Source organism: Cyprinus carpio, unplaced genomic scaffold (assembly GCF_018340385.1).
Source record: "Cyprinus carpio isolate SPL01 unplaced genomic scaffold, ASM1834038v1 S000006742, whole genome shotgun sequence".
In the NCBI taxonomy this organism is placed as follows: domain Eukaryota; kingdom Metazoa; phylum Chordata; class Actinopteri; order Cypriniformes; family Cyprinidae; genus Cyprinus; species Cyprinus carpio.
Window position 1 is genome coordinate 3,910 of NW_024879341.1, and position 144,179 is coordinate 148,088.

At 36.9% G+C, this 144,179-nt stretch overlaps 2 protein-coding genes, 2 long non-coding RNA genes and 5 pseudogenes across 10 annotated transcripts; 4 read left to right on the forward strand and 5 right to left on the reverse strand.

Annotated features, from left to right (window-relative positions):
• Window positions 1-15,099: 15,099 nt before the first annotated feature.
• On the reverse strand, window positions 15,100-16,396 carry LOC122144629. Its single transcript, XR_006159783.1, has 3 exons — window positions 15,865-16,396; window positions 15,452-15,577; window positions 15,100-15,308 (listed from the first exon to the last, which is right to left on the reverse strand). It is a non-coding gene; the product is annotated as an uncharacterized LOC122144629 (long non-coding RNA).
• A 301-nt stretch (window positions 16,397-16,697) lies between these two features.
• Window positions 16,698-18,120, reverse strand: LOC109085161 (annotated as a pseudogene).
• A 751-nt stretch (window positions 18,121-18,871) lies between these two features.
• Window positions 18,872-28,261, forward strand: LOC109085159 (annotated as a pseudogene).
• A 2,423-nt stretch (window positions 28,262-30,684) lies between these two features.
• Window positions 30,685-46,572, forward strand: LOC109111230 (retinoic acid receptor RXR-beta-A). Of its 7 annotated transcripts, XM_042755689.1 has the most exons (14): window positions 30,685-30,831; window positions 31,375-31,509; window positions 31,863-32,092; window positions 32,862-32,888; window positions 33,358-33,511; window positions 34,227-34,406; window positions 35,589-35,612; window positions 36,553-36,713; window positions 38,415-38,544; window positions 38,690-38,822; window positions 40,731-40,772; window positions 41,566-41,657; window positions 42,231-42,336; window positions 42,503-46,572. In XM_042755689.1, exons 2-14 carry the CDS (start codon window positions 31,494-31,496, stop codon window positions 42,648-42,650), a joined length of 1,443 nt encoding a protein of 480 aa, XP_042611623.1. In that variant the 5' UTR covers window positions 30,685-30,831; window positions 31,375-31,493; the 3' UTR covers window positions 42,651-46,572. The 7 variants fall into 7 exon arrangements, with proteins under 7 accessions (XP_042611623.1, XP_042611627.1, XP_042611624.1 ...); XM_042755693.1 differs by lacking the exon at window positions 40,731-40,772; XM_042755690.1 differs by lacking the exon at window positions 35,589-35,612.
• Window positions 46,573-57,390: 10,818 nt separating this feature from the next.
• Window positions 57,391-93,837, forward strand: LOC122134608 (annotated as a pseudogene).
• LOC122144626 lies at window positions 82,421-82,906 on the forward strand. Its single transcript, XR_006159782.1, has 3 exons — window positions 82,421-82,438; window positions 82,653-82,706; window positions 82,879-82,906. It is a non-coding gene; the product is annotated as an uncharacterized LOC122144626 (long non-coding RNA).
• hsd17b8 (hydroxysteroid (17-beta) dehydrogenase 8) lies at window positions 93,560-96,848 on the reverse strand. Its single transcript, XM_042755685.1, has 9 exons — window positions 96,803-96,848; window positions 96,214-96,416; window positions 95,993-96,109; window positions 95,124-95,219; window positions 94,917-95,002; window positions 94,656-94,740; window positions 94,344-94,386; window positions 94,145-94,219; window positions 93,560-94,056 (listed from the first exon to the last, which is right to left on the reverse strand). The coding sequence occupies exons 1-9, from the start codon at window positions 96,846-96,848 to the stop codon at window positions 94,037-94,039; spliced, it is 771 nt and encodes a 256-aa protein (XP_042611619.1). The 3' UTR covers window positions 93,560-94,036.
• Window positions 96,849-108,373: 11,525 nt separating this feature from the next.
• LOC109047548 lies at window positions 108,374-118,107 on the reverse strand (annotated as a pseudogene).
• Window positions 118,108-139,427: 21,320 nt separating this feature from the next.
• LOC109112150 overlaps window positions 139,428-144,179 on the reverse strand; it is a 4,890-nt pseudogene continuing 138 nt past the window's right edge.

Below are 144,179 nucleotides of genomic sequence, written 5' to 3' on the forward strand. Positions count from 1 at the left end.
GGATGTTTAGCAAACAAACCGCAAGATCGAGCCAGAGCGCTTTCTCCATCTGTCTACGTCTCGTTCTGTCTCCTCTACTCATGTGTGAACACAAACACCAGAATCTGACCAGAATGTGTTTTCCTCTCAGTCAATCAAGATCATTAGCTGTGAGATAAATGCAGTAATGATGCTTCATTTTGAGAAAGATAAGATACTATGGCCTTAAAAGTCAAAATGATATCAGACTTACGTTTCTTAATACGTTCCCATGGTCTTATTGCAAATGATTCAATGCCTTCTTTGATCGAAATGTAACAACTTTTCTGAGTCTGAGTCACCAAACACATTCAATTAGTTTTAGACAATAACAGCAGACAATCTGTTCCACTTCACTTCATCTCATTACAGAATCTATTAAGAACATCTGGAAAGGAATATGAGCTCAATCAGAACTGAAATGAAAAAAAAAAAAATAAAAATTTAAAATGAACATGTAAATCCTCTGCAGACATAAACAGCTATGAGCAGACGTTTGGTATATGTAATGCTGCAGCATAAAAAAAAAATTACATTTATCATTACATTTGTTTTTTTATTTTATCTACTAAAATCTTTACCCTTTTCTCAAATCGAGCCAATCTCAGATGCCGGTCTTTGTGACGTCACACAGACATGCCCCTCCCATGATAGTTTGATTGACAGTAGCCTGCCCAGAACAGACTGCACTGGTGTCTTACCTAAGACCCGCCCTGAATGACTGTCATCAGTCCTCCATTGTTTCACCACCGGAGCAGATGTAGACAAGAATGACTCCTAAGAGACTGAGGTGTTCTGTTTGTGTTCTGATGTAATAATGAACATACCAGTCATCATTTACTTCCAACATCTGAGCCGCTGAAGATTCAGTGGATTACGTTTGTTTCTGAAGGGAATGCGCGCCCGATTTAACTAAATGCGTCTTATCTATGTGCAAATCATTCGTGGTCCAGCTTCACATACAGAAAAAGTGAGGATAAGGTTTTTTTAATGAATCTTTGCAAATTGCCTTTCCTAATTATGTGCTAATTAGCAAGTTTCAAGATGAATTCGGTTAAAGTAAACAATCTCTCTGAGAGAGGCTGGAATTGAGGGGCGGGGTCAGCAGAGCTCATTAACATTCAAAGGAAAATGCTACAGAATGGCTTGTTCTAAAAAAGAGCTGTTTTTGACAGGGTAAAAAGTGCTTTTTACACTAACATTGAGAAATTTTAACCAAACTATGTTACAGATTTTTCATTAAAGGGTTAGTTCAGCGAAAAAATTAAAATTATGTCATTAATGACTCACCCTCATGTCGTTCCAAACCTGTAAGACCTCCGTTCATCTTCGGAACACAGTTTAAGATATTTAAGATTTAGTCCAAGAGAGCCTATCTTCTGTCCCCTCCATTCTTCCGGGTCTGTTGTGAACGCGACTGCCTGTGACCATTTTGACTTACGACCCTGCTGAACGTGGGTCTCTGGTGCGCCCAATAACAAAAGAAAACCACGTCCAGCAGTGTCTTACGTCAGCGGCATCACTTGCAGTGTTGTGAACGCGCTCACCCTAACAGACCCGGAAGAGAAGAAAATGCTTAAAATCAAAGTCATAACCCATTTGTTAAGTTTTTTTTTTTTCTTTTCTTACGCGAAACTGTAAATGTTTCGATGCTTCAATAAATTCTAACGGACCCTCTGATGTCACATGGACTACTTTGAAGATGTTTTTTTTTATCTTTCTGGACGTGGACAGTATACCGTAATACAGTTTCCAATGGAGGGACAGAAAAGCTCTCGGACTAAATTCTAAAATATCTTAAACTGTGTTCCGAAGACGAACGGAGGTCTTACGGGTTTGGAACGCATGAGGGTGAGTCATTAATGACATAATTTTCATTTTTGGCTTAACAAACCAAATAATAACATAAAGAATCATAAAAACTGGCATCCAAAAACAAAATCCGACAAAAAAACAGCCAAGGTTTCTTTATTAACATTACTTAAAATTCCATGTGAAAACTGCAGAAAAAGACCACAGAACACAAAGTGGCTTGCAAAAATTATTCAGTAAATCCAGCAAATCATTTTCAGTGTGCATGTATGATGAACAGAAAGACAAGATGAAAATGAATCAAATCTCTCCATCCGGATGCTGAATCTGACATGAACCAGCCCATGCAAGCTCATTATGAGTCTACATCTCGCAACGTTTACCTAGAATTATGAGTTTACACCTTGCAATATTTACTCCTTTCCTCATAATTATATATCTCACAATTCAATTAAACTCACACTTAAAAATATATATATAAAGATAATTGCAACTTTCTATCTCTAACAAATCTGACACCTTTTTTATTCGGCAATTGTGAGTTTATATCTCAATTGTTAGTTAAAAAAAAATCACAATTTCTTTAGTGTAAACAAAATATTTTAATAAAAATATTAATTACAAAAATAACAATAAACAAAACAAAAAATCACCCAAAAAAAAACTCCCACAAAAAATTCAAACAGACAAAAAAATCAAACAATATATCAATCAATAAAACCATAAAATAAAATAAAGCCCTTACAAAGAAATTATGTGATATTAATAGCTGACATTTTCAATGTTGAGAAAAGCGTCTTAAAACATCCAGAACACCCTGTGCTTCAAACACACCTGAGACCTCAGGTACACCTGGGCATCAGTGTGTTGCAGGTCAAATCAGAAAAGCTGATATCACATAATCAGAGATCACAAGACCAAAAATACGTACGTCTGGTGAAGACACAATCACTAAAGTTTACACTTAAAATTGTAAGTGCACACAGGCCAGCCACACTAGATTTTTGAGAGCCAGCCACTGCTCTCTTTAGCCTGAACACAGAACAGAAAGCTGCTGAACTAAAACAGCTTTTTTGTTTTAATGGTGCTGCTCTGAAACATCAGCTGTCTAGTTAGTCAGCTCACCATCTGTGGCAAAAACCTCAGTACTGATCGTCTCTGTAAACACTCACTTTACTGGCAGCTCTGACAGTTAAAGCAAGAGATCAAATACAAGATGACTTTCACAGTTATTAAGAGATTTAAAGTGGCGTTTCAAAGAAATAAAGTGCGATAAAGTTCAGGGCGCAAAGTTCCTCCCCACGGATCAAACTCATGAATGAGGTCCTCGAAGCGGATCACCGCGAACAGTCTGGAGATGAATCCACACACACACGCCAGGAAAAGGATGGTGAAGGACAGCAGACAACCGCCATCCCGCCGGCTGGAGATAATCCGCCTTTTTCTTCCACCTCCATGCCACCCAGCGGCGCTGGAGCGGCTGATCCCGGGCGGAGTGCCTCCGGTACCGGCTGAGGATCTGCGATGAAGCTCTGTCATATTCTTGTCAAAGATAACTGTCTGTTATTGTACCTACTATTCACAAGTCTGTCCGGTGAATCGGTTCGACCGGCGGATCCTCACATGCATCATCTTCCCGCACCTGCAGACTGTCAGCGCGGATCGGCTCCGAATGAGGAACAAGATCCGCATGCCAGCTAGTGATGTCCTGAAACGAATCGTTCATTTGAAACCCGGTTCTTTGTAATGATTCAGTTTAACCGACTCGCGCTTCCCTTTAAATCTATCATATCCGTGTTTACCCCCCCCCCCCACCCCCCAGCCAAAAATAAAAAAAAAAAAAATAAAGATTCGAGAATCAATTTCATGTAAAAAGATTTTAAAAAATACAGTAACATGTTACTGGTATTTAGAGGAGTCTTATATAGGCTTTAAATAATTGGCCATACACACTATCATAGTGAATCTATGCATGTTTTCGTGGACTTTAATTTGCAAATTTGTTTAGAGGACACATTGAACAGGATTGTGGGATGTTTTTTTTTTTTTTTGTTTTGTTGTTTTTTTCAATAACAATTATCATCTTAAACGCCAATCCTTGTCTGCACACTCTTCTTCATAGGACAATACTTATGCATGCCAACACTAAGGTACGCACTATGGACCAACAAAAAAAAAAAAAAAGCAAGGCATTTAATTTATTTCATGTTGGAATATTCAAGGTCTGAAATCATCTACCTTTGGGCTCAAAAGCAGAAAGCCAGACATAAGCTCAGAAATTAACAATTCAGCCTTCTCTAGTTATTTAATTTATTATTTAATACTTATTTGAGTTAACTGCTTATTGTAAATATGCATTAATATGCATTTATTAGATTATTTTATTTAGTGCATTTGTATTTTGTTGTTTTTGTACTATATGTTATACAATAGTCAAGGCATTTATTTTATATAGCACATTGTCGTACACATGGTAATTTCAAGTGCTTTTACATAAAAGAAGTAAAATCATCATGAAGAAAAATAATCCCAGCATAAACAAACAATTTTAAAAACATAAAAACAGGCAAATTTTCAAAACATTGGAAATGATTTAAAAATTGACCTATTTAAAGGTCTAAACATTAAAAATCGCAAGTGATTTTACATAGAAACAGTGAATAGTAAAATACAGTCCAATCCCTTCGCTACATCGCCAGTGCTCATTCAACATTCAACAGCTAAGCAGATAGTTGCTATGTCGATATTTTGAAATGTGACTAATTTTTAGGCACATCTGATCGCATCTGACCGCTGATTCCCACTGCGGGGCGGCATAGTAACTAAAGGCGGACTCCCCTTTTTTTGTGTGAACCCTTGTATTTCTAACTGACTCAAGCCTAATGATCTGAGTGGTCGGTTAGGTTTTATTTCATTGAACATACTGCAATATATTTTGGTCTAGGTCATTGAGTGATTTATACACGAGTAAAAGTACGTTAAAATCAAGCCTAATGTACTGGCAGTCAGTGTAAGGCCCTGAGGACGTGGTGTTATTGCTCAATTTTTTCTGGTTCTAGTCAGAATCAAACGGACGTTCTGCATGAGCCTGCAGCTTTCTAATGGTCTTATTGGTAAGATCGTGAGGAGCCATTCAGTAGCCACACCCTGCGAGTGATAACGGCATGAAAAATTTCTCTAATTCTTGACCGGAAACAAAACATCTAATCTGTGCAATAGCGTATCAACAAGCCCGGTGTCCGAAATAAATCACTGAGCGTGGCTTCTTGAAATGATTGAAGCTTGCTGTAGCCTTAATGCCACATTTTCACATATTTTGTCCAATTCCATTGTTATAGTGTATCAGTATTCATGGCATTGCTATGACTGAGTGAATCCTGTATAACTATCAAATGGTCCCATTCCCGAAACTTGCATAGTGCATGTGGCCAACAATAAAAGTTCAGCATGTGAATGGGATTATAATAGCGCAAGAGCGAGTTTTGTTTCTGAACAATGAATCTCTCTACACTTTGCAATCAATCTATTATTTACATGTGTAGACACGCTGTTGTTATAATGAGAGGATTTGACTGTATACTCAGGCAATGGAAACATACTGTGAACAGAATGTTGGTCTACCGCCTACTCCTAGTGTGATTTTGCCTGTCGGTGAATATCTTTTTTAAAGAAATCTTAAAATGATTTAGGCTGATGCTGATATCAGTACCCTCCTCTACCGGCTGAAAAAAAGAAAAAAAAAAAAAACAGCTCTTGATGGATCAGTTGATGTTATCGCTGTGCGTTTTGATCCTCTGTTTGCGTAATGCTTGAGAAGACGAGTAGCATCAGAAATAGACAGCACCGGACTTGCATTGATCATTTCGTCTGAGCTCTTGCCACAGATTCGGGTTTCATTAGGCTGCAACCAGCAAAGAAAAGAAAAAACGCTCTGATGAAAACCTGTGTAATATTTTGAATCTATTAAAGAATGCATTAAAGGTCTCTGAGGTAACAACACATCATCAAACTATTGAGGTCTGAAACTCAAAATTGCAAATATTAAATGGGAAGGTGAATTGATGTTTCAACAATGTTTTGTGAGAGTGGAGATCTATTTGGATGTGTAGTAAATAGCTCCAGACTAATATTCTTTTTGTTATTCATACTTTTGCTATTTTATATTCTTAAATAAACTGGTATCTCTTTGATTCAAACACACTTCAACCCTTTTCTGGCCCCCATTCGATTTGAAAGCTAATCTTATATTTTCTTTTCTCTGTACGAACACCCGATGAGTCTGATAGAAATGTCTGATATCATTGAAGATGCTTTTGTGGCGCTAAACATCATGTCAAATACTGTAAATACGAACAAGAAACGTTTATTTCTTACAGTGCACATTGTCCAAGTAATGGCTGGCAAAGAGGCACTAATTGTGCATCTGTCAGTATAGCTTTATGGTGCAATTGATTTTGGCCTAATCCTCCCTAAAATAAAATACATTAGAGATAAACAAAATATTGTAATTGCCACATACATGAGGAACATTATTCCATAACAATGAGGGCAGTTAATAACATTATAATTTGTTTAATCGTACATAATGTGACATCCCAACTAGACGAAGCAATTTTAGCAATAGTTGAGCAGCTGTCAGGTGATCTAAACACGCTCGCGGCTGAAGTCAGTAAGATATGTTCCTTTGGATAATGTAAGAGGTTATTTTGCTGTCTTTCTGTATCATAATATATCTCAGCTGTTTGAATGAGAAAGCATTTGATAATTAGTAACTTACCAATATTTTTGATTAAATTGTGATCAACTTAAATTACAAATTAAGTTGTATTAAAAATTATTTTATGAGCATGACACCGCTATGATTGGCTAAACAATGTTTTTTTGTTTTTAATGTATTAACACTAAGCATCACAGATGCACATTTAAATCACTGTAGCGGGGCACTATTATTTATGGACCAACATACTCTTCAGCTAGTCCTGATAATATTAAGTTGAAGGCAAGAGCCTATTCATTATAATTTTCAAAACAGTTGAACAACAAGTGGAATAAACTTCTATTCTTGCAGTATGTAGATGGCTATATTCTATCCTTTTGCTATATACTTGAAATGTTCTGAATTAATTGAATTCCTCATATAAAATCCACTTTCGCCACTTTTTTGTATGGATCTGTTACACAAGAAAACAAAAGAGCAAAATCATTTCAAGTGAAAAAGGGCACTGTGATCATTATCAGCATTAAAATTACTATAAAATATTGTCTGAACCAACTGGTTTGGTAAATGTTTAAAATAATTTGTCATTATTTCACTTGTGTTTCTCATAATTCAACTTTACTTATCAACTGTTGTGCCCTCAAAAATCTTTTTGATATCAGCATAATTGTAGCTGTTTGGCACATCCGCAAGATTTCTGGCAGGCTCTTTTCAGAACCCACGCTACTACATTAGTAGTTAATTAGCAATAAATGTGTGCACTTCAATGTCTCACTCATCCATTACAACTTCATACTACAATACAATTCTTAAATACAAGGGCAATTCTCTCTGTTACAAATAATGAAGCGTTCACCCATTACTGTGCATATTTATCCTATTTTTGGGGGTAGTTTGTATTTTACACAAACGGTAGTTTTTGTCTTATTAATATTTTTTACTGCATAAGTCACATCTGTTTGTACAAGAGGATCATTCATAAGCCTGCTGTGTGGATAACGTTCAATGAATCAGCAGGCAATAAACTAATAAGAAGCAATAGAATAAAAATGGGCTGTTTTGTAAGTAAAAAGTTAATTCACACACTTTTTTTTGTTTTTTTTATATGGCATGAACGTGAGGCTCTTTGGATGAGTGATGAAACTTTTGGGGATGAGCCATAAAAAAAGAAAAGGAGGAGAGCATCTGAGATCAGTGGTTATGGATGTAGAGAAGCCACATTTGAGATCGTTAGAATGTTCTGCAGCAGGCGATCTGGGTTTTTGTTGTCTTTTCCAGTGCAAGTCTGATTTTTGTTTTGGCATCTAATAACTCGTCTTGATTTCCTACAAGCAACAGAGATGGAACAAAGTCATGTTAAAGAAGCGCCAGAACTACAAGCAGGCACCTGATGCGAAGACAACAAGGCAGAGCGGGCATGAAGCAAAAATAACATAGTAAGTCGGTATATCTCGACATTTTTGGGGGGGGGGGGGGGGGGGGGGGGGGGGACGTTTGTTAAGATGCTGATATATATCCATGCGAAGAAATGTCATATTTTTCACTGCAGCATTCTGAAGCTTGTTTGAATCTCTAAAGCTGCATTTCTTCTATTATTACTATTTTTCAATTAAGCTAATAAAAACAGAATGGAATTCGCATACACCAAAGCTTAGCTTTTGATGGTCAAGAAAACAAAGCCAGATGCATCTAACAATGCTCAAATTATGGCGCTTTATTTTATTTCATCTGCATTTATTCTACAGGTGGTTCCCCATTCTGTTTCTTTTTTGGGCACCATCTCCTGCATAAGTATAATTATTTCTTATACTGCATATCTATTATTATACTTACATATAATTGCATATACATAATCTATTATCTGAAGCTGGTGTTAATACTAACGTTGCATTTAATTAGGCCTAATTGAAATATATACATATAAAAACGTCTTTAAATATATAAAGGCTTTTTAAAAGACTAAACGTATGTGTTGTTTGTCTAGTATTTTTTTATTTATTTTTTTGAAAAGATCTGCATATTCTGTGTTTATCTGTTGAAGCAGGAAACTTGACAGTTCTCTGATTAGACTGAGCCGGGTGTACTGGCTTTAATTGAGAGAAATGAGGGCCCATTACCGAAGAGCAGTCAGGGGCAGCCTAAAACAAGCAATTGCTTGTACATCCTCTTTGGACTTGGCATAACTGTAGAGGGTAGATCTGATCATTCAAATGAGTAACGGTACGACAGTGGATCCAGCTGTTTGAATCGCACCATAAGCACAAATCCCCCCAAGCTTTAACACATGTCTTGACAAGCCTTTTAACAGGTGTATCTTTTACTTGAGATGCAAGGAGTTTTCAGAACAACTTACTGGCACCACTGTACAAGTTTAAGGAAGAAGGAGGCGGAACCACCGCGAACATTTAAAAATAAAACTTTAAGTAATCAATTAACCAAAACGAAGGTAAAAGCATAAACATAATGGAACAACAACTAAATTTGAATTTGATTTTCCCCAAGTAACCATAACACAAAATTGATTCCCTAAATTAATATAACCTTTAAAAACGGGTGTTTTTTGAAACAAACAATTTGTAAATTTTTTAAACTTTAATTTTCCCAAACCTAATGTTGGAACGTTCTTTCTCAAGTTGCTCTTTCTGGTAACCAATTTTTGTTTGGAATTTGATCTTTGCCCCTCATTTGTCCTTCTGGTTACAACCTTTCTGATAGCCCTTTGGGCCCCTTTTCAATTTGCTTTTGAAACTGTTTGGACCAGATCCATCCTAAAGGGCACGGGAAAAAGAAAGAAAAGGGTTAAAAATCCAACATAAAACCAGAAAAGCCCCCTAAGGGTAAAAAAGGAAAGGCAGCAGTCCCAGCAGGGGCCGAGGGCATAGTTCCCCCTGCTGTCCCACCCCCATCACCCTCCCTTTGGCCTTTATATTCGTCCGGGATCATTGGTTTTCATTTACGCACGGAAAAAAAAAAATGCATACTTCTTATAAACTATTATATTAAAACCAATATGAATAAGGGGGAAAGCATGTTCCAAAACATACTGTAATGACCCTGAAATTTTTTTCAAAAATCAGACTAAGTAGAGATAATCGATAACAACCCTCTTAAAGGGTCAATATGCTGTTTTTTGTGTTTTTTAATCCCTTTTTTTTGGGGGTTTTAAGGTTTAAAAAAAAATCTTTATTTTCTACAAACTGTACTTTTTGTTGCCCCTCGGCCTCCTTTCTGAAACGCCCGATTTTAAAAAAGTCATCGTTTGAAAGGAGGTGTGCTCTGATTGGCCAGCTATCCAGTGCAATGTGATTGGCTGAATCCCAAAAACGTGACAAAAATGTTTGCCCCTTCCATAGGGGCCCATCCCCGCACGATGGAAAAAAACCAAAAAAAACCCATTACAAACGGGGCTTTTTTGCATCCATGGGGACATAATTATGTTTAAAAGATTATAATGTCTTTTTCTCATTTTTTTATCGAGTGCATAAACATAAACCATATCTGCTTTTGTGTTTGGAGAAACAAAAAGCTGTGAGTCAGAATGCCAGGGGGTCTTGAAAATTTGGGAAAAAATCCCCAAAATTTATAGAAACAGCCTTTGAGCCAGGCGAAAAGGCTAACGATTGCGGGTTGGGGAAACAGTCCTCAATTTAAAGCACTGCCACTTGATTGTTTGGGTTGACTGTTCTGGAAAATTTTGTAAATACAATTTAACCACTGATTTCTAGTTGTGTCCTCTTTAAAAACAAACAAATAGTTTCGCCACAACAAAACACACAGCGCCCAAAAAGGGGTGGGCAAAAACAACACTACGCGAGAAAAAAAGTTTGCCTTTTTTTTTTTTGCGGAAAATTTTGGGCGGTGTTAGAAAATTTCCCAAAAAATGACATAGACAGTGGGGGCGGTTTAAACAAGGGTTTAGGGGGCGGTTTGATTTTTACAATTTTCTTATGCACCAAGAGTTTGTAACCTCCAAGGAAAGAAAATTTGAAATCGCATCAATGACCCTTTAAACAGAAGGTATGAGCATTTGAGGTAAAGTGGTAAAAGACTAATGGTGTGAAAGTTCCATGACTTCAGATTTTTTTTTTAATTTTGATTAGTTTTTTGTACATGTGTAAAAAAACCCGTGATATGTGGAGTTTACATTTTGATCTAAGTCTGTGAAGTCTTATCAAGTTCATTTTAAAATAATTTTGTAATATTTTCAATTTTTTTACAATTGTGATTTAAAAAGAGCATCCACAGAAAAAGTTCATTTTTTCAGCAAAAATTTCACAAATCATCATGAATAACATTAAAAGATTCAAAAAGGGATTTCTTAAAGAGTTAAAGGGTTCCCAAAAATGAAATTTTTTTCATTTTCCTACCCCCTGTCGTTTCCCAAACCCTAAAAGCTTTTGTTTTCCTTCGGGAAAACAATTTTTGATATTTGTGCACCATTTTGATTTTTGGCATATAGGGTTTTGCCTTCTTTTGCGCCCGGGCCCCAAAACATTTTTTTTTAAAGTTTTCACTTTGGTTTGAAAGCAAACGTGCCGCCCGCCCGGGGTGACAAGAAAACGTAGCCCCCCAACGCCAATTTTTTAAAAAGGCAGCTTGATTTGGGAGCAAGGGAGGGGGAATTGTTGAAAAAGAATTTTTTTGTTTTTCGGGTCAAAAGTTTCCTGTTTTATAAATTTTCGGTTGAATCACTGATGGGTGGATATTTACATGCTTTCATACTTTCCGGGGCCTTTTACCTGTTATTTTTTGGGGGTCAAAGGAAGTCTCAGCCTCCCGTTTTCATCCAAAATACTTAAATTGTGTTCCAAGAGAACAAGCTTTTTAAGGTTTGGGAAAACTGGAATTTTTTCCCTTTTGGGGGTGGGGGGGGGGGGTATCCCTTTTAAAAGGGCCTTTTGATAGAGGGAAAACCCGTTAAAAAATGGAAACCACCTTTTTTCATCCAAAACCTTATGAAAACTAGATCAAAGTTTGAACCCCTTTTTTGCCAACTAATTGTTTAAATGCCTAAATAAAGAATAAAAAATTTTTGTGACATTTTTTTTACAAAATTGTGAATTTTTAAATAAATAATCAAAAATTCTTAACAAAAGCAACTAAAGCAGTGAAGACTACATCGATATACAATGCTGAAGAGAAGTATTAATTTGTTAACTGTAAAGCACCACTTATAATAAAAAAACCAGAAATAAAAACACTGCAAAAAAAAAAAAAAAAGCGTGGTGGCTTTATATTCACATTAACCAAATCATATTGGTATGCGCATGCCTTTTTTTTTTAAATCATTTTACACGCGTCAGTTTACACTGACAATACTTAACAGATACTCAGTATTTATTTGGTAAAACTAAAATACAAATATTACCACTAAACTAGAATATGCTGTTGTTATTGACTTGGTTCTGCTCTTTTATAGTTCAACATATCATAATAAATCCTAATGACATAAATTAATTGTTTGGATATCGTACATTTAATCACTTAAAAGATCATGCCTAAATTATATTAAGATTAAGTACTGAAATTATTTTAGCACAGACAGTAAGGTAGTTAAAGTAGTAGATAAGATCAAACATTGCAGAAGAGAGCAAATCAGTTAGAGAATAACACCAGCTCAATGAGTTTGTTTGTTGGTTTCAAGAAAGAAAAACAGAATGGAAAGTAACTTCTTGCAATATGTTCCTACACAGGTGTGGTGGCTTTATTTTTACATTACCCACTCATATTGATATATCTTTTTGTATATTACACCTAAATTATTTTAGTCCTACATATATTACAGTATGTTTAAGCAGCTTACCTTCTCTTCAAGGATCAGAATAGACTGACAGATATAATGCTGATATTCCTTTTAAATCTTTTCATTGGGGCTGTCTTCCCTCAACTATATATTCAGCGCTGGTTAAACTGGTTCTGCAAATGCAAAGCTTATTTAAATTCCCACTCCCTTTTGGAGCAATGGATGGCCTGATTTGCTCTATTTTATTTGCTAAAGATGTGTGTTTGCAGTACAATGCTAAGGGTTTTGAATGATTTGCTTCTTTCAGATTAATATATTGTACCCACAGTTTAAAATATTGGAATATGAAATGTAAGTATTCCAGATTCACTGGACCTTATATTTTCAATATCCGACCACCAGAAAAAGAGTCAATTTAAGATTGGCTGCTGCTTGTCCTTTTCTTGTGCATAAGTGCATCGTACAAAATGTATGTTTTACACCATACAGTTTTTGATTTGTTTGTGCCAGATTATTCCTTTATGATATTGGACCTTGCCGAAAAAAAGTTATCAATAATAATAAAAAATATATCTGTTATATATAAAACATATTAATTTTAAGTCTTTGGTGGTAACTTTATTGACAAAGAGATTCATTTCATGTACACACATGTTTGCCATTGATAGAAAAGTGTTAGTGTGCATTGGTTCCACTGCAGTTTGCACACATTTCACGCTCATTCACTGCTATTAAAATGGGTTTTAAATAACAAAGATAGTCGTGACCATTGTAAAAGTGTAAAATGTGCTTAGTTATCTTCTTTGTTTTAGTACTTAGTTTTCTCAGTTACACTGATATGTGGCGAGCAGTAATCTAAGATTGACAATAGCTTTAAAACCCAAGTATGATGTGGTTAATTTTCTCCAGGAAAAAAGGAATTTCTGCACATGCAGTCTGTCACAGTGAAGCACCAAAGGGGTTTTCTGACAGTCAAGAGGTTTGTTCTAGTCATTCTCTCATGTTCTCACAATTCAAATTTCTATTTCACCTATTGCTGAGCAGGTAAAGAAGGTCATATGAGAAAGCAAGTTTTTCTTAGTAACATCTGGCACTATGAAATGTGAGTTTAACTTTGAGAAACGATATGCAAATTTTACCTATGTTATGTTGATGCTTACATTCAAAAGCAACCAGAACAATGGGAACATCGCCTTCAGTACAAAATTGATCTAAACGGTGCACTTTTTTGTATGTAACACTTTGCGTCATTACAGATTTCAACACTAAAAAAAATGTAATTTCTTATTGTTTGTTGTAATATTGTCAACACTTCTGTATTTACTTATAATTATAAATAATACTGTCCCTCAATTATTTCAGGTACAATTCCTGAATATTTTTACATTTTAAAAATACAAATTATTTTAACTTGTTCATGTTCCATTAACAGTTATAGAAGTTTGAGACATAAACCTTAACAAAGTAAACTGAAGCTCAAGGATTTTTAACACTGTTTACAAATTAAGTTGCCTAAAAACTTACTAATGCTAATACTAATGCATCCCTGTTCAAGTATGACTTTACAGATCACCAGATCATAATGAGATTAGGGATGTTAATAACTTATAGTTGATTGATTTAATTAAAATTTAATTGAATAAGCTTATTGATTATTGATTAATCAATTTCAGCACAAATGTGTTCAGTATGGGAGATGATTTTTAAAATATTTTTTTTATTTTTGTAATCACTGGTATCATTGTACCAAAAGTCGTGTATCTATTCGTTTTGGTACAGATACATGTACTGTTGCTAATATATTGTTGTGCTTTGACGTATTTACTGAACATTAATGATTAATTATGAAAATCAGTTATTATTTTTTACAAAAATTCCTTACACTATTCATGATGTAGCAAAGACTGAGACTGAATTATAGTTTCATTTCTCTCCCTGTACTTTTTCATCCAAAACAATGTACTTGTACAATAGATCCAGGACTTCAGATTCACTGGACCTTATATTTTCAATATGAAATATATTGAATGCAATTTAAAATGCATTGTTAAAGTGTCAAATGATTTTGTAATATTTTCTTTGTATGGCAGTGAAGTTGCATCTGGTTTGACAATGCAAATGTACAATTATTTCTTAACACCATTAACCAGTTTTAAATCTGTAAACTTCTGCTTTGTCATGTGTCTTTACAGGTGAGGTTTTTCTTTATTTGATGAGTTCTGGGAAACAGGCTTTGTCAAAAATAATTATTCAATAAATTGAATTCAAATAACAAATTAATCCTTATATGGAATGCCATTAATTTAGATTTTTGCAAAAGGGATTAAACTAACTATGGCAGTGAGTGCTACCCTGATATTGCACTTTGAACAGACCAGACAGGCTTTTTTATTTTTTTTTCAAAACTGTATAACACAGTCAATGTGGAGGCCACTCCGACTAAAATTACTATGCGGTTAGTACAAGATTGCGTGGGTTCAGCTCAGTTTCATAACACCTTTCATACCATTACCCAATATCACTGAACTTAACAATTCACATACAAACTGGCATTAACAATTAACATAACAGACAAAACATAAGTCCAGTGTATCACTGGGTCAAACTAGCCTGAATTTTTCCTAAATTATTGCTTATAAACTTATGTGGCAATTCGATTATTTTTTGCTCATTTTTAAGTAATCTTTAAAGGTTTTCTCTGCCAGTCTTCAACACAGGTGTTTATTGTGGCTCTTGAGCAGAGGTTTTAGAATGCTGGAAGGACCTTGAGGCAGATCAGCTTTTATATTGAGTTGATTTGAGCGAAAGGGTCACTGCATGCCAGGATGGTTAACTCTTGCTCTCTTGTCCGCTGAGCAAAATATGGGACAGTATTGCTGCAAATGATGTCTTGTCTATCATGTAACAACCTGCGGATCTCGGGAATCACAGCCATTGCTTTGTCCTCCCTTCTGTCTTTCTCAATGCTTCTCCTCAAGCAGTCCATTTCATTTCTTATTCTCCTTTGCATGACCCACTCTGTAAAGAAGCAAAGAATATGCAGAAAGCTGACAGTCTTTCTTTACATCTAAAGACAAGTTGAAATGACTTGTGTTCTAGAAGATTTGAGCCAATGATTTAGTGCCAGAAATAACAATATTAATACAAAATGTAATGCTTACGGTAAAATGCTAAGCCAGACAGTGAAATCAGCAGAGGCCAGTTCCAGTACATTTATCATCTCCCACCATTTCCAGCTGCTCTTATATTCATCTGATTCCTTCGTGCATTCAGATCATTCATTTTGACTGTATTGAAAATATAAACAAGTCAGAAGAGAACACATCAACTTAATATTTTAACATCCTCACGAATGTCACATCACTTTCACATTCAGATTTCACTGCAAGCAAATTTCTTGCAACAAGTTCCTACACATTAGGTGTGGCTTTTTGGTCTTTACCCAACTCATATTGGTATGCATACTGTGTGTGTGTGTGTGTGTGTGTGTGTGTGTGTGTATATATATATATTTTTTTTTTATCTTAGACTTAAATTCTTTCAGGCCTTCATCTAATATGTAAGATTGACTTACCTTCCCTTTAAGGATCAGAACAGACTGACTGATATAATGCTGTGATCCCTCGTGAATCTTTTCATGGCTTTTTACCTTCACTATTTATTCAGTGCTGGTCAAACCAGTTCTGCAAATGTAAAGCTTATTTAAATCCCCACCCCATTTTTGGAGACATAAGCTGGCCTGATTTTATTTGTTTAAGAATGTTTTGCAGTGCATTGCTAATAATTCATGAGGGATTTTCATTTAAGTGGTTCTTTCTTCTTTTTTTTTTGCATTTCACCCGGCGTTGTGCATTATGAATGTTGTTGTCTCTGTGACAAACTGTGTATTTTGCTTTGTATTATGCCACCTTTTATAAAAGAGTCTAGATGGATAAATGTTAATTAAATCTGTGATAAACATATTATTCCCTCTGAATATAAAATTTGAGTATTTCTATCCACACCAGGAAAAGGTCACACTAAGATTGGCTGTTCTGGCATCAGTGTGCAAACAATGTCAGAATTTGGGTCAGTTGGATGACGTATGGATAAGTAGAAGTACCATGAACAGTGTGAAGTTAAAACATCTTAATGGATTTGTTTATCCACAACTTTTCAGTTCACAAGATGTTAATTGATGGACTGGAGTGGTGTGGATTACTTGTGATGTTTTCATCAGCTGTTTGGACTTTCTTTCTGACGGCACCCATTCACTGCAGAGAAACCATTGGTGAGCAAGTAATGCTACATTTTCTCCAAATCTGTTCTGATGAACAAACAAACTCATCTACATCTTTTCAGCAAATTTACCTTTCTGGGTAAACTACTCCTTTAAGTTGCTCTCCCACGAAAAATAATATTACAAAATTGATTCTTATTAACTTTATTGACAATGAGATCTTAATACATCATTTTAGTGATACAGATTAATTTCTGATCTCCCAGTGTCACTTTCTGTCTGTACGCCGAGTATAGCCGCCTCAGCTCTCTGGTGTGACTGAAGAGTGAGCTGCAGCCTCCAGTATTTGAGATACAGCCACATCAGACTCCCATTCCTGCGCTCATCTGTGTTGAGATACTCAGCACAACTGCGATCATTCTTAAAGAGTATCCCTGAGACCGTCCTCCATCTCCAGATGTGCAAGAAGGGGTTCTTTAGCCGTATGAACCAGAAGGTCCTTCTCCACCTCCACCCCTCCTCACACGGGGCACCAAAATACTGCAAAAAGGCCCTCTGCCTCTCCACCAACCTGTACTCTACGTCCTTCAGAGCCAGCGAAGCCCTCCGCTCTCGCTCTTTCTCCTTTTCCAGGGCCTCGTGAAAGAGGGCGCCACCAGGTCCTGCGTAACGCAATCTAGATTTTTCGTTTTCTAGAGCGTCACGTTCCAACCTCATGCCTCGACGTTCCTCCTCGAGCTGCCGACTCTGGGAAGCCAGGGCTTGACGGTAGCCGTGCACCCGCAGCTTTTCCTTCTCTAGATCAAGCTCGAGCTGAGCCGTTTCTCTGCGGCTTTCAGAGAGCGTCTGTCGGTATTTCACATCCAGGTCCTTCTGGATCGTCTCTATGCTCTTTTCGTACTTGACCTTGGCCTCCTCGATTTCCTTTTGAGACTCTTTGGACCAGATCCATCCTAAGACATAACACAAGACAACGAAAAATAAAATATAAAAATGCAATCGATCACAATGTACATGCTACTGAAGCAACAGTGTTGTGTAGTACATACGAAAGGCAGCGAGTCCCAGCATGGGCACCAGGAGGGCATAGTTCCCACTTGCTGCTGTCACCACCACCATCCCTCTCTGGCCTTATATTCCAGTCCTGAGGATCATTCAGGTTATTCATGTGGACTGCAGCTGGAAAACAAATGCATACTTCTATATCAGACATTTGACCAATATGATATAAAAAGGGGAATGCAACTTTAATTCTAACATTAAATGACTGAAAAAAGCAACTGCATAATTTTAATTATAGTGATGCATCACTATCCTTATGCAAACTGAAAGTTGCATTCTCATAAAATTCCTAAAAACTTGAGAAGCGCAAGAGTATTAGTTGAAATATGACACTTCCTGTTTACATGACATCCATACGCGATTTGGATAGCAACTACTCCTTTAACAAAGAATATTTACTATTAGTCATGCAAGCACAATACACGTTGTGCAAAACAATAAAACACATCAAATGTCCATGTTACCTTGCAAGTATTCAAAACACTCGTCCTTTATCACATAGAGTCAAATAGTCGCTTCCATACATTAGTAGGGCTGACGGCTGCGTCATGTTCTTGGACAAAAATATCGCTTATTTATAAGATTGAGTGTTTATATTCTATACAGTGGCATTTACAGTAAACAACTCCACCCAGCTTCAAAGCATGTTTGCTTTTGGTTTTGGACAACGCTAACCGACAAATACCCCCCACTGTGGACACACATTGGTACGGTCCTCACCGAAGCTGCGAAACCGGCTAGCGATTCATTTGAACCGAATTGTTCGGATCTTTTCAATCAGTTGGTTGATAGATTTGAACGCGCGCGTTTGCATTTGGCCTACATGTATTCACAACAATCTTTATTTGTCATTTACGTGTTAAATTAAGTGGAAATATTTATTAAATATTTTATTTATACATGTTTGATATTTTTCGTTTAAAATTACTATAAATGAATTGATCAAGTGAAAGAAATCCATCCCCTGTTTATTTCACTATTTATTTCAGCATTTATATACATATTTTACGTTAATATAATCTGTGTGTGCTTGGTTTAATTTGGCATAGTTGATGGAAACCCGAATAAGATGAGAACGAAAGTAAGAGTTGTTTAAGTGAACCGATTTGGTTGATTGTGCGAAAAGTTCCGTGAGTGTTTTTATGAGCAGAAACATTGCTACAACAAACCGACCTAAATATATGCGATTACAATAAACAACTTTTAAATAAAACCTAATCGAGTCAATACGCCGCGCCGTGAAGCCGGGGGAAAGAATCACCGAATCACTTAAACTGTTCGAAAGAACCGATTCGTGGAAATGAGTCGGACTTCCCATCACAAGCGCTTGCGGTTCATCGTCAGCCAGAATCGAGCAACATGGCCGTGGTGGTGCGCTGCCTCCCGTGTCCTCGGAAGAAAGATTGTATCATCTAAAGCTGTAAGTCCTCTCTCTTATACTTTGCATGCTTTGTATTTTAATGGCATTCTGCCAACGCAGGCCGACAGTTTGAAACAGCTTTATACTCAGATGTCGCTGTAGTCTATTGTAGCCTGTTGTGTGCTGGTTTTGTAACCATCATCTGTTGTGGTTAAGTAACACTGTTACATAGTATCTGTACCTTTGTTACAAGCGTGTACGTTTTATGTGATGCTATTTTATTAACAGAGCTTGCCTTTTAGCAGTAATGCTTGAGGGTTTTTCACCTGATGTGTATTGTTGCATTTTATAGAAATGAAGTTTAGATAGTTTGTATACAGGAATCCATTGAAGGTCAAGCAGGCAGCATTAGCATTAGCCATGTGATGCTAAATCCTCATGCCATTATATTGGATATAATCACTTTTTAAGTGTCTGGATGCATGACTTTTATTCGATCCTCCAAACAGTCTCTAATATAATCGCCCAACCTATATTTTATCTGTGGTTGTGTTACAATGAAGCAATAACCAGACTTCTCACTGTTATGTCACCAGAAAATACCAGAATGCATTGATTGTTGTCTCTATGTTGTGTTTCAGTGATGTTTTCTTACTAAAAATGAAACACATTTGTCATTTACTAAAAGACTGTCATACTTTTTGTATTGCATATATTTTTTTATTATTATACAGAATGCAAAAGAAAAAATTTAAGCGAAGAAGAAAATAAACAAATACACTATAAATTAATTCTAAATTGAAATGATATGTTTGTCTATACAAAATAAATGTGAATTGAATAAATACTTAACAAATGAAGTTAAAGCATTGAAATGCACAAACAAAGATGAACATCACAGATGTGATTTTGCTTGTTTTCAACTATAAAAATTAATATTTTTGCTGCTTCGTCCAGCTGCCAGCGGTGTGCCAGACGAGCAACCGCAAGTTGCATTTCTCCATCTATGGGAAAAGGGGAGATGCAAAAGTCTCAGACGCTGTAAGTATATATGCTACTTCCTCGTTTAGTTTCAGTAGTTTTCATTCTGCATGCAGGATCTAGTATTGACTGTTATACGCGTACATGCACCACCATTGCAGGCTATTAAGGTGGTGTCACTTTAAAGAAACTGGCTACTGGTCTGGTGTGATCAGTGTGTTTTTTGGTATGTCTCCCCCCTCAGATCTCCACTCAGTATCCAGTAGTAGACCATGAGTTTGACGCTGTCGTGGTGGGAGCGGGGGGCGCAGGCCTGCGTGCAGCTTTCGGTCTGTCGGAGGCCGGTTTTAACACCGCCTGTGTCACCAAGCTTTTCCCCACCCGCTCACACACCGTGGCCGCACAGGTTTGGAGATTTCCTCTTGCATTTCTCCTTGTTATCATTTAGCAACAAAACCACCTGCTCTCTCATACCCTCTCATATACTGCAACAGCTTGATCTGTCCTCTGGATTAACACTAGTTTATAGACCAGGTTTTACTGATCAGGAGCAGATTGAATGGGAATCAGTTCTTTAGGACGACTGAGGGCAGCGCACTGGTTTTCAGTTAAAGAAGTCTAAAGTTCACAGAAGAGTTCAACCTTTGAAACTACACCTCTGATATTCTTACACCACTCTGAAAAAATAAAAGCGCTAATAAGTGTGTTGTTCAAACATAATAGATAATTAATATTCTCTATATAATATATATGTGGTCTCAATCTATGACTGTGAATTATAAATATTTAAATTGCTTTTTATATATTAATAATTATATATTTTTTATATATATTTATATAGTGACCCTGGAGCACAAAAGCAGTTTTAAGTCGCTGGGGTATATTTTAAGCAATAGCCAAAACATTTTATGGGTCAAAATTACAGATTTTAGGATATTAAGTAAAGATCATGTTCCATGAAGATATTTTGTAAATGTCCTACCATAAATATATGAAAACTTAATTTTTGATTAGTAATATGCATTGCTAAGTACTTCATTTGGACAACTTTAAAGGCGATTTTCTCAATATTATGATTTTTTTTTTTTGCACCTTCAGATTACAGAACAGTTGTATCTCGGCCAAATATAGGTCCAATCCTAATAAACCATACATCAATGGAAAGCTTATTTATTCAGCTTTCAGATGATGTATAAATCTCAATTTCGAAAAATTGACACTTAAGACTGGTTTTGTAGACCGGAGTCACATATATTAAATCATTATTCATTTTTTAGATTTATATTTTATATTTATGTGTAAGTGTGTATGTAATTATATATTTATTTAATATTTGTTAACTATATTTTATTGTGTGTATATGGGTAAACACTAATCTTTCTTTGTAAAGATTAAAAAAAGCGAAATGTTAACCTATTTAATTTATTTATACATTGAATTATTTTTATTATTACAATTTATTTAAAATGGATTATAATATTCTTGTTTTGTTTTATCTATAATAAAATAGGGTGGGATTAATGCTGCATTGGCAAACATGGAGGAGGACAACTGGCGTTGGCACTTTTATGACACAGTGAAGGGATCTGATTGGCTGGGAGACCAGGATGCCATTCACTACATGACAGAGCAGGCGCCTGCTGCAGTGGTGGAGGTGAGAGACGGCTGCAGGATCTGCCGCTGTTACGATTACTGTCAGGAGATTGGATAAGAAGACTTTCTGACCTCTTGTTTTACTTCCTCTCAATATGATTGTCTGTGTCTTTTCAGCTGGAGAACTTCGGCATGCCGTTCAGCCGTACCGAGGAAGGGAAGATCTTATCAGCGTGCCTTCGGAGGCCAGAGTCTGAAGTTCGGGAAAGGAGGTCAGGCTCATAGATGCTGTTGTGTGGCGGACAGGACGGGTCACTCTCTTCTTCATACGCTGTATGGACGGGTGAGTGAGAGTCTGTGGATGTGAGTTGGGTTGGGGTTTCTTAAACCGTCGAGAAATCAAGACATCAAGACAGGCATTCTGTCGGCTGTGCAAGATTCAGCTTCAACTGGAGCACCTGTCTAACTGTGTCTGTTGCTGTCTAGTCTCTAAGGTATGACACCAGTTATTTTGTGGAATATTTTGCTCTGGATCTGCTGATGGAGGATGGAGAGTGTAAGGGGGGGTCATTGCGTTGTGCATGGAGGACGGATCCATCCACCGCTTCAGAGCCAAGAACACAGTCATTGCCACGGGGTGAGAGAAGTGATCTCATGTTATGTCTTAAAAGGATATTTCACTGAAAAATGAAAATTCTGTCATTTACTCACCCTTAATTTGTTCCAAACCTGTATGAGTTCCTTTTTTCTGCTTAACACAAAAGAAGACAATTTAAAGAAGGTGCGTAACCAAGTAGTTGCTGGCCTCCACTGACTTCCACAGAATGAGAAAAAATAGGAAGTCAGTGGGAAACATCAACAGTTTGGATGCCCACATTCTTCAAAATATCTTTATATCTTTTGTGTTCAGCAAAAGAAAAAAATTCATACAGGTTTGGAACAACATGAGGGTCAGTAAATGATGACAGAATTTACCATTTTGGGGAACTATCCCCTTCAGCAGTGTTATTTTAGTATTGTTTATATATTATTAAAATGTTTATTAATATTTTGAATTAGATTTTTTTTATCTTTTCACTTTTCGTTTTATGTGCTTTTGTCATTTTATTAGTGCTATTTTTATTTCAGTAAATGTTTAAGTACACATTTTATTGCATTAAGTTTAGCTTCCAAGACATTTATTTTTTAAGCTATTCATCTAATATTTATATTCTATTTTATTTCAGCTTTATTTTTATTTGATTGTACATTTTTTTTTTATATTTTTAGTTTAGTTTTAGTTAAAAGGGTAAAAAATATTTTTCTTAAAATAGTTTTACCTTATATCTTTAGAAGTTTGTTTGATTCTGTTTGAAATAAATTATTTATTGTATTTTATATATAAAAAATATATAAAATACAATTCATTTTTTAATAAAAAAACAAAAACTGACATTATTTGTTTAAAGAATAGCTATTTGTAAAAAAAAAAAAAAAAAAAAAAAAAAAAAAAAGGATTATTACAAACATACAAATAAAAATATGAATTGTTCTTTCTCTGCAGTGGTTATGGCCGCACATTCTTCAGCTGTACATCAGCTCACACCAGCACAGGAGACGGTAATGCCATGGTGACCCGAGCTGGTCTGCCCTGCCAGGATCTCGAATTTGTTCAGTTCCCCCACGGGTGAGCTTCATCTCTCATAAGCCTGGAAAAGTCCTTTAGAATGCCTTCACTGTCTTCTAAAGCATCATAAACCAATCTTCGCAAAAAATACAAAAATACCATGTTTTATAACAATGATTATGTCTCATCACATCAGTGATATCTAACAGTTATATATAATGGCCGTGGTTATACGGTTGTGTCTGTGTTGATACTCGATCATCTGTGTTATAAATATAACCCTCAGCCAGCCTATGGCTAGTTTAAATGACCTCTGACGTAACTCTCTTAGGAATCTATGGAGCCGGATGCCTGATCACAGAGGGCTGCCGTGGAGAGGGAGGCATCTTGATCAACAGTGAAGGAGAGAGATTCATGGAGCGTTACGCACCCAATGCTAAAGATTTGGCCTCTAGAGACGTGGTCTCACGGTCCATGACCATCGAGATCCGGGAAGGAAGGTATAATAATATTAATCAGCTATTTTGTGCCCAGAACACAGTCACCAACTTGGACTAAAAATGACCCCCAAAAGATCATGCCATTATTGTTTCAGATGAGAAAAGCATTGAACAGATATTACAAAAAGTAGCTTTATAAAGAAATATTTTGTATAAAGATTGCATTAATATTTAAAAGCGGGTATTCATGTATTTTAATGAATATTGAAATATTTATACACACTGTATATACAATGAAATGATTCTCTCAATATGAAACTGAAACTGCCAGTAGGTGGCAGCGTTTAACTGTGTTTAATAAGTGAGTGATTCAGTCAGTCATTCAGCCGATGGGAAGAATGAGTTTCCTCCCTGTTCCCTGCAGAGGTGTTGGGCCAGATAAAGACCACGTCTACCTGCAGCTCCATCACCTTCCGCCCCAGCAGCTCGCCGCTCGCCTGCCCGGCATCTCTGAGACCGCCATGATCTTTGCTGGAGTGGACGTCACAAAAGATCCCATCCCAGTGTTACCCACCGTCCACTACAACATGGGCGGCGTCCCCACCAACTACAAGGGACAGGTATTCCTTTTTTAACATCTCTATGAATATAAGGGATTTGAACAAACTCTGAATTTTTAATTAATACGATATGGAGTGTTATTTGTCCCACACTGGTTGTTGTAGCACCAGTTATTACAGTTTTGTATTAGAACTGTATTTGTAAAAAACTGGTATGAGTATATTGTTTTATTTTAAAGAAATTACTACTTTTAATCAGCAAGGATAAATTAAATTGCAATAAATTTAACACTAAAGACTCCAAAAAAGACCCCCGCCCACAGGATTTCTTACAACTATTTTTTTTAAGAGATATCCATTATTATATATAAGAGATATAGAGATAGATATCTCTTAAAGGGATAAAAAAAAAAAAAAAAAAATTAATTATCTATCAAGTTATAAATTGTGTTACACATATTTATCCTTTTCCCCATTGATGAGCCATTGAGGCATAAAAAAATTTATCACTTATTTCGTCTGAAAGTGAAAGTTTATGCGAGTAAAATGATTTTATTTTGTGTGAACGTTTTTTTCACACGTATTTATGTTGTTTTGTTATAAATAAATATGCAGGTTTAATAAATTTGGACTTTTTTGAACAATCACGATTTCAAATTTGATGGGATTTAATTAAATTCCATTAATTCCAGTGGGGTTAATACTGGTAATAGCAATTCTCAGATGATTACTAATTAAAATATTAGATTGTTTATACAATATTGTTTTTTGTTTTTTAGTGTGGGTCATGTGTTATTTGAAATTCTCATTTTTTTTATTAATAAAAAGTGGTAAATGCAGTAATTACTTGGTAACATTTAAAACACATTCACTCTTTAATAAGAATTTGCTGATCAGATAAAATATGGTTTTAGCTGGAAAAAAATTAAGTTATTAAATTATTAATTTTCAGTTATGGCTGTTTTAAACAATACAGTTTCTTTGTATCCAAACAGACCCAGAAGGTGAAAATGATATACAGGTTTTGAATGCATTGTGATGGTTACATCATAACGTAAATGTTCAAATCACTGTGTGGAAGTGATTCCTTTGAGAGCATGACACTAATATTCTCTAATCCTCGCAGGTCATCACCCATAAGGATGGAGAGGATACGGTGGTACCAGGCCTGTACGCCTGCGGTGAGGCCGGCTGTGCATCAGTGCACGGTGCCAACCGCCTGGGTGCCAACTCACTGCTGGATCTGGTGGTGTTCGGACGCGCTTGTGCCCTGACCATTGCTGAGACAAACACTCCAGGTACAGGCATTGCATTGAAGGAATGCAAGTTTTATGGCATCAGTGGTTATTTGTGAATATATTTATATATATAAAACAGCTGTGTAATGGTTTGATCCTGTCTCATAGGAGAGAAGCTTTCCCCTCTGAAACCCAATGCAGGAGAGGCATCTGTCGCCAATCTGGACAAGATCCGCTTTGCTAACGGCAGTACCAGAACCTCAGAGATCAGACTGAATATGCAGAAGGTCTGTCACATCACTGCAGTTCTATACTTCCTAAAAGAATCATGAAGTTATAAACTAATCAAATGGGGTCATTATAAGATATTAATTTCAACATAATTGAATCTGGGTTTTGTGTTTTTCTTTTGGACCTCAGACCATGCAGAGTCACGCTGCTGTGTTCCGCACTGGAGACGTCCTGAAGGAAGGTTGTGACAAGATGGAGTCCGTCTACAAGTCACTGGAAGACATCAAGACATTTGACAGAGGTCAGAGAAGACTGGCACAGGAGAATTGAACAAATTAGAAATAAAATACCATAACAAATACCTTAAATACCTCCACACTCACGCACACCATTGTTCAAATGTTTGAGGTCAGTACGATTAATACTTTATTTCAGCAGTTATGCATTTAATTTATTAAAAGTGACACACTGGACTTAGTTCAAAAGATTTTTGTTAAAAAAAGGTGATCTTTTTATTCATCAAAGAATCCTGAAAAAATTCAATGATGGTTTCCACAAATATATGAAACAGCACAACAGTTTTCAACATCAATAATAATCAGAAATGTCTGCTGAGGCATAAATCAGCATATCTGAATGATTTCTGAAGATCATGTGACACTGAAGACTGAGTAATGATGCTGAAAATACAGCTTTGATCTCAGATTACATTTTACAATATATTCAAGTAAAAACATCTCATTTAAATTATAATACTATTTCGCAATATTTCTGCTTTTGCTGTGTTTTTTAATCGAATTAATGCATTGTATAAAATGCATTGAAATAAATGTCACTCTTTGTTTCTTGATCTGCATCACTGTATTAATAAGGTTGTGTTATCGCTGCAGTATGATGGTTCTTATAGTACTTCGTGCTGCTGTTATGTCTTCAGGCATTGTCTGGAACACTGATCTGGTGGAAACTCTGGAGCTGCAGAATCTGATGTTGAACGCAGTGCAGACAATCGTCTCCGCTGAGGCCCGTACAGAGAGCAGAGGTGCTCACGCACGCGAGGACTTCAAGGTGAACTCTCTGAAACCAGCATGCTTGTTTAAGCACAACATTTTGTACATTTACAAAGCTGTTTGAATTTTTTTTTAACCTAGTGAAAATGACATCTTGGCTATTGAAAATGGAAATGTTTGGTTACATCTTTTACAAATGGTTATTGTTGCTTCCAGATATTTGTAATCTGCAGTCTTGCAGCTTAATGGAATAGTTCATCCAAAAATAAAAATTTGCTGAAAATCTACTCTAGCTTCTAAAATGTAAATGAGTATGTTTCTTCATCATAACAGATTTGGAGAAATTTAGCATTACATCACTTGTTCACCAATGGATGCACTGCAGTGAATGGGTGCCGTCAAAATTAAAGGACCAAACAGCTGATAAAAACATCACAAGTAATCCACACCACTCCAGTCCATCAGCTAACATCTTGTGAAGTTCAAACGTCTTGATGGATTTGTTTTCTGTTCACAAGACGTTAACTGATGGACTGCTGTGGTGTGGATTACTTCTGGATTATTGTGATGTTTTTATCAGCTGTTTGGACTCTCATTCTGACGGCACCCATTCACTGCAGAGCATCGATTGATGAACAAGTAATGCAATGCTTAATTTTTCAAAATCTGTTCTGATGAAGAAACAAACTCCTCTACATCTTAGGTTGAGAAGATTTTCAACATATTTTCTTTTTTGAGCAAACTATCAACTGTCATGTTGTAATACGTTTGCATCTTTAATGATTTTGTTACTCTGTGTTTCTTACAGGACCGCGTGGATGAGTACGATTACTCCAAGCCTCTGCAGGGACAAGTGAAGAAGCCTTTCGAGCAGCACTGGAGGAAACACACACTGTCCTATGTGGATCCCAAGACAGGAAAGGTAAATATATAATGAATCCTCTGGTTCACTGTGAGACTGTTTTACTATTGTTACCTTACCGTTCATTTGTTTACCTTTAAATCTTTCTTGATAGTCTGCATACAAGAAAAAGCATGCGCTAATATAACATACAAACTTGTGTTTCAGGTTACTCTGGAATACAGACCTGTGATTGACAACTCTCTGAACGCAGAGGACTGTGCTGCCATTCCCCCTGCAATCCGCTCCTATTAAACACACCCTGACCCGCCCCAGCTGACTCCGCCCTTTTGCTTATTTATAATCAGCCAATATATATAAATGAATATCTTGCATGTGACCAGCTACACTTCATTGAAATATGACCACAGTAAAACTCGCTGAAATATAAGAGCAAATAATAAAGCTGTACTAGTCAGACTCCGTGTTGAAGATTCAACTGTGTGATATTGGTGTATCTTCTCTAAAACACATCCATCACATTTGCTCTAAACCATGCTGGCAAGTAAATCATTAAATATTTAATATTTAAATGTTGAATGATTGTCATTATGCTGTCAAGAAGCTCTTTGCACCTTGTGAAAAATCGATTAAACTAGTTAACAACTTGACAGTTTGTGATGCTAATGCGGTGTACGGTTTCACATTTATCTGATCTAGTGGCCTTTCATTCTCAAACACACTCACAACTCATTTGTATAAAGTTCTGGACATCTTGCATGATATGTTTTGTAGTTTCTGTTCAAACTTAATAAAGATGATCTGGGTGATAATATTTGGGTCTGTGATATTGACTATAATGTATTTGTGTTTGCTGGAGAGAGAAAATCTGCTGGAAAGTCCAGTGGGTTAAATGTTTGCAATGTGAAGTGTGCAGTGGAAAAAATGCATGAGTATTTGTGTTGACTACATCTTAATCTAAAAAGAGATGCTTAAGCATTGAAAAAGTAATTATAGGTGCATCTCAATAAATTAGAATGTTGTGGAAAAGTTCATTTATTTCAGTAATTCAACTCAAATTGTAAAACTTGTGTATTAAATAAATTAAATGCACACAGACTGAAGTAGTTTAAGTCTTTGGTTCTTTTAATTGTGATGATTTTGGCTCACATTTAACAAAAACCCACCAATACACCAACAAAACAAAATACAATAACATACAAACCAACCAACCAACCAAAAAAAAACACCTGCAAAGGTTTCCTGAACTCTCAGTTTGGTTCACTAGGCTACACAATCATGAGGAAGACTGCTGATCTGACAGTTGTCCAGAAGACAATCATTGACACCCTTCACAAGGAGGGTAAGCCACAAACATTCATTGCCAAAGAAGCTGGCTGTTCACAGAGTGCTGTATCCAAGCATGTTAACAGAAAGTTGAGTGGAAGGAAAAAGTGTGGAAGAAAAAGATGCACAACCAACTGAGAGAACCGCAGCATTATGAGGATTTTCAACAAAATCGATTCAAGAATTTGAGTGAATTTCACAAGGAATGGACTGAGGCTGGGGTCAAGGCATCAAGAGCCACCACACACAGATGTGTCAAAGAATTTGGCTACAGTTGTCGTATTCCTCTTGTTAAGCCACTCCTGAACCACAGACAACATCAGAGGCGTCTTACCTGAGCTAAGGAGCAGAAGAACTGGACTGTTGCCCAGTGGTCCAAAGTCCTCTTTTCAGATGAGAGCAAGTTTTGTATTTCATTTGGAAACCAAGGACCTAGATTCTGGAGGAAGGGTGGAGAAGCTCATAGAGCAAGTTGCTTGAAGAACAGTGTTAAGTTTCCACAGTCTGTGATGATTTGGGGTGGAATGTCATCTGCTGGTGTTGGTCCATTGTGTTTTTTTGAAAACCAAAGTCACTGCACCCATTTATCAAGACATTTTGGAGCACTTCATGCTTCCTTCTGCTGACCAGCTTTTTGAAGATGCTGATTTTCATTTTCCAGCAGGATTTGGCACCTGCCCACACTGCCAAAAGCACCAAAAGTTGGTTAAATGACCATGATGTTGGTGTGCTTGACTGGGCAGTAAACTCACCAGACCTGAACCCCAGAGAGAATCTATGAGGTATCCTCAAGAGGAAAATGAGAAACAAGAGACCCAAAAATGCAGATGAGCTGAAGGCCACTGTCAAAGAAACCTGTGCTTCCATACCACCTCAGCAGTGCCACAAACTGATCACCTCCATGCTACACGCCGAATTGAGGCAGTAATTCAAGCAAAAGGAGCCCCTACCAAGTATTGAGTACATGTACAGTAAATGAACATACTTTCCAGAAGGCCAACAATTCACTAACAATATTTATTATTATTTTTTATTTTTTTTATTGGTCTTATGAAGTATTCTAATTTGTTGGAAGTGAATTGGTGGGTTTTTGTTAAATGTGAGCCAAAACCTCACAATTAAAAGAACCAAAGACTTAAACTACTTCAGTCTGTGTGCATTGAATTTATTTAATACACGAGTTTCATAATTGAGTTGAATTACTGAAATAAATGAACTTTTTTCCATGACATTCTAATTTACTGAGATGCACATGTACATTGCAATTAAGTCTAACTGCAGGAATGGTTAGCTGTTTGTAAAGCACTCTTGCCTGTGGATGGCAGCCCAGTTCTCAGAAAGGCTCAGGCCTTAGTTATCTTGACAAACTGCGATGACAAGATTGTGTCAGCTTTTGTGTTTCTAAAAGAGTCTCTGAGGCTCACCAAGGCTGCATTTATTTAATCAAAAATACTGTCAGTACAGTAGCATTGTCAAATATTATAGCAATTGAAAATAACAGCTTGAACACAGTTTAACTAAAACTTTAATACCTAAATGAGAATTTAATATTTTCCTTAAATGCTCTAATGAAAAAAAAAAATGAAACAAAAACATTTAAAAGTAATATATATATATATCTATATATATATATATATATATATATATATATATATATATTTTTTTTTTTTTTAGAAAATTTATATATAACGTAATACAACATTTGATGTAGTTGTTAATGGCATTATGTAAACACGCTAATGCGACACACATTTGTAGAATCGCCCAGAAGCACTTGTATAACCCTACTTCCAATGAAGAAACGAACTTTATTTGTAGACATTTCGGCTCAAATTATCCTTTGCCCCGAGCCAAAATGGCGTCAGTTTCTACGCTCGGACGTAAACAGATTCAGTTTCCCCCCTCCTCAGAAAGGAAGATCAGGGCAACTGTGAGAATCACACCGAGGAAATGGGAACGGAGAGTCGCGGCCCTAATTAAGCCATTTTAAAATATAAATATTCATCGTATTAACGTAATTCGGGTGAATGCTGTTGCTGTTTACATTTATTGACAGGTACGTGTTGCTTTACCCTTGCTATAATAACACTACGCGCGATTTTCCGCTGTTTGTTCGTAAGCAGTAAATTGTGCCTGCAGTTATTAGCGTGCTAGCTAACATGCTAGTTGAGTCGATTTACTGTACACAAATATAAATGCATGTGTTTTTACTCACAATAACTCTAAATTAAACCAGTGCCGGTCACTAAAACGACACTAGTTAATTTGAGCATACATTTAGAACAGCTTTATAAGGCGAAATGTTGCTCGTTTTGTTAGTAAATTAAAGCTTTCCAGCGAGCTAATCAACTAGCCGAGACTGGAAATTTCGTTTTGAGATTGCTTGCACGCGATAAATCTTTTTTTTATCGAGCTAAATCCTCTTAGAAAACATGGAAGCTGTTGAATCTGTCTAGTTCCTATGCGTGCAAAATTCATATTTTTTCCTGTCATGTTTACATAGAAATGCGCTATAACTCGCTTTGATGCATTTATTTGTCGCGAGTTTGTAGTTTAAGTGTTCTTAAGTGTCATTCACGCAGTGTTTTGTAATCTGTAGTGATAACGTAGGTTAGTAAAAGATCCAGGCCCGGGCCTCAGTCCGCGGTCTTGAGTTGAACAGCCATCCGACATCAGAGCGAGTGAGCCGGTGTGATCAGCAGAGCCCGGCTGCACATCATGGGCGACAGCAGAGGTGAGATTGTTTTTGATTTTTATTACTATGACTAATTACGCTTAGAGCTGTAAACTTAGATTTTAATTGCACTACTTCAAGTTTAACGTTCACGTTATGTCTGACACTGTGTTTTGTGTATACTAGAGCATTGATAAGATGTTATTGTTAAAACTCCTGCAATCTGTAGACCTCGGTTTATCATTGTTTCATGAATGTTCATTCATTAGTATCAGTTTATTTACCTTGCATGTATGTAAAATGGGTTGTTTTTGTTTTCTCCCCTTTAAATACCATTAAACAAAAAACACAGTTCTTTTAAAATGAATGGCCAAGCTGAATGTGACTGTATAATTTTTCCCTGTTCCTTACAGATTCTCGTAGTCCAGACAGCTCATCCGTTTCCTCACCACCATCAGGTCAGCGTTCGCCCCCATTGGCCCCTTCAGCCGCCGCCATGACTTCCCTGCCACCCATCACTTCGGCCGTGAACAGTCCCATCAGCAGCATGGGCTCACCCTTCTCCGTCATCAGCTCCTCTCTGGGTTCTCCTTGCCTTCCTGGAACTCCCTCAGTAGGCTACGGCCCCATCAGCAGCCCACAGGTGAGCATTACCTTGTTAACACTTCTGTCTTTCCACTGGACTCCCCATACTTCATTTAAGGCCTGAGTTTGTGCTACAAGACAAACAGTCCAGCTCGTTCGGCTTCTAGGTCTGCTTACTAGTTGGGGCCTTATGAAATCTGTTTTATGTTTTCCTAAATTTCATTTTATTTTTTTCCAAATTCCGTTTTTGTTCCCATTTAAGTTTTTCTGCATAAATGGTTAATTAAATTTTATTAATGAAAAAGCATGTCTAATTAATTAAAATCCTGAAACTTACAATATTTAACATCAATTTATTAAAAATTTAACCAAAATTACGTTAAAAGTGGTTATTTCAAATTGTAATAAATTACTGTTTTTACACTATTTATAATTAAATAAATACAGCCTTGGTGAGCATAAGAGACCTCTTTCAAAAACATTAAAACATCTTTTGAACAGTAGTGTGCAATGACTAGCAATATGTAATTCAACCTGAAAATTTTGAAGTTAAATCACTGTTTATTCACTGAGATCATTTGAGGTTTTCCCTCTAAAACTGTTAATGTTTAACAGACCATCTGGTATTTTTTCGACCTTAATTTCCAAAGTCTCTCAGGTAGGTTTCTGTCGATCTAAACCTGATTTTTATTTTTTCATAGTCTAAATTTGAGTTTAGCCAAAACAAAAGAGCATGGTTGATTTAGTAATTATTTAGCACCACCTCCCTCACGGCCACAACGTTTTTTTTTTGCGCTCCTCCTCATCACTGCATTTCTGCTTCACAGATGAACATGTTTGCCAGAAACACAGAGGTGAGACCTTGTACCCTCTCTCACTTTCTGACTCCCTCCTCGTTGTCTAGTAGCTGCTCTCATGCATATGTCTTTCTTCCCTTTTACTGTTGCTCATAGCTTTTGAAATGTAGCTCTGTTTGGATGATTAAATACCATCTGTTGAGGGTTTGTGTTTCAACCAAACAAAGATTCGTAATGATTGGTCATCTTCCAGCTGTGGTCAAAGGGTCGGATTTTGTGATGAAATGGTGTTTGAATGATTTGGGGAGATTTATTTATTTATTATTATCTGGTTATGATCAGTTAAGGGTTTGAGCGCTAACCAGGCATGTGATACTGATCATAAGAAATTAACATGTATTTTCTTGATTTGATTTTTGTGCATCACTAACAAAAATGAGGAAGTGTTCATTTTATTCAGTTAAAAAAAAAAAAAATCTATCACTTCATCTCTTTCTCTATCTCTCACCTCATCGCCCCGTCTCAGATCAACTCCACCGTGTCCATGTCGGGACTGCATGCAGTCAGCAGCTCTGATGACGTCAAACCACCCTTCGGTTTGAAGCCGATGTCCGCCCACAGCCCAGGGCCCATGGTCTCTCAGAAACGCTTGTGTGCCATCTGTGGGGACCGCTCCTCTGGTACGTCACTGATAAACACTAACCCCAACCCGTCTGAAGGAAACACTGAAACTATATAAAAAAAAAAGTTTTAAATCCTTTTAAATGTTTGTTGCTAATTTTTAAATGGTAAAATAGTGAATCAAACAATGGTTCAGTATCAATTAGGAGTATATGTAATGAGAAGAAATGTTTGTTATTGTCACAGTGTACAACAAAACATATTTTTACCTGTTTAATATAATGGTAAATATGCTATATATACACTGCTGTTTGAAAGTTTGGGGTCAGTAAGATTTTTTTTTAATGTTTAATAGTCCCCCGTGCTCCCTAAGGCAGCATTTATTTAATCAAAAATAAACTAAAGCTGTAATATAATAAAAATGTTTTTTTTAATGAATTTTAAAATTGAATTTTTTTTCCTGTGATGGCAAAGCTGAGTTTTTACTACTCCAGTTTTCAGTGTCAAATGATCCTTCAGAAATCATATGCTGCGTAATATTTTTGGGAAAACTTTTTTTAGGATTATTTGTTTAATAGAAAGTTCAAAAGAATAGCATTTATTTGAAATTTAAAAATGTTCTTCACAAATGAACAGAACAGCTTTTCATTATGTAACCCTTATGTAACAACAACATTATGTGATAACATTATGAAACCATTAAATTTAGGTTCAACTGTTAATTGAGGCAAATCTTCCACCTCCATAAATTCACCTCGTGTCTCTTTTCTCCAGGCAAGCACTACGGCGTGTACAGCTGCGAGGGCTGCAAGGGCTTTTTCAAGCGCACTGTGAGGAAGGACTTGAGCTACACATGCAGAGACAATAAAGACTGTCTGGTGGACAAACGCCAGAGGAACCGCTGCCAGTACTGCCGCTACCAGAAGTGCCTGGCCATGGGGATGAAGAGAGAGGGTAAGAACCAGAACTTGCTGTCCTACCTAGCACATACACATACCACAAACCCAAGATGTGATACTCTTGTACACTAGAAGTAAGGAGTAGTGATTCACTGTGATTCTGATGCCAGTGTCTCCTCTCCTCATAAATGGACCTATGTTTAATACTTAAACTGTAAATCTGATACATAAGTCACAGTGTGTATTATTATTTATGTGAAGCTAATGCAATAGAAAGACTGATCTACAACTTGAAATGTTCAGTGCTGTGGTGCTATGCATTTAGTGTTGCAAGAAATACAAACTGATGCTGATGTCTAGAGAGCAGAGTGGATGATGGACAATAAAGCATTTAAAGGAATAGTTCACCCAAAAATGAAAATGACTGATTATTTACTCACCCCCACAGGCCATCGAAGATGCGTATGACTGACTGACTTCAGCCGAAGAAAAATGAAGGTAATGGAGGAAAACATTCCAGGATCTAATGCAAGTGAACAGGGCTCACCATAGACCATTCTGAAAGTCCAAAATATAATAAGGGTCTTCTCTTGTGAAACGATCAGTCATTTTCAGAAAAAAAAAACTACTTTTTAACTAATGACCTCTTGTGACTTATGAATGTTGGGAAGGTCACACGTGACGTAGGCGACAAGAACCGCCTCATAGTCTACACTGAGCCCCGTTCACTTGCATTAGATGGAGAAAAATCCTGAAACGTTTTCCTTCAAAACCTTAATTTCTCTTCAGCTGAAAAAAGAAAATTCTCTACATTTTGGATAAGCTGGTGCTGATTTTTGGGTGAAGTAATCCTTTAAAGTATTATGTGCAATTTAATGGCAACTGGGATGTACCAAATAATTGCAGAAATGTATTTTTTTGTATTTATTTATTTTATGATAAATTCGCTTGGCCAACATATCGGTCTGTCACTAAGGAGAGAGCACGTGTTTTCTAGAATTAAGCCAGACAGAACGATCACAGTGACAAGAGTAGGTGTAGCAGAGACATGTAGATTTCAGAAGATTGTTGACACTGAATGTAAAGAAGGTATTGTGGCTAAGTCATAGTCATCACGGTACAAACCAGAGAGGAGAGCAGAGGGGGAGGGAGGGCTGTTGTCACCACTAACACCTGTCCCCCTCTCTCCCTCTTTTGTTTCCTCTCGTTCTCTCTCTTCCTCCCTCTCCTTCTGTAGTGGTCCAAGATGAACGACAACGATGTAAGGAGAAAACAGGAGGGAGGGAGGGAGTGGTGGTTGTGTGTGTGTGTGTGTGGGAATGTTTGAAAGAATTGCTCTGTAGGATATTAGTCACAGCTATTAAAGGGGTCATTTCGTACATCTTTTTTTCCTTGAGGTCTACTTAATGTTACTATTTTTGCATTTTTATTCACCATTTAATATGGTTCTTGATATTCTTAAAGTGATATATATTTTTTTGTTTCACATTAATGCTTAAAGTCAGACTCAAATGTTCAGGAACAGTGTTAAAAATAAACGTTTTCTTATGTTGAGAATGATATGCAAAGCTATAGGTGCTACACCACCAGAAACGGCACAACATTTTGCTCTTATTAATAGTTTTTTTGGTGTTTAAAAGTAATTGTATCATCCCACTTTCTCTTTATTATTTCTTTACCAAGACTGGATGTACCAAGTTTTTTTTCCCTAATAGTCATTGTATAAATGTGGACAATCATGTGTCTGATGTGACATGCAAAAGTTTTTTTTTTTTTTTTTTAATCTGGGAACTGAATGTTTTCAAAGTGCTTCAAACTGTTGTCAAAGGTCAAGGAAAATATTTTTTCTCATGATATGACCCCTTTAAATGACATGATGCAGCAAAAAAATATTAGTCGTGAGAATGTTGTTTTGAATATGTGCAATAAAGGACCTTTGTATCTTTTACTGGGTCATTGAAGAAGGAATGTTGCTGGGGGACTTCAGTGTGTGAATGAATGTTGAAAGACTAACCAGGAACTACATGTATCTGTATATCTCTGTCTCTCTCTGCTCCTGTTTACATCTTTACCGCTTTCCCTATTTACTACCCTTCTCTCTGTTTTCCTTTTCCACATCCTGTTGATCTGTCCTCCGCCCTATCCTTCATCTCTATTTCCCCGTCTTGTCCCTCTTCCTCATTTCCCTGTGTGCGATGCAGCCGTTCAAGAGGAGCGTCAGAGGAACAAGGAGCGTGAAGGAGAGGTGGAGTCCACCAGCGCCGCGAACGAAGAGATGCCTGTAGAGAAGATTCTAGAAGCAGAGATGGCCGTGGAGCAGAAGACCGAGCTGCATGCGGATGGCAGCTCAGGGGGAAGCTCTGTAAGTTACAGATAAGCATGTTAAAAGAGGATTTCAGGATTATTTGTTACGTGATCCAGAACTTCAAGATAATTGGGCTCTAATTTTAGCTTGTGGACTGATTAAAAGCAGGAAGTTGCGTATTATGGCACTTTGCGTGGTACGACTCTGCTCGGCTCAGTTTGCTTTTCCACTGCAGTTTAGCACTGCTTCGAAGTGGGTGGGATTATAGACTGATTGTTATCGTTGCTCTGCCACCTCATCCACTGACCACAATACAGCCATTTCTTTTTTCAAGCTGCGTGAGACAATAATTTTAAACCAGAAAAAAAAAAAAAGTGACGTGACATACAGCCAAGCATGGTGACCCATACTCAGAATTCGTGCTCTGCATTTAACCCATCCAAAGTGCACACACACAGCAGTGAACACACACACACACACCGTGAACACACACCCAGAGCAGTGGGCAGCCATTTATGCTGTGGCACCAGGGGAGCAGTTGGGGGTTCGGTGCCTTGCTCAAGGGCACCTCAGTCGTGATATTGCCGGCCCGAGACTCAAACCCACAACCTTAGGGTTAGGAGTCAAACTCTCTAACCACTAGCCCACGACTTCCCCTCTTTAAAGCAAGTCGTTTAAAAAAGTTGTTAGAACAAATGATACTGCGGTGGCTGTAGCTGACTATTTCAATCTAGTGGGTTTGGTGTTTCGTGTCTCAAATCCAGTGACTCTGGTACTGATGATTCTCTCTGACCAATCAGTGATCTGCACTAATAACTCATCATCACATTTTAATATTGGTGTGGCTTACCTTGGAACCTCAACTGAGATGGTACTAAAAAAAGTACCAGGTACTTTACACAGTGGAAACCCCCCCAAAAGTGAGCCGTACCATGCAGTGGAAAAGCTCCATTAGAGCTTTCAGTTTTGATCAAGCTTCTTGTCTGAGAGTGACTGCATGTATATCTAGCATCATCTCCAGAGTAGAACTGGGTGATATGGTCAAAAATATTATAATTTTTTTTTTAATATCGTACAATATCCATATTTATCACAATATTCATCTAGCATTAATGAAGGGAAATGATTTCCATATGTTTGTTAGTCCTTGAGATTAAATGTAAAAAGGACGGTTTTATTCAATCAAACTCCACAGAGTAGCTACTTTAATCCAAGTTTATTATCAAAAATGGTTTCTAATGAAGTGAATTAATAAAACTTGAACAATTTGATAAATTTTTTGACAATCAAATGAAAACTAACAATTATTTTATTTTTTGTCAAATACGTTTCTGCACAACAGAACTGTGTAAATTAAAGCAAGGATGAAAATATATCTTGGTTGCATAATATTCTTTAAAAATAATAATATTATTACATTTCTGTCATTATTACTTCAAGCTAAACCAAACTTGAGTTTTTTTCAGTTTGTCGTGAAGATCTTTGAATTTTAGTGTGTATTAGACTGTAGTTTTTCTCAAATGAAATGGTGAAATGCTGGTGAAGTGACACTCAGAGCAGCTCTGGAGCTGAAGTTTGTCCAGAAAAATGTCCAGAGCTTCTCATCGTTATCAACATAAATTGAATTGCAATCTCAGTATGATATCATTGAAATGCAAATTCCTACTGCTAAATTACAAAAAGCCTTGCATGATGTTATTTTCAAGTTTTTTGCATTCCCTCTCCTTACTACTTACAAAATTTCTTTCCTCTCCTCAGCCAAATGACCCAGTCACAAATATCTGCCAGGCGGCTGATAAACAGCTGTTCACTTTGGTGGAGTGGGCAAAACGGATCCCTCACTTCAGTGAGCTGTCTCTGGATGACCAGGTCATCCTGCTGCGTGCTGGTAAAACCTAACTGCCTTTTGTCTTTCTGACTCTACAACCTGCAAACAGGATTTTTTGATGCTTCCCTTAGCAAACACTTTAATAATTAGCTTTTCTCAGTAATGATCCCCCCTCATCTTTTTGCTGCTTTCATCTGTCTATCAGGCTGGAATGAGCTACTGATCGCGTCTTTCTCTCATCGCTCCATCGCGGTGAAGGATGGCATTCTGCTGGCCACCGGCCTCCACGTGCACAGAAACAGTGCTCACAGCGCAGGGGTGGGAGCCATCTTTGACAGGTAATAGTCATGTCACATGACTGCAGACAGGATAGCCTTGTATTGATCTTCTAAAGGTCTTGGCTTTATTAGATTTACTCGCTATAGGTTTCAAAAAGATGTGCATGTGACCTGCTGTGCTTATGTGTGAAAAGGATTAGGCAAGAAATATCATGATTTGTGGTAGACCTGTGCTCATGAATCTTAACAGCTTTGCTTCTTGACACATTTAAGGCTGCAAAGGTGGTTGGATTTTCCTGTGTCATGACAAAGAAAAAATACCTCCTGACAGCCTGCTGCCTTGACGCTGCTGTGTATATATAGTGTGCTTTTATAGACTGACACTGCACGAACAGACAGGACATACACATACATGCAGACACCTATATGTGCACCAGTGCTCTCCTCTGCTTATAGTCTCTACACACTCCCATTTACATGATCAATACCGTGCACATGTATGAAGTGTGCTCTGGCATCCACTCTTGATCTGCTGGTAATTACAGCGATTGTTTATATTAAGAAACAAATTTAGCACATTTCTCTCCATAACTTCTCAAGACTCCATATTTTATCTTTGTCTTCTGCAAACTCCAGGAATAATGAGCTACAGGCTGTTGTTTTAAATGAGCTCATTCTAGATGTTCTGTGCTACAGTGATGTTGTGATGTTCATATGAAATTGTCTTTCGTTGCCATTCATCTTGTCATAATGTCTCTGCTTCAGAAATGAGCCTCTGTGTCCTTGTGCTTCACTGTCCAACTCACCCGATTTTTGCAGCGCTTCATTGTCCTCCTGTTGGTGCTGTGATGTGTGCACATGCTTCCCGCTTTGCTTTATTGGCTTTAAATGCTGTTTAACCCTCTGTGCAAAATCTGATGCACGTTCAGAGTCATTTTATGCACTTAGAGCAATTAGGAGATGCTGTTGTTATAGTACATAATAATACTTTGTCAATGAGCAGTTATATTCCCTTACAACAAAAATAATAATATTATATTTCTTTAGGGCTCAACAATAATGATTTTGTTCAGATTTCTGCTTTTGTTCAGATGTTCACTGGCTGCACTTGCAAAAAATCTGAAATTAAAATTAAATATACATTTTTATTAATCAACATTTTATAAATTTAAGTGTAAGGAAAAATGTAAATTTTCCATTAAACATTTGTATTTTTGTATTTAAAAAAAGCTTTTCTATATAATGCATTGGAAAAGTAGTCAAATGCATTAATTATGCCTTGTAATGCACCATTGTATGCCCTCATGAATAATTTATTGCCATAGTTATAATAGATTATAAAACTTATCTATTCATAGTTACACTTTTAGAAAGTGTGATGCATCAAATCACTTGACAAGCAAACTTTCAAATATTATATGCATGTTAAATTTGGCTACAATTAATAATTAAAAGATATGAGTATGATTGCATTACAAGGCAATTTATGCATTGTACATAAAGGCTTTTTTTTTTTTACATTTGTTTATAAAATAAACTAGAAATGAAGTGTTAACACATTAATTACATTTCATTTTTACCTATTTTAACTGATGTTAAACAGATTTTGAAAGAACCTTGATGAGGAATTTACATCAACAGATTTGCAAAACATTTACATCAATGAATTAAAGCGTCCATTCTTATTGTTGAGCCCTGATCTTATCCTGTAAAAGATTTCTTTCTTCATGTTATATTGTATTTGTTTTGTGCTGGGAATTGCCATTTCAAGCTTTGCTGCTGCCAACCCATGATCGTCTGCCTTCCTTTCAACAAGAGCCTGTAGCTTGTTACTCTTTGAACTGGGCCTACCGCCATCATATGTGGAGTCTTAACGTCTCTGCCTGGGCCTTTCTGGAGCGGGGAGACATTATATAACAATGAAATGTGAAATGCCATTTTAATAACACATTGTGATTGAACACACAGGGAGAGTGCGCACAATGCAGAGGTTGGGGCCATATTCGACAGGTAATGACACTCCGCCACACGCCATAAACAAACAGCAGCAGTCAGGAAAGCCTTTAGTTTGAGACAGTTTATTTTGGATTAAATTATGTCTGGGGCTGTTTTTGGGGCAGGTAAAGACCAAACTGACCTTGTGTACGAATGTCTGTGTGATTGAATGTGTTGCTTTGACTCACAATAGCTGTGTTTCCATTGTCGGGCCAGTGCGAGCCAGGGCTAACACAGAGCCTCGGACCTCAAGCCGCAAGGCCAAAAACGATCTGTGTTTCCACTGTCGGACCAGCGCTCTCTTCTCTCTATCACTGTGCTGTTATCCTTTCAGCCAGAGCAACAGAGAGAGCTCACAAACAGAAAATCTGAGTTATACGAGTTACACAGAGTATATGAAATGTATGACATGCAGATACAAAAGTCCTGTATGAGGCAGAGATCAAGCCTCATCGGGGTGACAATGGAAACGCAACTGGCACACACTAGCACGCTCGCTTTTGGCCCGACAGTGACTAATGTTAACACGAGTGACTGATATCTTACGTGGCATGCTCTGTTTCTAAAACATTCATTTGATTTTTCTTTTTGTCCGATTAAGATGAAATATGAAGGCTGTTATATTACTATTTATTTTTTTATGATTGTGTTTTGAAGTGCTTGTGAAAATGACTCCAGCTATTTTGTTTTAGTGCGTAAATGCGAATTGTTGTACTTCAGATTTTAACATGACTCTTCTCTTTTTCCCACCTTTCCTTTCCTGCTTTTCGTCCCTTGCTCCTTCCTGCCCTCATTTTAATGATGTCAGGGTGCTGACGGAGCTGGTGAGCAAGATGAGGGACATGCAGATGGATAAAACCGAGTTGGGCTGCCTGAGAGCCATCATCCTCTTCAACCCAGGTCAGACCAGGTTATTTTGTTATCTTTTATTTAATGGCAGAGCACACATTTAGAGCTGCTCTAATGCACTTATCTACATCACAGTTTCTTAGGAAACCAGTTGTTATAAATATAATGTAGCATTTAGTATTTTTACTTATTTAAATGAAGCGTATGTGCTGTGTGAGGCAAACCGTAATCAAGCACATGCAGCAGAAGTGCTCTTTATTTCCCATTCCTCACCATCGATTAATATTAGAAAGTATATTAATCTTCTAACATTCTTTGCCATTAAAATATCTGAATGAACAATTTAACTACAAACTTTACTGTGATGGACTGATACTGTTGCATTATCAGTGCATTCCTAGTTTGTACACTTCACCCACAGTCTAAACTCAAAATTGGCTAAGAATATAATAGTGCAAAGTGCCAAGAGAAACAAGCAATAAAAATATTGCAATATGTCGCAATTTTAAAAAGCTACACATCCAGAGACCATTATATTGTTACGCTGAAAGTTCCTGCTGATTTCCACCCCTGCTGTTCGGTCATAAAGGCAGCTTTACATTTAATGTGTCGTTTTATGTGCAGATGCAAAGGGCTTGTCAAGCCCAAGTGAAGTGGAGTTACTGAGAGAGAAGGTCTATGCATCGCTGGAGGCTTATTGTAAACAGAGATATCCTGACCAGCAGGGCAGGTAGAGTACATTTGTGGGTTTTTTTCTCTCTTCTATCCTTTAATAGATTGCAACAGTGTGGTTATTGAAGTAAAAATCCCATCTAGAATGTCCAATAGAGGGAAGAAAGATATGCCAATTGGGTTACAGTTCACTGTAGTTTCTCTCCATCTCACTTGGCTTTCAGGTTTGCCAAGCTCCTCCTCCGGCTGCCAGCGCTGCGCTCTATTGGCCTAAAGTGCCTTGAGCACCTGTTCTTCTTCAAGCTGATTGGAGACACCCCAATCGACACCTTCTTAATGGAAATGCTTGAAGCGCCACATCAGCTGACCTAACCTGGACCAGTCTCGATCCAGTTCAGTCCGGTTTGCACCAGGGTATCGCACCCACCCTGGACTCTGGGGCTTTACGGTCTCACTTCCTGTTAACACCTTCCCCCACAATTCTCTCCTACATATTCTTCCTGCCGCACCTTCAAACCAGTACAGCCCCGAAAAAAGACTCTAAGCTGTCTGAAAAAAAAAAAAAAAAACTTGTTTTCCATGTAATGTTTTACACAGTCTGAGCTGTCCAGAGAGATTCCCTGGAGGATCTAAATCAAAAGCATCGGTTTAAAGACTTCGGCTTCCAGTTTTAGAGATCTCTGTGTGTCCTTTTGGTTTGTATGTTACTTTGAATGCACGAACTGTACTTTTTTTCATTTGTCACTGCAGTTAGACAGCCCTTCGGCTGAATTTACAGTGCATGTGTGACCGGGGCGAGAATCCGCCGAGCCCTTTGGTTGGTACAAATCAAGTGGCGGCAGACCTGCCGGTTCGTTTTTGACTGTGGAATACTGCTAACGTGCTATCTTTGGGATTTTTACCATGAAATCCTACTTTGTACTGTACTCATGAAATGAGTCTGATTTATAAACGGCATTGGAAATTCTCTGCCTGCTGCATCTGGCCCTATTAAAAATGCAGGCTAGAGTTTTACATTTGTGAATAAATGTATGCAGGTTTTTGTTGGACATGAGTTTTTGATCATGTTCCAAGGAGGGCCTAAAGGCACAGATTAAATCTCGCAGGAGAATCCTGCTTTTTTTTTGGTGGCAATAGGAGGGTCGACCTTGTTTTTCTTGATTTGTGTTGTTTTTAAATGAACAAATAGATTGGTTTTGGTTTTGGTACCTTCTAGAGGACCTTATACCTTTGCCATTCCATAATTCCCCCAAGTTCCTTTGATCCATATCGTCACCAATTCCTCTAATGGGAACCAAATCCACACCATGCCCCCCAAAAGACAAATATTTATAAAGTGTGTATGTGTGCTGTGAAGTATGTCCAACCACTCTTGTCCTTTCCACGTGATCGGTGTAGCAGGCCTTTTTCTTTTGTGTTTAGGAAATCAGCTTGTCTTTGGCCTTGTTTTGATTTAACTGGTACTAACTTTGGCATAGTAAAAAACAGAGGTGGTTCTGGTTTGTGTAAAGGCTGGAATACACTACATGATTTTTACACCAGGCTTGTTCCCAAAAGTTGGAGCCAGTCAGCAGTTTTTGGACATTCAGGATTGACTGATTTCACAGAAAACTGCATTGTGTTTGATGGGCACAGACTACAATTTTTTGAGCTCGAGACTATGATTCCATCCAGTCAGAGAATATCAAACATGTAAGCCGATTTTTTTAGAACGCAGTAGAATCACCTTCTACATTCCATCCGTACAGGTTGCTTCCCTCATAGCGACTGGCAAGAATGTATTATCGAACACATCTGTCTTATTCAACAGAGACTAGGGTCATGTAAGAATTCTGCGTTCAATCTGAAAGGTCGACGTGTCAAAACCAGCATCCATCACAATCTCTATGCATTTATGTGAGTGATATTGTATAGTCTTGGAGAAAGACTGAACATGCCATCAGGGAAAGAATTCAGGCCGTTAAACAATCCAGCAAATGCACCAGTATTAATGGTGGATACCATTTTCTGTACTTAAACCTGTAGGTTTTTGTGGCTCCAACCAAGGAATTTTAGGCAGAGACTTGAGATCAAATACTGAAAGTATTTGAAGTTTTTATAACGAAGAATAGCTAGAGATTGCAAGTGGTCCCACCGGTTTTGGTGCTAATTATGACAACGGTTAGACCAAAATAGACGCACAGCTGTAATCAAGATATGCAATTTCTCCAATAAGCTTGAATTTGATATGCAAACTTCTGCATAGCGGTTTCAATTATAGTATCAAGCTTGATGCAGATTATTACTATCTGAACTCTTGTACAAGTGTTTTATACATTCATGAGGTGCTTAATTTTTCAGTTTCAGAGTATAATCATGAGCATCAGTTGAGATGGTTCACTAGGACTGATGGACTTACTGTAATCCAGAATACATTAGCCATTGACATGTGACTGAATCCAGACTTCCAATCACAGCTTTGGGTGTCCTAGCTTAACTTCCCCATGTGTTTGTTTTGTTAAGGCCAGTGGTTGGAAGAATCCTGTTTTTAAGTCTTTTTAATGTGATCAACAACTGACCTCTGGTCCTTAAATTTGGCTTCCAAGTAGTTTAGAGTTTTCTGTATTTTCTTGCATGTTTCCATTTATCCAGGTATTGAAGCTAATGGGGTTGGTGTTGATGGTCTGCTCTATATCTAAGCGATGGGTGGGAAGGCTTATTTGATGGTGTACTGTATGCTTGTGTTTCCCGTGGGCGACTCGAGTCGAGTTTTCAATCTGCCTGTGGGGGGTGTGTGTGTGTGTGTGTGTGTGTGTGCAGCAATCCGGAGGAAGTCCTGTGTGAAAGATGCATACAAGAGTGCAATGGCCCCCGTCTCCTTTTACTTGATTGCAGTTTGCCATAATTGCTTGAATGCATATTAATCCAGACATACTCTGTGAGCTTGTGTGTTCGTGTGGCCGACCCTCCCTGTCTTTTGGGGTCCACTTTTTTTTTTCTCTTTCTTCCCCAAAATTGTTACTTTTTCACAATCTCAGCTCTCTAGGGTTGCAAAGCATTCATAAAAATGAATATAAGGCTTGCACAGATTTTTGTATAATTTTCGGTCTCATAATGATGAACCGTAACCCCTGAATTACCCATGATGCACCTGAACTGATTCAGCACTGCCAAACAGGTGTGAGGGGAGTGTGTTCGTGACTAACCCCTAGTGGTTGACTGTGTACTGTGATGATCACTAAACAGAGCCCCTATTGCAACTATTAATACAGAGCTGAGTCCGAGATCCGGAGGCTTCTGTTCTGCGTTTTTCTAAGGCCTTGTTGCTGCAATTTTGGACACACATGGGAAAGCCCTCCTGTATGTGTATCTGAAGCCGAGTGGCGCTCTGAAATATGCACAGTGCACACTTGAATTATTCTCTGCCTGAGAACGAAGTGGTTATGCACGCTACAGTCTGAGAGCTGATTCACTTTTATCTGCGTTGGTGCTTTATTGCTGAATGTTTGCTTGTGTAAAGAGAGAAATATGCATTAGATATGAGTGAAGTCATTTGTGAAGGTGAAGTGGGTTCATACTGGTGAATCGCAAAAAAACTGAGTTCGGGTCATACATCACAAAATCGAAAGAAGGAAATATTTAATTCTATTTTTAGGACCTTTTTAATGCACATTTTCATTTTTCATCAGTGTATCAAAAGTAAGTGATATGTCATTTAAATTGTACTTTTTTTTTTCTGCCGTTTTAAATCAAAATCACTGACCTGCACTAATGAATATCATTATTTAGGATAATTGGAATTGAATTGATTTTATTTTTCCATATTGATTTTGAGGTGTGATGTGACCTGGACATGTTTTTTGTGAGATTCACTCCTTCAGGATCCTGTACAGCTGAAGGAGGGCTATATGATGATGATTTTGTATTTGTGAGGGGGTGGGTCGATGAAAACGGTGATTGTTTAACGGGAGGCTTTAAGAGATTACGGACTTGATATGAAAGAGCTTTCTTAATTTTCTCCCAACAAAAGAAAAAAAATATTGTTTCTCACTATGTTTTCTGGCTGGTCTTTTCTCATGCTTTACATCTTTGTGTATCCTGACGTATTAGTGCAAAACTTTGTTATTTGGGGTCTTTTCCCCCTCACACCCTTCCCTCTTCATTTTTCTTGTCTAGTTTTGAATCTGTCTCCAGCAGTTGTGGAAATGATTGAGTGTGGAGAAAGGAAAATGTCTTTCTTTTTGCTTTATTGTCATTAATTCAGAAACTGTTTTTGTTGTATGTACCATGTGTAAGTAAAGGTTTTAATACAGCACAGTTGTGTGAACATTTTATCTTCTCTTAACAAGCTGCCTTCCTTGTATTTGAAGTATTTTTCACATTACTTACCAGACCTATAGAATTCATTCGCTTTAGTTACAGTTTTTTTAAAGAAGATGCAACACAGCATTTTTTCACTTTAAGCAGTATCCTGTTAGTTGAAATATAGATACTAGTTTTTGTTAATATTTTGAAATATATAAAATATTCTGTTTCATGTTAATTTTATTAAATGTCTACTTTTTGCTATTTCAATTCTTATTTCAGTTTAGTTTGAGTTATTGGTAACACTTTACAATAAGGTTCCATGAGTTAATGTATTAACTAACATTAACAAACAATAATACATTACAGTATTTATTGATCTTTGTTAATGTTAGTTAATGAAAATACAGTCGTGCATTGTTAGTTCATGTTAATTCACAGTGCATTAACTGTTAACAAGAGCAACTTTTATTTTTATTAATGCATTAGTAAATGTTAAAATTAACATTACGATTAATAAATTCTGTAGAAGTATTGTGCATGCTTAGTTTATGTTAACTAATGCAATTAACTAATGTTAAGAAACCAACCTTAATTTAAAGTGTTACAGGGTTATTTTAGTACATAAATGGAAATGAGAATTGTTGCTTTTTTCCTTTCATTTCAGTTAACATTTATTAAGTATCAATTTGTTATGGGTTTAGTTTAACTAAAATAACCTTTGCTCAAATTCCGATTCACCCCCTATTTGTAACATTATTGTTGATTTTTAATTTGTTCCTTCCCCTGCCTTCACTTAAAGGAGCTCTTGATTTGTAAGGTGGTTGCGGGGTCCCTCGGGAGGGTAGGTGAGGTGGTTCTCTCTTCAGTCCAGCAGGACCCCCGGGCCCCGAGCCGCTGCTGGCGCTGCAGTGTCGCGCTGCGGCCGCTAGAGGGAGACCTTCTGTAACGTCACTCCTGGAACGAACCAATGATATTCTGCATCAACTTTTAACTCCTCCTTCACTTGTCCTTTCTTTTCTAAATTCCAAGCCACGCATGCAGGAAAAAAAGCAGAATATATATAAGAAATTGAATTCCCAATGTCCAGATTATGATGTTTAATGCGTGCTTTTGACCTGACATTAAAATTGGATCTATAAAGACACACAAAACAAAATATAAAACAGACAAATAGGCCTAGTAGGTTCCTCAACCTGTCTTACTGTCCGTTCTGATCTTTGTTTCTTAATAACTCCCTACTGCTTTGTCTAAATAAAACGTAATATCTGTATTATAAGACTGAAAGATGTTTAATATGCCTATTAGATCTGATGGTGCGCGCTTTTCCGTGTGTGTGATGCGCCTGCAGTTCCTCTGTCCGCCGTCAGGTGGCGCTCTTACAATGACTCCTCTGTACTGGAAAGGTGAAGGCAGCATATTTTCTCAGTAGACTTTCTGCAGTTCTGGAGGTGACGCCAAAACCTAGTCCTTGACCATTTTTGAGTTTTGCTTGCAACAGCAGATATTTCTGTCACATTTCACAACTACAATAAGGCATGGCATGCCTTTTTTACTCTTAACTCTACCTTTCATCCAGTCATTTGATTGAAACGATGGTTTATTGCTGAGGATGCTGATTTGTTGACTTTACCTGCTCAGCAAAAAGGGGATTTTTTTTTTGTTGTTGTTGTTATTGCTGTTTTAATGTACAGGTTCTTTGAGCACAGCTTGACATTAAATCAACAGTAAATTGTGACAATGCATGATGTGCACAATGATGTGCTGGTTATATGACACAGTAGTTTAGCTAATGAGCATTTGGTAAATTAGAGCTGCAGAGATGAGGGTTTTTGCAAATGAGCAATATGTATCAGCCATAAGAGGTTTGCAAATTAACACTTTAGTTTATGAGTTTAAACAGCAATGTGAGGCAAGTAAATTCATCAGAACCAGACTTCAGTGAATTGGACACAAACACTTTGAGTCCTAATTTAATTACAGTCCAAAACCAGGACGTTTATATTCATCTCCATCTCCTTCGTCCTTTAATTCTTTTTCTTGAATAGTGATTAATTATACTTGACTGTGGATCTGCTATGATGACAAAGGCCCTTATGAGCAGGTTTGTTTATGTGTATTATTTTGTTTATATTTTTCCCATTCAGATCTGTGCGGAAGAATTGTCTTTTTATAGTTGCTAACATTTGTGATCGTTTTGTTTCTGGTTTGGATTGTGTTGCAGTGAGGAATGCATATTTGCTGTTGACTAAATTATAGAAAAACTGCAGTCTGTGGACGCTATGTGGCAGAGTGGATGTCCAAAGGCTTTTGTTCTCTTAAAAACATACTTCTACTTATAGGTCTTTTTTTCTGAAATGTAATGTTTTCTCTTCATTTTGTGTGAGCACACTGGAGAGCGAAAGAAAACAAGTGCATGAGGATATAACCAACAGTATAATTTGGTATTTAAAAAAAAAGGAATACTAAGTTTTTTTGTCTTTAAAACAAATATTTTATGTGCTTATTGATGCAAAATTTGCAATTAAATGAAATGGTCAAGATTTTCCAAAATAAGGAATTTAATTTTTCTTCCTGTTATTATAATTTGATCAAACAGAACAGTTTCAATTGATTTTGAAAGATGATCAGAGAGGATCGGAAAGACAGCAGAAGGAAAGAGACGAGTTTGTTATTCATTTGTCATCCAGTGTTTGTTTATTCATGAAGTCACTCGCTAAATGCTGTTGTGTCAGCTGTTGAAATGACTGGAAAAGTGAACGTCATTGGAGCAAGTGACGTTTATGTCGTTTAGTTTTTCTTCAAAATGTATAATTGTTGTCTTTTGTACAGCTTGACCTGGTTATAACTATTTTTATCATGCAGATCTTAAAAGTGTTATTAGATTCGCAAAGAATAGTATAATTCACATTATTATATTTGTTTGAAGTTGGTTAGCAGTTAGCTTTGTAAGCATTAATTGAAACTTTACAAATCAATGTACACACTATCATTTAAAAGTTTGGGGTTAGTTAGTTTTTTTTTTTAAATCTTTAAATGAATTGTATTTTATTCAGCAAGGATGCATAAAGTTTATCAAAAGTGAAAGTAAAGACATTTATAATGTTGCAAAACTTCAAATAAATGCTGTTCTTTCGAACTTTAAATTCATCAGAGAATCCTGACATTTTTTTTCAAAATCACAGTTTCCACAAAAATATCAAGCAGCACAACTGTTTTCAACACTGATAATAATCAGAAATTTTTCTTGAGCAGCAAATCAGTATATTAGAATGATTTCTGAAGATCATGTGACAGAAGACTGGAGTAATTATGCTGAAAATTCAGCTTGGATCACGGGAATAGATTACATTTTAACAGTATATTCACATAGAAACAGTCATTTTAAATGGTAGTATTTCACAATTTACCTTTTATTTTTGTTTGTTTGTTTGTTTGTTTGTTTTACTGTATTTTTGATCAAATAAATATCATAGTTATAACTCTTGCACATCAGCAAATGCTGATGGCACAGTTGGTGGTAGCAAAGCCAACACTTTAGGTCACTTTTGTGAATATATTTGAGTTCATTCACAACAAACCATATCTGATTTGGTTTGTTCAGCATAAACCTACATACTGTAGGCCCTAAATGTCCAGGTCTGGTTGTCTTGTGAAGGCATCACTCGCTCCGCACGTCTCTCTCCACCTCTCCATCTGTTCTTCTGTCTCTTCTCGTCTCTCTCTACCTCTCCATCTGTTCTTCTCTCTCCACTCCCATCAGGCTTGTACTGTACCTACGGCTCGCTGTGTGTCTCTCCCTTCCTGCCTCACAAAAGACCCCTCTGTTCTCGGAGCTTTAGCCCGGCCACCCACCCCTTCCTCAACACCCAAGTGGTACATTCCCTCTCCTCCTCATCTTCTGCTGAGTGCGTGTCTCATTGTGAGGCTCTTCTCTTCACCTTCAGCTGTAGTCGGTTACAAAGCTGCATTATTACGGTACAGTGTGTGGATGGCCTCAAACTGATGTGTTAGATCAGGCTCGACAAACAGACCTGTTGTTTCACACATGCTGCAGAGACGTTTGTCTTGTCCAGCTCTGCAGATACAGAAATACTAAAAATGATTGATGCCTTAAGGTTCCTACAACTTCTAGATGTAATCACAAAATATACTTTTAACATTTTTGGAAAATGTATTTTGTATACAATTAATCAATTAGCAGTTTTTCCTGTAGCATGCATTCTTCTGTATTATTATTGTTATATTCATTTATCTTTATTATTTAAATGTTGATCATTTTATTTTGCATTTTTTATTTTTGTCTAATTATGCTTTCAGCTCATTTTAACATTTTGCAAAATTTAAAAATTCTCAACAACAGAGTTTCCCACACATTTAACACATTAAATTAAATGTATTTATGTATTTATGTATTTATGTATTTATTTATTTATTTATTTATTTACTATATATAGAAGTACAAAACAATTGATGTTTCTCTTTTACTGCCATGATTCAAATGAGATTTTGAAATTTTCATGACATCCTCTCTTTCTCTCTCTGTGTCCTCTCCATCACGTCTCCTCCCTTGACTCATCAGTATGTCCCCACATTTCCACTTCAGTCAGTGGGTCACATGAATCGACCTCCTCCCTTCTGCTCAGGACTCCCTCCCACACCACCTCCCTCTCTCTCTCTCTCTCTCTCTCTCTCTCTCTCTCTCTCCTCTCTCCCTCCATCAATAGGCCTCATTCATTCCCTCTCTCCTCTGCTGCATACCATCGGACCCCCCTTACCTTCGCTACTCATTCCAGTGATTTTTTTTTCCCTCAGTGAAGTTTTCCGTGACTTCTCAAATAGTTCAGTACCTGTTCTCGCTCTTTTCACATCATCTCTTTCCATAGTCATTTTCAGCCATACTCTTCTGTCTTCCTCCCACACTTGTTCATTTCACCTGATTTAAATAAATATAGTTAGTTCTGTGCCATCGGTTATTAAGCTAGGATATGATATATATAAATATATATATATATATATATATATATATATGTATATATATATACACAAACCCGATTCCAAAAAAGTTGGGACACTGTACAAATTGTGAGTAAAAAAGGAATGGAATAATTTTACAAATCTCATAAACTTATATTTTATTCACAATAGAATATAGATAACATATCAAATGTTGAAAGTGAGACATTTTGAAATGTCATGCCAAATATTGGCTAATTTTGGATTTCATGTAGGGTGACCATATGCGCCATTCATACGGGACACGTCCCAGCCAGAATTTTAATATTGCCTAAAACATCCAAAGCAGTTAGACCAATAACATGCAGGTATTGTACATAATCGACCAATCATGGAGGCAAGGTCTGGCGCGTGAGAAGGTGAGATCTACAGGGAACAATCAAAGCTATGCAAATATGCACACATGTTCGTTCGTTCGTTTGACTTGAAGCGTCACTGCTCAAAAAAAAAAAAAAAAAAAAAAAAAAACAGCAAGTAGGTGCGAGAGCGATCCGAAAGCATAAGGAGCCATCTGCTCTGCTCTCTAGCTCTCATGAATGTCACACAACGATCGACCTGCAAACAGCCAAAACCTGGATATTTTAGGCAATATTAAAATCCTGGCCGGGACGTGTCCCGTATGAATGGCGCATATGGTCACCCTAATTTCATGAGAGCCACACATTCCAAAAAAGTTGGGACAGATAGCAATAAGAGGCCGGAAAAGTTAAATGTACATATAAGGAACAGCTGAAGGACCAATTCGCAACTTATTAGGTCAATTGGCAACATGATTGGGTATAAAAAGAGCCTCTGAGATTGGCAGTGTCTCTCAGAAGTCAAGATGGGCAGAGGATCACCAATTCCCCCAATGCTGCGGTGAAAAATAGTGGAGCAATATCATCATCTACAGTGCATAATATCATCCAAAGATTCAGAGAATCTGGAACAATCTCTGTGCGTAAGGGTCAACACCAGAAAACCATACTGGATGCCTGTGATCTTCGGGCCCTCAGACGGCACTGCATCACATACAGGAATGCTACTGTAATGGAAATCACAACATGGGCTCAGGAATACTTCCAGAAAACATTGTCGGTGAACACAATCCACCGTGCCATTCGCCGTTGCCAGCTAAAACTCTATAGGTCAAAAAAGAAGCCATGTCTAAACATGATCCAGAAGCGCAGGCGTTTTCTCTGGGCCAAGGCTCATTTAAAATGGACTGTGGCAAAGTGTAAAACTTTTCTGTGGTCAGACGAATCAAAATTTGAAGTTCTTTTTGGAAAAACTGGGACACCATGTCATCCGGACTAAAGAGGACAAGGACAACCCAAGTTGTTATCAGCGCTCCGTTCAGAAGCCTGCATCTCTGATGGTATGGGGTTGCATGAGTGCGTGTGGCATGGACAGCTTACACATCTGAAAAGGCACCATCAATGCTAAAAGGTATATCCAAGTTCTAGAACAACATATGCTCCCATCCAGACGTCGTCTCTTTCAGGGAAGACCTTGCATTTTCCAACATGACAATGCCAGACCACATACTGCATCAATTACAACATCATGGCTGCGTAGAAGGAGGATCCGGGTACTGAAATGGCCAGACTGCAGTCCAGATCTTTCATCCATAGAAACCATTTGGCGCATCATAAAGAGGAAGATGCGACATAGAAGACCTAAGACAGTTGAGCAACTAGAAGCCTGTATTAGACAAGAATGGGACAACATTCCTATTCCTAAACTTGAGCAACTTGTCTCCTCAGTCCCCAGACGTTTGCAGACTGTTAAAAAAGAAGAGGGGATGCCACACAGTGGTAAACATGACCTTGTCCCAACTTTTTTGAGATGTGTTGATGCCATGAAATTTTAAATCAACTTATTTTTCCCTTAAAAATAATACATTTTCTCAGTTTAAACATTTGATATGTCATCTATGTTGTATTCTGAATAAAATATTGAAATTTGAAACATCCATATCATTGCATTCTGTTTTTATTCACAATTTGTACAGTGTCCCAACTTTTTTGTAATCGGGTTTGTGTATATATATATATATATATCTCTGTGGCGAAAGAAGGCAAAAGTCTCATTTTGCACTCTCATTTAATCTCATTGCTTTCTTGGTGAAACTAGAATATCTGTTCTGAAATGTCCAATACATGAGCTATCAATGTTCCATTCCCTGAATAGTCACCATTACTAAGGCGACTGAAGAAGCTGAAGTAAATTTGCTTAAAGATGCATAATTGTGCTAAATGATCTGAAGCACATTCAGCGGCCACATTTAGAAAATCTGAACAAATTAATCAACCCGAGAGCTTATGTCAGTGTTGTTCACACACTCTGATCATCTGTACAGCAAATTAACAAACATTTATTTGTTGCTTTAAACTCTAGAAGCATAACTGACGGTTTGATATAGCTCTCATATACAAGCTGGCATTAAGCTTGCTTCATTTGAGACCTCCAGTTTCACAGGCGTATATGAGTCCAGCATCCAAAATCACTGAGCCATTCTCTTTCGCTCTTTCATTTTGCGCTCTTACATCTGGGTCTCTACTTACTGGGAGCTCTGTGTAGCATAAAACAGAGTTACATACATAGGCAATTTTTTCAGTGCTCCCGCTGTAAACCCTGTACCAACCCAGTCCATTTCCTCACACACACACACACAAATATGCACATGCCAGTGTATTTCCTCCCCCCTTCTCCGATCTATTTCGGTGTGTTGTAGTGGGCTAGGGTGTGTGTGCGTGGTTTGCAGCCCTGCCCAGTAAAATACAGACTTTTTAAGGAAGTCTGCAATATAATCTGGTCGCTTTATTGTAATTACAAGGTCCCCATTTTGAAAATAACCAGGCTGTCCGCAAGCACTTGCCGTGTCTGACTCCAAGGAAAACTTGAGTTTTGCTTTTGTTGAACTGCTTCATGTCCAGCACGTAGCCTTATCGGGAGATAATTCATTTTCTCACACACACAGCAAATCTCAGATGTTGTCATAAAATCTGCTAGCATGGGTGGCCAACCAAAACCTACACAACCGCATGGCTAGCGGCCTATTGTCAAAGCCTGAAATTACTGTGGACAAATTAGTAGGCTGTATTAATCCGAACAGCTGTATTGGCTCAAGGTGGGAAACATCTGTCTTGAGGATTTCTCTGTCAGAGTCTGAGTGGCTTTTTACCTTTAGTTTTATCGGTTACATGGTTTGTACAAATGCCAAGACATTATGTCAGTCGTCTATTTATGTGGATTTTCTCAAGGTACTTTGCAGAGTTTGAGTTTAATTTGTGCTTCACTGTTTCTCTGGATGTAAAGTGGTCTCAGGCCATTTCAACCTATAGCTGTATTTTTATACCTTCTCAGGGTCTTCACCTGTATGCCAACCTTTGCTTGGTTTTATACATTCTCAATGTCTATGTTCACGTGCTCTGCCATGGTTTCAGACAGACCAAGCAGTAGGCGATTTAATGCATTTAATTGTTTAATGTCAGTTTAGAGAATTTCCTTTTTTTCCTGAATGCTGTTCATAACTAAACTGTAATTTTGAACAACACAACTAGTTTTTATCCTACTCAGCACACTCTCAGAAAAAAAGGTACAAAAGCTGTCACTGGGGCGGTACCTTTTCAAAAGGTACACTTTTGTACCTCTTAGGTACTAATATGTTCACTTTAGGTAATAAAGTGACCTTTAAGGTTTCAATATGGACTCCTTGGGTACAAAGATGTGCCTTTTGAAAAGGTACCCCCCCCCAGTGACAACTTTGTGCCTTTTTTTCTGAGCGTGCATAGCAAGCATAACAGTTAGGTTTAGCATCAGTGATAGTAAAAATAAATAAATAAAAAAAAAAATCAATCTGCATTCCCGCACAACAAAAAGTGCTCTGATCTGCAATTCAATATATATATAATTTATTCCCTTACATGTACTTTGGACAAATTTGAGCGAGAGTAATTTAAATACTGCATTGCATTTTATCTTCAGAAGTAATATAGTAAAGAACACCTGATTCCCACTTTCCACCCACATCCCTCATTTTCCATGATCTTTTCTCACATTTTTTAAAACACATTTATTCTTTCTCACGTTCTCCTCCGGTCTCTCTGTGTCAATGGGAACACTGCAGATTTAAAGCATATGATTATATTGTTTTATTATAGAAATGCTAGAGTGCACCAGCCAGAGGCCTTACAAAAACATATGCCATGATTGTTTATGAATTGTCTGCTTTAGACCATAATGGGCTACAGTCCATAAGAAGCACTTATTTGAATCATTTCCCCCCTTAAAAATTAGAAAAAGTTCTCATCAGCTCCTAATAATGTTGGCAGGAGCTTTAATATTCATAAAAGAATACAGTGCAGGTCATATTGTGATGCTGACAGTGTCTGTTTGTTTTTTGCACTTGAGGAACTTTTTTTTATTATTATTTGAGTAAGCAGAGACACATTATATAGGGTTGTTTCTACAAAAGCACAGGTGCTTATAAAGATCTGGACAGAGAATAGGCGTGACCTAAATAAATGACTGGGCTTCTTTTTTCATCCCTTACTTTGAAGAACTGCAGTTTGCTGCATTTATAGGAGCCTAAAATAAAGGAAAGTATAGAAACATCAAAATGTGTTTCTTGGCAGTATCAGAGATCAAATGGGAGTGAGCTCATGATTAATCATAAAGGATTTAATTGATAAAATCATAATTTTAAAACATTTTAAGTACAGTTTACTGCTGCTACTCTGTACAATCTAACTTAACATTCATAAAGAAATTAAGTAAAAATTAGACTACATAATCATATTTAATTTCACATACTTAATTTGAGTACTTAGCTAAGTAAAGTAAATTTAACACAGAAAATAAGTAACTTTAGCTTTGCCAGTAAAAGTTTGAGTAATTTTTATTTAGTCAAAGCTTGCTTGGCAATACTTTGATTTTACTCAGTATAGCGCCTAATTAAACCATGCTTTAAAAAGTGTGTTTTAGTCAGAAACTTCAAAGTTATCATGTAGACACCAAATTAACATAATTAGTAATGCAGCACTCACCCGAAAACAGAGAGGTACACAATACACAATGGTAATTTTTGAGTATGAATGTCATTTTGAGTTGAAAATGAACTCCATGTAACAAACTCGCAAGTTACTAAACCAAAGCAATGATAAAACAGTGTAGCGGAAAACAGCAATAATAATAATAATAATCAACCTTATTAAATATTCATGCCCCAGTGCATGATGGGAACAACAGTATCAGAAAAGCTGAGTAAGTTTTACTTAATTTTATAACGTTGATATTTATGCTTTAATTTCTACAAGCTTAAAATGAGTTCTTATAAAGAATTTACTTTTTATTTATGTATGTTTAAATTATTGCCTGGACTAACTTTTTCATGCAGACATTACATTTGTTTTTCTGTAGTATTTACCTCACCACAGAATCATTTTTATCAGTGTTGCTTTTGACTTTTGGCACTTAAAACTTATGTGGCTATGACTTTTATATATGAACTACTTCAAGCAAATGCTTCATGGCTAACGTTACTATAAAATCTGTTAAATTGTCATACTATAAACATTTATTTAATAATAGTGTATGAGTAGCCGAAATTAAGTTTTGCTGACAGGGCTAAACGTTCGTTTTGATCCATATCTGCTGGCGTGGTTATTTAATTTGAGTGACCGAGTTTGTGTGACCGAGACCTGAAAAGGGGAACGAAGATGCACGTGACGTCACGAGCGGATAAGGATCTGATTGGGTGAAATTCTTCATGCCGGCGGACCCATCGGTCCTGCATGGTTCAGCTGTGAAACAGAAATAAATAGAAAGAAATAATCTGACTGAACTATATGCCAATCGCTGGGACGTCAACATCAAACAGCTCATTTGATGAATGCAGATATTTTGGTGCAATGTAGATCCTTTTATAAGTTCTTGAAATTAACTCTGTCGACACGAGACGAACGAGTAGAAAGCCGCAGAAGTCTGTATGCATGCATTTCCCTCCCTCTTTTTTGCTCTCTACCCTCTCATTCACTCTCTCTCTCTCTCCACACACACACGCGCGCGCGCTCCCTCGCATTTCGTGGGAGAAAGTAAGAAGAGGGAGAGAGAAAGAAAGAAAGAGAGAGATTGAGAGAGAGTGATTTGAAGCCTCTCTCTGCTCTCTCCGCTTTGCTGGTCACTCAGACTCAATGGGGCTCTAGCATTAGGGGTTTCGAGCTGTAAAACTACATATTTATTACCCGTTCCCTTCTTTCTATTTAAGTTTTGTACATAGCACAGATAATTTATTGAAGAACAAGGTGGGTGTGCGTTTCAAGACGTCTCTTAAGGCGCACCACGTTTGTTACAGGCCAAGTCGAAGTTTATGTGGAAAGAACGAAAAAGCTAATTTGAAACTGTCCCTCCTTGTAGTCCAACCAAACCGGTCAAAAAACACGGGAACTATGGATATTCGGAAGAAGCGGAGGCCGTGGTGCATGGAGACCTCGTTCGTGCTCCTCCTGTGCCTTTCTCTGGCACAAGCAGGTGAGCATTTTGCTTTTTCTGTTTGGGTGTTTGTGGCATTTGACAGAAGAAACTGTAACATGATTTATGCATTGAGGAATCAATGCAACACTGGGTTTTGGTGCGCTTTTTACGCGCGCCATGTAATCCACGAGACTGGTGATTGTGTGTTTGTGTTTCCAAGAGGATGCTGAATCTTTGAGTTAATTGATTTCTACTTTTAATTATGATATATTCTTCTGGATCTAGCTGTACTTTTGGTGAGCTCACATTAGCAGGAGAAACTTTGGTTCAAATCCCTCAAGTTGACATTTCTCTTTTATCTTGTCAGAATTTTTCAAGAACTGAAATATGCACAAAGTAAATAAAGGCCCATGAGTTGAGCTCCAGGCCGCGTTGGCACACATTATGTGGCATCCCACACGGTGGCATAGGATAGGACGGTGCTTCACTGACAGGGTTTCACATCCTGGTACGAACTTCATTTCGGCGCACAGCACATAAATCGTATGACAAATTCAAAAAAAAAAAAAAAAAAAAAAAAAAAAATATATATATATATATATATATAATTTACATATTTATTTTTCATTAATTGTTTTTATTATTTTATTAATTGCATGTTTCTCTGGAATGCGTCGCTAGTATGTCTCTTCGCGTTTTCTTAAAAATCAATATTTAATTTTAATTTTTTATTTGTTAATTTATAGCCTAAATAACTCACTTCAGAGTGTCTTAAACCCTCGCGACGTTGCACTTCTAATCACCGCCGAGTGCATTTCTTCTTTACGAACTTTACGAACTTTTTGTTGCAGTAGTTTTTTTGTTTTATTTATTAGACGAATCCATATTTAATATAAGAAGCAGCGTATATAATTAGTGGTTAATTTCATTTACCCCACATGACTAGACATACTAATATCTGCACGTTCATTTTTTCAATGATAATATTATTTTCTGCATAAATCGTCAGCTGCGCTTCTAGCGTTCACCACTAGTCGGTTTGTGGCGCTCGAGAGTCTGCTGCTTTTCCAAAGACACTTCTTTCACAATCAGTAGAAACACATAATCAGATAGATTACGTTTTCACACCAGATTTGGACAGATTTACTTCATATTTAATGTGCTAAACTTCTGGTTGAATGAAAAAATGAACAACAAAGCAATCTTTTAGATGATGCGTCCCTCAGGCATGGATGTAATTCCAGATTTCTGATTTGATCACTCTTTTTCTTCCCTTTCCCTCCCTTGTGTGTTTGGAGGAAGTCTGAATATTTGTGCCTCGCATGAGTAGGTTATTATTCTGCCCTGTGGCTCTGAGAGATGCAGTGAATGAGTTAGTGTCTCCGTGTGTGAGCTCAGTGATATTTGTGTAAACGCACACGTCTGTTACACCTGGAGAATTTTCCAGTGAATGTTGCACTGTGAATATTACACAGCCGGTTCAAAAACATTCATTCAACAAGTTATGTTGTTCAGTGTGAGCTCCAAAAAACGATATGCGAATCAAGCCATTATTTAGGATTCTCTTTTCATGTTCAAGTTCATTTATGTCTGCTAGTTACCTTTCAGCAGTCATCGTTGTTCAATATTGTTGAATTCAGGACAGCAGACAGACTTTAGAGAGTGCAGTGATTTTTAGGTGGGGAATATTTATTTAATATGGATGTTTCTTCAACCTCATTTCAAAGGCAGCGCTCTCAAAGAACAGTCTGTCTCACTTCTGTTAACCAAAACACCTTCAACCAAATGCAGCGAATGAGCACTGAATGGAGCCACTGTGTTTGAAGGAAATGCCCAGAATATTCAAGTGAGAAAAGACTGTCATCACGTTTGTGTCCATCATTCCTGACAGTTTCATGAATGTCACTGTGTGTTACTTACATTGCTAATCTTCCCCATCACTAACTTACTCTTGTCCTGAAGTACAATGGGAATATGAGAGCCGAAGAGTTTAATGGGTGCTCCTCAGACCCCTTAATATAATTCTTGAATTTATGCATGGACAGTGCATTGCATTACTATTACTATTGTGCATACTTGGTATTAAACTGTTGTTAGTGCATGGATGATACCTCAAGTTCATTGTCGTAGTGAGTTGTGCTGCTCGTTTTCTAGCAACCATTTCTTTATTATTCTTCTCCCAAAACTGACAAACAACACTAACCCTAGTGATTCAACTCCAGCTGTAGGAACCTTTTCAGAGTCTAACCGCAACAGGCCTCCAGAAGCCTCACACTTCCACAGATGGCTCTGTTGACAATAATACAGTTCCTCTGGTTGAAGAAACACAGTTTTGCGGTATGTCCTAGAGAGATAGTCAGTCATCATGTCTTCAAGTTTCAGTCCACACAATCTTTTTTGGAATGGGTTGTTTTTGAATCTAAAACGATCATAGAAATTTGGTATGCACTCTTAAAGAAGGAGGTTTTCTCACCAGTGCCATAGAAAATCATTTTAGATTCTCAAAGAACCTTTCAGTAAAAAGTTCTTATTAGAGCAATAAGCCCCAAGAACCCGTGGTTTACAGTGAATTTATAACAGCTAAGGGGCATGTAAGGTTAGGTAAAACCCCCTTAGCTGTTATAAATTCACTGTAAACCACGGCTTCATGGGGCATATTGCTTATATAAAATGGTTATTCCATATAGGTAGTAAGGTTTCATAAAATAAAACAGAGCAAATAAAGTGTAATGATATTAATAAAAACAATATTCTTCCAACAAACAACAAACAACCACAAAAAAAGACCAGGATCCAACAAAGTGGTTGCTGAGCAACACACGAATGTAAACAAAAGTGTATGTTTGTAGAGTAATTTACAGCAGCTTCGAACATGGCTTAACCAATCAGAATCAAGGACCGGAACTATCAGTTTCATAAAAGAACCATTTTTTCTTAAAGAACATTTGAATAATCTGATTTTTTTTTTTCCACTTTAAAGAAGCTTTTGTGGAATGGAGCATTTCTATTGATGTTAAGGTTTCTTCATAGAAACATTGATGTCAATGCAGAACCTTTATTTTTTAAGAGTGTAATGTTTGAGCCATTAATACCTTAAATATATCACTGGATCTCTCTTCCCGACATGTTTCAGTGCATTATGCAGTTTTTAAGGGAAAAAATCTTAAAAATGGAAACATGCAATGAAAATGTTTTTACCAGAGGAGTGTTGCAGCAGGTTTTATATCTCACCAAATTTCTGTGTTTCCAGGTTAGTTTAAAATAGTTTTTTGGGGAGGAATGCAGACATCTCACCACAAGAGGGCCCAACTCATGCTCAAGCTTTTCAGCTCAAGAGCACCACATCTGAAAGATTCACGGAGCACATAATAAGCACCCTCTTCCTTTAGTCTGGCTTATTTATTTATTTATTTAAACATGTCCCAGGGAATTTAAACTGTTGTGCATGCCTTATGATTGTAGCTCTTAATGTATGGTTGCATACAGAATATAAAGGTGACCAAGCTATTTGTCAGTAACCAAATTTTTTGGTTCAGAATGTTTTGCTAACCATATTATGTTGGATTGCTATTAATAGGCATTTAGTTTGAGTAATTCTTAGTAAAGTATATTCATTTTTCTATGAGTAGTGTATACTTTGGTTTACAGTGATGGGTGTATACAGTAGCTGTGGGGAGTCTCTATAAACACTCAATCTTTTTTAGTTTACATGATGTTTAATATAGTGGCCGTGTGGCCAGTTTATCCATCCTGGCAGTGGCGAGCAATGCACACCACACTGACTCATACTGAACCACCTAGACCCAGAACACGCTGGCAAAGAATATATATATATATATATATATATATATATATATATATATATATATATATATATATATATATATATATATATATATATATATATATATATATATATATATATTAGTACATATAGTTTTAGTATAGTATATTGTACAATATACTATACTAAAACTATATGTTCTAATATATATGTATTCTGTGCCAGCGTGTTCTGGGTCTAGGTGGTTCAGTATGAGTCAGTGTGGTGTACTTAGTATGTATAGGCTATTAATTTTACGAGCTTTGTTTAAGGCAATATATGTTCTAATGCAGTTTTTAGCTGACTTTTAAGAGGCCTTTCATCTCTTAGGCATGGAATGAAATGACAGCAAATAATCATTTGAAAATATGGCTGCATGTATTTTTTTCCAAAGTTAAATTGAATAGCTTTCTGGATGAGAACTAAATGGACACATTATTTAGACAGCACAAATGAACAGGCCTATTGTTTAGAGGCATATTACTGTTTGTTCACGAATCGTCTTAAAAATCCCATGTTTGTCATAAAAGTTCTACATTTGTTAAGAAGAACTTTTATTCACTTTCTGGAAAGTATTAGGCTAATGTAATTTTTTAAACTTTCATCAAGATCAAGAAACATCAACCACACTAAGACACTTGGCAATCCGTGAACATTAAATACTCATTTGATATGTTTCTGTAAACCCATATTGTGCCAGGAGTTGGTATGATGGTATAGCTGTCTGTGTATTATAAATAAATCATAAATATAGAGAGCCATGATCTAAATTATAACCTCTAGACAGGCCTGTACATGCACGCCTAACTACTGCGGTTGGCGGGTAGAGAGAACGAGACAAGGGAGACAGATCCAGATGGCTTGATGGATTTATCTTCATGTTTTTTGCATCTTTGAAGTTGAATCTGTTTGTGGTTTGTTGTCACAGTTGTTTCATACATTTGCAGATGTCTCCTCATTTGTTCATAAATATAGAATCTCTTCTCCATCTTCTTCATCATCCTCCAATCTGTCCGTCTTGCTCAAAACAAGGGCATCTTTGTGAGACAGTAAAGGTCAATATGTCAGGTGGTATGTCCCGCTGGTATTTAGCACAGCTATTTGAAGCTCACAAGACAACAGTAAAACACCAAAGGTCAAAGAAAGAGAAGATGGAGTAACCAACTCTCGGATCTTCTACATTACATGGTCATGACAGAGATGGAGGTGGAAGTTTGTTTAGAAATGTTGGGGTCACCTTGACTGCTAATGACTCACTGTTGGGAATGTTGCTTCTAGGTCTTGTTCTTTGAGAGCCGATGTCTGTTGCTGTTTGCAGACTGTTTGAGCACACAGTGTTTGTTTGTGAACTCATTGTGAGAGCATCCAGTGACCTTTGGATGCAGGCATTCAAGGACATGTTTACCACGTACAAAACGTTTGCTGATCTCTATTCAGTGTTGGTGTTTGGTAGATACAACAGAAGCGATACGGTCTTCTGTAATAAATACATGACTTAACAGTAGTGATAAGACTGATTTAGGTTGATTAATCAGCTAGCTATTTTGAGATGATTTGTCTGATCATTTCACCTGGTGTCCACTGACAGCTTTATTGATAGAGAGTGCTTTTTTATTGTATTTGGAGGAATGTTAGATAATTGCTCATTCTGTTATATTTAATATAATATATAAATGTCAATTTTAAATCAATATTTCAAAAACATATGATTAAAATTATATTTTTTGACCTAATTACATGATATACATAGAGTTTTCATTCTCTGTTTTTATTCTGTTTTGCCTGCAATGTCTTATTTTATTTTATTTTTATTTTATTCCTATCCTAATTTTGCTCTATTTGGGAAATGCTTTTAGGGCTTCTCCCTCCTTATTTTATCCAGTTTAGCCAAGAAGTGCCCAGCGGACATATATAGCGTTGTGGTTGAAGTCTCCAACAGTGCCATACATTGTGCACATTGTCTCTTCTGGAAACCGATACGGTGCCCAGAGACTTTCTCTTTCTTGTTCATCTCTGTCTCCCAGTATTTGAATAGGTTGACCTTTTTGAGAATCAAGGAAGCATTGCATTTTAGCTAGAAGCCCTACTTAGGATTCCTGCACTCTTGAACCTCTTTCAACCTGTTTCCTTACAGTATTGTGTTGAATATTGTACACTGCTCCTCTACAGTCTATTGCCATCTTATAAACATCTGTTTTTATATTTTTTTGTTTGGCTAGCTGTGTACTCACATTTTAATTAGTTTACATAAGTACAATTCCTTATTTTGGTCTATAATAGTTGCTAAATACAAAATGACTTAACTACCCATTGTGGTAATACACAGACCATATTTTGGTCAATGTGGTAATAGGGACAAAAAATACTGGCAGAGCCTCAGAGGACAGTGCCAGCACTAAAATGAAAGGAAATAAAAGATTTGTCAAGCACTAAAAAGAGTATATGGAGACAGAGACAAATATGTTTAACCTCAAATACATATTTCAAATACATTAAGACTTGTTAGAGAGTTTAACATAGTTTTAGACAGTTAATAATGTAGTACACATACAGTAGTGTGGTTTGAGCAGATGGCATCAGGATTCATATGAATCCCATAAAGAGCAACAGAGCTGCCAAGAGCAATAGGAAGATGGAAACAGGCATAACATTTTAAAACCTGCCTGTGTGGGGCCTGTTGAATGATTCAACATCTGTTTAAACTCGCACTGTGAACTGTGTAAAATGGTGTTCACAGAAACAAGTGCATTTATCTTGTCTGAAAAAAAAAAGTATGCTGTTGGTTCTCTTTGGATCGAAATTAACAGAAACTATTAATATGAATGCATAATTATAAACCAAAACGATAATGTTAAAAGTATCTTAATGCACATTTTAATTCTAACAATGGCCAAACTCTTTTACTTCTACAGATCCAGTAGATGTTTTGCGGGTGCTGCAGTTGCCTTCCCTCCCTGAAGGTGTGCAGAAAGTTTCGGGTTTCTGCACCTCCCGCCGGTCCGGCACTCCTGATCATGCCTACCGCATCACTAAAAAAGCCCAGATCTCTGCCCCCACCAAACAACTATTCTCAGGTAAGCTCCTTTAAGATCAAATCGTTTTAATAAACGTTAATCTTTTTATAAATCAGATCCGAAGACATTCTATTGCATTCATAGACACACAATTGTTTTAACATGTTTTATCTATAAAAAAAAAAAAAACACCAATTACAATGAAATGTATCTGAAAGCTGCTTATGGTATGTCAGTATGTGTCTGGAATATGAAGAAATTCAAAATAGACAAGGGTATGATTTGTGTAAAGGATAGGTTCATAATTGAAAGGCTTGAAAGGGAAAGTGCTGAGACTTGTAAAAACTGATGGTTGCATACTTTTTTAGATGTTTGTATATACAATAAGGACATTTTGCATTTTCCCTATAACATTTTGGGTACTGGGAAAGTGTATTATATTTATATATTATATTAAGCATGAAATTATTTTTGAGCTGGGTATTTTGATTGCAAATTATAGTATAGTATATTTATTTTTTTTTTTTTTTTTTGGGGGGGGGGGTTGTTCTAATATGCTTAGAAAGATTACTAGGTCTGGGTGACAATCATTTTGGTCCCTAACATGCAATTACTCCTCAAAAGCAGGATGAGAGCTTTTCAGTAGCTAATGAGATGGTTGCATAGTTAAAACTAAATCTGAATGTTAGCGTCAATGAATTGTGTGCAATTTCTGCAAGTTGAGTCATGAATCATAGGCTTATCTCAGACTGCAAATGTGTCTGTGCTTGAAGTAACCTGATTTTTTATTTTATTCCATCCCTGTAGGACGTTTCCCTGAGAATTTCTCCATCATGACTCTGGTAAAGGCCAAGGCTGGTCTTCAGGCCTTCCTGCTGTCCATCTACAATGAGCAGGGTGTACAGCAGCTCGGTCTAGAGTTGGGACGCTCACCCATCTTCCTGTATGAGGACCAGAATCGAAAACCCGCCCCAGAGGACTACCCACTGTTCAAAGGGGTCAACCTGGCTGACGGCAAGTCAGTAACTAATGCCTGCTGAGCCCCATCAGCCCATCCAGTTTCAAATATATTATAATCATTTGTGTTATTCAACCACGATGATGTTAGTTTTCAAGTAATGTGATGTGTAAATGTTGGGTGAACCTTTGTATGCAGGGGCTTAAAGGTTCCTTACAGTCTATATTAATGGCTCTTGGCAAGCACATTAACTATATGGAGGAAGTCTTTGTGACTATCTGCCCAATTAAACGTTCAATATCTTCTCTCGTCCTATAGGTGGCACCGCATTGCTATTTCTGTGCAGAAGAAGAACATTACTCTGATCCTTGACTGCAAGAATCGAATTACAAAAACTCTGCCACGTAGCAACAACCCAGTCTTGGACACCAAGGGCATCACTGTCTTTGGAGCCCGTCTCCTGGATGAGGAGGTCTTCCAGGTCTGGTACACATTGTGCAAGAGATAACTAGAATTCTGTGATAGACACTTTGTGATTGATAGATGACATTTAAAGGGACAGTTCACCCAAAAAATAAAACTACTATGGAAGTCAGTGGGGACCATCAACTTTCTGGTTACCCAGATTCTTGAAAATATCTTCTTTTATGTTCAACAAAAGAAAGGAAATCATGAGTAAATGATCACAGATGGTCTTCCATTGATTACCATGTGGGTAACCAAACAGTTGCTGGTCCACACTGACTTTCATAGTATGGAAAAAAAATACTATAAAGTCAATGGGGACCAGCAACTTTCTGGTTACCCACGTTCTTCAAAATATCTTTTGTGTTCAGCAGAAGAAAGAAATTCATACAGGTTTGGAACAACTTCTTATTTTTAGGTGAACTATCCCTTTAAGAAGGGTCTCTTTGTAACATGTTTAGAGTCTGAGTTTTATTTATTTATTTTTTTTTTTTTTGTTGCATGAAATGAACTACAAATTATGGTGATGTTTCAGGCAACTGTAGTAACAAGAACTGTCAACATGAAATCAAAACTGACCTTATTTACTTTGTTAATACATATTTCTCGACTTTTAAGTAAACCAATAAGTACAAATATTTATTTGCCAAATTTGATGATGGAGAATATTTTCAAACTTTACAGAGAAGCTCACCTAGATGGCTGACAAGCGTTTCATCCGTCTTCATGAAATCTTGCACAAATGTTACTGAGAACGTGATATTGTTCAATGTATGTTTGAAAAAATATGTTTTTATGCTTAGGAGCCAAATACTCTGGTTAAGTCAACTTACAAACTAGTTGAGACAGTGAAAATGTAACGTTAAGCTGAATAAAATATTTTTATAAAACTACTAATTTATGAAATCATTTTTACAGCATACTCTTGTTGAATGCCTGTTATGATCCAGTCGATTGCTGATGGATAAAATTGACTTAAAATGTCCCTTATATGGTATAATCAGAAAATCACATGTGAGACAGTTCTGCTGCACGTCCCTTATTGCTATTATTGAATTAAAAATAAAAATGCAGAAATAAAATGCATTGTATCCCAGATTACCTGACTTTGACCCCTGGTAACAAACTTGATACTTTCTTCACATCTGGTCATTAAACTGACATCCCTTCTTTTTCTTTGCTTCTCTCCAGGGTGAGATCCAGCAACTGCTGATCGCATCCAATCCTCAGGCCGCTTTTGACTTCTGTGAGCACTACAGCCCCGACTGTGACTCCCCTCTGCCTAAAGTCCAGTCCCAGGACCCAAACAGCTTCGTGAGTACCACAGTACAATTTTACAATGGGGCAAAGTGTCCTGATGTGTCCTGATGTTATGCAAAAACAGCGACTATTTGCCATAAATATTTTGCCAAATATTTGCCATAAAATCTGGCTTGGTTCAGAACCATTCAAAAGCTGCATCTGTATTTGATTTGGATTGGACTTGCACTAAATGCTTGGATAAATATGGGCCAAGCCAGATATTGTATATGTTACTCACAAATGCATCTCACATCAGAATGCCAGCTAAATATTCATGGAAAATCATCCACAAAAAATCTAGAAATTTGAATGTTTCTAAGCACATTAGTATTATATTTTACCTGCACTATATAGAGCCCCTCATTTGAGTCAGATACACACATGACAGCCCTGCAACACATTCTCATACATCCATAGCTCTTCCACGTCATCAAAGGTGCTCTGTCCTAATGCAGTCTCAGTTTCTCATCAGTGCATGTTGCTTTATATTTAGGCTTTCTTGAGATTTATTTCTTACAAAGCGCACAAGGATTCTCCGTTCAAAGTGTAGATCAAATTGGAAACATAGTAGCAACCTGGAGGAGTTTTATCACAAGTTCTTAGGCACAACATGACATGGAGTGACAAAAACATTTTTAACATTAAAAAACACTGTAATCTAATATAATGTATTTCTTTAATAAAGACAGAAGTGTCTTTATTATTTTCTTTATTGTCTTTATTATTTTAGTATCAATGAGATACTATTATCTCATTGATTATAATATTATCTAATTAATTATTCTTTTGAATTAATCTTTTTGTGTTTGGTTTTAATTTTAGCTTCAGTTTTAGTTTTAGTTAACCGTTATAATCCCGAGACAGAAATATGATATATTACTCCAATGTTGAATAAATAGTTATAATTGAATACACTTATTTAATCAGAATGAACAATTTTTTAGAAAAAGGCTGAGCAAATTGCCATAATGGCTTTTACCTTTTTTAATGGCTTCAAGCACACATCATCTCAATCTGAGTTTAGGGTCAAACTGTTTTATAACATCCATTTGACTCTAAGTGCTGAAACGGCATATAATAGTTTTTTATTCTCTGCTTACAATAAACTCTTATGCCAGCTTTTCAGATGAATGCATTTGTTTTTCATGTTCATTGAAGTTCTCAATGTGTTTACAGTTTTTGAGGGTTACTCAAACCCATGAGTCTGATGAACAAATGATAAAACCATAATGCTTTCATCCTGCCCTTATTTCTAGCTCCTACATCTCACTTTACTCATCCTTCACTTTTCTGTCCTCTGTCCCTATTATTCTCTCATTTGTTTTCTCTTCCCAAAGTCTTCTTTTTTCACTCTTGTCATTTGCTACATTCCCTTTCTGTCACCCACATGGCCTCTCTGTCCTTCCCTGCACTCCTCTGGCTTCACTGCTCCTCTCTCTTCCCCCGTGTCTCTCAGTACTTTGATGAAGAGCGGGATGATTATGAATACCCCGATTATTATGAAGGAACTACGAGTGTCCCTCCCTCCCAATCCATCCCCCTCACTCCGTCCCAGCTGTGGACCCCACCAAAAGAGGTAAAGAGGGAGAGCGAAAGTGGAGTGAATCAGAAAAGAGAGGTGGAGAAAGAGACGGAGAGTAACTGGATTTACAGTAACTTGAGTTTTAGATGCATTTAATAGTTTTTCCATCAGTATTTTTGTCTTTTTTCGACACATTGCGCTAACAAAGCAGATCAATCTTAAAATAAGATTTGCAGTTGTATTTAGTACTTTAGAATTAAATGTATTTGTTTTAAAGATGTTTACTGGAAAACCAGATAAAATATTGTAAACTGAGGCTGTAGGTTTTGGTTATTGCTAATACATACAAGAGAAAATAGACATCTGAATATAGAGAAATCAAAAAATGGTATGCAAATAAATGAAAGAAGTAAGAAAAGTCAGTATGCAAATATTTCTATGACAAAGCTGTGGGTTCAAATTTAAAATGTAAATTTCTTTAAATGTATACATTTTACAAAAACCAAGTTTTGGGACACAGGCACAAGGACACAGAGAGTGTAATGTTAAACTCACCCGTCTCTTTCAAATGAATACAGTTACTCTCTTTCCTGTTCACTCCTGTCTCACATCGTCATGTGTGCTGTCCCACCTCTCGTTTCACGTCGCCATCACCTGTCACACTATATTGATGTTGCTTGTGTCATCTACATGTTGTCCTTTGTCATATAATTGTATCTGTATAGTGTCAGATTGTGTTGGTCTGTACATGATTGTGTGTATGTGGAATTTTAAGGGGCACTGGAGGCACAACACACACACACACACACACACACACACACACACACTTTATCACTCATAGATCATGGCCCCACTGTGTTAAACCAACAGCTCAAAAAGAAAAAGACAAAAAATGATTTACTAAACAGAGAAAGTACTGTGTATAGATCCAAGGTATGTATATTAAATATAGGATAAATCATATTTTATTCTATATCTAATATATATTTATGAAAAGTTTGTTTATATTTAAATTTTTACGTATTTTTTTTATTAATATTTAAACTTATGTATTGATTGGCTTGTTTAATTCTGATTTACCTTACTTTTTTAATGACATTTTTTCATATGACTTATTTTACAGAGAAAGTCAATATTCATGTTAACTACTACAATTCAATAATTCTTCTTAGTAATTTAAGCAATAGATTTCAATATATGAGCAAATTCAAATATTATTCAGAATTTTCATGTGCATGTAAGTAAGGTCATTGCAACTTATTGATTTGATACTGACATGATAGCTCAGGTAAACAGTTTTTTTTTTAAGGAATCCACTTTTCATTATTCACAATTGCATGGCATTATTCTTCTTAAATCTGATTTTTTACATTTTTTATTCTTATGTGTATTTGCATGTTTTTACATTTCACCTGTTGTGTGAGTAACAAAACTTGTGTGTTCTCTTGTGTCTTGTGTCACTCTGTTCTTTTATCATGTACAACAAGCGTCTGTGTCTATGTGTTTATTCATATCCATCTCTTCACTTTATAGGTTTACTTTCACATTGTACTCTCACTTTTTGTTAGGGCTGTTTTTCTTACAGTCATGTCTTTATCTTGCGTGCTCACTGAGCTGTTTAAAAAGCTATTTTGTGTTTAACTGTGAGTATAGCTAACTTTTACTAGTTTAATTTAGCTCAGTATGTGTCAGCTTGAGGATTAGTTCTTCAATTAATATGCCTGTTTTATTCTCTGCAATTTGTGCTTTTGCTTTCATCTGAATCTGGGTAGTCTACGCCATTCATTCCTTTCATATTGATTAGTGTAACGAATGACATTTGAATCAGTATTACAATTTTTATGTTATTGCTTAAACAGTTCCTTTAATGATTTGATGCATCCTAGCAATGTCATTTTAAGGGATTATGAATGGTGTATCTTGACTATCTCCCCTCCTTTCCTTTCTGTGCTGTTGGGCAGCACAGTGTACCAGCCATGCATCAGTTTTATCAACAGATGCTATTTGAGCAAACTTTTCCCCAGTGCCTCACAGCGTTACGTCCCCATGCGCACAACATGCTGCTTTTTTAATGTGGAGATTGGCATTATTGGAGAAAACAGTATCAAACTGTTTATCTTTCTGTAGGTACGATTGAAGTTCACGAAGTCTAAACTTATTAAATGAGTATGAACAACTAAATCTGACTTAGCTTCATACTGTATCCAGTAATGCCAGTAAAATCTCAGTCAGTCATTCAAGCAACAGCGATCTTAAATTCATTGTGTTGTCTCTCTCTATTTTTCTGTCCATCCCACCCATCCCCGATGTCTTCCACTCTCTGTCTCTCTCTCATTCACTCTCTTTTCATCAACGCTGACCTGTCACTTACGCTTTTAAATAAAAACAATATTAATCAAATAGGAGGGAAAGGCGAACAACGGCAAAGCTGATAAGTCAAAAACTGCTCCAGCCAAAGCTGCTCCAGCTAAACCAGCTAAAGCCAAGCCAACTTCAAAGCCAAAGGACAAACCCTCTGCTGCTGCGCAAGTCTTGATCTCAAAGATAAACCTACTTTAGCTTCTAAATTAGCACCTAAACCAAAACGCAATACCGGCCCCAAAAGAATGACAAACAAAAAGAAGGCAAACGACAATGGAAAGAAATAACGGTCAAGGCTAACAAGTAAATGGGAATGGGAAAGGACAATAATGGTGACTGCTAAAGCTATTGGTAAGGCTAAGGCTGGCAGCAATGGCAAAGCCAATAACAATGGCAATGGGAAGGCAGCTGTGGAGAAAAAAGCCAACGGAGAAGCTAAAGCTAATGGCAATGGTGCGAAAACAGCAAAGACTGAAAAGGCAGCAATAGCAAAGAAATCAGAGACAACTGTGAAGAAAACAGAGACCAAACCACAACCGGCCAAAGACAAATCAAAAGCGAATGCATCACCTGCAAAACCTAAAGCGACCAAACCTGTGGTAGAAAAAGTTCAGACCAAAGTCACTAAAACTCAAAAACCTGTTGCTTTCAAACCCACCCCTGCGCCTTTGCCTCTCCCTTCAAAGCCTAAGGTCCTGGATATCAATAACATCAAATCAATGTCCAAAAATTTCCCACCCTTCGGACAGGCTGCTGTGAGGCACGACCATGTCTTCTCCAGAAATACCAAAGAAGAAACCCACCAGTGGTTATCAACAGGTACAAAATCAAGAGCCCATGTTGGCTGTCCAGAGCTGTATTTCCAACCTCACCATCCTGGTACTTCAGGACCGCGTTCATGAAGTATCTCAAAGGAAATGCTGATCTGGGATTTGTCTTCACTGAAAATGTTGAAAAATCACAGATGTAACACATTCTCTGACGTGCTTTGTGAATAAGGTCCTATATATTACCTTTCAGGTTTTACAAACATTTTCAGTATTAACGTCATTCAAAACAGAATCAGAGAGGCGCAGAAGAACAAATAATGATAAAAAAAAAATAATAATAATAAAATAAAAAAATTCAATTGTGAAAAAATGTGTAAAACCATAAAGGTATCATGATGTTGACCAGCTGTGAGGTTGGAGACACACAGACCCACTGGATCTCCTCCACTCTTTCATATACCAAATGATCTATGTAATCATTTAGGATATGATAAGCGGTACAGACTGTGTCATCGCCGCATGGCTATTTGTACAGTCTTCCGTTTTATTTCCTTTCACTCCAAATCTACACTCTCTAACCGGTTCGTTTTTAGAAAGTAGATCAGCAGGTAATGCCGATTAGAGCTTGCGATCAGTTAAGAAACATAAGTCAAGAGTCATTGGTAGAGCTCAATGTTACACATGACACAACGAGTCTCGTTCTTCGTCTCACTTTATGATTTCTGCCTGTTTCTCTTTTATGTGTTGTTTGTTAAATGCTGTCCTGTCAGTAGTATGCGAATGAAGCAGTTTCACAGAAAGTATCCTGTTTAAAACAGCAACTCCGTGAAGCTGCACTCCATGATTATCGATCCTTTCTGTCTTTGTTGAAGATCTGAAATTGTGGACAAATGTCCGAAAGTTTGTTATCAGTTGTGTTCCAATGGTCTGAGACTATTGACACCAACGTTAGCAACGTCATTTTGATCCAACTGGGACTATATTTTATCCTTGACATGGCAATGTGGCTAATTAACCCAGATCAAGTTGAAAGGAAAATCTGGGACAGCAAATCTTGGCTATTAAAATAAGTTTTTCCCAATGTAAAGGCTTATTACAAGATTTTTGATTCCAGTTGCAAATGTTTCCTGTTCTGATTTTACTATGACATAAGATCAATTGAGTTTTTGTGTGTCTGTTGGCAAAAACACATTGATCTTTTCTTTCTACAAGTTCATCAGACTTGAGCTTGTTTCATACTAATCAATCTCTCCCCTTCAAATCTGCTTACCTCCTCCCCCAACCCCTCCCACCTCTTGGCCTCCTCCAATCAGGATGTAGATCCTGCTTACTCAGAGGCTGACCACACCCCCACAGACACCGATTATTATTACACAGTAGAAGAAGAAGCGAGCCCACAGCCAGAGAGTGATCTGACTGGATATGAAGAAACCATTAACCAGGTAACCCACACCCATAGATATCTGAGAGACATGGAGCTGAAAACAGTCTCTCAGTTACTCTAAACCATTACACTGGAGGTGAGACCAGCCTGTGTATAATTTACTTTAACAATTAACCATTCTGCAGCCACCTGTGCCATGATAAGTGCTGTACTTAACTGCAAAATGAATGCACAGCATCCATTTTATCAGATATTCTTTTGTGATTCTAAAATTGTCTCAAGATTTTCTCCTTGTTCTTATATCAAAACTTTACATGACGATGTCATCTTGATATAAGAACGGAAATCTTGAGAAACAGCGATCACAGAAAAAATGGTACAATACCATGCATTCATTGCCGGACAGTTTCTTTTGAGTTATTTTTTGGGATGCAGACACTGCCAATATGTAAGATCTGAGAAACTGATCAACTTAAAAACTGAGCAACTAAGTAAGTGGATAAGTTATGGATAGACCTAACTAAAACACTTTTTTTGTCTAGAGTGGGACTTTTTGTATTGGTCTGGTTTGTATTTATGAATAAACAAGATGTGCAGTAAATAGTTGGGAAATGGACATGGACAGAAACTTTAAATGAAAGAGTCAACAATACAATGGTAAGAGACTAGTAGGAAGCAGTGCTTTAGGTTTTGCCTCAAAGTAAGTGTGTTGCCATAGATCTGAGTGATTCTTTGTGTCTCATTTTGAAATTAATTTACAGATTCATTAACAATATTGGAAAATACACCAGAATTCAATTTTATCTTGAGGCACAACGCTCATAATTATGGTCACACGTTTTGCTTAGTCAATGTCTTTATGATGGAGAAGAAACAGACAAGTGCTTTCTTAAGGCCCGTTCACATCTGAAACGATAACTATAATTATTCATTTTTAATAATCGAGTCGACAACAACAACACAGAGGAATGATATCATAGGAATCACTTTAATAACAATTTCTACTAGGTAATGAATGATCAGAATATTTCCAGTCATTCAGAATCAATTTGACTTTAAAAAGCTTGAGCATTTTAGGCAGTAGAGTGTAATTATAATAAACAGAACGATATTGTCTATTGGTGTGAACTCTAATACAGTTATCGTTATAGTTATCTTTATGGTTATTATTCTTGGTGTGAACAAGCCTTTAGACTGAACAATAAAGTGGTAAATAAGACACGAAGAAGACTATTTTGGTGAGATCAGTCTGTGTACTATTTCTGTCTGTGTGTGTGTGTGTGTGTGTGTGTGTGTGTGTGTGTGTGTGTGTGTGTGTGTGTGTGTGTGTGTGTGTGTGTGTGTGTGTGTGTGTAAACCCGTGCCTGTGTGTGGATGTTTGCTTCTCTCTCATATCTGTTTTACAACAGGTAAGATCTATTATTCTGATGATTCTGTCTCTTTGCCCTCTTATTTCCTCTCTATTCTCCTATCTTCTATCCATTTCTGCCCCATCACACCATATAATCTTCCATCCTTCAACCCATCCACTCCACCCCTACCTCTGCTCCCAATGGTACGGCTCAGGTGGACGAGACTATCGGCGTCGAGGACATAGATGCGACCAAGTCAGGTGGTGAAGGGGTGTCTCAAACCCCAGAAGAGCCCTTCACTGAGGAGTACATTACCAGCGACCTCGGAATGAAGGAGTATGACTATTCCTACAGGGACTACAATGAGCCCATCATCGAAAGCAAGACGGAAGACACCTTTGGCCCTGCACTGTCCGCTGTGACAGATGAGGGAGGCGTAAGTTACCTTGTGCTTTCCAGCAAATTCCTTTTGATAAGCTTTAATAAAAGCTTAAATTGAATTTGCAATGGCTTTAAATCTTGCAGAGGCATCAAGCAGGTAGTTGTTACAACCAGCTAAGCGCTGCCGTTGGTCTAAATGCTGGTCCAAGACTTGAGCTCTGTTCCAAAACCTAGTTAATTGCCTAGAGAGAAAATTAAGAATTTATTCTAATAATGTAGTCCCTCATGGCCATGATTAACTAAATTAAAATGTGGGTTCAAAGTAAAGAGACCACGATTTAACTGAAACAATGGAACAAACTGATTAGTAGTTGGAGGGAATTCTTAATTTGTGGCCATGATATATATATATTTTTTTTTTCTGTATGTCATGTCCAGGGCTCTGTATCAGTTAAGGAAAACGTTTTTAGTTTTAGTTGACAGTAACAGCACTGGTAGGCAGTTGACAGCAAGGCTGCTTACTAGGTTTTGGAAGAGAACTTCAGAGTCAACTTGTCAATTTGCATTCAGTGTTTACTTAAGACTAAATCAAGTTTGCTTCACGTAATGGTTTAGCAAGTGATGCCATCAACAGGAAACGATTTCCCTGTCAGCAAACCTTGTTTATCACAAGACCTGAACACTACTCCTGCACAAGATTCCTCTGCAAGTCTGCATAGAGTGCTTAGTTCAGCAGCACCATCAGTATTGGTTGACTCAGCTGCTCTTATGCTGATCTGAGAGCAGTCCTAATCTTGATCAGCATAGAACAGCAGTATCTTTTTGGAAGGACACCACCACTTGACGCTTGACATTCAGTATGTTTTAACATGCTGTAGACCTGCATAGACAAAAATTAAAGTGTATAGTGGCTACTTCACTCTTTACAGTGTTCAACATTTAAATGGATGCCCTCACAACAGCAGATAAGTGACATTTGAAGCCGCTTGGTCAGCTATGTATCTGTTTAACTTCCTTAAAAAAGAATGTATCAATGCATTTAAATATAGAGATTCAGTGGATTGTGAGTCACATCCAAAACCACAAAAAGAGTTATAATATATAATGTAGGTGGGTGTTTACAATGCTCAGCTAGTACCTGAACATCTTGGACTGATGGTTTCTTCTGTTTGTATATTGACTGGGCTCTGTTTTGGGTTACATAATCTGTTTTCCTCAGGCCTCCATGCGAGCTCAGAAGGGAGAGAAGGGAGAGCCTGCTGTCCTTGAACCTGTAAGCATCACACTTCCCTAATCAAACCATTATGACAAAGGTTAACATTTGGAATTGGAAATAGTAAAGGCAACTACTGCATGTGTTTAGACATGTAATTCATCCAGGCCACCAGAGGGTGCTACAAAATACCATTGTGATGTATTTAATGTGTTACTCTTTTTTTAAATGTATTATTTCTGTCTATAATTTCTTCATTTTATCTTTCTCACAGGGCATGATGATTGAAGGACCACCTGGACCAGAAGGACCAGCAGTATGTTCACTCTGTTCTCTTTTGAGTGTGAATTTATGATCACTTAGCATTCCCAGTCCTCCCCAAAATTATAACGTTTGATTCTTGAACTGAAAAAAATTTACAGAATTTTACTTTCCTGAATCTGCCATATTGAGCATTGCAAGTTTCTCACTTTGTTTCTATTGCATTCTAGTGCATGTTATGGTAAAAGTTAAGTTTCACACTTGTGGTGTGTGTGGATTATGCACTCTTATGCAATCTTTCTGTCTGTGTTAGGGTCTCCCTGGCCCCGCTGGCCCCCAAGGCCCCCCTGGTTCTGTTGGTGATCCTGGTGAGAGGGTGAGTGGGCCGTTTTTTTTTGTGTGTGTTTATGCTTTAGATGAGCCTGGTTTCTCCCAAGTTTTTTTTTTTTTTTTTTTTTTTTGTCACCTGATGGAGTTTGGGTTCCTCACCATTGTCCCCTTCGGTTTGCTTTGTTTGGGTATAAAAGACATTTAATATTCAGTGATGTCATCGATGCACTGACATTATTGGATGAGAACGGGTGTAGAGGGTTTATAATTTAAAGCAGTATAGTCAATCCCGCTGTTGTTTTTGTAGGGTCCTACTGGTAAGGCTGGTCTTCCCGGAGCGGACGGTGTCCCAGGACCTCCTGGAACTTCTGTCATGCTTCCTGTAAGTCTTCTCTCCTTTTCTTTCTCTCGATGTTCATAAAGTCATATCACCACTAGATGTCACCATTATACAATTATTATACTGTAAAGCAAGTGATATAGGACATCATTCCTAACCAGCCCTCCCTGAGCTCCCACATCAAAGTTGCATAATAAAAAAATAATTATTGCTTGATTTGCAAAACTCTTTTCTGTTCTTGCAGTTCCGTTTTGGACAGAGTGCAGGCGAAAAGGGGCCCATTGCCTCAGCACAGGAGGCCCAAGCTCAAGCCATCCTGTCTCAGGCTCGGGTTAGTAGTATATAACATAGTCATATAACAATCATTTAACATTACTTTTTCCACATTGAGGTCTAACTTTATGCATCTTAATTTGGTATTAACTGACTTGTCTTCTGTCTAGTTGGCTCTGAAAGGCCCATCAGGGCCAATGGGTTTCACCGGCCGTCCAGGACCTTTGGTAAAAGAAACTAAACACAAATAAATAAATAAAATAGAATTTCAACAGACATGTCTGTTGCAGTATTACATGTTGTTTGTCAAGTGCTTACATCTTTATGTTGTGATCCTATATAGGGAACACCTGGAAGTCCTGGCTTACGGGGAGAAAAGTGGGGACCCTGGACCTCAGGTAAAGTTTTGAATTTGTGTTTCTGTGACATGTGTTTCTCTTAGTCTTGTCTCAAGAACATTAGCAGCACATAGAGCCATTCTGAGATGCTCTCACATATCTTGGATATAATCTAAAGAGACAGCCTTCTCATTCATCATGCATCCCTGTTGTGTTTTTACAGGGCCCCAGAGGTCCTCAAGGATTGTCTGGTCCTCCTGGTAAATCTGGTCGGAGGGTGAGTCCACTACAGTGTTCCTGACTAATAAAAATCAAAACCCACAGGTTTTATCTATGGGCCAGAATATCACAGTAACTTCAAGGCAGTAACCAACTACCACCACTTGTGTTCTCCTCAAGAAATGTAGTTATCTAGTTATATATTTTTTCGCAGGGTCGTGCTGGTGCAGATGGACCCAGAGGGATGCCAGGAGAGCCCGGAGTTAAGGTTGGATGTCTTTAATGAAGCCATTTTTGTGTTATTCCACCTCTGAAACTTGTACCACATAGAAATCCTGTTGACCTTGACTGAGTCTTTTGAGCGAGCATCTTTGGTTTATGAAGTCATCGTGCATGTGTATGTTTTTCTATATCAGGGTGACCGTGGCTTTGATGGCCTTCCTGGTTTGCCTGGTGACAAGGGTTATCGTGTAAGTGCTGACATTTTAATATCATTGTTAGTGTGAGCTTTTAAGGCAGCATAGTTGCTGCTTCTATGATACCTTTTTTTGGCAAAATCGAATGCAGCTTCCAATGTGTACACAGTAGACATCAAGGGTTTCACTAGATTTTGGAACATAGCTATAGGATGTAGTGTTATATTAAAAATGTAAATTTATTTAATTTAAAATTTTTAAGGTCAAACTGGAGGATTGGGACCCCCGGGACCCCCTGGAGAGGACGGAGAAAGGGTACTTCTTAAGGATTTTGTGCTGTTACAGTAAACTAACAATAGTGAATATGATGTATGCTGCCATGATGATGTATGATATGATGTATGTCATCTTCTTTATAAAAAAAAAAAATTAACTTTGAAGTTTTTCTGATTATCGTCTTCCATCTTGACGATTGTCAGGGAGATGATGGAGAAGTTGGACCTAGAGGTCTTCCTGGTGAACCGGTGGGTGTTTCTGTTTCTCAGACACTGTACACACATATGATAGCACTGACCTTTATGACTTGGTTTTGTTCTCCAATTTAAAGCCTGTAAGGCTACTTAGATTTCATGGTATGCTCTTTGATGAACCTCTTCGTTGTTCTGTAGGGGCCCCGTGGGTTGCTGGGGCCTAAAGGGCCTCCTGGACTTCCTGGACCTCCTGTGAGTATTCATTGAAAGCTTAACTACAAATACTACATAAGTTGTTTATTTTTTAATTGCAATAGTTGCACAGCGACTTCAAAACACTGTCATTACAATGAAGGATTTGAAAAATAAATATTTGTACGTGGCTATCTAGAATTCCAGATCTTTTTGTTATCTGCCTCTGCCAGGGTGTTCGTGGAAATGACGGTCCACATGGTCCAAAAGGAAACTTGGTCAGTAAATCTGAGTTCTCTGACATGACTCTACTCTAAATGCACATTCCTGAACAGTGTAAAAATATGCAATATTTGGCATATGTGTTTAATAAGTTAAATTCTCTCTTTTAAGGGCCTCAAGGAGAGCCTGGTCCTCCAGGGCAGCAGGGGGCTCCAGGAACACAGGTGAACAACAAGTTTATTAAAGATTTAAAGACAAATGTGACCCTGGACCACAAAACTAGTCTTAAGTCTCTGGGGTATATTTTTAGCAATAGCCAAAAAAAAACATTGCATGGGTCAAGATTTTTCTTTTATGCCAAAAATCATTAGAATATTATGTAAAGATAATTTTGTAAATTTCCTACCATAAATATATATCAAAACTTAATTTTTGATTAGTAATATACATTGCTAAGAATTCATTTGGACAACTTTAAAAGGCGATTTTCTCATTTTGATTTTGATTTTTTTGCACCCTCAGATTCCAGATTGATTTCAAAATAGTTGTTATCTCGGCCAAAATTGTCCTCATAAATAAACCACACATCAATGGAAAGCTTATTTATTCAGATGATGTATAAATCTCAATTTAAAAAAAATTGACACTTATGACTAGTTTTGTGGGTCCAGGGTCACAAAGTGTACAAAAATCATAGAGAAGTTATATTTAATTATGAATGTTTTCTTGTGTAATAGGGAAAGCCAGTCCAACAGGGTCCTCTCGGACCACCAGGAGAGAAGGTGAGTGTTTTATGATTGCAAAAACACAAAGCAATAATTATTAATAATCAGAGAATGTGCTTCAACAGAATTACCACTTTAGAAGATAGACACAACTTATCTGGTCCAGTGTTTATTCTGAGATCATCATCATTTCATATGTCTTCTTAAAGGGACCCACAGGGAAGCCAGGTCTGCCAGGAAATGCCCGGGAGCTGACGGTCCTGCTGTAAGTGCTGTGATGGGATTTTTTTCAGTATGTGGTATTACATGCGGTTAAGAATATTCTGTTCTGTCTTAACATAATAATCCTGGAAAAGAAGGCCCCATTGGAACTAAAGGAAAGGCAATCAGGTGAGGCTGTGATACCATACTAATAAGTTGATTTCTCTATATTGCTTTAGAAATTAAATGTCATTTGTGCCAAAACTATATGTATGCTTTCTGTATTTGTGCACTTTGTTTAATCAGCATTGACATTTGCCTTCAGAACAAATATAGCTATATCTTTGTTAGATGTATAGAAATCCCAGTGGTTCATATTTTTGACATTAATTTGTCATTGTTCATATTTAGGGTCCTAATGGTCTCAGGGGTCTATTGGCTATCCGTGGCCACTCGGGGAATGAAGGTAAAATATACATCTTTTTTCAAATTCATTTGATGCAGATAGTTTTTAACGTTTTTCTAATGGACATTAAATCTGTGTAAATATTAAGCATAATAATCAAAAAAAATGCCATCAATCACTTAATAATTGTTATGAACAATTCTGTCTGTGGAGAGTTTTATGTATCGGTAATGGCTGTTGATAGTTGATATCTGCTTTCACCTGTCAGACTCAGATTTAGATAACAGACCCAATGTTTTATGACAGGGAGATCAAGGCATCCGTGGACTGAAGGGCCATAAGGGAGAGAAGGTGGGTGTTTGGTCCATGTCAAACATAAATTGAAAACCATTTTGTGCTACAGGTTTATGTGCAGTGGTCAGTGTTAAATATCTTATGTTTTTTACTACTTTCAGGGAGGAAACGCGAGACGGATTCCCCTGGAATCCAAAGGAGAACTTTGGGTGTGAAGGGGAGAGGGTATGTCTTACGCATCCACAAAACATCCGTGAATAGAAACTCATCAGTTAGCATTTTGATTTAGCACAAATTTAAAATGAGAGCAAATGGTAGAACTTGACTTGTGCACCAACAAGGGAGAGGTGGGAGTGACTGGCCCAGAGGAGAGGACGGTCCTGAGGGCCCGAAGGGTCGTGTCGGTCACCCCTGGTGAGATTGGTCCTATTGGCCAGGTTGGACGTGAGAAGGTTAGTTTGTGTAAAATGAGTGGTGTAATTCTGCTGATTTTTCTTCCATTATATAATCATTTTAGCTATGTTTTGTATTGCCATTGATATTGGCAGTGAGCTATAAGACTGATATAAATTTTATGTTTTGTTGTATTAAATGATATTTCTGAATATAAAATATATGAATTAAGAATATATATTTTAGTTGTTGGTCTAAACGATGTATTAAATTTTACTAAAAATGATTGTCAATCCCAGGGCAAACCTTGGTGTGCCTGGACTTCTGGATATCCGGAAGGCAAGGAATTAAGGTAATATTGTTCAGGAGACATGATGTATGATATTCAGCCAAGTATTTACATCAAATATATTGACCCTTTTTTTTAAACAATGTAATGCTTGATATTTTAGGCTCCCTTGGTTTCCCAGGATTCCCTGGTGCGAAATGGCGGAGAAAGGTGCAAGGGTAAGATTTTTAAATTACTAAATTAGACTTAAAGCTCAGAGTTAGAAGTGTTGATCACAGGTCACAGGGAGGTCAATGCAGCATCTGCAATTTAAGGTCAAATTTAAGTAAAAGTCCTTCATGTCACATTACAATGTTAATAGTGCCATATAGAGTATCTTCCTTATATTTGGGAAAAGAAATGATTATGCTGAAAAAATGGTGAACTGATTTTTCTCTTTCCAGGGTTTGATGGGAAAATCTGGACCTAGAGGGGACAGAGAGGGCCAACAGTAAGGGTTCCTCTTTATATTCATCATCAAATCTCTCATCTTATTCTGTTTTTATAAAACAAACACTTTTGCTTTCATTTGATTTTGAAATTGTTTGATTTGGTTTAGTAGACCTTAAGTTACTGTTTGTTAGATTCGATTCAAGCCAGTGAACTTTTAATGCAATGTGCAATGATTTTCTAAGACTTCTTCTTTAAAAAAAAAATCTTTTTAGGGTCCCAGAGGGCAGAGAGGACCCCGTGGGGCAACAGGAAAATCAGGTGCTAAGGTATGAGATTATTTGCAAATAGATCTTTTTTATGTTGTATTTATTGTTGTTAATTTAATGGACATTGTTTGAGGAGCTACTCAACTATTTTTTGTAGTTTTTTACAATTACAATAAAGATCAATTGAAATTAAAAAAAAAAACAAACAAACAATTACTTCTGATGTTTTTAGGGCGGATCAGGTAGTGACGGGCCTCCTGTTTCGACCACTGGGGAGAGGGGTATTGTTTTTTTTCAAAACTTTATTTTATTTATTTAAAACCTTTCAGTCTAGGTTTTGCTTCAGTTTTAATTTACTTATTATGTTTCTGCTTTTGTTCAGGGACCTAAACTGGACCTCAAGTCCAAATGGATTCCTGGGCCGAAGGGACCTCACTGTAAGGAAACAGTTTAGTAGTTTGATCTGATGCTTAACACTGAAACTTTTGTTTTTCTCTATTACTTACCTGATATGTCATTTGATTTTGAAGGGACCTCCAGGGAAAGATGGACTGCCTGGACACCCTGGACAAAGAGGCGAAGTTGTATGTATCTTTCGTTTTAATCATCAAAAGTACAACTATTCACTGTGATCAAAGTTGAATCCGAGGAACATATATTTTTCAAATTGCATTCTTAGGGTTTCCAAGGCAAAAACTGGACCACCTGGGCCACCGGGAGTTGTTGGACCACAGGTTAGTTTTGTGCTTTTATCAAGCAAAATGGGTTTCTTTCTCGAGAACTATATTAATACAATTTTCTCAAAAAATTAAAAAATGTATGGAACTGTACAAGCTTTACTCAAATCTAGATCTTGTTTAGGGTCCCTTCTGGTGAGACTGGTCAGCTGGGTGAGCGTGGTCACCCAGGACCCCCAGGACCGCCCGGTGAGCAAGGTCTTTCTGGGCCTTCTGGTAAAGAGGAGGGAACCAAAGGAGATCCCGGTCCCCCTGGCCGGCCCCACGGTAAAGACGGACCCCCTGGACTGAGAGGATTCCCAGGAGAGAGAGGACTGCCAGGAACTACTCAGTAATAAGGTCTCACCCATTCTGCCTAGTGAATTTTATATTATAAAACCACTTTTCTAAATGTGTTTTCTCAACACAACTTTAAAAACTGCACATAAAATGTTTTTATACCAAACTGAGCCCTACCTTTTGTGCTTTCATAGGGCGCCTGGAGGAACTAGGAAACGAAGGCCCTGCTGGACCACCTGGATCTGCTGTATGCTGCTCATAATAACCAGATATGAAAATAAATAAGTAGATACACTCTTAAAAAATAAAGGTTCTTTATTGCCATTAATGGTTCTATGAAGACATCCATAAAAAACAATTTCATCACACAAAATGTTTTTATACTGCAGAAAGGTTCTCTAGATTATAAAATGTTCTTCACACTATAAGAAAAATGGCTCTTTTAAGAAATGAAACGATCTTTGGGGAACTCAGAATGGTTCTTCTATGGCATCACAGCAAAAAACCTTTACTTTAAGAGTGTAGAGACATTAATTAATGATTAGTGTCGAATTAATATTGATATTGCTCATATTGCTTATACAATATCATAGTGTATACTGTACTTAGAATTGCTGTTTACAAAGGTATACAAATTTAAAAATAATATTTACAATTTCAGTTATTTTTAGAAAAAAAATATTTTTCATAATGAGAACTCTATTTTCACATTTCAGTGGGTTAGAGAGAGAGAAATAATTAAGTGCTTAATTGTCATAAAGATAATTTAAAAAAATATTATTTTTAATATTAATTTATTATTTAATATTTTTTAATACTTTGTTAATTTTGATTTTAAGATGAAATAATAATGATAATAATACCCAGATGTTTATGATCTTATTTTTGAGGAATTATATGGACGGGCTTTCAGTCTGTTACCCTAACTGGAATTGTCTATACAGGGATCACCTGGGGAGAGAGATAGACCAGCTGGCACGCAGGACCTGTCGGCCCGCCCGGACGACCTGGACCTCAGGGGCCTCCTGGAGCTGTGGGAGAAAAAGGAGTGCCAGTAGTGTCTCCTACTCTAGTTTTGCACCTTATCTCATATATTTATATATATTTATATAGGCCTGTCAAATAACATAATCCTGTTTTACAGGGGAGAAAAGGTCCAATTGGTCCAGGTGGTCGTGATGGCATCCAAGGCCCATTTGGCCTCCCAGGCCCTGCTGGACCTCCAGGTACTGCTGGAGAGGATGGAGACAAGGTAAGCTACCTCTTCATATCTCAATCTCAAATCATCAGTTATGTGGATATTCTTGTCAGATATAAAGTTGAGCTGTTTTTTGAATAGGGTGAGGTTGGAGAGCCAGGACAAAAGGGTGGTAAAGGATCCAAGGGAGAACATGTGAGTAAATTAACTTTCGTTTATGAAATCTTCATAATTTTCAAAATGTCCTGTTTCCAAAGAAAAAATACATCAACATTGTAACAAGTTCCAAGCCTTTTCAAGGAGTCCTAAAATTTGAAAACATTGCATGCTTAGATGTTGTTTCAGTTATTTTGGTGGGCATAATATCAATCTATAATCAATTATTTTCACATTTACAGGGTCCTCCTGGTCCACCCGGGCCAATGGGTCCTGTTGGACAGCCTGGACCAGCTGTGAGTGTGATTCCATGCCAACAAAGTCATGCTACTATTCATAGGTAGTCAAAAGGTTATATCTGCTTGTGGTCGTCCCCATTTCAAATCTATTCTCAGGGTGCTGATGGTGAGACAGGTGCAAGAGGTCAACAGGGACCATTCGGCACTAAAGGAGATGAAGGGACAAGAGGATTCACTGGGCCTCCAGGCCCCATTGGACTGCAGGTACTGCATTCAGATTGTGTTTTACCGTTAAAATCACATTAAAAATCTACATACTAGATGTTTAAGCTATTTTGCACTTCATTCACATTCATTAGGGTTTGCCAGGCCCAGCTGGAGAAAAAGGAGAGACAGGAGATGTTGGGCCAATGGTGAGTCTTACAATTTTTATTTAAAGGCAGTTAAAGGTGCAATTGATGTTTATAATGCAGCATATGATGCTCTAGCATTTTAAAACATAAATATATGATGCCCATATCCTAATCGTTTCTGGGTCATGTATTTCTGTAGGGTCCTCCATGGTCCGCCAGGTCCACGAGGTCCAGCTGGTCCTAATGGTGCTGATGTAAGTAACTTAATTTGCACTATAACTAAACATTTACAGATGATTGCAGTTCAATATTATATGTTATAATCACTATGCAATGACTCTGTGGAATACTTTATTCAGATTGGTCAATCGTGGCATTCTGCAGTCAATTCATTTAGCATTTCTTTGGATAATTTAATGCATATCCTTCATTTTTCAGGGTCCTCAAGGTCCTCCAGGAGGTTTGGGTAATCCAGGTCCCATAGGAGAGAAGGGCAAGTATAAAAAACTTCAATTTCTGCAAGGATGACCACTTTATGATTGACAAGATTAGCAGTTCTGATTGTTGGCACTTGACGTTGTTTTATTTGTATTGACAGGGTGAGCCTGGTGAATCTGGACCACCCGGTGTTGGTGGAGAGCCAGGAAAAATGGTGAGAATTGCGTTAGAAAGAATTTTTTATCATCCTTTGAACTTGTAAAAAAATTACTTACATTTATTTATTTAGTAGATATAATCACAGCTAACATCTTATTGGTTTGGTTATCCAATGGCAGGGCCCGAGAGGAGAGCGTGGTGAGAAGGGAGAGGCTGGGCAGCCGGGCACCGCTGGACCGCTGGTGGAAAAGGACCCCCTGGAGATGATGTGACCCAAAGGAAACCCTTTATGTATTAAACATGACTTAGCCTTGAAATGAGAAACAGGTCTATCTGTGACTCTTCAGCAGCTGATATTTGTGTTTTCAAGGGTCCTGTTGGTTTCCCTGGTGATCCTGGTCCCCCTGGTGAAGTTGGACCACGAGTGAGTAGAGCAGTCATTTACATACTGATACATGACTCTTGAAGCCAACATGAAATTGAAATTGACCCTTCGTACCATCTTCATACATGTTCCTGGTCTTTGTATGTGATTCATCAGTGCAAGAAAATAAAACTGACCTTCTTTGCAGGCCAAGATGGTGTGCAAAGGGTGAAAGAGGAGAGGATGGAGAACAAGGAGAAGCTGTGAGTGATCATTCATGCCTGTTTTATAAAGTGCACATCTTCCTTATGCATACTTCTAAGGGGTTTTTCAGGATATAATGTGAGTACTATCTTTGCCTGGGTTTAGGGTTCACCTGGGACCAACTGGGTGAGAAACCGGACCACCTGGACCTCCAGGAAAGAGAGTAAGATCACCATTTTTCACCACAGCCCAACATAACCACTCTCATATCTTAATTTGTGTATTTTTGTATTAAGATCATTGATTCATTGAGTCATTTATATTTGTATGAGTAATTTGAGTAATTTGTTAGATATTTGGTCTACAAAAAAAATATTGTACAGGATGGATCCCATAGAAAAATACATATTTCTGGACTTTAAATTGTGTTAATGTTCATTTTTCAGGGTCCTCCTGGCACAAGGGGACCAGAGGGCCGTCAGGGAGAGAAAGGAAGCAAGGTAAGACTGAGAGAGAATATAATTACAACAAATAAACAGGCTGTAACCTCCTGTAATTTTCCTCCTTTAAAAATCGTTTTTTTTTTTTTTTTTCTAGGGGGATTCAGGTGCCCTTGGCCCTCCAGGAAAGACTGGCCCTGTGGGGGCAGAGGGTCCACCAGGAAACCGGAACTGAGGGTCTGAGAGGGTTGCCTGGAACAGTGGTATGATATTGGAATTGTGGAATTTTTGTTGGATTTTTTTTTCTGTTTATTTAGTGAAAACTAATATAGTGTTTATCAGATGATCGCTTCTGACAGATGATAACTTTATTTAGGGTGAGCAAGGCGCTCCAGGTGCTGCTGGCCAGAAGGGACCCCCTGGACCAATGGTAAGACCCTCTGTATTAGAGCAGTACAGCAAACGCACACCTAATGTAGCCGCAAGTTAGGGGAAAAATGCAGAGTATAACTGCACACTCTCTTACAAGATCATTATAACCAACATTTCAGCAACAAGCTTTTGTCAAGTTACAAATTCTTCAAAATTGAGAACATCATAAATCGAGTTGCTCACAGGTGAAACATAGTTACATCACAATCAGTGTTCAATAATTATTTAACAATCTTGAGCAATTAAAATAACACAGACTGATCCGTATAATCGCATTACATCAGAGAGAGAGCTCTGGTTATGTTGTATTTGATCTTTTGAGACTTTCTATGTCTCATTGTTTGATGATAATAATAAACTTGTGAGTGAGTGTGCAGTTATACTCTTCTTTACAAAGACCTGCTGTATTATCAAATATACAGTAATGAATTGAGTTTTCAATATACAAGTATTAATACCTGAAACACACTAAGAGGTGAACTATCATTAGAATTATTTATAGTTGCATACATGTATGTATATTGAATGCCAAATTTTCTGCTCCTCTCACAGGGTCCTTCAGGTTTGCCAGGTCTCCGTGGTGACCCCGGTGCTAAGGGTGAGAAGGGACATCCAGGTATGCTTGGTCTGATCGGGCCTCCAGGAGAACAAGGAGAGAAGGGAGACCGAGGCATGCCGGGACCTCAGGGATCATCAGGACTCAAGGGAGAAACGGTTTGTGAAGTCCTCCGCACATCGAAAGCACACAAGCAAATACACACGACTGTTCAAAAGAGGAGTCTGTAAGATTTTTTAAAGTAATTAATATCAAAATATTATTCATCAGTGATGCAATAAATTGCTCAAAAGTGACAGTAAAGACATTTATAATGATGCAAAGGATTCTATTTTAAATAATTGCTGTTCTTTTGAACTTTGTATTAATCGAAGAATCCTGAGAAATAAAATTTATCAGTTTCCACAAAAATATGAAGCACCTCAACTGTTTTTAACAATCAGAGATGTTTCTCGAGCAGCAAATCAGCACATCAGAATGATTTCTGAAGGATCATGTGACACTGAAGACTGGAGTAATGATGCTGAAAAATCAGCTTTGTTTCATGTTTTTTTATACAGATTTTTCAAATGTATTAAAATAGAAAACAGTTATATTAAATATATTTCACAATATTTCTATTTTTTCTGTATTTTTGATCAAATAAATGCAGCCTCGTTTACCACAAGAAAAATATACCTAAAACAAAAAAAAAATAAAAAACTGTCCAACCCCAAACTTTTGAAGGAGTAGTGTACATGTAAAACTTTCCCAGTTCATGTCATATTTATATGTCAACAAATACCATGTTATTTTTTTTTCTTTCTTTAATTTCCTGATGTGTTTTGTCAGGGTATGCCTGGAGGAACGGGTCCTCTTGGTCCTGCAGGTCCTGCTGGTATGCCTGTGAGTAAACTTTCACTACCATTTCTCAGTTCTGTACAGCTGTTTATCATACCGAACTCTGAATCTTGTGGAGAAATGTGTCTTTAGTACTTTGGCAGCACTGATTCTTCATGGTTAATGCTTTGTTAAACCTTTTAAAAAATCTTGAAACTATGACTACTCAACATGAGCTCAGAAGCACCAAAATATATCACCTCGATCCAAGCTGACTGGATGTGATGTTCCTCACAGGGTCCGAGGGGTATCAAAGGAGCTAAAGGTGCCACTGTGAGTAATCCTTCCTTAAATATTTGTACTTAAGATTAAATGTATTGTGAGAAGTAAATCATGAGCCATGTCATGTGAGGTAAAGCATTATACATATGTCACATTTCTTATACTTCACACTAAAATGGCACTAATTTTATATCTTTCTGTTTTGTACAGGGTGGAGCTGGTCCTAAAGGAGAAAAAGGTGTACAAGGACCACCAGGACCACCTGTGAGTCATATCTGTTATCTGCAATACAAAACGCACTGCCATCATTTGGCAGTGAAGATGAACTTTATTCAAGACAAATAAAAGGAGATCAGCACATCTTGAGAATGCAGCTAAATGTATTCTTTTCTTCAGGGACCAGCTGGTGAAGTCATCCAGCCGCTGCCTATTCAGTTCCCTAAGAAGTCCAAGCGCTCCATCGACGCCAGTCAGATGCTCTCTGAGACTGAGGCTGCCGATGCCACGGGCACAGAGTTCCTGACCGCTAGTGAAGGTATGGAGGAGATCTTCAGCACGCTCAACTCACTGCGCCAGGAGATCGAGAGCATGCGCTTCCCACTGGGAACACAGGAAAGCCCCGCCCGCACCTGCCAGGACCTCCACCTCAGCCAACCAGATCTGAAAGACGGTACGATCGTCATGGTTACTATGTGATTGACACATTCCGTAACCAATGGTGAGCCATTTCACATTCTAATCATTCATATTCTCTTTCTTCAGGCGAGTACTGGATTGATCCAAATCAAGGCTGCGCCCGGGACTCGTTCAAGGTTTACTGTAACTTCACTGCCGGTGAGAGACGTGCTTGTATCCCAGCAAAGCAGTAGAGAATGTAAGAATGTGCTGTCATTCGCTTTTTATGTGATCATCCTTAGACTTCTGAAATCTCGAATTCACTAGTCCTAAATTCTGCCATAGGTGAAGACGAACACTTGGCCAAAGGAGAAGCCTGGGTCCTGGTTTAGTCAGTTTGCACAGGGCAGCAAGGTGAGGTTATCACTTCAAGAACTCTTTCGAATCTTCTCTTCAATCCATGTTTCATTTAGCCGAGTAATATGCATAAATTAACCAAAAGCTCGTTATTAAAGGGATAGTTCACCCAAAAATGACAATTCTGTCATCATTTACATAAAAGAAGATACTTTGAAGAATGTGTGTATCCAAACTCTTTCTGGACCCTGTTGACCTTCATTGTATTCGTTTTCATTATATGGAAGTCAGTGGGGACCAGCAACTGTTTGGTTTCCCAGATTCTTCAAAATATCTTCTTTAGCATTCAGCTAAGAACAGCAAGAACAGCTTTAATGTTTTAATTTTCGTATGTTAATCTCAGAAATATTGCATTTTCTAATCTCATAAAAATTTCAATCACGAATTACATTATACTTTTAATCATTAATTACCGTATTCTTTCTGTTTTCTTTTATGTTGTAGTTTTCATATGTTGACTTGAGTGGAGAGCCCGTGGGTGTTGTCCAGCTGGGATTCTTGCGATTGCTCAGCGTTCAGGCCCGTCAAAACCTGACCTACCACTGCCAGCGGTCAGTGGCCTGGGCGGACCTCACGAGCGGCAGCAGGTACCAGAGGGCGCTACACTTCCAGGGTGCCAACGATGAAGAGCTGAGCTACGAGACCAGCCCCTACATCAAAGCCCTCACCGACGGCTGCTCTGTAAGTTAACATTAACACAAACAAAGAAGTAAATAAAAGATGGCAATATGTTTAAAAGCTAGCAATTGCACTATATAAGCATTTTAAGTAAAGAAAGGATTTTAAAAAATCTATTTATTGTAAATTTTTTTGTTCAATTAATATTAAATGTACTTTTTAATGTACTATTTGAGGTGTTTTTAGTATGTTTTAACTGAACCCAAAATGCAATATTACAAATGTTTGAGCTTGATGGGTAATTGGTCTTGTGTGTGTATACACATATATACATTTTTTATCTTATATCAGTTTGACGCGAACACGTTTATGAGTCATCAGAAATACTTGTTAATCTAAAATGTTTTTCCTGAAATTTAATATTTCTTGTTTAGGGTCATAAACATGCCTGCCATGTTGTGGAATCTGCATACATCATTTATTATTATGATATATTGTAAAATGTAAAACATTAATTTTGTTATGGCAGAAGTATTTAAAATTAAGAATTTTAGTATACTGTGTTGAAGGCATATATTTTCATATGTGTGAATTTTGCTGGGAATTGAATCCATGATCTTGGCATTGCTAACTCCAGGTTTTATTGTTTCACGAAAACAGACACACACACACACACACACAAAAAAAAAAAAAATAATATATATATATATATATATATATATATATAGATTTTTTCAAAATAGTGTGATTTTTTTGGTGAATTTTATTTAATGTAATTAACATAATCATACCCAGACTTTTAACATAATACAATGGTTAAGGTATTCTATTCCTTAATATTTTTTCCACCTTTTCCCTCTGCAGTATCGTAAAGGCTTGGACAGGACAGTGCTGGAGGTGAACACACCTCAGGTGGAGCAGCTCCCTCTGCTGGACATCAGGATCTCAGACTTTGGGGAGGACAATCAGAAATTTGGTTTTGAAGTGGGACCTGTCTGTTTCCTGGGATAAACACACACATACTGAGGGCAAGGAGAATACAATCACCAATACAAATGAGAACACACACACACACATACACATTAATCATGCACTTAAAATCTAGACATAAATACCACCACATAGAGATGTGCCAACACTAAAAAAAGACATTTGAAATTACGTGTAAGCAGTGGGACACATAGATTCACACACACACACACACACACACACACACACACACACACACACACACACACACACACATACACACACACACATACACACACACACACACACACATTGTTGTGAAACAAAGTTGCACACAAAGTACACACCCAGGGAAAAACACTCCCAGCAACGGAGGAGAAGAGAGCCGTTCTCGCAGGAGAGAAGCGAAGAGAAGATATTCTGTGTTGGAGCAGATACTGCTGGCCTAAAGCGGAAGACCCTCCCGTCTCGGCCCCCTCTCTCTCCTACAGCTCCCCTCCCCACTGTTTCTCTTCCGAGACGTTCCACTCTTCCTACCTCCATGCCTGATCACCGCCTCCTCCTCACTTCCTTCCTTTCCTTTTAGAATAGAATGATCTGCAGGTGCAACATTTAAACTGAGGAGCGGAAGCCGAGCGTGAACATTCCATTAGAACCATTTCAAATCACACCAGCAACTGTCATCAGCATATGCAATGAAAAGCCATTTACAGTCTAAAAGAGTATTGAATTCTATAATGTTGTACATTTATTATAGAATGATAAAATCTGTAAGAATTTTTCATTTTTTTAAGACATGCCATGAACATGCTGCCAATTTACCAGTTCAGTATTTTTTATTGAAAGTATATAAGCTGGTTATTGATTCATTACATTAAATAACAAAACATTTCTGACAATATGCACACTTTCAACACTTTCGCTATTTTGACCCACGGCGTTGATTATTGACAAACCCACGGGTTTGTGACCTTTGACCTTTCATGCGGACAGTGTTCAGGCATAAGAACCATTTGTACAGAAATATTTTATTGTATTTATTTTGTGAAACAAACAGGTGCTCACAAGAAAATGACCAACACTTGCAGTACAAAATAATGTGGTATTCATCTGTAGTTTTTCATCCGTCTATTAAATATGTAAATTAAACCCCAGAAAGCAAATCTACCTTCTCTGTATGATAAATATATATATATACACTTACTTGGTGATATTAGATCATGTTGCATTATTTGAGTGCATTTCCATTGCAGCTTGAGGTTTAGAAGAGTTTGGTGTCTCAGGTGGAGACGAACACAGAAACGTCTGGAGATGCAGACAGCAGTCGAGAAGGGACAGGAAGAGGAAGGAGAGGGAAGAAAAATGATGGTGGTTTGTTTTTTATGTATATTTTTTGTTTTTTAAAACATGGCGAGGGGAATGAAAAGCTTTAAAAAAGTATTTGTGAATTAAAAGTTGTTTGTGTGGTTTTCTCACAAGGACAATACCGCTCGGACTGTTTTTGCCAAAGACGAACATCTGTCTTTATAAAATACGGTGCTAAAACTTGTTTTTATGTAAGTACTTCGAAATCTGTTTGTGTAATATATAATATATTTAAAGAGCTGTTGGACTCCTTTGTTATTCTTTTCCCCGTTGTTTCCTGTTATCATGGTCACATGGTGCTTTTGCTAATATTTGATCTGAATCTACACTCTTCTGAGCCAAACTCCCGTTTTCACATTTAAACACCTGAACAGAGCGTGTCTTGGTGAAACCACGATATATAATCTGGCCGCTTTCCTTCTATCCCTTTATCTAAATGATGATTTTTGTGTCTGCTCCATTAGTCTGGGGTTTGAAACATCGACTGTTTTAATTCCTTGACTTCATGTTTTTTTGGTCCTAAAGTTCCCATTAAACCACACATCAACACATTTCCTCCGGTGTCAGCTTAATTGTTTTTTAAAAGTGGCTTCAGTATAAAATATTCACACTTTAATTGTATAAATATAGATTTTTAATTTTCATTTGTTACACTGTATACAATATTTTACCGCAATTAAATGTAATTTATATGATTTAACATGAAGAAGGCACAGAGCTGGTGATCAGTTTAGTGTTATTCAACAGTTTTCAGCCAATGAAGAGTCCACCTGCAACGATTAAAGAGAAAAATCCATGTCAATTCAGAACAAACTGAGAATGAAGGTTTCTGAAGATGCTGTAGATCAAGCGTCTTACCAGCAACTTCAAGGCTGATTCCAGTAATATATCGACTGTCATCAGAAGCCAGAAAGGCACATGCATCAGCTACTTCTGCACAGACAAGCAAGGGTGATATATTTATATATCTAAAAAAAACTACTTGTATCACACAAAACAGTGTTTTAATAAAACTATATATATGAAAATGTTTTTGTAAAATTAAAAATTGATTTACCAGCAGGTTCTCCCATCCTTCCCATTGGAATAATGGCTGTGAGCTGCACAAAATAACCAAAAATAGTGCTCAGAAGCACAGAAGTGGCTTCAGCGTGGTAAGCTGACAATGTCAACCGTGCAATTTCAATTCAAACAATCTAAGTTTAATTAATCAAGTAATCAAACCTTAAGATCCTTTACCAAAGTTCAAAGCTGTTTTACATGTAAGAAAAAACAGCCACTTACCAAAATCATACTAAAACAAAATTACACAAATTAAAAAAAAACATGCAGCGAATCCCAAAACTAAAATAAAAACACTCTTCCTTACTTTATCGATGACTTTCTCTGGTACTTTATCTGTCATGGGTGTAGTGATGAACCCTGGCAGGACACAGTTGCAGCGAATCCCAAACCTAAAAGCAACAGAATAACATTCATAAATAATACAAAAGCAGCACCACAAACCCTAAAGCAAAACATAAAATGGGTAAAATGTGTGCAGGTCTGTAAATATGTTCAGTAAAAAACTGTCTGCAGGTCTGTAAATATGTTCGAGTAACAGCGTGGCGTCAGTAAAATGCTCACACACTTGCTCAGCTCTTTAGCAGCGGTTCGAGTGAGGCCCTCCACTCCTGCTTTAGAAGCCGAGTAATTCACCTGCCCCATATTCCCAACCTACAGACAAAGAAACACACATTTAAGAAACAACACAGAAGGAAAGGTCTGAAAATGTCTTTGTTAAATGTCCATTATATTATCTATGTAGAACAAATTGATATAGCTGTAAATGTTTGACCTTGCCCACTATGCTGCCCACTGTGATGATGGAGCCCTTCACAGCGCCGGCAGAAACTAAAGCCTTCGAGACGGTCTGAGTCACGAGAAACGTTCCCTGAATAACATCCGCAGCACAGAAGATCAGACACAGACCTGCACACTGTCCAGATTACTTACACTAATCACTAAACATGATGAGAAGATCTATATACACACACACTGTTCAAAAGTTTGTGGTGTGTTAGTTTTCTTTTTTACAGAATTTAATACTTTTATTCAGCAAGGATGCATTAAATTGAATGAAAATGACAAGACATTTATGCTACAAAAGATTCTGTTCTCACTAGATGCTGTTATTTAGAACTTTCTATTCATAAAACAATCATGATTTTTTTTTTGTATCTCAGTTTCCACAAAAATAGGAATCAGCGCATCTGTTTACAACACTGATAATAATCAGAAATCAGCACTTTAGAATGATTTCTGAAGGATCATGTGATGCAGTAATGATGCTGAAAATTCAGCTTTGCATCACAGAAATAAAATACATTTTTAATTCAAATAGAAAACAGTATAGAAATTTTTTATAAATATGCAGCCTTTGTGAGAAAAAGAGACTTCTTTAAAATTGTACAACCCCAAATATTTGAACAATAATGTATTTAAATACATAAATACATACATGTGCACTGACAAAATTTGTGAATTTTGAATTTGATTCCTTTTCTGCAGGTCAAGACAAGATTTTACTTTTGGCAAAGGACAGTGAAAGTATTTTCCCCATGACCTTCTGCTGTCAGACATTATATAAACAGTGCTGCTCCTCGTGACTGTACATGATGACATGTTCATGACGAAACACTGGAGTTAGACTCTGGACTGCAGTACCTTCAGATTGACTTTAATGACTTTATCAAAATCATCTTCTTCCATCTTGAGAAGGAATTCATCTTGAGTGATCCCAGCTGCATTCACACACACAGACGGCGGCTGGAAGTAGCGGCGCTGCAAGAAAACAGGATATGAACACATGAACTTCCTGTTTTATCATGCGACCCCTCAGAGCTCCAGAAGAGCCCAGGAACGCCACAGAGACACTTCCGTCACACCTGTATACTTGTCACTAGTTTCTCCACACTGTCCTTCGATGACACGTCCACCTCCAGGGCCATGTGCCCCTGACCTGTGTGGTCACGTGACAGCAGTTCCAGTGTCTGATTGGCTGATTCCTCATTGCGGTCAGCCACTACTACAGAAGCTCCTTCAGAGGCGAATCTCTGACACACGGCCCTGCCGATGCCACTGCCGCCTCCTGAAACACAGGAAAAGAGTGTTATCTGACCATCTGAACAATGCATCTCTTACATGCACCTTTAATTTAAAAAAAAAAAAAAAAACTTAAAATGACACATGCTTCAAATATTGCACAATGTTACAATGCAACATTTAGTCTAATTCCTTAAGCAAGCTAAATACATTTCATATATTTTATATAGTCTCTATATTTTATATATTCTACAGTATAAACACTGAAAACAATATTGTGGTTAGCTTGCATTCACATCCACATGACTAAGCACTGAAAGTGTACTGTAGCTTTTTAACATGCATTGACAAAAATGTGCCCAGCTATAAAATGTTAGAATGACTGCAAATACATTTTGACATCAAGACAAATGAAAGGTTTTTAAATCTCACCCGTCACTAATGTCAGCCTGGATATGAGACGATAGGACGCCCGCATGATGGGTCACAGTGTGTTGTAGTAGCTACTGGTGTCCGCTGGAGGGCACTAAAGACCATGCATATCTTTCCCATACTTCACAGTCACAACCTTCTGACCTTCAAAGTCATGAATGGGATTTGAAAAGCATTTCGCAAAGGCACAGCTAGTGCCTTTTTAAACCTATAAATGACCTGGAAGCTAATATAAATGGACTAAAAGTCATTTTATATAATTTCTTGTATAATTTCTTTCTGGTGTCTCGACCCTGTCTTGTGCATCAAGTGAGTGGAATCAAAGAAACTTAATTCAAAACGGAAATAAACTGTCTTGCACATAACACACAAGGATGGGAAGTGTGTTATTATTTTGAGTGATCCCAAAACAAATCTGAAAAACTTCCAAACTGACCAGTTTAGGAACATTGAATGCAATGAATGAAATTAAGTTGTTAAAATGACAGAATTGACTCGTTTTACTTAAACCGAACAAGCAGATAAACAAGCAACCACAGATTCAAGCCCAATATTATTATTATATTATTCATCATCAATGGTATTAATTATCAATAAATGAGTTGACGATGACGAATTGCGTTACAGCACTTTTATTATTGCAAAATATGAAAATAAATTATTTTATATTCACAAAATAAAAAAAATAAAAACATATATAATAATAAAAAAACGAGATAAAAAATATTATTACATCGCTCTGAGAAGCTAAAACAGCACTGGAGTAATTTACAAATGATCAGCAATACCATAACTGAGCACAAGAGAGCAGAAGTGAATAAAAAAATAAATAAAAAATGCACTCATTTTCAAAATACAAGCCGCATTTGGTTTGTTTATTGTGAAAAGAATACACCAGAAAAAAAAACAATAATAAAAAAATTCCATTAATTTTTAATCTAGAACGGTGATCAACAACTGCCTACTTATTGTTATATTAAACTTCCAAGGGATCTTCAACATGTCTTAAATTTATTTTAAATAAAGTTAGATTTTAAATTTTTTATATATGATTTTAAATAATAATCAAATTATTAATATATATATATATATATATATATATATATATATATATACACACACACACCACACACACAGACATACACACATACATACTATGATGTACAAAATATAAACAAATTAATGAATAAATGTTTATTTTGAAATATAATTAATATGCAATTTTTTTCTACATAAATCTCTTTATAAAACTCATAGTCTTTTTGTTCATGAGAAGGTTTGTTTCTGCATCAGATCTAGTTCTAATGAAGTTCTTGAGGGAAGTTTGTGAAGGGCTTTAACACAAAGAGCTCTTGAATTGAGGAGTGATGGATAATGCACTGACTTCTCTCTGACTGTGAATAAGCTCTGCATTGCACCTGTGCTCTGAAATCCAAACCAGCGCAGGAGCATCTGGGGAAATGAAGAGAACGATTACCCACGATCCCGCGGGGCTGTTAGACTAAACACAGGCCGAGTGTTTTCACTGCAGCTTTTCCATCTCTGTTGATATCACTCAACACCATTAGATTAAAAATAAATCATCAGTGAATCCCTAAACATATGCACGCTTCCCACAGACACAATTTCATAAACCTCTGATATTTTGTTGCAATTTTGAGGCATGCATTTTGCATGTTTTTTCTCTGTCTCTCCCTATGTTTGGTTTAGAGTATTGGTCAGATATGTAAATGAGCCCGAGGCAATCATGCATAGTTAAGTTAAGCCATTAAATCTTTATTAAAATGAGCAATAATAATCAACAACAACAGGAGGAAATAAAAGATTTACAATGACACACATGCAAAAAAAAGTTGATATCCAATGATTCAACCCATAACATCATAAAATCAATTCAGCTTTCAATGGAGGGGAAGAGAAGTAAAACCTAGGGAAGGACAAGAAAAGCATTTCCATGTTTTCTTCAGAGCTATCCTGCATTAGTTGTTTAATTATTTCAGGCTCAGTAGTGGTGGAGGTTTACCTCGGTGCTGTTTCTGTATCAGTATGCAGCAGAAAGAGCCACAATGAGGCCGATAAGGAAAAAAGAGCAACCCACAGCTAACTTTGTGAGTGTGGTTTTGAGAGAGGTTGAGTCTGAGAGAAAAGACGAGAGAGAAAGTGACAGAACAGTGAACCAGTGACAGACATAAACTACCTGTTTCTACAGTGCATGCAAATCAGTAAACCAACAATGCAAGGAAACCACCTGGACATCATGACTCAAGTGCACGTGTGTGGATTTGACCAGCTGGAAACTTCTAGTAATTCCAACACGATGCACTTCATGAACTCAAACCCACAGTATAGCATTTAAAAGACGTGACTGTATTTGCAGAGGGAAACTTGGGACCAGACCAAAACCAGTCTTAAATCTCATTTTTCAAAACTGAGATTTATACATCATCTGAAAGCTGAATAATCTTTCCATTGATGTATGGTTTGTTAGGAGGACAATATTTGGCCGAGATACAACGATTTGAAAATCTGGAATCTGAGGGGTGCAAAAAAATCTAAATATTGTGAAAATCGCCTTTAAAGTTGTCCAAATAAAGTTCTTAACAATACATATTACTAATCAAAAATGAAGTTTCCTAATCCTAATGATTTTTGGCATAAAAGAAAAATTAATAATTTTGACCCATACAATGTTTTTTTGGCTATTGCTGCAAATATACCCCAGCGACTTAAGAAGCGAAATTATTTATATACTACTATTATATTTAATTACCTTTTATTTATTTGTAATTATTAATTTTAAATTTTGTTTATTTTTAGTAATTTTGGTATGGGCCAAACCTCATTTGTTGGGTTGGGTCATAGACATGTGCCTTGTCAGTTCCAGTGTTTATTTTTTTATTATTTTAAACTATTACAGATTTTTTTACATTACTTTTATTTTTGTATTATCAGTTTTATTTTAATATTTAAGTTATTACTATTTTTTAGTAATTTTGTTATTGCCTTGTCAGTTCCAGTGGTATTTAATATTATTTAAATACTATGATAGTTTGTATTAATATTTATATGAATATTATTATTAATAATTAATAGCTAGTTTTATTTTTGTAGTTTCTGCTTTTATTTACGTTTTAATTATTAGTAATTTTGCATTTGATGGGCTCTGGACAAAATACATGTTATTTCAATATTATTTATATACCACTATAGTTTTCATTAAATATTTAAATTAGCTTTTTTGTATTATTATTATTATTATTACTATTATTTTAACTTAATTTTTTGTAATTTTGTTATGCACCAGACCATATTGTTGGGTCTTCAGTTTTCCAGACTAAATTAATATTATTTACATACAGGTTTAGCTTTTATTAATATTTAAATTAGCTTTTAATTTTTTATTTGTTAGTATTTTCTCTTTTTTTACATGCTTGTCATTTTTATTAGTTTTTGTAAATATTACTATTTAGTTTTAATTTAAGTAGTTTAAGTTTTTCATCAAATATTTGTAGTTGATTTTATGTCAGCTTTATATTAATAAAAATGTTTTTAATAGTTAATAACGGTAATAATAACCCTGCATTTCTTCCCCTGCAGGATCATATGTGAGAAGCTCATTGGTAGAACCTTTTATAGACTGGAAAAGTTGAATGTTAAAGGTTCTTCAGGGAACTATAGAAGCCAGTAAAGATTTTTAAGAGTCCAGAAATCAGCATATTCAGCAATTTGTCATTTTATTTATCTGCACTGAGGTTTTTGGAAAGATCCCACAGGAACATACCATAAGATCATACCCTAAAATGGCCAGACTGGCCCTACTAGTCAGTCCTGTCTTCATATAACAGTAACTTCATGGAACGAAACTCACCTTTGGACGAGACACCACAAAAAAACAAAGCCCACCAGGACAGATTTGACAGTGGTGTTTCCTGCTGGAGCTGTTTGAGGAGAAAGAGTGTTTGAATAATGAAAGCATTCATATGGATACTTCCTCATGATTTAATATCACGCATGAGATCAGGAATAAAAAGTACACAATACCTGTAAAGCTCTCTTTCAGCAAGTTTGTTGTCTTTAGTCAAACACACTTCAGTTTCACTAAAATACTAGAAAATCCACAACACTATCATTTACATAAAAATGAGGGAGCATTCGGTGTGAATTAACTAAATTGCACAACAATTATTAGCTCGGTTTGAAATCCAGTGAACTACTGTCTAACCTAAATAACAAAACCCATCTATACGTTCATGTTCAGGAGTAACTGACCTTCTAAGGATATTCAGCGGACAAAAACAAATACTGCCACCTTCTGATGTAGCTCAAGATAGTATCTTCATCATGCAGTGCATTTTTACAGTGTAAAAATAAATAATCAATTATAATTTATATTTTAATATATACCTACGTTAGCTTTAGTATAGTATCAAATAATAAAATAAAACTAGATAGTAAAGTTTGTGTTCAAACTTTAAGTTGGCTTGAAAAAGCCTGACCAGAAAGTTTGAAAAATTTAGAAAGTTTGAAAAAGTTTAAAAAGTTTAAAAAGATTTAAAATTTTTTGAAAAGTTCAGAAGTTTAAAAAAGAAAGTGATTAACATATTGCTAGCATTAAAAGCAAGTGACTAACATGTCATTAGCATGATTAGCAAAGTTGCTAGCATGTTGCTAGCATAATTAGCAAGTGACTAGCATGTACTTAACATGATTAGCAAGGTATCTAGCATGTCACTAGCATGTTTGTAGCATGATTAGCAAGTGACTAGCATGTTTTTAGCATGATTATCGATTGACTAGCATGTCGCTAGCATGATAAGCATGTTACTAGCATGTCGCTAGCATGTTTCTAGCATGATTAGCAAGTGACTAGCATGTCGCTAGCATGTTTCTAGCATGATTAGCGAGTGACTAGCATGTCGCTAGCATGATAAGCATGTTACTAGCATGTCGCTAGCATGTTTCTAGCATGATTAGCAAGTGACTAGCATGTCGCTAGCATGTTTCTAGCATGATTAACAAGTGACTAGCATGTCACTAGCATGTTTTTTTAGCATGATTAGCTAGTGACTAGCATGTCGCTAGCATGTTTATAGCATGATTAACAAGTGACTAGCATGTCACTAGCATGTTTTTTAGCATGATTAGCTAGTGACTAGCATGTCGCTAGCATGGTTTCTAGCATGATTAGGAAGTGACTAGCATGTCGGTAGCATGTTTTTTAGCATGATTAGCAAGTGACTAGCATGTTTTTAGCATGATTAGCGCGATTGACTAGCATGTCGTTAGCATGTTTCTAGCATGATTATCAAGTGACTAGCATGTCGCTAGCATGTTTTTAGCATGATTAGTGAGTGACTAGCATGTCGCTAGCATGTTTCTAGCATGATTAGCAAGTTACTAGCATGTCGCTAGCATGTTTCTAGCATGATTAGCAAGTGACTAGCATGTCACTAGCATGATTAGCAAGTTACTAGCATGTCGCTAGCATGTTTCTAGCATGATTAGCGAGTGACTAGCATGTCACTAGCAAGTTTTTAGCATGATTAGCGATTGACTAGCATGTCGCTAGCATGTTTCTAGCATGATTAGCAAGTTACTAGCATGTCACTAGCATGATTAGCAAGTTTAATAGCATGTCGCTAGCATGTTTCTAGCATGATTAGCAAGTGATTAGCATGTCGCTAGCATGTTTCTTCTAGCATGATTAGCAAGTGACTAGCATGTGACTAGCATGTTTTTATCATGATTAGCGAGTGACTAGCATGTCGCTAGCATGTTTCTAGCATGATTAGCAAGTGATTAGCATGTCGCTAGCATGTTTTTTTTAGCATGATTAGCAAGTGACTAGCATGTTTTTAGCATGATTAGTGATTGACTAGCATGTCGCTAGCATGTTTCTAGCATGATTAGCAAGTGACTAGCATGTCGCTAGCATGTTTCTATAATAATCTAGCTAAAACCAGTTGATTCAGTAAAGAAAACCAGCTAAAACCAGCTAAGACCAGCTAAGACCAGCGTGACAGTGGCCAAAACTACTTTAAAACCATGTTAAAAGCATGTTAAAAGCATGTTTCTAACCTGATTATCAAGTTACTAACATGTTGTTAACATGTTTTCTATGATAATCTAGCTAAAACCAGTTGATTCAGTAAGGAAAACCAGCTAAAACCAGCTAAGACCAGCTAAGGCCAGCGTGACAGTGGCCAAAACCACCTTTAAACCATGTTAGAAGTATGTTTCTAGTCTGATAAGCAACGTTACTAGCATTTTGTTAACATTTTTCTATTCTAATCCAGCTAAAACCAGTTGATTCAGTAAAGAAAACCAGCTAAAACCAGCTAAGACCACCTAAGGCCAGCGTGACAGTGGCCAAAACCACTTTAAAACCATGTTAAAAGCATGTTTCTAGTCTGATTAGTGAGTAACTAGCATGTTGTTTTCATTTTTCTATACTAAACCAGCTAAAACCAGTTGATTCAGTAAAGAAAACCAGCTAAGACCAGGTAAGGCCAGCGTGACAGTGGCCAAAACCACTTTAAACCATGTTAGAAGTATGTTTCTAGTCTGATTAGTGAGTAACTTGCATGTTGTTAGCATGTTTCTATGCTAATCCGGCCAAAACCAGCTTAAACCAGTGGATTCAGTAAAAAACCAGCTAAAAAACCCAGCTAAGACCAGCGTGACAGTGGCCAAAACCACTTAAAAACTAGCTTGGGAGACTAGCCAAAGCAACTGATCAGCTTAGGCTGGTTTTAGCTGTATTCTCAGTAGAGAGTTTTTAAGGTTTGCTATGGTAGTAGACAACTTAAATACATTATAAGTCTTATTTTGTAAAAGTTTGCACCCCCTCAATGAAAGTCTATGGGATTTAAGGTGGTTTTGGTAGTCTGGTTTACGAAAACCATAAGCCGGATCAGTTTAGAAAAGATATAGCAACCCGAGTCAGACCAGTCTGAAGGTCTGACCCGAGTTTGGTGGTTCTAGCTTGAAAGCTCTAGGAGGAGAGAGTGTTTAAAATTTGGCTCAGAAGAATAATAATAATAACTATAACTAGAAAAAAAGTTTGTCAAGACAAACTTTAAGTTGGCTTGAGAAAGCCTGAACAGAAAGTTTAAAAAGTTTGGAAAGTTTGAAAAGTTTGAAGGTTGAAGTTTGAAAAGTTGAAGAAGTTTAATTAAGCAAGTGACTAGCATGTCATTAGCATGATTAGCAAAGTTACTAGCATGTTTCTAGCATGATAAGCTAGTTACTAGCATGTTGCTAACATAATTAGCATGTTACTAGCATGTCGCTAGCATGTTTCTAGCATGATTAGCAAGTGACTAGCATGTTTTAGCATGATTAGCGAGTGACTAGCATGTCGCTAGCATGTTTCTAGCATGATTAGCAAGTGACTAGCATGTCAGTAGCATGTCGCTAGCATGTTTTCTAGCATGATTAGCAAGTGACTAGCATGTCACTAGCATGTTTTTAGCATGATTAGCGAGTGACTAGCATGTCGCTAGCATGTTTCTAGCATGATTAGCAAATGACTAGCATGTTGCTAGCATGTTTTTAGCATGATTAGCAAGTGACTAGCATGTCACTAATATGTTTTTAGCATGATTAGCGAGTGACTAGCATGTCGTTAGCATTTTTCTAGCATGATTAGCAAGTGACTAGCATGTCACTAGCATGATAAGCAAGTTACTAGCATGTCGCTAGCATGTTTTTTCTAACATGATTAGCAAGTGACTAGCATGTCAGTAGCATGATTAGCAAGTTACTAGCATGTCACTAGCATTTTTCTAGCATGATTAGCATGTGACTAGCATGTCACTAGCATTTCACTAGCATGTTTTTAGCATGATTAGCGAGTGACTAGCATGTCGCTAGCATGTTTCTAGCATGATTAGCAAATGACTAGCATGTCGCTAGCATGTTTTTTAGCATGATTAGCGAGTGACTAGCATGTCGCTAGCATGTTTTAGCAGCATGATATAGCAAGTGACTAGCATGTCGCTAGCATGTTTCTAGCATGATTAGCAAGTGACTAGCATGTCACTAGCATGTTTTTAGCATGATTAGCGAGTGACTAGCATGTCGCTAGCATGTTTCTAGCATGATTAGCAAATGACTAGCATGTTGCTAGCATGTTTTTTAGCATGATTAGCAAGTGACTAGCATGTCACTAATATGTTTTTTAGCATGATTAGCGAGTGACTAGCATGTCGTTAGCATTTTTCTAGCATGATTAGCAAGTGACTAGCATGTCACTAGCATGATAAGCAAGTTACTAGCATGTCACTAGCATGTTTCTAGCATGATTAGCAAGGTGACTAGCATGTCAGTAGCATGATTAGCAAGTTACTAGCATGTCACTAGCATTTTTCTAGCATGATTAGCATGTGACTAGCATGTCACTAGCATTTCACTAGCATGTTGTTTTAGCATGATTAGCGAGTGACTAGCATGTCGCTAACATGTTTCTAGCATGATTAGCAAATAACTAGCATGTCGCTAGCATGTTTTTAGCATGATTAACAAGTGACTAGCATGTCACTACCATGTTTTTAGCATGATTAGCCGGTGACTAGCATGTCGCTAGCATGTTTCTAGCATGATTAGCAAGTGACTAGCATGTCGTTAGCATGTTTCTAGCATGATTAGCGAGTGACTAGCATGTCGCTAGCATGTTTTTAACATGATTAGCGAGTGACTAGCATGTCGCTAGAATGTTTCTAGCATGTTTTAGCATGATTAACGAGTGACTAGCATGTCGCTAGCATGTTTCTAGCATGATTAGCGAGTTACTAGCATGTCGCTAGCATGTTTTTAGCATGATTAGCGAGTGACTAGCATGTCGCTAGCATGTTTTTAGCATGATTAGCGAGGAGACTAGCATGTCGCTAGCATGTTTCTAGCATGATTAGCGAGTTACTAGCATGTCGCTAGCATGTTTCTAGCATGATTAGCGAGTGACTAGCATGTCGCTAGCATGTTTTTTAGCATGATTAGCGAGGACTAGCATGTCGCTAGCATGTTTCTAGCATGATTAGCGAGTTACTAGCATGTCGCTAGCATGTTTCTAGCATGATTAGCGAGTTACTAGCATGTCGCTAGCATGTTTTTAGTATGATTAGCGAGTGACTAGCATGTCGCTAGCATGTTTTTAGCATGATTAGCGAGTGACTAGCATGTTTCTAACATTATTAGCATGTTGCTAGGATAGATAGATAGATAGATAGATAGATAGATAGATAGAGTCAGATGATAGATAGATAGATAGATAGATAGATAGATAGATAGATAGATAGATAGATAGATAGATAGATAGATAGAGTCAGATGATAGATAGATAGATAGATAGATAGATAGATAGATAGATAGATAGATAGATAGATAGATAGATAGAGTCAGATGATAGATAGATAGATAGATAGATAGATAGATAGATAGATAGATAGATAGATAGATAGATAGATAGATTAGAAATATTAGATAGATGAGTTTGAATGAGTTTAAATGGATTAGAAATAGTACATAGAAGCGAAGCTTGATGGAGTCTAATGGGGTTTAGTTTGTTTAGTTTTGAATTTTGACAGTTGGAGCTTGGCTCATCTGAACATTCCGTCAATAAAAGTCTATGGGATTTTTATGATTTTTAATCTTCATTTTTATGAAAACCATAAGTCTGATCAGTTAGAAAAGATATAGCACACCCGGCGAGATCAGTCTGAAGAGCTGGGCTGAGTTTGAAGTCTGTAGAGTTAAAGCTCTAGGAGGAGTTAGAGTCAGAAATTTTAGTCTCAGAAAAAGAATAATAACTAGATAAAAAAGTTTGTCAAGACAAACTTTAAGTTGGCTTGAGAAAGCCTGAACAGAAAGTTTGAAAAATTTAGAAAGTTTGAAAAGTTTAGAAAGTTTGAAAAGTTTAAGAAGTTTAATAAAACAAGTGATTAGCATATTGCTAGCATGATAAGCTAGTTACTAGGATGTCATTAGCATGATTAGCAAAGTTACTAGCATGTTTCTAGCACGATAAGCTAATTACTAGCATTTTGCTAGCATGATTAGCAAGTTACTAGCATGTTTCCAGCATGATTAGCAAATGACTAGCATGTCACTAGCATGTTTCTAGCATGATTAGCAAGTTACTAGCATGTCTCTAGCATGATTAGCAAGTTACTAGCATGTCGCTAGCATGATTAGCGAGTGACTAGCATGACGCCTAGCAGGTTTCTAGCATGATTAGCAAGTTACTAGCATGTCGCTAGCATGATTAGCGAGTGACTAGCATGTCGCTAGCATGTTTTCTAGCATGATTAGCATGTGACTACCATGTCACTAGCATGATTAACAAGTTACTAGCATGTTTCTAACATTATTAGCATGTTGCTAGGATAGATAGATAGATAGATAGATAGAAATTGTCAGATGATAGATAGATAGATAGATAGATAGATAGATAGATAGATAGAAATAGTCAGACGATAGATATATAGATAGATAGATAGATAGATAGATAGATAGATAGATAGATAGATAGATAGAAACAGTCAGATGATAGATAGATAGCAGTCAGATGATAGATAGATAGATAGATAGATAGATAGATAGATAGAAACAGTCAGATAATAGATAGATAGATAGAAACAGTCAGATGATAGATAGATAGATAGATAGATAGATAGATAGATAGATAGATAGATAGAAAGAAACAGTCAGATGATAGATAGATAGATAGATAGATAGATAGATAGATGAGTCTGAATGAGTTTGAATGGGTTAGTAATAGTACATAGAAGGCATGTCTGATTGAGTGTAATGGGCTTCAGAGTGTTTAGATTTGAATTTTTGACAGTTGCAGTTTACGGAATGTTCAGATGAGCAGAGGCTTTTCAATGTAAGTCTATGGGATTTTTATGATTTTTAATCTTCATTTTTATGAAAACCGTAAGTCCAATCAGTCTAAAAAAGATATAGCAACACGAGTCAGATCAGTCTGAAGAGCTGGGCTGAGTTTGGAGTCTGTAGAGTTAAAGCTCTAGGAGGAGTAGCAGTCAGAAATTTAGTCTCAGAAGAATAATAATAATAATAAGTTTAAATAGTAGATCAGTAAGTTGGCTTTCTCAAGCCAACTTAATAATAAGATTAGATAGTAGATCAGTAAGTTGGCTTTTTCAAGCCAACTTAAATATAAAATCTAATATAACTTTTATTTTAATTTTATATAATTTAAGAGCATTACAATAGCTCTAGGTCAGTTTTTTTTCCAGTTTTGATTTAATTTTACTTCAATTTTTGTTTAGTATTTTTACCCTCTTGCCGTTTTTATTATTATTTTTTAATGTCTATAGTTTTATTAATGTCAAGTATTTAGTACAAGTTAAACAAAATGAGAAATTTGGCAACTAGCTGAAATGAAACACACATATATATATATATATATATATGTATATATGTGTGTTTCAAGTAGTATATCAAGTTTTAATGAACTATCATATCCCTAGATGCAATATATATTCCCTGAAAATCATATAGAAATCTAATGATATAACATGCACCTGAAGAAATACACTGAGCCTCAAGTTTTTGTTTTAAAGACATCTCACCCTCTTTATTAACATGACATTTTTCAGATGAGAATAATGGTTGCATGAAGCATCTGTTGAGATGATGCTTATAGCTTGAGGTTTCATTTTGTTATAATGTTTTGCTGTTGTTGTCTTCTTAAAAAACATATAGAGCTGTGGAAAAAAAAACCAGCCACGAGACTAAAGAATAGAGCTGAAGTGTATATAAAAAAAAAGAAAAAATAATGCAGGAAGCAGAAATCAGGTCATATTGACAGATGCAAGCTGCGAGGTCATGAAACTGTTACATATGTACAACATTTTTGAAGAAGAAAAAAAAAAAAAATACAAAAGTCAAATTTCATCGTTGCTATTGTCATGTAACAGCATGTGTGCTATGAAACAAACTATATTTCCAAGCATTTCATTTCTGAATACAAGTGTCATTTTGTTAAAACCACCAATTATGCATTAATTCTTTGGGTGAATAATAAAAAAACCAAAACCAAAACAAAACTACACTAATAACAAAAAAACAAGATTTACAAACAGTATTCATATCAACAGCTATTAAGCAGCTGTGCACCTCTCATAGTGTATCTAAGACTCTGTTCCGCTCTAGAAATCATGACTTAAACCACATCAACATAAAAATAATTTATGCATACATGTCTATTACTCATCATGTGGCCCAGCTGAATTCAAAGAGCAAAATTCTGCATGTTTGTATATAAAACAACGGAGATTTGAAGCATTCATATGACCGTGTGAAGTAAAGCAGGCTGGATGGAGAGGTGATCAGATTCAAGTTTTAAGACGCCAACAAGTCACCCATCAGACAGAGACGAGTGACGTAAGTCCCTGTTCTCATAACTTCCAGGTGTACAGATGCCATTTAAATAGATGGAGCTTTGTTTTTTATTCAAATGCACAACCAAGCGGCAACACATCCACGTATGTGCAAAGTGTGTAAATGGGAACACCACGGGATTCAATCACACACTCACTCATGCAAACAAAAGTGACAGCAGTTTCCACTCCAAGCCTTTTGTTTTTTTTTCTTTAAGACAAACTACTTAATTAGGTCAAACGAAGAGGGAGAGGAAAAAAAAAAAGATTGACAAAAGAAAAGTATGTTCAGAAAGTATGTATCTTCCCTACCAGGGAATCACTTAAAATTCTTCTTTATAAAAGAAAAATAGATATTTATATATCTTTGTACATGTATATACACAAAGTAAAGAAGGATAGACTAACAGAAATGAGTCCCAAACTAGACAACGATGCCCTGGTCTGCTTTTCCATTAGTTCCTTCTCCGTCCAACATTTCCCAGAATTCTCTCTGACCTGTTTCGATACATCTAAAGAGAAACACTGCTCTTCCTTAAACATCTTTCTGTTATTAAGAGCAGAAACTCTGTCCTATCCTGGGATGGAGTGCATGTTTTAACTGATGTCCGTTCTTTCGATCCGCTCAGTCTGAGTCACTGGTGTCAGAGGAGGAGGAAGAGGATGATGAGGAAGAGGAGTCTGAGCTGGAGCTGCTGGCACTGAGACGAGACGCTGCGGCATGAGGCTCCACCCCAGTGGGCTTCAGAACTGAGAGAGAGAGAGAGAGAGAGAGAGAGAGAGAGTGGTGGGAGAGAGAGAGAGAGAGAGAGAGAGAGAGAGAGAGAGAGAGGTGAGAGGGGTGTTAAATCAGGTAAATCTCGATTAACCTGATTCTGAAGGAGCACTGATGATCTAGAAGCATCTCGTCCCCTACCTTTGGTTTTCTGTGGTTTCTTGACGGAGTTGAGCTGGCCGCTGACGTCCTGCAGTCGTCTCTCCAGCTCTCTCTTCTTCTCCAGAGCCAGTTCCTCACGGGATTTCCCTGCAGTGCCTTTGACTGCCACTGGAAAACACAAGGAGTCAAATTTCCCATACAACCACTGAAGTCTTTACAGCATATCATAGATGGATGTTATGTGTTATAATCTGCACCAGTAGATTAAATGTTAAATCAAAGATACAAAGGAATAAATTACAATTTACAACATATTAAAATAGAGAAGGGTTATTTTAAATCGCAGAAATATTTTGTTTCTGTTTTTACTGTATTTTAGATCAAATAAATTCAGCCTTGGTGAGACTTCTTTCAAAAACAAATAAAAAAAAATCTTGCCAACCCCATATTTTTGAACAGTAGTGTATTTTTATTTTTTCATGTAATTATTTAACCTTGCACCTATATTAATACATTACTCTTTCTGACGTCTACATCAGTGGAGGAATGAAAGAATAGCGTTGTGTTTGTTCATAGCAGACTGCTGTCTACCTGTAAAGTGTGCTGAATAAAGCCAGGAAAGGTGGGGCTGCACAATGCATGATGGGTTAATGTCTAGTATCAGATTCCCATCAGCTGCTCAAGAACAAGCCTTCCTTTCTCCAGGGAAGCGCATATCATTTTAGCAAATCAATGGCATAAATATAAAAAGGGTTTTAATTAGGCCTGTCAAGCTATAAAGGTTTTTTATTATTATTTTTATTAACAACATGATGTGCCAAATAATAAATCTAATTAATCACAGTGTTTCCCATACATTGATTTATTTGTGGCGACCCCCAACACTCTGCTTTATAAATATATAGCCTATATTTCCCCCGGGGGAAGTGCCGCCACACATAGAGTGCAAGTCCGTGGGAAACACTGAATCACAAACACATTTTGGCTGAGAAACCACCCTAATAAAAAGATCATATAAAGTCATTTTCGTTTTTAGATGAGAAAAGCATTCAACACACATAAGTAAATTAAGAAAAACTAAAAACTGTTTCAGAATTGCATAATGTTAATAAATGGATATTCATGTTTAAAAAAAAAAAAAAAAAAAAGAATACTGAAATATGAAATTATTTAAAAAAAAAAACAGAAAATGATATAATACTCCCAAAATGAAACTAAAACCACTAGCAGGTCACAGCAAGTCAGTCTTGAGAGAGTCAGTCTTTCAGTCAACCAACTGATGATAACATTTGAATACGTGTTTTTTTCTATAATTAAATCTCACAAAATAATAATAAATATAAATAATTTATTAGTTAATTTAATCAATACAAAAATGAATAAGTCATGTATTAATTAAATAAATGAATAATTAATCCATTAATTTATTAATTAGGTTAAATGGACAGCCCTAGTTTGAATCCATCTGAATCGAAATGCTCTTACCGCTAGGTTTCCGTGGTTTCTTGCGTAAGCACATCATGACGTAGTGCTCCAGCTCACGCAGTGTGGATGGTTTGAGCGTCTCAAAGTCGATCTCGATCTCCTCGGGGTTGGTGTCACGCAGCGAGGGCTCTCGGGATTGGATGATGTGAACGACGCGGCCCAGTTTCTCTCCCGGCAGTCTGTTGATGTCCAGACTGAGCTGCCGCTTCTCATCGTAGCTCATGGGGCTGGTCTCCTCCTCTTCCTCAGAGTCATAGTGTGGCGTAAGACCGCCCTGGCTCATGTGTGGAGGGTTAAAGGAGGGGGCTTGAGATTTCTTTGAGGATCTAGGGAAAGAAATAAGATAAATTGATGTTTTGTTGATTTTCAGGTTCAGATTAATTAGGCATGCAGTAAATGAGTGAGTGAGGCGTACTTGCTCTTGCTGCTCTTCTTATTGGAGCCCTTCTTGCCTTGAGTGGATGTCGCCGCTTTGCTGTTGCTCCTGCTCTTTGGTGTCTTGGAGAGTTTTGGTGTTTTGGGCGGCCGGATGAGTATATCATCCTCCATCATACTCCTGGCCCGCTTGTGTTTCTCCGGCTTCTTCTTTTTCTTCTTGTCTTTCTTCTCTTTCTTCTTCTTGGGCTTGATGATGGGTGTAGAGGACAGCGCGGCCAGCTGCTCGTGCACCGCCCTCAACTGCAGACAAGCGAGTGAGTGAGTGAGTGTCACTGTGTTCTTTCTAAACTCACAGTCACTGCAGCTCTCAGTAAATGTACAACTACGCCAAATCTGTCAGTGCCGGTTTAGCGGACTTTGTTGGTAAAGTTCAGTCGCTACCTGTGTACACACCTGTTCCTGAAGCTGGGCCAGGCGATGCGCTCTCTCCTCCTCACTGTCAGAGCTCGGGCTGCTCTCGCTCTCACTCTCGCTGCTCACGTCACTCTCTTACGACGAGGAGGAAGAGGAGGAGGAAGAGGAGGAGTGACCGCCCAGGCCGCCGCTTAGGGACGCAGGTGGGAGGTAGTCCAAGGGTTCATCTGGCATCTTGGCGAAGCGGAACTCAAAGACATCCTGAAATAGAAGAAATTTTTTCTAACATCCAATTTTGGGCAAGCTTTTAATGTTCAAGTGCAAGTAGGGCTGCATTATTAATCATATTTCAGTCACGATCATCAGTTCTGGTTCTCTCGATTAACTAAGCATAATCATCTAGTTATTTATCCTGAAAAGGTTTTTTTTTTTTTTTTTTTTTTTTTTGACATTTCTGTTATCTTGCATTGGTAACAATCTTCCACAAATGTTTTTTTTTTTTTTTACTTAAAAGCTTGGGGTTGCCAGATCTCGAAGAGTTTAAATTCCCTTAAAGGGTAAAGTGTTTTAGTTAATCTTCCCAATCTGGAAGCCATACACATGCTCTCTCTGCCTTGTAAATAAAAAAAAAATTAAAAAAGTGCTGACGGACTGAAAATACTGACAAACACATAAGTTGGAGTTCAGCAATCACCAATGTGATATTCTGCTCAAATGAAATTAAATGTGTTCCATCACGAGGGCACATGTGCTATTTGCTACAACTATATTTGATTTGTCAATCTCTTTATTTGTGCTTATGTGAAACTGCAAAAATTGATGAAAAGTAAAAAGAATCTTAAGTGCAAGTGTCCATACCTGTAATTTTCGGGCCATGGCCACCACATCGTGATCTGGGGGATTGTACTTGTAACAGTTTGAGAACATTAGCCTGATGTCAGCAGCAAACTGCAATGCATCCCTGTACTCCCGATGATCCATTTTCCTCTGCAAGATCATGAGAAAATCATGTAGATCTGATCGTGCACATGGTGGCATTTTATATCGTAATACATCTCTTTACACTTACCTTTATTGTGCTTAGATCCATGGGATACTTGATAATGTCATGATAGTCGTGCAGTCCCAGTGAGGAAGCGTCCACTGGTTTGTAGAAGGGCCAGGCGTAGGCCGCGTGCTTCTTTGACAGCAGCTCCTTGAGAATCGTGCTGCAGTACCGTAGCTGCTGGCTTAGCTTCCCGCGCCGCACTGGCTGATGTTGGTTCTGGGAGTCGGGCAAGTCTTTCCGTGGTGGTTTGATGGGCCTGCCACTGCCACCTCGTCTTGCCGGTACTTTGTCTCCAACCAGGCCTCCGCCAAGGCTCATGCCCAGGCCAAGGGACAGGCTCTGATTGGGGTCAACACCCAAAGTGGAGAGCGTGAGCGGGGAGTCACCGCCACCCATGCTGAGACCCATGCCACCGACACCCAAAGTGAGCGGCATGCCTGTGGTGGTGGGGGTGGTTGTGTCTGCCTTGCGCTTGACACCCTTTTTCTATTAACAGGATGGTGAAAAAAACCGCACTTAAGCAAACAAACTTGTTGGTATTCCAACTAGGTTGTGTAGCATATCAGAACTGATTTGCATAAATATATGTGATCAGGAAAGAGGTGGTCTTACCTTTGCAGTCGGTTGAGTAGGGGGCAGGCCCATCAGCGCAGGGGTGCTGTGTGAAGTGGGAGGCAAAGTCTTGGTTATAAGCGTCTGCAGTGGGGTGGAGAGGATCGAATCTGGGGTGTCTGGAGTGGGAGGGGAGTAGGCCAACTGCGACACGGAAGATATAGCAGGGACCTGATGAGCTGTCGTGAATCCACCTGAGACTAAAAGAGAGAGGTGGTGGGGGGTGCATAAGCATGAAGGCAGAAAAAATATCAAAATATAATCACAAAAGAAATTGTGATTTCAATACCTGAAAAGTCATAGAAATTATTGTGGACATTTCTTGAGTAACAGATATTTTATTTTAAATTAAATGTATAAAAACTGTACCCCAAAAAATTAGAATATTGTTAATTTCTGCAATTGTTTCAGGTCTGGAAATCACTATTTTAATTACATAGGTTTTTTTTATTTTATTTAATATTGTGTGTTAAATCCAGGTAGCTTTCAAGACCATGACCACGAAAATCCAACTGCTCTCTTCATCAGTTTATTCAGGTTCATCTGTTTTTCAACCCATTCTTACTTGATTTGTGGCCTTTTTTAGGTTTGCTCTGTTTGCCCTTCGGGACAGGTGCAGGAATCTCTTCCTCCTCTTGGGGCATCTGTGCAACCTTCTGCAGGAAAGCCTTCTCCAGAGACTGAGCCATCAGGACGATGTCATCTGTTGGCTGAAATAAACAGACGACTTTTAGATCACATGGAAGTCTCTAGACGATACTACTGATGCGAGTAATTGCTCCATAATAGCCTGGGTAGAAGACCTGAGCAACAAAATAAATCCAAGCTCTGAAAAAACAAGGCTAAGTGCTTACAGAACACTTCACCTGAACATAAATGAACTGACTGACCTTGTTGTAGATGTAGCAGTTGGTAAACATGGTGTTGAAATCCTGCAAGCACTCACTGGCACTGCGGTAATAATTGTTTTCCCCAGTCTTTCTCTTGATAGTCCCCATATCCATGGGCTGTTTAATGATTTTGTAATAATCCTGCATGATTTAAGAAATAGAAGTCATTATTACATCAGAAAAACACACGCTTGAGTTTAGACCCATTATTTGTGGCATATTTGAACAGAGCCTAATAACAGCTTCTTTAAAAAGTCCATTCTGAAACAAGACCCAGCTTACAGGAAGGATGAGCTTGAAAGCGTCCACCGGCTCATGGAAAGGCCAGGCGAAGTGATGCCTCCACAACGTCTTCTTAAAGCCTTCTGGAGGAACTGCAGTTGGTTGGTCATACGGCCCTGTCGGATGGGGTCCCGCACAGGGGGTTGAGAGGGTCCGGATTGAGGCACCTGGGGCAGAGCAGGTCCTTCAAACCCTTCAAACAGCAGCGACGGCTTGCGGATGCGCTTGCCGGGTGCGGAGATGGTCTGCTCCATCATGGTGACCCCCTGCATGCCGTCGCCCCCGCCCAAAGAGCTGTGGAGAACAGGAAGTTGAGGGTGTGTCATGTAGAGAAAATACAGATCAAAGACAGATTATAATTATAAATAGAAACAAAACAATGAACAACTTTGTGACTAAAATATGCACAAAATATGAAAACATAATCACAGTTGACTCATGACTCAAACTCTTATGTGAACCAAGCATGAAGACCCAACTGCCCCTTCAGCAGTTTATCCGTCCAGACATGGGTGAGTTACACTAGGACACATGCCAAACCGATGCCCACTATCCTACTGGAAACTGGGGGCGGGGCCAGACCTAATAACCCAGATCAGGTCATGTTTGTGTTTATCTGAGGAATTAGCCAATGAGAACACAGGCCTCAAAATAAATATTTTTAATCATAAATCAATTACTCCTGCCCAGAGGACTAATTGCACTAATGATTCACCTTAATGTTTTATTATTAAATTGTTAGGAAATATAAAAAAAGGCTTATTTTCTTCGTAGCTTCAATAGAAAAAGGAGCATTACCCCAGTTTAATCTCACTGCTGTATTCTCTTTAAATTGATTTTATGTACATAAAACACCTCAGATATAACATAGCTGCAAAAACGGATCCTGATGTTACACTATCATTTTTTTTTTTTTAAAGTCATTCTTAACTCATGTATAAAGAAATGCAGGGAATTTATACATGGATTTTATACACTTTTTCCAAATTGCTCATGTAAAATTGACTACCCTTAGTAATTTTAGGTTACAAAGAAAGGACTTCATATTTTATAAGCTGATAATATGAAGAATCTAATTCCTTCCCCAAGACTTACCTTCTGAAACCTAATTGTAAGAGAATAAGTTGGAAGCATCCAATTTATTACAAGTGCATCCTCTTGGGTTTTATTCTCAGTGTATATTACGATTGATGGATAGCATGATGGTGCAACATTTGTATAGTCATTTTAATATGATTTTTAATCAGAATCAGAAAGAGCTTTATTTGCCAAGAAATTCGTCTTGGTGTCAGGAGCTTCAGTACAGAACTAGACTCCAAAACACTTGAGGCGGGTGTTCACTCACTCATTCTGCAGAAGGTTGAGCTCGTGCCTTCCGGCCAGTTTTCTGTAAGTGAAGGTTTGCATACCTGCCCCAGTATGGACTGAGTCAAATCAACAAACTGAAAAATACCACGCAGACAGGCTGCTTCTAGAGAGAAACAAACTTCGTGACCTTTGTAAATCCATCACGCATTCTCTCAAGATAAATTTTTAGACTTAAAATCTTGTTGATAAAGCATATTAAACGTTTTCTAAACAACTTAGATAAATATGCCATCTAAACAGTGCTAAATGATGCAAAAATCACAAACAGTTCACATTTAAAACTTTTATTTTCAGTTAAGCAAAATGTTAGTATACAAACAATGTCTGGAGAGAGAAAAAATAAAGAAAAAAATAATAGTAATAGGTCCAATTATTCCGCATGCATGCTGGTTGGGGGGGGGGGGGGGCAGATGACAGGCTTCCGCTCTTTTAACTAACGTTACTCGCGTTGCTAAGCAACCAAAAGCGAAACAATTTATTCAGTGTTGTGCGTCCCGTTAGATTTCACAAATTAATGGCTCTCGCCACAAAAAGATGCTGTGATGTGATCAAAGAGGCTGGAGCTCACAGCTGTGGACTTCCACGCGTGACAAAAAAGTGGAAAATGTTGACAAATGTTGTCCACGTGGTGCGAGACGGAAGCGCGCCACAAGACGCGTTTTCAGAATGACTAAAACTTTTAAACACACGAGCTACAAAGCAAGCCAGACAACCACATTAAAATAACAAAAGCAAAACCCACTTATAAAACACCCAACGCTTACACATTATTTATTAGTTTCAGTAGGCCAAGTCGCCGCCTTATGACCTATAGCTATACATATAATTATATTGTACTGAAATACCGTGTTTCATCACGCCAGTCTGTATTACAATCCACCGATCAAATTCACAATCACATGCTCGATTTAACACTCGCGGAAGATCTGATCGATGCATAACAGTGAGTTTATAATACACAACACACTTTCGAGTCTGATAATCACCCAAAACAAATGTAACGCTACATAAAATGTCTAATAAAGTGTCGACAACCTCTATATGGCGAGTCAAAAGATACCGGTCTCTGATAGCGCTAGCCAACCATTCAAATAGGCGCAAATCAAACAAGTCTCAGATGTGAAAAATAGGTTTGTATTGCTCAAACGTGACGGTTTGAACACCGAGAGAATATCAGTAACGTTAAATAAATAGCTCTGGGAGCGAACGCGTGCGCCTGCGCACTAAACGCGGGCAGTTGCTCGTTAAAAACCAGACTTTGGAAACTTGAATACTAGTCGCGTACTGACGCTGTAAAAAACTAAAGTCTAGAGCATCCCTGCATTTAAAGAGCGAAAGTCGATGCAGTCTTAACACTCCAGCGTCTCGCTCGATGTTATCGCAGGACGCAAGCGATTAAAATAAAACAATTCCGAAAGATGCCGAATTAAAAGGACAATATTCCAACATTTTCGTTCACAGAACAAGTGCAGTGTCATTTTCTCCAATAGGTACCTGTCAAAGGGCGGGCTAATGGCCGTCTCCATCGGGATGGATCCGGATTCTGTCTATAAACCGGTTTCGTTCGAATATCCGAGTTTCGCGGCCTTGTTTTTCTGACTTCCTCTATCCTCCAGCTCGGAGATACAATGAAATGGCGAGGTTAAGGCTCCGCCCGACTTTTTATAAACCCATCGACGGCGCCATTGGCTGATGTGACGCCAAACGTACACGCCTACGCGAATTCTACTGGCCGCTCTACCTGTCAGTCAGACAGGCCACGCCCACACATCACGATTTGTGTTTTTTAAACCAGATTATTTCGCATAAAAAACACTCGTCTAAACAACGCCGTCGCTTTAGTTATAAAAACAACATTCAGTAAAACATTTTCACGACTAATTAAAAAACACTCAAAGATGTGGTAACATTTCCATAAAGGCTGCGTTTCTCAAGAGTTTTGCGTTATGTCAACGGACCTCGCTGATTGGCTGGGCGAAACTAAGGCGCGATCATCCGGGTCATGTTGGAAATACGCCATTGGGCTCGCCCGATATTAGTCACGTGTACCTGACAAAATGCGGCACATACACGTACTGTTCACCTCGCTTTACAGCCCGCTCCTCATCGACTGCCTGAAAACAACAAAAATATTACATAAAAGTTTCAAGGCACAATCGTGATGTGGCTACACCCTTAAAATAAAACAGAAAAATCCAACCCGAGGCCTAAAGGAGCACGGTATATATTATTAAAACCGCAATGTAAAGATAAACACGTAGCAAAGTCATACCCAGTATTTAAACAAGCAAACAAAAAAAAGGCGATGCCCTTTTCTCTGTCGATCCAACATGGCCTACCAAGGAGTGTCCTCCATTGAATGACGCAGCAACTTCAGCACTTCACACGACGACACAGCAGCGCTAAAACATGATTACAAAGACAAAACAGACAGTGCAAAACAAACTAAAGTTGACCAGGGATATTACTTAAATGTAAGAATTACATAAATTTAGACTTCTGCGTTCAGGCCAACATCGAGTAATAACCCAATAAAAGCCAAAATCACCTAAAACGCATTTGATTCAGCTCAAATTTCTGCCTGTTATAATAAAGGCCAAAATAACGAACAAATCTTGTCGAGGTTTTCACATCAACCGTATTATTTTTTTTTTATATAAAAAACAACTTGAAACACACGCATTAAAATATTTTCTGTTCGAAAGCCCTGTTAAACGCGTTAACCTGTTTTAAAAACCTATATTTTTTCAAGCGATTTTTAAATTAAAAGTTTAGCACAACGGATTTTTTAGTTAACTATACTGCCGCCCATCCCCCACCACCAAGGTTACAGATTTTCAACAATGTCATCGACTGTGGAAAAAACAAAATACAACACTAATCTGGCCAAATTGTTCGTGGCTGTCTATGAATTATTAAATTAAGCGTTTAATTTTAATGATTAACAATGTTTTTTGTTTTTCTAAAAATAAATCTAAAATCTCTTAATATATACCTCTATCCAGATTAAGTGAATTGAAAATAAACAAAATGTGTCGAAAATGGTCGAATTCCTCATACTGTCGGAAAAATCCCGCGTTTCTTCTCGTCTTCAGCCACGTTTCTTTATTCAACACATTTCCCTCAAACATGTCCGACTTCTTCTTCTTCCCCCCATCGGATCGAAGTGGGGGCAGGGAGAGTCACGTGATCACCCGCTCAACCGCTCGCGGGGCTTAACCCGGTGTTTTTTAAAGCAGGAGTTCTCCGAAACGCGTCTTCTTTTTACGATACACTTGCATTCGAGAGCATCCCCCACCGATTAAAGACTCGATCTTCTAAAAAAACATAACATGTAAACGTGTAATAAGTCAGCAGCGTGGATAGATCCAGAACAAAGAAAGAAGACATGGCTGTCGTTGCCGCGCCGTGATTGGGATGAAGACGATCACGTGTCTCGCAAACCGTCGCAAATATTAAACCTGATTGTTTTTTTCCGAGATTATCTTCTTGGGTCATATAATCCGATTCCGTTCGATTCCTTTCCAAAATGCTCTGAATACTTGATTCGTTTTAGTAAAAGTCGTGGCAAAAAAAAAAAAAAAAAAAGTTTATTAGGAGCGGGAGAAATCCTTGTAATCAATAGCGTTCATCTCCCTTTGAATGTAGTCCTCTCTGCGCATGTGTAGTTCCTTCCCAAAAAAACCCGTGAGCTAAAAGGAGGAAACTTGTTATGTGACTATTTATTTTTACTGATTACAAAATACAGCTACATTGAAATTGGAAATAAGTTTGATTACACAGATGCAGAGGGATAATATAAGGGATTTTGGTGGGTACATTATCCAGTTTATAATGATAATTACGTGTGCATTTTTTTTTTTTTTTTTTTTTACCGAGAATTAATTAATTATTTATTTTGGAAGAATCAGATAATTATCCTTTCAACTGCCGTTTAAAATAAAATATTTTGACAAGAAAAATATATTTGTGAATTCTTCCGTGCTTCTCAAATATGATAGTTATATACATATCCCTTCCGGAGACTTCTTTTTAAAACATTACATTTGAAGATTGCCAGACAGTTGTTGACTATGTTGCCCTTCATTTAACAACATCTGTGAGAGCAGCATGAAAACTGGACGATAGAAGCCTGGCCTGTCTCCCGTGTCCCACACTACTGATCACAGACACAAACCCAGTCTGACTCAGCATCACAAGGCAACTTGGCCAGCAGGGAAACAGTTGCTATGGAGTATGGAGGCTCTCGCTTACACACTCTTTCGTTTTCCTTATAGCTGGACTTTCTTGGCAATAGACACTGCACTGAAGGAAAGCATACATGTTTACAGTGCAATGCTCAATGGTTGGTTTTAAGAGGGGGTGTTATATTGGATTGCATCTTTTGCAATTTTTCCAAAAACAAAACAGAAGAAAAAAAATGCCATTTTATCCTAGTTAACTGCTGTACTTCATATGCTTTCCATTGCAATGTTTTAACATGCTTGTGCATTTTTGTAAAGCCTAATGTGTGTGTGTGTGTGTGTGTGTGTGTGTGTGTGTGTGTGTGTGTGTGTGTGTGTGTGTGTGTGTGTGTGTGTGTGTGTTTTAATGGAACAGTTTATCGAACCTTTAAAGAAATTAATGAATAAAATGTTTGGAGTATCATATTTGATACATCAAGCTTTTATGGCTCATATAGTATAATATTAGTGTCAATATGGAGCTCATACTTGAACAAGAAAAAAAAAACTAAATTCAGAGCCCCAAACTGAGGAAAAATATGTAATATAGTGATACCATTATATACGTTATATATTAATATCATTAATATGGCCAAAAAGTAAGATGAAGTTATGATAGATTGTAATGTAAGTCAATGAAATTCTTAAAATAACATTACAGACTGCTTACATAAAAAACAAATTTAGTTTTTATTGTGTTAGTAAGATGATATTTAAATGCTTAATTTTATGGTAAAAGCTCTGTAGTTTTTATTGTGGGGGCAAAACATATAATGCAATGATGACGGGGAGGTGAACAAATAAATGTACAATGTCACATTTAAATGATTTTTTTCAAGAAATAATGCATTGATAATTTAAGGTGCTTCAGTCCAGTACACGTTCATCTGGAAATATTTATATAAATGTTATTTCTACAGTTACTTTATAAAAATAATTTAAGATTTCACAGAAAAGTATTTTTTTGTATTATATTGAAAGGCCTTTTACTTACTAAAAAATATAAAAAATATAAATCAATCAGAGGGCAGAAGCCATGTGGTAGATTTTGTACAACAGGTTTTTCAGCAGAGTTTTGATCATGGTACATGCTACATAAGGTTAAATGTAAATATATCTTTAAAATTTGAATTTTTGTAATCAATTTATCTTTTCTATTAAATGATGGTTTAAGCAGCAGAGTTACATTGTTGTCAGGCAAAGTATTCTATATTTAAAAAAAAAATGTATTCTCCAAATAAAGTGTTCGTTCAAGAATCAGTTTCAGTCTGTCCTTTTCCAATGCATGTCTGAGAGTATGGCAAGCACTGCTAGAAGCCCATTCATTGAGGTCTTACAAGACTTTTCTGTGAAAATGTATAATTGTGGCGCTATTAACAGTGATTCTCACATCCATGTTCATTTCTATTCTGAACCAGACACAATGAACCCCAATAGCTCTACTCTGCACAGGTGTGAAGTGTTTCTATGCAAAACCATTGTTGCATTACCATGTTTACCTCTGGAGTGACGTGTGGAAATAAAACTGAAATGAACCCAACAAGCACAGGAGCATTTGATATATTTATTACACTAAATCTTTTGTAATACATTTTAAGCAGTTTATGGTTCACATAAATGACAATTTGAGTATTTTTCTATTAAATGTCATAAGATAAATGTTTGCTTTTGACCTGTCTTCTGTCTTCAGATAGATGTAGATAAATAGTTTTAGTCCATTTATTTTTGCTTTCTCAGATGTGTTATATGAGACATTATCATGAATACTGTCCCTTTCAGTGTGTCAATGGCATGAGTGTTTCAATATGCCTCCAGATGTTTTGCTGTGACTCAGAAAGGGAAGCACAGCAACAGTTCAAGCTAGTACACAATGCATCACCACTGAGACAACCAAAGTTAACAGTTATCAGCATTATTCAATCACCTTTGCATAAGGCAGAAGCTAAAGTGGTGGAGGCAAATGAGCAGCAATTCACTGGAAACGTTTAACTCACCACCATTGTTATATATATATATGTGTGTGTGTGTGTGTGTGTGTGTGTTTTGTGTGTGTGTCTCTCTGTGTGTGTGTGTGTGTGTGTGTGTGTGTGTGCGCGCGCGCGCGCGGTTTATAATGGAGGAGTTTTTTATTTTGTGTACAACAGTGACATCTAGTGTTTATGATGGAAAATAACCAGACAATTCAAAATTCGAGCTGGTTTGTAACCATAGACTAGAATAGCATCTTTTCCACATTGGTTTTTTGTTTTGTTGTGATGTTACAGCAGCATAGCGAGATAAACAGTTTTTGAGTCTTTACATCAAAGTTACTGTGTATAATAATAATAATTATTATTATTATTAACAAAATACAAAATAGTAGCTTACATAATAGTGCTAGTACAAAATAATATTAATAAGATACAACTTTTGAAGGACATAACACTTTAATATACTATGACATTGGATTTTTTTAGCTACTTTGTTTTACCATTTAGGTTTGTCATAAATAAATAAATAAATAAATAAATAAATAAATAAATAAATAAATAAATAAATAAATGTATATATTGGAAACATCCTTTTTTTCAGGATACTGTATTTTAAAGATAATTTTGTAAAAATCCAAATCTTTTTTGGAAAAGGTTTAAACAATATTTTTCATACTTATTCAATGAACCAAAAACTATTATTGCACATGCACCTGTGGAACAGCCCTTTAAACACTCAGTTTACAGGTGGCAGGCAATTAATCCACAGTTACAGAAACTTAGTTAGGACGGAAGAAAAGACCCTTCTGAAAAACACCAGAAGAAAGATGATCACCTGTGTGAACATGTCATAGTCCTGCTGCAGGGAGGCATGAGGACTGCAAATGTGACCAGAGCAATAAACTGCAATGTCTGTAATGTAAGACGCCTGAGACTAGGGGTGTGATGGAGACACTTATCCCATGAGACGAGACGAGACACGAGACTGGGTTCACGAGAACGAGAGACGAGACAAGTTTTTTAAAACTTTTTTTTAAAGAAATCCTCAATGAAGAAATATATAGGGAAAATTAAAATGTAGGTGCATTTTGAAATCAAATTGTACTTTATGAAATTAAACCTCTATTTTAATACATTTTATGCAGGTATAAACAACATGTAAACACTGAAAAAGGTTTTGCCACAAACTCAAGTAATTGCACAAATTATATAGTATACATAAAAATAAATAATAAACAACACAATTAATATCCCTTTAAAGTAGCAGTCAGTCAAGCTTATTATTTAGTAAACTGATTTCCACTTTAATAAAAAAATAAGTTTTTTTCGCATTTAATTTTTCTCAGCTCCTTTTTAATAGTATAAACATTTTCTCATCAATTTATTAAAAGTTTAACAAAAAATACATGTTTAGGGCCCTATGAAATGTTTTCTTTTTTCTCACCATATTATTATTTTTTTTTTATTGTTACCAAATTCTGTGTTTTAGCATGTCTAACTATTTGAATGCATAACACAACTTAACTTATTCAACTGATTTTTTCTTAAAGTAGCCTTATGATTTTTTTTCCCTCAGAAATTCTGTGTTGTGTATTTACATTTTTTCTGGTTATCAAATATAGGCATAAAACATTAATTTAATCAAATAACATAAAATTAATCAAAATTAATCAAACTCAATCAAAAGACACTCAAAAGGGGATTTGCTATTAAAATTAAAACATGGAAGAAATGTTGTGTGATTATTCCTTTAAAATAATGTTTGTTTCATTTTAGTAGTAGTAATAGTAGTAGTAGGAGTAGGCTGTGTACATTCTATTGTCGTTATTTCAAACCGGACTTTTATTTTGACGGGTTGCCGTGAATACCTTTACAGTTCTGTGTATGTGATATGACGCTAGTTTTACTCAAATCAAACGGTAAAATCCTCATGAAGTGAAGTGTGTGTGTGTGTGTGTGTGTGTGTGTGTGTGTGTGTGTGTGTGTGTGTGTGTGTGTGTGTGTGTGTGTGTGTGTGTGTGTGTGTGTGTGTGTGTGAAAGGGCCAGTGTAATGCAAATATACCTGAAATGTCTGCACGAGGATATCGTCAATCTCCCAAGACACATTTGATCTTAAATCTTCAAATATGTGTGGTCATATCACAATTTTTTTTTTTTTTTTTAAGTTGTCTAAAGTAAAACAGGGGTGGATCAACTTCATTGCTCTCTGTATATATACATAACACACCCTACCAGTCAAAAGTTTTTGAACATTAAGATTTTTCATGTTTTGAAAAATAGTTCTATTCTGCTCACCAAGCCTTCATTTATTCTATATATATATATATATATATATATAATATATATATATATATATATATATATATACACACACACACATATATAGTGTATATATGTGTGTATGTGTATGTGTGTGTAAAAAAAAATATATATATATATATATATATATATATATATATATATATACCTACACACATATATATATATATATATATATATACATACACATACATATATTTACACAGTGTGTGTGTGTGTGTGTGTGTGTGTGTGTGTGTATATATATATATATATATATATATATATATATATATACACACACACACACATATATACACACAGTATATATATATTTACTTTTTATTACTCTATTTACTTGTTTTCTTTTTATTTATTATATGAACAAACAAACAAAAACCTCTGAATGTTTCAATATAGAAACCACTGCTACATTCTCTCACCCCAGAGTTACCATATCAACAAAACCACATTAATGCATGTTTACAGCTCTCCTAACACACGAGCATAACCCACAAACCAGCACACTCAAACCACGAGTGATGAAGCCTGTAGGACAAACAGTTTGAGCACGATTAACAACACAACAATCTATAAATATATTTTACAAAGTTCACTGTTTATACAAGAGATTACATAACTGTTCTTCAATGAGGTTTTGCTAGAAACACTATAGAATGGAGTCTTGTTGAGAAGCAGTTCATTAGTGCTCACAAGAGGGCGCCAAAGTCTGTGCATTACAATCCAGGATGACTGCAGATTTGCATTCGTTTTATTTCTATTGATTGGTCGCGTGAATCCTAAACACTTGCCATGTGCTCGAGGAAAGAACAGGTTTAGAATATCACATGTGTTAGCTAATGTATAAAAGACGATTTAAGGATGATTATAATCTCTGACAGCACTAGTAAGATTAAGTTGCATAAAAATTAACACATAAGAAAGTGGTCCAAAAAGAAGTCACCTATCCTATCTGTAGAAGCTCTGGTCAGAATCGAGTGAAATCTGTTCATTAGTCTCTTGGGGGAGCTGTTTATCAGCCAACCCACCAAAACAGACATTATCTCTAGGGACTTTCCAGAATAATAAAAACTCATCTAGAATGAGCGCCGAGTTTAACCACATTTCTTTTGATGTAACCATTAATCCTCTGGGGACTTCAGGGGATTATCAGTCCATTAACCCAACCTAACTGACACAATGCCATGTGGCCTGCTCAGGAAACAACATATCAAGTCCTATTGCCTATTTATACCGTTATAATAAAATTATATTCAGTAGGAAAGCTGATTTTGCTTATAATGCATAACAGTTTTTGGTGAAAATACACAGCATGTAAAGAACATGTAGCCTATGTCAAGGTAAAGCACAATGAGACATGTAGTGCATACATATTTATTATTTAAATTAGTGTTTACATGCTCAGCCATCCAGAAGTTGTTTTTGTTTGATTGCTTTATTTTGGTTGTTTTTTGTAGTGTAGGTTAGTCAGTTGGTTAGTACCGTAAAAGCCCAACCCAGAGTTTTGCTTAGTTTCATTATCACAGATAAGTTTTGGGAATTAACTATTTGTGATGACTCACTGAAGCACGTTCTTTCAGATCTATGTACAAACCTGTTTTCAAACAGGCATGCTAAAAATTATGAGAATTTCCCCAAGTTTCCCCGTCATGCCATCCATAATATCACTTCTTATTTTTTATAGTATGCATTTATCTAGTGGCAGTAAAGCTGAATATTCATTTATTAGATTCAAAATAAGCACAAAGTTTAAAGTTTGTATATTTTGCAAGGGAGCGGCTAGTTTGCATTTGGTCTATCTGTCAGTTTCTTCCCTCTTCCACAATCACAGAGTCACATGACTGTGAGCTTGGCTTTGGCTTGGCATCACCAACAAATGCAGAAAAGAAAGTAAAAAGAGTCCCGGCTCGGTACTTTCCAGGGTGTATTATGCTTGGCGTGTGATATTAAGCCACTGGTGGCGTGATTATACAATCAAACCAAAAAAAAAATCAAAAAAAAAAAGCGCGGGAAAACTCTGCTTTGTCTGGACTTGAGGAGACAAGAAAAATGGCTGCTTCAAACACACGCTCTTGTATGGCACACTGAAATTAAATTGATGCTCTGTTGTGTTAAATGGTTAATAGTTCTCCCCAAAGTGAAAAACTCTGTCATCATTTAATCACCCTCAAATTGTTCCAAACCCTCTATGAGTGTCTTTCTTTTGTTGAACATAAAAATAATATATTTTGAAGAATTCTGTTTCCGGTAGCCATTGACTTCCATAGTATGGAAAAAATAATACTATGGAAGCTAATGGCTACAACAAAACTCATACAGGTTCGGCACAACTTGAGGGTGAGTAAATGATGACAATTTTCATTTTTGGGTGAACTGTCCCTTCTATTAGAGTGAGCTATTGTCTCATTTATGTTGGCTGTTGTCTGTTATTTCGTTTTTGTCTGTACGTGTGGGCAAAACTAAAAAAGTAACCTAAAAATTTGTCAGGCATTTCATAATATCCCATTGTTTGAGAAAATGGCTGCCCTCACTTTTCCACTTTTTATTTTGTATTCTGAAATTTCAGGCAGTTACAATTTAATACATGTGTCCATGGACCACAAAAAGATATATAATCTCCATTTATTCCGGCAGCAATTATTCATGGTGCAGTGTAATGGCAGTCATTTTGAGGCAGTACCTTCTAACGGATGCCAAAATATCACAGTATCATTTCTTGGCATGAGTATATTTTCCGATAGGTGGTGATAAAACAACATTGCAACCGTGGATGCACCACGAGACTAGGCATAACCAGACAGAAAGCTTAACAGATCTGCACTACCAAAACAAAACACAGGGACTTTCCAAAAAGACAATGTCTTAACCCAAAGATGAGCTTTAAATATAGCAGAATTCTGAATATTTAGTGCAAATTATTCCAAGTTGATAAATGACAACAAATATAAAATGGTGATATAGTTTTAAAATGACTTAAAAGAAACAAGCATTTAAAACCTGCAAAATGTTTTTGTCATCCTGAGGATGTTGAAGAAAAGAATATGCATATGCAGAGAATAGGTTTCGTATGTGATGAGACCCTTTTCACTATCACTTGAGCTTGATGGTTTCTTTTTATTTCAGGTCACAAAATGGGGCCAATAATCTGGACTGGCAACCTAGGCATATAAAAGAAGTCATCTGATTTCACAAAAACAATTGTGCACCTTCACCGGCATGTAAAATTGTGCAAACATCAAACCCACTCACATCCACTCACTTGGTTGCTACACACAAAAACGAAAAAAACAAACAAAACAAAAAACACCCAACCTAAACACCCAACCTTTCAATAATTTTACTGTACTCCTGTTTGTCAGAAATGAGTCTTTCTGTCTTCCTGATGTGTATAGCAATAGATTTTTGATTTGTGAAATGTTGATAGCCTTCATTTTGGCTTGATTTTTATGCAATAAGGTCATATAGATTCCTTTTAAAATATAACATTTCACAGTTTGTTGCAGAAATCTTCTCAAACAATATATTGGTCTTCTAACTCAATGCAATTTTAATCTAAACCACATTTCATCACCATTTGTGAAAAGGTATTGCTACTTTTGCTACTTTTGCAATTTTTATGTAATACAGTGATATAGATTCCATTTCCAGTATAACTTTTCACAAGAACGTTTGTTAGGTACCAAAATCTACTTAAAGAATATATTGGACTAGTTAACTCAATTAAATTTTAATCCAAAACACTATTCATCACGATAGGAGCACATTTTTATAGGCTATGAAAACAGATACATAGGTCTATAAACCACAAAGGTATATTATGCATAGTTTAAAAGTGGCCATCATTTTGAGGCAGGTAGACCATGTGCAGCTTTATAAAATGGAGAGCAGATCTAGTCATATCTGTCCCGCTGGCATTAGGGGTGGGGCATGACGGCATGAGTAAGGAACAGCCAAGCACCAAGCCAAACATGCAAATGTGTTACCAGGTGAAACAACAATAGGGACTTTCCAGCAAAACTGAGTTAGCTTGTTTGGTAGTTAATCTTCTGATATAGCCACACCGCTCCAAAATAAAAGCTACCACAAAGCTTATGTAAAATGATTTTGTGTTCGTCTAAATCTGACATTAAGTTCCCACTTACACTTATACGTAGCAATGTGCAACTATGTGTTGCTCTACATAAGGGTCATAACAGCAACGGAAGTTTAATTTTATGGAGCACTGCTGTTTTTTTTTAAATTAGGTCAGACTGAATTTTTATGCCTTTATTTTTCAAATATAGGAGGAAGAGTTTATGTTGCGTTTATGTTCTTTAGAATCACTATCAGTTAAAATGCATGCATTTAGCATTCTCAAAACCTTATTATTATATTTGTATATTATTATAATATAAGTTGTTTTTACACAAACACAATAACTTTAACATTTACGTTTAGTGTGTGTGTGTGTGTGTGTGTGTGTGTGTGTGTGTGATGTACTTACACTGACATATATTCTAATCAGGGTAACTATTTCAATAACAAAAAGGTGCTGCCAGGCAGAGTGCAAACAAGACGAGCAGCTTGGGCATTTCAAGAAAATCTTTTGCAAAATCAATTGTGCACCATTTCTGACCTTGATTCAGAAAACATTCATTTTATGCTAACTCTGAACAGTTTTTGTAAACAAATTAAAAAACTAAAGTTCACCGCTGCAGCAGATTAATAATATTTTGTTGTTTTGTATAATATAATAGTTGATTTAAGCACATGGCATGAGCTGATATGTTTGTCATTTTGTTATTTGTCATTGTATTTAAATAGCACCATATAATTACAATGTACACTGACCATGGTGCTTTATAGTTGTAAGGTAAAACTAAACTAACTAAATAAAGATAAGACAGAGTTCCCATAGCAACACAGTTACCCACTAACCATACAAAAAAAACTGAAAGCCAGAGAGAAGAAATAAGCTTTAAGTTTGACTTATAAATAGACAGAGTGGGTGCTGATCTGATGTGGTAGACTATTTCTAGGGACTGGCTGCATCACCCCTATGTTTTAGTATGATTCTTGGTACCTTGAGTTGAATTTGATTCCCTGACTTAAGCAATCTAGGGGGCTGCTGAACAGAAATGAGGTCAGATAGATATGATGGAGCAAGCTTGAAATCAATTCTATAACTTTCAGGCAAGCAGTAAACGGAAGCAAGTATAGGTGTAATGTGCTCCCGCTTATGTGTATGTACATTGTTGTCAGGCAAAGTATTCTATATTTAAAAAAAAAATTATTCTCCAAATAAAATGTTCGTTCAAGAATCAGTTTCAGTCTGTCCTTTTCCAATGCATGTCTGAGAGTATGGCAAGCACTGCTAGAAGCCCATTCATTGAGGTCTTAAAGACTTTTCTGTGAAAATGTATAATTGTGGCGCTATTAACAGTGATTCTCACATCCATGTTCATTTCTATTCTGAACCAGACACAATGAACCCCAATAGCTCTACTCTGCACAGGTGTGAAGTGTTGCTATGCAAAACCATTGCATTACCACGTTTACCTCTGCAGTGACGTGTGGAAATAAAGCTGAAATGAACCCAACAAGCAAAGGAGCATTTGATATATTTATTACACTAAATCTTTTGTAATACATTTTAAGCAGTTTATGGTTCACATAAATGACAATTTTGAGTATTTTTCTATTAAATGTCATAAGATAAATGTTTGCTTTTGACCTGTCTTCTGTCTTCAGTTAGATGTAGATAAATAGTTTTAGTCCATTTATTTTTGCTTTCTCAGATGTGTTATATGAGACATTATCATGAATACTGTCCCCTTTCAGTGTGTCAATGGCATGAGTGTTTCAATATGCCTCCAGATGTTTTGCTGTGACTCAGAAAGGGAAGCACAGCAAACAGTTCAAGCTAGTACACAATGCATCACCACTGAGACAACCAAAGTTAACAGTTATCAGCATTATTCAATCACCTTTGCATAAGGCAGAAAGCTAAAGTGGTGGAGGCAAATGAGCAGCAATTCACTGGAAACGTTTAACTCACCACCATTGTTATATATATATATATATATATATATATATGTGTGCGCGTATGGAGGAGTTTTTATTTTGTGTGTGTGTGTGTGTGTGTGTGTGTGTGCGCGCGCGCGCGCGCGCGTATGGAGGAGTTTTTATTTTGTGTACAACAGTGACATCTAGTGTTTATGATGGAAATAACCAGACAATTCAAAATTCGAGCTGGTTTGTAACCATAGACTAGAATAGCATCTTTTCCACATTGGTTTTTTGTTTTGTTGTGATGTTACAGCAGCATAGCGAGATAAACAGTTTTTGAGTCTTTACATCAAAGTTACTGTGTATAATAATAATAATTATTATTATTATTAACAAAATACAAAATAGTAGCTTACATAATAGTGCTAGTACAAAATAATATTAATAAGATACAACTTTTGAAAGGACATAACACTTTAATATGCTATGACATTGGATTTTTTTTAGCTACTTTGTTTTACCATTTAGGTTTGTCATAAATAAATAAGATAATTTATAAATAAATAAATAAATAAATAAATAAATAAATAAATGTATATATTGGAAACATCCTTTTTTTCAGGATACTGTATTTTAAAGATAATTTTGTAAAAAAAATCCAAATCTTTTTTGGAAAAGGTTTAAACAATATTTTTCATACTTATTCAATGAACCACAAACTATTATTGCACATGCACCTGTGGAACAGCCCTTTAAACACTCAGTTTACAGGTGGCAGGCAATTAATCCACAGTTACAGAAACTTAGTTAGGACGGTAGAAAAGACCCTTCTGAAAAAACACCAGAAGAAAAGATGATCACCTGTGTGAACATGTCATAGTCCTGCTGCAGGGAGGCATGAGGACTGCAAAATCCAACAAAACAATACGAGACACGAGACTGGGTTCACGAGAACGAGACGAAGGGGTGTGTAGAGACACTTATCCCATGAGACAAGACGAGACACGAGACTGGGTTCACGAGAACGAGACGAGACAAGTTTTTTAAACTTTTTTTAAAGAAATCCTCAATGAAGAAATATATAGGGAAAATTAAAATGTAGGTGCATTTTGAAATCAAATTGTACTTTATGAAATTAAACCTCTATTTTAATACATTTTATGCAGGTATAAACAACATGTAAACACTGAAAAAGGTTTTGCCACAAACTCAAGTAATTGCACAAATTATATAGTATACATAAAAAATAAATAATAAACAACACAAATAATATCCCTTTAAAGTAGCAGTCAGTCAAGCTTATTATTTATTAAACTGATTTCCACTTTAATAAAAAAAATAAGTTTTTTTCGCATTTAATTTTTCTCAGCTCCTTTTTAATAGTATAAACATTTTCTCATCAATTTATTAAAAGTTTAACAAAAAATACATGTTTAGGGCCCTATGAAATGTTTTCTTTTTTCTCACCATATTTTTTTTTTTTTTTTATTGTTACCAAATTCTGTGTTTTAGCATGTCTAACTATTTGAATGCATAACACAACTTAATTTATTCATTTTATTTTTTCTTTAAGTAGCCTTATGATTTTTTTTTTCCCCTGTGTTGTGTATTTACATTTTTCTGGTTAGCAGATGAAGGCAGAAAACATTAATTTCATCATTTATCATTTAATTATTGAAAATTAAGCAAACTTTATTTTTTGGCAAACAACAGGGATTTACTATTACAATTAAAACATGGAAGAAATGATGTGTGATTATTCCTTTAAAATAATGTTTGTTTTCATTTTAGTAGTAGTAGTAATAGTAGTAGTAGGAGTAGGCTGTGTACATTCTATTGTCGTTATTTCAAACCGGACTTTTATTTTGACGGGTTGCCGTGAATACCTTTACAGTTCTGTGTATGTGAAAAAATGACGCTAGTTTTACTCAAATCAAACGGTAAAATCCTCGTGAAGTGAAGTGTGTGTGTGTGTGTGTGTGTGTGTGTGTGTGTGTGTGTATTCATTCATGTGTGTGTGTGTGTGTGTGTGTGTGTGTGTGTGTGAAAGGGCCAGTGTAATGCAAATATACCTGAAATGTCTGCACGAGGATATCGTCAATCTCCCAAGACACATTTGATCTTAAATCTTCAAATATGTGTGGTCATATCACAATTTTTTTTTTTTTTTTTTAAGTTGTCTAGAAACAAGGGGTGGATCAACTTCATTGCTCTCTGTATATATACATAACACACCCTACCAGTCAAAAGTTTTTGAACATTAAGATTTTTCATGTTTTTGAAAAATAGTTCTATTCTGCTCACCAAGCCTTCATTTATTCTATATAATATATATATATATATATATATATATATATATATATATATATATATACACACACACTCAAAAACACTTTTTCTATATATGTATGTGTATGTTTAGATTTATTTTATTTTACATATTTAGATTTATTAAAATATTACAACACACATATATATATATATATATATATATACATACACATACATATATTTACACAGTGTGTGTGTGTGTGTGTGTGTGTGTGTGTGGGTATATATATATATATATATATATATATATATATATATACACACACACACACATATATACACACAGTATATATATATTTACTTTTTATTACTCTATTTACTTGTTTTCTTTTTATTTATTATATGAACAAACAAACAAAAAAAAAACCTCTGAATGTTTCAATATAGAAACCACTGCTACATTCTCTCACCCCAGAGTTACCATATCAACAAAACCACATTAATGCATGTTTACAGCTCTCCTAACACACGAGCATACCCCAAAACCAGCACACTCAAACCACGAGTGATGAAGCCTGTAGGACAAACAGTTTGAGCACGATTAACAACACAACAATCTATAAATATATTTTACAAAGTTCACTGTTTATACAAGAGATTACATAACTGTTTTTTAATGAGGTTTTGCTAGAAACACTATAGAATGGAGTCTTGTTGAGAAGCAGTTCATTAGTGCTCACAAGAGGGCGCCAAAGTCTGTGCATTACAATCCAGGATGACTGCAGATTTGCATTCGTTTTATTTCTATTGATTGGTCGCGTGAATCCTAAACACTTGCCATGTGCTCGAGGAAAGAACAGGTTTAGAATATCACATGTGTTAGCTAATGTATAAAAGACGATTTAAGGATGATTATAATCTCTGACAGCACTAGTAAGATTAAGTTGCATAAAAATTAACACATAAGAAAGTGGTCCAAAAAGAAGTCATCTATTCTATCTGTAGAAGCTCTGGTCAGGATCGAGTGAAATCTGTTCATTAGTCTCTTGGGGGAGCTGTTTATCAGCCAACCCACCAAAACAGACATTATCTCTAGGGACTTTCCAGAATAATAAAAACTCATCTAGAATGAGCGCCGAGTTTAACCACATTTCTTTTGATGTAACCATTAATCCTCTGGGGACTTCAGGGGATTATCAGTCCATTAACCCAACCTAACTGACACAATGCCATGTGGCCTGCTCAGGAAACAACATATCAAGTCCTATTGCCTATTTATACCGTTATAATAAAATTATATTCAGTAGGAAAGCTGGTAGTGCTTATAATGCATAACAGTTTTTGGTGAAAATACACAGCATGTAAAGAACATGTAGCCTATGTCAAAGGTAAAGCACAATGAGACATGTAGTGCATACATATTTTAAATTAGTGTTTACATGCTCAGCCATCCAGAAGTTGTTTTTGTTTGATTGCTTTATTTTGGTTGTTTTTTGTAGTGTAGGTTAGTCAGTTGGTTAGTACCGTAAAAGCCCAACCCAGAGTTTTGCTTAGTTTCATTATCAAAGATAAGTTTTGGGAATTAACTATTTGTGATGACTCACTGAAGCACGTTCTTTCAGATCTATGTACAAACCTGTTTTCAAACAGGCATGCTAAAAATTATGAGAATTTCCCCAAGTTTCCCCGTCATGCCATCCATAATATCACTTCTTATTTCTTATAGTATGCATTTATCTAGTGGCAGTAAAGCTGAATATTCATTTATTAGATTCAAAATAAGCACAAAGTTTAAAAGTTTGTATATTTTGCAAGGGAGCGGCTAGTTTGCATTTGGTCTATCTGTCAGTTTCTTCCCTCTTCCACAATCACAGAGTCACATGACTGTGAGCTTGGCTTTGGCTTGGCATCACCAACAAATGCAGAAAAGAAAGTAAAAGAGTGCCGGCTCGGTACTTTCCAGGGTGTATTATGCTTGGCGTGTGATATTAAGCCACTGGTGGCGTGATTATACAATCAAACCAAAAAAAAAATTAAAAAAAAAAGCGCGGGAAAACTCTGCTTTGTCAGGACTTGAGGAGACAAGAAAAATGTCTGCTTCAAACACACGCTCTTGTATGGCACACTGAAATTAAATTGATGCTCTGTTGTGTTAAATGGTTAATAGTTCTCCCCAAAATGAAAAACTCTGTCATCATTTAATCACCCTCAAATTGTTCCAAACCTCTATGAGTGTCTTTCTTTTTGTTGAACATAAAAATAATATATTTTGAAGAATTCTGTTTCCCGGTAGCCATTGACTTCCATAGTATGGAAAAAATAATACTATGGAAGCTAATGGCTACAACAAAACTCATACAGGTTCGGCACAACTTGAGGGTGAGTAAATGATGACAATTTTCATTTTTGGGTGAACTGTCCCTTCTATTAGAGTGAGCTATTGTCTCATTTATGTAGGCTGTTGTCTGTTATTTAGTTTTTGTCTGTACGTGTGGGCAAAACTAAAAAAGTACCTAAAAATTTGTCAGGCATTTCATAATATCCCATCGTTTGAGAAAAAATGGCTGCCCTCACTTTTCCACTTTTTATTTTGTATTCTGAAATTTCAGGCAGTTACAATTTAATACATGTGTCCATGGACCACAAAAAGATATATAATCTCCATTTATTCCGGACAGCAATTATTCATGGTGGCAGTGTAATGGCAGTCATTTTGAGGCAGTACCTTCTAACGGATGCCAAAATATCACAGTATCATTTCTTGGCATGAGTATATTTTCCGATAGGTGGTGATAAAACAACATTGCAACCGTGGATGCACCACGAGACTAGGCATAACCAGACAGAAAGCTTAACAGATCTGCACTACCAAAACAAAAACACAGGGACTTTCCAAAAAAGACAATGTCTTAAACCCAAAGATGAGCTTTAAAATATAGCAGAATTCTGAATATTTAGTGCAAATTATTCCAAGTTGATGTATGACAACAAATATAAAATGGTGATATAGTTTTAAAATGACTTAAAAGAAACAGCATTTAAAACCTGCAAAATGTTTTTGTCATCCTGAGGAGGTTGAAGAAAAAGAATATGCATATGCAGAGAATAGGTTTCGTATGTGATGAGACCCTTTTCACTATCACTTGAGCTTGATGGTTTCTTTTTATTTTTCAGGTCACAAAATGGGCCAATAATCTGGACTGGCAACCTAGGCATATAAAAGAAGTCATCTGATTTCACAAAAACAATTGTGCACCTTCACCGGCATGTAAAATTGTGCAAACATTTAACTTATTCATAGCCACTCACTTTGTTTTTTTTGGTTGCTACACACAAAAACGAAAAAAACAAACAAAACAAAAAACACCCAACCTTTCAATAATTTTACTGTACTCCTGTTTGTCAGAAATGAGTCTTTCTGTCTTCCTGATGTGTATAGCAATAGATTTTTGATTTGTGAAATGTTGATAGCCTTCATTTTGGCTTGATTTTTATGCAATAAGGTCATATAGATTCCTTTTAAAATATAACATTTCACAGTTTGTTGCAGAAATCTTCTCAAACAATATATTGGTCTTCTAACTCAATGCAATTTTAATCTAAACCATATTTCATCACCGTTTGTGAAAAGGTATTGCTACTTTTGCTACTTTTGCAATTTTTATGTAATACAGTGATATAGATTCCATTTCCAGTATAACTTTTCACAAGAACGTTTGTTAGGTACCAAAATCTACTTAAAGAATATATATTGGACCTAGTTAACTCAATTAAATTTTAATCCAAAACACTATTCATCACGATAGGAGCACATTTTTATAGGCTATGAAACAGATACATAGGTCTATAAACCACAAAGGTATATTATGCATAGTTTAAAAGTGGCCATCATTTTGAGGCAGGTAGACCATGTGCAGCTTTATAAAATGGAGAGCAGATCTAGTCATATCTGTCCCGCTGGCATTAGGGGTGGGGCATGACGGCGGCATGAGTAAGGAACAGCCAAGCACCAAGCCAAACATGCAAATGTGTTACCCAGGTGAAACAACAATAGGGACTTTCCAGCAAAACTGAGTTAGCTTGTTTGGTAGTTAATCTTCTGATATAGCCACACCGCTCCAAAATAAAAGCTACCACAAAGCTTATGTAAAATGATTTTGTGTTCGTCTAAATCTGACATTAAGTTCCCACTTACACTTATACGTAGCAATGTGCAACTATGTGTTGCTCTACATAAGGGTCCATAACAGCAACGGAAGTTTAATTTTATGGAGCACTGCTGTTTTTTTTTAAATTAGGTCAGACTGAATTTTTTTATGCCTTTATTTTTCAAATATAGGAGGAAGAGTTTTATGTTGCGTTTATGTTCGTTATAATCACTATCAGTTAACAATGCATGCATTTAGCATTCTCAAAACCTTATTATTATATTTGTATATTATTATAATATAAGTTGTTTTTACACAAAACAACAATAACTTTAACATTTACGTTTAGTGTGTGTGTGTGTGTGTGTGTGTGTGTGTGTGTGTGATGTACTTACACTGACATATATTCTAATCAGGGTAACTATTTCAATAACAAAAAGGTGCTGCCAGGCAGAGTGCAAACAAGACGAGCAGCTTGGGCATTTCAAGAAAATCTTTTTGCAAAATCAATTGTGCACCATTTCTGACCTTGATTCAGAAAACATTCATTTTAATGCTAACTCTGAACAGTTTTTGTAAACAAATTAAAAACTAAAGTTCACCGCTGCAGCAGATTAATAATATTTTGTTGTTTTGTATAATATAATAGTTGATTTAAGCACATGGCATGAGCTGATATGTTTGTCATTTTGTTTATTTGTCATTGTATTTAAATAGCACCATATAATTACAATGTACACTGACCATGGTGCTTTATAGTTGTAAGGTAAAACTAAACTAACTAAATAAAGATAAGACAGAGTTCCCATAGCAACACAGTTACCCACTAACCATACAAAAAAACTGAAAGCCAGAGAGAAGAAATAAGCTTTAAGTTTGACTTATAAATAGACAGAGTGGGTGCTGATCTGATGTGGTAGACTATTTCTAAGGGACTGGCTGCATCACCCCTATGTTTTAGTATGATTCTTGGTACCTTGAGTTGAATTTGATTCCCTGACTTAAGCAATCTAGGGGGCTGCTGAACAGAAATGAGGTCAGATAGATATGATGGAGCAAGCTTGAAATCAATTCTATAACTTTCAGGCAAGCAGTAAACGGAAGCAAGTATAGGTGTAATGTGCTCCCGCTTATGTGTATGCATCAATAACCTCGCAGCAGAGTTCTGTACTAATTGCAGTCGTGCAAGGATGGCGTGAATAAGGCCAAAATAAAGCAAACTGCAGTAATCCAAATGTGATGAAATGAAAGCAAGAATGACCTTTTGTGTATCCTTTAAATTAAGAAATGGCTTAATTTCTGAGATTTGGCGAAGCTGGAATAAACTGGACCTGATATTTGAATTGACTTGCTTGTCCATTCAATTGCTCTTAAGGTCACTGTCCATAATAAAGCCCAAGTTTTTAACATGGTTTTTTATGTTGCGCTCAAGATGAGTGAGCTTGGCTTTTAAAGTAGCTGCTAAAGTAAACGCTAAATCAAACACAATAATCTCAGTCTTCAATTCCTTTGAGATGCAGGAAATTTAGAGACATCCAGTTCAAACATGCTGCCAATATCTCAAAATCGCTTGTGTCTCCTTTTTTTAATGGCAAGTAAATTTGGATATCATACACAAAACAATAGATTGAGACTCCATGTTCTCTGAAAATATTACCCAGTGGGAGCATATAAAGAGAAAATAAAATGGAAGCAAGAACAGAGCCTTGTGGGACTCCACATCTAAGCTTGGCTACGGACGAGGTGCAGTTTGCAATTTTAACTGTACAACATCTGTTAGACATTTAATATTGTAAATGTTTAATATTATAATGTTCATTCAGTACAGTTAATGAAACAGAACAGACATCTATGACAAGGAAATGATGACACTAAAAATCTGAAATCAGACTGGATAAAACAAACGAACAAAAAGCAGATTAGCAAGAACCCAATATTTAATTCACATTTACATATCACAGCATCGAACAAATCCAGAATTTTACATTTATCAAAACTATTTGCTGATAAAACATTTTGACTAATGATCGTCACTGAGTTTATTCTTTGTACAAGTCCACAGTTCAGTACCACAGATCTTTAAGAAATGTGATAATGGTTAAAGGGTAACATCCCCCCTTATATGTCTCTATTTACAAAAGTTTGTAATAGTATATTTGTATAAATATTGAACAAGCACATTATTTTAACACAGCCTATTGGTCTTTTACAGTGTCAGAGTTCTCTCGTAATTGGTTGGCTGTGCTATCATCACTAAAGAGCCTCTCTCTCAGTTTATAGTAACTTCCTTTCTTGTCCATCAGTTCCTGATGTGTACCCAGCTCCACCACCTCCCCGCTGTCAATCACCACAATCTGATCCGCCCTCTCAATAGTCTTCAGCCTATGAGCAATCACAAGCAAGGTCTGGGTGGGGCAGCAGGCCAGGGCCTGTTGAACCTGTGGAATAACAAAACATGTAAGGACTCTTTTGATAGTAGGATTAAAGGAAGCACGGATTTGTGCATGCATATGTACATACGCCTTTGTGTTCATACTGAATAGCCATATTTTACCATTTGTTCACTTTCAGTGTCCAAAGAGCTGGTCACTTCATCCAGTATGAGCACCTGAGGTTGTCTGATCAGAGCTCTGGCGATAGCGATGCGCTGCTTCTCACCTCCCGAGAGCAGATTTCCACGCTCTCCCACATCTGACAACAGAAAACAGGATTTTAAGACTGTGGCATTGTGTGCTTAAATCTAAAACCTTCTAAAAAATAAATGGTGTGGCTACAAAAATCCAAAAGAAAGCTTTCCAGAATTTGTTGTTAAAGGGTTACTCCACCCCAAAATGAAATTTTGTCATAAATCACTTACCCCCATGTCGTTCCAAACCCGTAAAAGTTTCGTTCATCTTTGGAACACAATTTAAGATATTTTGGATGAAAACTGGGAGACTTGATGTGACTGTTCCAAGTAAAAATAAACTGTCAAGGTCCAGAAAAGTATGAAAAAGCTTCGTTAGAATAGTCTGCCATCAGTGATTAAACCGTAACGTTATGAAGCGACGAGAATACTTTTTGAACGAGAAGAAAAAAACAAAAATAACGACTTTATTCAACAATTTCCTCTCCTCTGTGTCTCCCCACATCACCGTAGCGCCATTTTGGAAAACACCTGCTGTATGCAAATAATGTTACGGTTGAATCACTGATGGCAAATGGACTATTCTGTCGATGCTTTTCATACTTTCCTGGACCTTGACACTGTTATTTATTCGACAGTCTATGGGACAGTCACAAGCCTCCCTGTTTTCTTCCAAAATATCTTAAATTGTGTTCCCAAGACGAACAAAGCTTTTACAGGATTAGAACGACATGGGGGTAAGTGATTAATGACAAAATTTTCATTTTGGGGTGAAGTATCCCTTTAATATCAGGAATTCTAGAATGATTTTAAATGTAAAGTCCATCTTAAGCCAAGGCTGGCTTATTCTGGTCTAGCAAGTGAACCAAGCTGCTAAAACCTTCCTTATCATATAATAAATGGAGTGGCTACAAAAATCCAAAAGAAAAACACCCAGAATTGCTGATAATATCAGGAATTCTAAAATCCATCTTAGACTAATAATGTATCTGCATACTAGTCCAGGCTGATTTTTGCTAGTCTAGCAAGTGTACCAGAAAACCTTTTCAGGCTAAGTTTGTTGGTGTGTAGGATGCATAACTAAAAGGCTATGAATGCTACTGATTCTGATGTTCACAGATATTAAGAGTAGAAAATAATTTAGATTTTTTTTGCTTTAATTTTTTTGCCCAATCAGAATCTTTCTAGCCACTGACACAAGAATGACAATGGGTCGTGACAGCAGTTCATTTACCTGTGTCATAGCCATTTTCCAGTTTGCAGATGAAAGCATGGGCATTGGCTTTGCTGGCAGCCTCCTTTACTCTCTCCTTTGAGCAGCCTGGCAGACCATAGGCAATGTTGTCTTGTACAGTGCCAGAGAAAAGTACAGGCTCCTGACCCACCATTGCTATCTGAGAGAGATTATTTACATTTAGTATATGTTCTATGCATTGCACTGGTTGGTTGTATATTGTTCTTTAGTTTATAAGTAGACTTATAGATAGTAAATAATCTACAGTTCAACATTAACATGGCTTGTTCTTTCAGAGTAGTCACCTTGCTGTGCAAGTATTTGTGTTGATAGTTCTGCAGTGATTGTCCATCTAACAGAATCTGTCCCTGCTGAGGCTGGTAGAATCTCTCCAGCAGACTCACACAGGTGCTCTTTCCCCCACCTGACATTCCCACCAGAGCCGTCATCTGACCCGGCTTCAACTCCAGAGAGAAGTTCTGAAAACAAACAAAAAGTTAAGGTTTTTTTTTTTAATTAGCATACACAATATGTTTGCAAATGTATGCACACATGCACTCAACTGTCTATCTATACATACAGTTTATCTCCTTAGTTTATGAACCCTTTGAAGAAAAATATAAGAAATAAAAAGACCTTTATGTGTTTAATTACCATATTTACTCATATTTTAGTTTCATGTGAATTGCCTTCTCAAACTTGACAGGGATCAAGTGAATTGATCCTTAAGTCTAAAAGTTTGTACCTTTAACACATTGTGGTCAGGTCTTCTGGGATACGAGAAGGTGAGGTTCTGAAAGCTGACATGTCCTTTCAGATCACTGGGCTGCAGGTTACCATCAATATTGACTTCAGACTTTCGGTCCAGGTACTCGAACACCTTACCAGCCGCACCTACAGAGTTCAGCATGTCTCCGAAGATATAGATCAAAGTCTGGGAAAGAGATGGATAAATATTTATTACTCATTTTTTTAAGCAAAAAATGATTCATTTCACACAAAGCAGGTTTACATAGAGGCTCATACAATGTCTGCATGTCAACAGAGAAATCCCTCTTTTAAAATAAACAGAGGTATACCCTAATGTTGTCTCCGAGGTCTTGCTGATAGAGAATGAAAGAGACGAGATTCCCTGTGCTCATCTGTCCATACTGGATGAAGAGTCTCCCATAGTAAAGCATGGCCACCTTCATTCCCACTTCTGTCATCTGCAAACCACACAAACATTCAAGAAGACACTATCTATAGCAATGCAGTTCCATATCAAGTTTGCATCAAAGAAAATAAACACATATGAAACTCATACTAACCCGCCTAACCAACAGGTAAACCGCCCTGACTGTGTCCCGTCGGGTCTTCAGATTATGGGTTTCCATCAAGCGGACATCATAGCGATGGGCTTCACCAAGTTCTGTCCTGAAACTCTTTACTGTCCTGATTCCTGACACCGCCTCCCCAGCAGTTTCATTGGCATGCGCCATAGAGTCCTGAACTTCTTTTGAGAGCCTCTAAAAAGAAAACTTGATATAAGATATCATTCTCAAGAGCACACAAAAGATTATCTATCATTCATAATGACATTCATTTTCATTAACCCCATACCTGATAATGCGTGTCATATATGTTCTGTAGTAAGCCTGTCAGCGGTGTCTCCATCAGCATCAGTAGTGTAAGCTTCCACGAGAGGCTCAGCATCAGATACAACATACCCAGTGTCTTAATCATGGTCCGCAGAAGGACGTTGACATTCAGGGCTACAGCCCGACCCATCAGAGTAGTGTCTGTGGAGAGTCTAGATGTGATATCACCTGAAAGACAAATTCAATGGAAAGAATTTGAATATAAAAAGAGCAACTGATGATGCCTGAAGTCTAGATAACTTGCAGAAACTGCATTTGATCTACCTGTTTTGATAGTCTCAAAGAAGCCAATGTCCTGCCTAACAAGGGACCCAAACAGTTTCACCTTGATTCTGCATGTGAAGCTATTGATTGCACACATGAACAGGCCTCCCCGACAACCAGCACTGAAAGAACTGAGAATAACAAAAATCAGTCTTCATTATTAAAATAGCAGTTTCGTAATACAAAACACATTATTTTGCAGTACCAACCTTCCCAATGAGAATAATCCCATGAGAATGATAGCTGATCTGAAGTTGTCCCACTGATAATGGGAACCCAAGATGTCAATCACCTTTCCAGTGTACAGTGGGATGAACATCTCACCCTGAAACATATAAAAAATAGGCTACTTTACAAAGCAGGTTTATATTATACTTTTATTTTAGGACTAAATACAACAAAATACTCACATAGCACAGCTAAGGTCAGAAAGACAAAAGCTCCACACAATAATAAGTAGTCAGGTTTGGACAGACGGATGACCCGGATGAAGAGGACTCGAGCCTTCTGTTTGCGCTCTTTCCCGTTACTCTCTCCATTAGTGTCAGGCAGTGTTACCTCCCAAAACAGACAGGCTAAAGCAGCAGCGACGGTACCGACAAGCCACGAATTAAACTTGTCAAGGCGATAGTTGTCAAACAGCGCTAAGCGCCCGGTTTCTTAAACCGAACCGATAAAACAGTGGACTGTAACCCATCTGCGCATCAATGGATCTGCCGCATCTTTATATAAAGTAGCTCCAGCGGACAGAAACGTGCATCGCAGTGCGGATTCAGCCCACTGGCGAAACAGATTACAGTCGAGGTTTCTTGTACGAGACTTCAGAAAAGTTCCTCCGAGGTCCAGAGTATAAACTATTATTATGTCTACACATAACACACACGCGAACACCAAAACTTTACGCATGTTGCATGTACAGCCTGCGTCGGCTAAAT

What these genes read in the sequence shown, in the direction of transcription:
- LOC109111230 (XM_042755689.1), top strand. An exon ending in CTGTGGGGACCGCTCCTCTG is followed by an intron (nt 33,512 to 34,226) that starts GTACGTCACTGA and finishes TCTTTTCTCCAG; the next exon opens with GCAAGCACTACGGCGTGTAC. An exon ending in CATCATCCTCTTCAACCCAG is followed by an intron (nt 41,658 to 42,230) that starts GTCAGACCAGGT and finishes TTTTATGTGCAG; the next exon opens with ATGCAAAGGGCTTGTCAAGC.
- hsd17b8 (XM_042755685.1), bottom strand. Translation starts at nt 96,848, where the DNA reads ATGCGGGCGTCCTATCGTCTCATATCCAGGCTGACATTAGTGACGG. An exon ending in CAGGCTGACATTAGTGACGG is followed by an intron (nt 96,417 to 96,802) that starts GTGAGATTTAAA and finishes CCTGTGTTTCAG; the next exon opens with GAGGCGGCAGTGGCATCGGC. An exon ending in AACTAGTGACAAGTATACAG is followed by an intron (nt 96,110 to 96,213) that starts GTGTGACGGAAG and finishes GTTTTCTTGCAG; the next exon opens with CGCCGCTACTTCCAGCCGCC.